This window comes from Eublepharis macularius, chromosome 5 (assembly GCF_028583425.1).
Source record: "Eublepharis macularius isolate TG4126 chromosome 5, MPM_Emac_v1.0, whole genome shotgun sequence".
Lineage (NCBI taxonomy): Eukaryota > Metazoa > Chordata > Lepidosauria > Squamata > Eublepharidae > Eublepharis > Eublepharis macularius.
This window is the reverse complement of record NC_072794.1, coordinates 170,689,992-170,819,335: the sequence shown is the minus strand read 5'-3', so window position 1 is coordinate 170,819,335 and position 129,344 is coordinate 170,689,992. Positions and strand designations below refer to the sequence as shown.

The following is a 129,344-nucleotide window of genomic DNA, read 5'->3' as shown; positions in this document are numbered from 1 at the left end:
AATTAAGTAAGATAAGATATAACTAAGATCTTTACTAATAGTAAGAAAAGAATAATATTAATATAATAATAAGGTATTATTAATAACGGGGGGTTGGAGTGCTGTTGGAAGTCATTATTGAAAAGGGGGGAGGGGAGGGGTGGGGAAATATATACAGGGGTATTGAAATGGAGTGTATTTGTATTTGAATTTGATTATATATTGACCCATCCAATAAAAATTTATTAACAAAAAAAAAAAGACCAGGACGCCTACATTTCCCATCAAAACTTGAGGGAAGCTGACAAGTGTCCAACTAGCATCAGGTGTCACTTGTAGTTTGGCCCATTGACAAGACTGCCACTTTTTGACCTTTCCCATCCTTACACCTAGGGTTGCCAGCCTCCAGGTGGTAGCTGGAGATCTCCTGGAATTACAACTGATCTCCAGCCAACAGACATCAGTTCCCCTGGAGAAAATGGTTGCTTTGGAGGGTGGACTCTATGACATTATACCCTGCGGAGGTCCTTCCTCTTCTTAAACCCCACCCTCTCTAGGCTCCACCCCCAAAATCTCCAGGAATTTTCCAATCAGAGGTTGGCAACCCTCCTTGCACCAGATGTCATCTCCATGGTTTACCATGGTTTACCATGGAGATGGGGATCTAAAGAGGGCTGGAAGGTGTCTAGAAAGATGCTGGTGGAAAACCTCATGCTCTCTCTGATCGCGCATGCTACGAACCCCATTGGAAGGCCCAGGGCTTTTTTTCAGCGGGAACGCGGTAGAATGGAGTTCCGGGACCTCTTGAAAATGGTCACATGGCTAGTGACCTGCCCCCTGATCTCCAGACAGAGGGGAGTTTAATCTCAACTCCCCTCTGTCTGGAGATCAGGGGGCGGGGCCACCAGCCATGTGACCATTTTCTCCGAGGGCAACCCTCTGAGTTCCAGCACCTCTTTTCCCAGAACAAAAGCCCTGCAATCTTCCAAAGGCAGTTAAATCCATTCAGGACCCTACGGCCAGAGGAGTTCGTTGTGCGTTTAACGCATGCATCTGATGAAGAGAGCTGTGGTTCTCGAAAGCTTATGCTACAATAGCTGGTTAGTCTTAAAATCAAATCAAGCCTGAATTCTCCCTAGAAGCTAAAATGACAAGACTAAGGCTATCTTACTTTGGTCACATCATGAGAAGACAAGATTCTCTGGAAAAGTCAATAATGCTAGGAAAAGGAGAAGGCAGGAGGAAAAGAGGAAGACCTAAAACGAGATGGCTGGACTCAATAAAAGAAGTCAAATCCTCCAGTTTTGCAGGATCTGAGCAAGTCTGTTAATGATAGGACGTTTTGGAGGTCTTTCCTTCATAGGGTCGCCATAGGTCAGAGGCAACTTGTTGGCACATAACACACACACAGTCTTAAACAAGAGTCCAATAGCAGATGCAGCAAAAGCACATGTCGGCTGTTGTCACTTTACAGTCAGCTCATAAGTTTCACATTAACTTTTATGCAGAAGTGGCTTCCTCAGTGGAAACCTGGAACAAGGGAAGCGAGCTGAGCCCTTCACCCTTAGCTGTTCTTCCCGATGTCCTTAGGGTGGCAAACTCTTGGAAGACCAGCAGAGGGTGCCTTTTAACAAGAACACTGTTCAGGGACAGTTTAAAGTAAGAACCTGGCACTAGGGGGTGCCCGTCACCCAAAGCTGGTCCAGCAAGCTGTTTTGTGTAATGGGCATAGATCCAGAGGAGTAGCCGTGTTCGTTTGTAGTTGCAAAATAGCACAGTCCAGTTGCACCTTTAAGACTAACCAACTTTATTGTAGCATAAGCTTTTGAGAACCACAGCTCTCATCGTCAGATGCATCATCAGATGCATCTGACGAAGAGAGCTGTGGTTCTCGAAAGCTGACTATGCATCTGATGAAGAGAGCTGGGGTTCTCGAAAGCTCACGATGCATCTGACGAAGAGAGCTGTGGTTCTCGAAAGCTGACGATGTATCTGACAAAGAGAGCTGTGGTTCTCGAAAGCTGACAATGCATCTGACGAAGAGAGCTGTGGTTCTTGAAAGCTCACGATGCATCTGACGAAGAGAGCTGTGGTTCTCGAAAGCTGACGATGCATCTGATGAAGAGAGCTGTGGTTCTCGAAAGCTGATGATGCATCTGACGAAGAGAGCTGTGGTTCTCGAAAGCTTATGCCACAATTAAGTCGGTTAGTCTTAGTGGTGCTACTGGACTCTCTACTATTGTGTAACGGGGAATACCCTAGTTTGGATTATCTTGATCTTGGTCCCCAGAGAGACATCCTTATCTTTAAGGATCTTTTCTAGTTCTCTCATGGCTGCCCTCCAAAGTCTCCTTTTGATTTCTTGGGTGCCGGGAACTGGGCACTGTGGGTGGCAGGGCCCCAACTCTCCCACGTGCCTTTGCATCTCCCATTCATGCTAAAAGCAGTGCTAGCCTGACGCTTGGAGGTACAAAGGGATATAGAATTATTCAGAACTGCAGTCCTGCAACCCCTGAAAAGCATTATTGGTGTTTTTGCGTATTGTTTGGGGTGCACACACTCATGCCTCAAGGCACATGGCCACCAAGGTGCCCATTGGCCGAGAAAGGAGCATTTGAGCATGCCTGCGCATGATAGGAAATAATGAAGAACCAGACAAGAAGTCCAGCTGTCAGGCTAGGAGAGTTACAATTTGCAGGAAAATCAAAAAGAGTCCAGTAGCACCTTGAAGACTAACCAACTTTACCGTAGCATAAGCTTTCGAGAGCCACAGCTCTCTTTGTCAGATGCATCGTCAGCTTTTGAGAACCACAGTTCTCTTTGTCAGATGCATCGTCAGCTTTTGAGAACCACAGCTCTCTTTGTCAGATGCATCGTCAGCTTTTGAGAACCACAGCTCTCTTCGTCAAATGCATCATCAGCTTTTGAGAACCACAGCTCTCTTCGTCAGATGCATCATCAGCTTTTGAGAACCACAGCTCTCTTTGTCAGATGTGTGGAAGTTGCAGGAAGTTGCAGGAAGTTGATGTAGGATGGTATTATGGGCAGGGCAGACAGAGAGGACGGAGATAACTTTTTCTCCCTCTCCCAACATACTAGAACTCAAGGCATCCAATGAAACTGATGGCCAGTAAATTAAGGACAGACAAAAAGAAATACTTGTTCAGACAATGAGAATCATCGCTGCCAGATAACGTAGCGATGGCCACAGGCAGAAACAACTTTAAAAGGAGACTAGAGGTCTATCAATAGTTACTGGCCATGGTGACTAAAGGGAACCTCCAACGTTCGGAGGCAGTCAATCGCTGAATGCCAGTGCTAGGAGGCAACTTCAGAGAAGGGCCTTTGAGCTCTGTCCTTGGCCTTCCATAGAATCTGGTTGGACCGGATGCACCAGTGGTTTGATCCAGCAGAGCGCTTCTGAACACCGTAACTTCCTGTGGTGGAAGAACCTTCCCCAGTTCTCGTTGAATCCAAATTCAACCGCATCAAATTTGCTTATTCATTCCGACTCAGCCGAACTGTCAGCAGGGCCACGCACCCACCTCCTCGCCTCTTGGTTGTCTAGATGAGTTGTGTCAGAAACCTGCCTCCCATTCTCAGGGTTTTATGCTTCCCCACCCCACCCAGGGATGCCCTGTCTGTTCCAGTTGGCAGCAGAGGACAGGACCTGAAGCAACGGGCTCCAATTACACGCAGAAAGGTACCGGCTGGATATTAGGAGAGCTCTCTCATGGACGCTATTAAGCAACACTAAACTAATTTCCTCTCATTTAAAGTGCTCAGTGCCCAACTTGTACTTGTAAATTTACGACCTTGAAACCACGGAGAAAAGAACCACAACGAAACAGAGCAGTAAAACTCACTGCTTAGATTGTACAGATGCGTGTACGGATTGATTTGTTACATGAATTGGTCAGACTTGGTTTATTTATTGTATTATTGTGTATTCATGACTGTGACAGTTCTTTGGAATTTGCACGTGGAGCACTGAGCACTTTAAATGAGAGTAAATTAGTTTACTGTTGCTTAATAGCTTCCATGAGAGAGCTTTTCTTGTATCATTGAATGGTGGTGCTCTCGAGAGTAACAGCTTTTTTAACATTTGGGTATTAGGAGAAACTTTTTCATGGTCAGAGTAGTTCAAAGGTGGAATCAGCTGCCTAGGGAGGTAGTGAGCTCCCCTTCACTGGCAGTTTTCAAGAAGAGGCTGGAGGAATATTTGTCAGGGATGCTTGAGGCTCATCCTGCATTGGGCAGGGGGTTGGACTAGAAGGTCTGTATGGCCCCTTCCAATTCTGTGAATCTGTGAATTTCTGGTTCTCTGCACAGCATCCTCAGTTTTGGATTTGTGTTGGAGCTGTTGTGCAAAGTCTACAGGCAAACCTGCCTTAGCGCTGGCTGTGGCCCGCTTGTGCTCAGCCCCTCGGGGCTGCTGGGAACCTGAGCCAATTGCCTCCCCATGGGTAAACTGGCTCCGTCCCAGATTCTGTGCAACCTGCCAATAGTCAATGGTATTAGGACCCAGGGCCCAGCTGGAAGGCTACGATTGGCTGTGGGTGATGTCATCCAGGAGCTACCTAGATTCCGCCAGGGCCCACCTCCCCGCCCCCTCTTTCCCCCATACACTCCATTTCCAGGAGAATCAGATTGGTTCAGCTCTGCTGCAGGTGGCAGTTCCCAAAGAGTTAACTTAAAGTGACAGGTGCAGCCAGAGCGGCAGCAGGGAGAAGCCTCTCGTTTGCATGGGCTTCCAAAGGGCTGCGTGCATGTCAACAGAGATGTAACAGAGCATGGATGGCTGTTGCTGCTGCTTCTCGGCTGGCGAGCAAAACCTGCGCCTGCTGCGAAGCTGCTATTACAAACAGGCTGACCTCGCATGCTCGGGTTTCAAAATTCCGGTCCCTGCAACATCAGACAGGGGTGGTGGGTGGACATCAGGCCTAACTGGAGATGCTTGGAGCTTTTCTGTGCAAAGGTTCCATCTGGGAAGAAAAAGAACCTCCCAGAGGTTTCAGTAGCACCTGTAAGACTAAGCGACTTATTTGTAGCATAAGCTTTCGAGAACCACAGCTCTCTTCGTCAGATGCATCTGATGAGGAGAGCTGTGGTTCTCGAAAGCTTATGCTACAATAAAATTGGTTAGTCTTACAGGTGCTACTGGACTCTTTATTATTTTGCAACTACGGACTAACACGGCTAACTCCTCTGGATTTCAGAGGTTTGGGCAGGAGGTTTCATTTAGCTATTCTGGCTATCGGCTGATGATAGAGCTGCCTTCTGCCAGCTTGTCTAAGCCCTTGCCAGAATCTAAACCACCAGCTTTCCACAAACGGTGCAAAACCGAATGATTCAGAAAGGCTTTTTTATTCCGATAGGATGGCTGTATTGTAGGAAGGGGGGGTCTCAGATGCCTCACTAGTGAGTTAGGGACCGTAGACTTCACCACTACGTTGCCTTAAATACATGCTTCTATGTGCTACCTGTGCTTCATGTTGTCTAATGTTGTTTATGTTCTGTTTCAGCATTTCTTCAACTCAATATTGGATTCCTGCTCATGCTCTGTCTTTGTAAACTGGTGTTTATTTACCCTGTGGCCTTGTTTATGGAAATGTCCTTGATACCGACTGTGCTAATCTTACACTGTGTAATCTGCCTTGAGTCTCAGTGAGAAAGGCGGACCATAAATGACATTAAACAAACAAACAAATAAACAATCCTCAACTCTGGTGGTAATGGATTCCATAAGTTCATTGTGGACAGCCTCCAGGCCCACCTAAAACTGCATCCCCAGTGGTGAAGGCCTGTTATTAGATTGTGAATTTCCTACACATTTTGGCCTGATGCCTACCAAAGAGTAGTGTTCACGCCAGGCAAGCCTCAAGGCATTCCACAGGTGAGGTGCCACTACCGAAAAAGCCCTGTCTCGCCACCCACCACACCTTTAAAGGCAAGGGCACAGAAAACAGGGCTTGTGAGGCATATCTTGACTGGCAGCTTGGGCAATATGCACAGGAGCCCTGCCAGAGGGAAAAAAAAAAGATGTCACACTGCTAGAAAATAGACAAATTGTTTAGTATGAGAACGGTTGCTGCGGCCTACTCAGAAGTAACTAGGTCCATTTTTGCGCTTGATGCAAGAAGTCTCAAATGGCTCAGCTGCAGTACTCGCAAGCCATTACCCCCTATAGTGCATACCCAGACCCAGCCTGCGATGATTTCTAGACAAAAGCATTTGGCAGGTTTTTGTAGCATCCCAGAAACCTGCCCTGCCTGTTTGGCTGCAGGTTCTGGCTCAGGCCTTGGGCCTGCAAAAGTACAATAATTTTTTTTTTAATGTTGGCACCTGGCTGTCATTTAAGGAAGCCCAATTGTTTGACTCATTGTGGTAGCTTTGCGTTACATGTTACATATGATATTGTCAGGAGGGCCACATGTGCACATTTAAACATTCTCCAGCTAAAAAGCAGGGTTCACATATAAGTAAGTGACAATAAGTAACTAGCAAACCAAACAGTTTTGCAGATCCGAGAAGATGCTTGCCCCAAGCCCCTGCTGATCCTGTCCCTCTGCAAAATTTCATCCTTGGGATTAGGGTTGCCAGCCTCCAGGAGGTGGCTGGAGATCTCCTGGAATTACTGATCTCCAGCCAACAAAGATCAGTTCCCCTGGAGAAAATGGCTGCTTTGGAAGGTGGGTATACCCTGCTAAACAAAGTCCCGGGTTCAGCACTTGGCATCTCCCTTTAGAAGATCTCATTCGAGTAGGCCGAGAAAAAGCCCTTCTCTGTGCGTGACTGGACAATTGCTGCCACTCTGAATAGACCAAGCTGTGCCCGAAGATGAGCCACCTGAAAACATAAAGGCAGGTTTGTAGGATGTACCGTCAATAGCTGTCTCCAGGGCTTTTCTTCTGGGAAAAGAGGTGGTGGAACTCAGTGGTGGAACTCAGGACCGCACAATGACGTCACTTTGGGTCAGCTGGAACAAGGGGGGAGTTTTTTAAAGTTTAAATTGCCCTCGGCGAAAGTGGTCACATGGCCGGTGGCCGGACCCCCTGATCTCCAGGCAGAGGGGAGTTTAGATTGCCCTCCACGCTGCCTAAACTCCCCTCTGTCTGGAGATCAGGGGGCGGGGCCACCAGCCATGTGACCATTTTCAAGAGGTGCCGGAACTCTGTTCCACCGTGTTCCAGCTGAAAAAAAGCCCTGGCTGTCTCCACCTGGACACGGAAACTGGCATGTCCCAACCTGGAGCTGGCATCCCAAAATTTGCAAGTGACCTCCAAACGACAGAGATCAGTTCTAGAGTTGCTAACTCCCGGTTGGGAAATTCCAGGAGATTTGGAGGTGGGGCCTGGAAGGGCAGGGTTTATGGAGCAGAGGGACCTTGTTAGGGTGTAATGCCATAGAGTCCACCCTCCAAAGCAGCTATTTCTCCAGGGGAACTGATCTCTATAGTCTGGGTATCCGTTGTCATTCTGGGAGATCTTCAGGTCCCTCCTGGAGGTTGGCAGCCCTAATTTCCCCTGGAAGAATTGGCAGGAAGGTGGATTCTCTGGTACCACATCTCTGCTTCGCTCCCTCCCTTCCCCAATCTCCATCCTCCCCAGACACCACCCCCAAATGTCCAGGAGTTGGGGAACTTCATCTCACAGCACTGTTGTTTTAAGGTGTGTGGCAAGGACTGGCTGAAAAGCTGCAATCCTCACTTGGACAGTTAAAGAAAAGCCACCTAAAAATTAAACTAAAGCCAGTTTGGTGTAGTGGTTAAGAGTGCCAGGACTCTAATCCGGAGAACGGGGTTTGATTCCCCACTCCTCCACTTGAAGCCAGCTGGGGCCATCGTCACACGGGCCCTTATTTCGTCAGTTTTGCACTAGAAATCGTTTCTTCTGTTATCGTTATTAGAACGGATTCTCCCATCTTTCGACGACTGCTTGCGCTTCCAGTCAGTCACATTAAAAGGGAAAAGCGCAATTCAACGGTCAGTCAAAGTGCCTCTGGAAACGGAGCCCTAAAAAATCCCGGCCGTATTTTAAAATTATTTTTTTCGCATATTTGCGCTATATCACTCTTTTCTTATACCAATGTTGTGCTCGGCCAACCCAAAAGCCAACCGTGATAGGTAGCAGAGGTTTCCCGCCCATGGCAGAAGAGTGCTCTAGTGCTATAGCACTTTAAGGCTGACTTAAAAAAAAAAAATTACTTTGAGGCTTAATTGCGGGTCGCGCTGGGGCTTGTGGGAGTGTAGGGCAGGAGAATCAGTGTTAGGTGAGACGGATGATCGGGGAGAGTGAGCGTTTTGGTGTTGCGAAGCGTTCATAGTCGATCCAGGGCATTCACATGGAAGTGGATAAAGACGACATAAAGAGTCACAAAGTGTGAATTGGGGAGAATGGCGAAATCGCAAGAGAGCATTCAGTGGGAGATGGCGCTAGTTTGGCGCTAAATGGCGCTAAATGTATGGCCATGTGACGATGGCCAGAGTGACCTTGGGTCAGTCACAGCTCTCTCAGAGCTCTCTCAGCCCCACCCATCTCACAAGGTAATTGTTGTGAGGATAATAATGACATACTTTGTAAACCGCTCTGAGTGGGTGTTAAGTCGCTCTGAAGGGTGGTATATAAATCAAATGCTGTTGTTGTTATTATTACTATTATTATTATTAAACTGCAGATTCACAAGCAGCAGAGCAATGTTGGTGTGGAAACAACGTTCAGGAGTTGCCTTTCTGTTGCAGTCAACTTTTTAACATTAAAAAGAAGGCTTGCTGAATGTTTTTTCTCTTTAATGGAAACAATGGAAAGCGTGCGAGCATTAAAGACAGGCTCAAAAGCAATTTTTAAAATGTTGTCATCTTTTCTGAAACAGTACAGGCGTGGGTTATGTTGTGTATTGCAAACAGTGTCATAGCTAATCTTGAGTAAGCGTATGTGATGTTCTTGCAATCTCATTCCACGCAGCAGTTATGCTAACAATGGGTATGCTGGCGGTCTGGTCCAAGAGGAATGGTTTAGCATCTTCCCAAGGACGCTAATGAAAATATTTCACTTCGAGCATTTCACATACAGTCTTGCAATCTCTACAGCAACCCCGCAAGGTAGGAGAGTGTATTGAGGCCGATTGATTACTGACCTTGAACGCCACTTGATGACTTTATAGCAGAAGCCAAATACGTCCCAGGCACTTCTTCAGTTGCCTTGAGTTTCAAAATAATGTAGTTGAAGTGGTACAAAAATGGAGTGGAGGAGTATCACCACAGGAAGATGGAGGGGGTCTGCAAATGGAAGAGGAAGGAATGCACACCCGGGTTGCACTTTCTGAAAAGCCCCTTGGGTGTATTGACACTACAGGTGTAAACTGGTTTCATAGCTGTTACTTCTCCCAGGGAACCAAAGTTTCATAAGAGAATTCTCTGCCATCTGATTGAAGTACCGATTCCAAGATTCCTTGGGGGAATCTATGCCTGAGCAACACATATGAAACAGATATTCCTCTTCCAGAAAAAAAAATAATCTAGAGTTTCCTGGATAGCAGCAGTTAAACTTTGGACACAAACGCAACTGTCTGGCAAATTTGCTTCTTGACTTCTTCAGTTGCAGATGAGTTGAGCTCCTGATTAGATGACCTCAGTGGAGGTGGTTGAAGTTGTCTTGAGCAACTTTGTGCCTGCCCCATAACGCCTCATTCTACAGGGCCAGGTAATTGCTTCTTGTAGCTGTTTTTGCCCAGTACGAGAATTTTAGGTGGGTTCATGGACAGACACTCATGACTAGAGATGGGCATGAAGCGGGGAAAAACCGAACCATGTGGTTCGTAGTTCGTCAAATTTCACGAACCACGAACTTCCACGAACCTGCCCCTGGTTCGCGAACTGGTTCATTTGGTTCGTGAAAATGTCACATCCGAGTCAGAAAATCATCACTTCTGGGTCAGCAGAAGGTCACTTCCAGGCCAGCAGAAGGTCTGCAAGAAGTCCATCCCCTGTTGCCTAGGAAACTGATTGATTGGCACCAGGCCAATGCAGTGATGAACCAAAACACGAACAAAACGAACCAGCCTAAAGTTTGTGGCAGTTCGTCAGAAATGGGATCTGACGAACCGTGGTGTGCGAACCACGAACCGGCCTGGTTCATGCTTAATTTTGGTTCGTATTTCAGTTCATGCCCATCTCTACTCATGACACACAGCCATTCAAGTAGTAAGTCTCAATTCAAAAACCTTTAACTGATTCCCCCCGCCCCTTTTAACTGTGTCTTATGAAACTGGAGGCAGAGGCAAACAAATGGCAAAGGCAAGAGAGTCGTGTAATTGTACAAATGGAAGCATCAAGATTAATTTAGACACATCTGTTGAGAGCAGGAAGGATGTGAGTTGGAACAGCGGTGCTCGAGCATGCCTGCAGGAAATGCTCAGATTCGCCATGCTAGGCACTCTCTCTTCCTTTCTCGTAGCATCTTCATGCAAGCACCTGGACAACTAAGGCTCATGCTAAATGGGTTTTGAATCACAGAGCTAAAAGGAACCCTGATGGATAGTGGATAAAAAGCAGGCAGCTCAATTGCTACATGTGTGTACATCGTGCTGTCAAGTCACAACCAACTTATGGCGACACCAGCAAGGAGAACTTTTCATTGACCCCTCAAACTGCTTCACAATTTCTTGGGAACATCAAACTAATGGACAACAGCAGAGTGGACCAGTGCTCCAGAAAAATGTTTAATAATAATAATAATTGTGCATATATACCGCTAACAGGACTGTTAAGAACTATTCAAAGCAGGGCTTTTTTTCAGCAGGAACGCGTTGGAACGGAGTTCCGGCACCTCTTGAAAACGGTCACATGGCTGGTGGCCCCGCCTCCGATCTCCAGACAGAGGGGAGTTTAGCTAGCCCTCCGCGCTGCTCCAGCGGCGTGGATGACAAGCTAAACTCCCCTCTGTCTGGAGATGATGATGATGATGATGATGATGATGATGATGATGATGATGATGATGATGATGATAAACATTCCATTTATATACCGCCCTTCAGGACAACTTAATGCCCACTCAGAGCAGTTTACAAAGTATGCTATTATTACCCCACAACAATCACCCTGTGAGGTGGGTGGGGCTGAGAGAGCTCCAGAGAACTGGGACTTGCCCAAGGTCACCCAGCTGGCTTCAAGTGGAGGAGTGGGGAATCAAACCCGGCTCTCCAGATTAAAGTCCTGTGCTCTTAACCACTACACCAAACTGGCTCACCAAACAGGGGGCGGGCCCCCCAGCCATGTGACCATTTTCGCCGAGGGCAACCCACTGAGTTCCACCATCTTTTCCCAGAAAAAAAGCCCTGATTCAGAGCAACAGTGGGAAAGAAGCTCATATCTGCCTTGTTAGGCCTCCTTGGGCAGGAAGGCGGTATACAATTTTTGTTAATAGTAATAATAATTAAAAACAGTAACAACAATAATTATATCTCTTCCTGCTAGGGTTCTCAACTTCCAGGTGAGCTCCAAGAATTGCAACTGATCTCCAGGCTATAGAGATCAATTCCTTAGAGGAAATGGTTGCCTTGGAAGGTGGACTCTTATCATGACATTACTAGCAACAAAGCCCGTTGTGGCTGTAAATACAACAGGCTCTAGCAGGGCCTTGGCAGCGAGAAGGCCCTGTGTGGTGGTGGGGAGGCCCTTCCAAGGCCACGCACAGGCCTGGCACCATGGTAGGGAGGGCCAGAATGGGCCCGCAAGCCTCCAGAGACCTGGTGCGTCCCTGCATACCTCTGGACTTGGCAACCCTACAACCTTCTGTTTTGGGCTTTGAGTCAGGTGCCAGCGCCTCTTTTTATGAAATTGTGGGGTCCCTTCTTTTCCCTAATGCTCTGTTTTGCCATTTCCTCCTATTTCCCTAATCCGCCCTGAGCCTACTGATGCGGGGAGGGTGGAATATAAATTGAATAAAATAAATAAAATAAAGACTGCCCCTTCTTCTGGGTTTCCCCCTCATTGTGATAATCTTCTGTTCACCTTTGATCTTTTTCATTGAGTTTTAGCCATTTGAAAACGCTGGTTTTAATATTTTTTTTCTTTGAGCTTAAGCCATTAGAAAACGCTGGTTTTACTATTTTTGTTGTTGAGCTTAAGCCATTTGAAAACGCTGGTTTTACTATTTTTGTTGTTGTTGAGCTTAAGGCAAAAAGACAGGGGGAACGGTCCCAAACTCCAAGACAAAGGCACACCAAGGACACACCAAAAGACCCCTGCTGCAATCCAAAGCTTTATTCATAAATGCCGAGGGTCAAATCAAAAGGACAGGGGAGCGCCCACTCTCTCCGGCTGCTCCCGGCAGGAGATTGGCAACGGGTTTGCCTGGCTAAATTGTCCCGTTTCGCAAGGCTCACAGCTTCATCAAAAGCCACAAATTCATTCTTGGTGTAAAGCGTATTTCCTTTACTGCAAAATAACCTGCTGGACAAGAATCAAGTTTCTTCTTAGTTTTAGTTAAGAGAGGAAATTTTGTTTAACTAAAACTAAGAAGAAACTTGATTCTTGTCCAGCAGGTTATTTTGCAGTAAAGGAAATACGCTTTACACCAAGAATGTATTTGTGGCTTTTGATGAAGCTGTGAGCCTTGCGAAATGGGACAATTTAGCCAGGCATACCCGTTGCCAATCTCCTGCCGGGAGCAGCCGGAGAGAGTGGGCGCTCCCCTGTCCTTTTGATTTGACCCTCGGCATTTATGAATAAAGCTTTGGATTGCAGCAGCGGTCTTTTGGCGTGTCCTTAGTGTGCCTTTGTCTTGGTTGTTGAGCTTAAGCCATTTGAAAACGCTGGTTTTAATATTTTTTTAAAATGTGGGTCTCATCTACTTTTGTATTTGATGGTTTACAGTGATACGTATTGTTTTGCATTGCATGGAAGCTAGGAACGTGGGGTATAAATGTAGCAAACGCACATCCAATAGTACAACAGGAAGCCTTGCCCAAAGGTTCTCATTCGCACCCTGGAAAAGAATGCAGCAGTCTTGCAAGGGTCTGAGAATGCTTGCCCGCCTCTCTCGCTCCCTACAGACATCCCCGGCTGCCAATGGCAGCCTACCGCCTGCATCTCCCTTTGCAAGTGTTGTTGCTACGGCAACTGCCTCCACAGGCTGAGACACCCTGATAGCCCATCACTCACTTTGGCGGCCAATCAGTGATGCCTCCCCCAGCAGACATGCTTGCAGTCGTCCAGGCGACCAATCAGCAGCTTACCTGCCCCAGGAAGCTCCCAGTCGCTCAGGCAACATCACCCGGACACCTGGTCGCTCCTGCATTTGGCTTGTCCTGCAACAAGCAGACTTCGGCTGGTAACAAGTGAGCAAAGAGGATGACTTTTTCAAGTTGGGAAGTGATTAATGGTAGCACATCTGTCTACCCTGACAGGTCTGTCTCCGTGCATAGCAGGGCTGCCTCCCAAAGAGAGGCTGTACCCCATGCAGCCGGATAGTAATCCTAGCAACAAGATAGATGAGGAAAGCACTCTTGGCCTTGTCTCCAGGCTTCTGCCCAGACAGACGTAGCTTCCTTTCCCAGAAGCCAACACCATCCAAGGCAAGACACTGGGATGTGGATTTTAAAATCAGCCTGTCATTGATAACCAACAAGAGGGATGCGGGGACAAGATGAAGGTCTGGTCCCCGTATTTATGTCAGTCCTAGGGTGTCAGTCCCTGGCAGTAAGATCCCCAAGTCCCTCCTCACAGCAAGCAAGCAGATGCATTGGTTGAAGAAACTTTATTTAGAGATCTATGCAGTTCAGGTGTGCACTCATAGAGAAAAGTTGGCAGAAGTGATTGTTCAAACAATAGGACTACTGATTATAGGGGGATGTTCTCCTGCCCTTTACATTCAGGTGCAAAACCCCAAAAAGTTACATGGGAACAAAGCAGTTTAGTCTAGATACAGTACAGAGTGGAATCATTCCCTCCTGTGAAAAGATGCATTTCAGTACCCAGCTGCAGCTTCGGCCCAAGGCTCCTAACAGTGTTGCTGTCAGCTTCACTGACACACTCAAACCCGCTCACCGTGTTAAGGTGTGTATCCAAGAGGAAGATCTGAGCAAGTCTGTTCATGATAGGACATTTTGGAGGTCTTTCATTCACAGGGTCGCCATAGGTCGGAGGCGACTTGACAGCACATAACACACACACAGATTTATTTAAGGTAGTTCTATCCTGCTCTTCATAGACCTGCTTGAGGAGTCTTACAATTAAAGCCAGTGCCCAATATTAAAACAAGCCAATGGACATCAAAAGCATAAAAACTATCTATAAAACAGAGGCAGACTGTTCAAAAGCTGGCAAGATGAAACTTCCAGGGTAAAAAGATGTGTTTTGGCCTGGAGCCTAAAAGAAGGTAAAGAAGATGCCAGGTGAGCCTTCTTTCAGAAGGGGATCACGCGGGAGAGGTCCATTTTGTTGTTCTTGCTATTTATTTTTATTTTATTTATTTGTTATTAAATTTGTAGTCCGCTCTCCCCGCAAGCAGGCTCAGAGCAGATCGCATCAATTTAAAAGACACAAAGATAAACAGTTAAAAACTGGTAGCATAAAAAGAGCAAATGCGGTTTCACAACTAAGGTTGCCAGCTCCAAGTTGGGAAATTCCTGGAGATCCGGGGGTGAAACCTGGAGAAAGTGGGGTTTGGAGAGGGAAAGACCTTGGCATGGCATAATTCCATAGAGTCCACCCCCCAAAGTAGCCATTTTCTCCAGGTGAACTGATCTCTGTGGCTTGGAGACCAGTTGTAATTCTGGGAGATCTCCAGCCACTACCTGGAGGCTGGCAACCCGCCCTCAGCAGCGTACATTGCTCAATCCCACATACAGTCATTTGGGGCCCACGGTGGCTGGTGGCAATCAACAGACGAGAAAAGCAAAAACAGGGAGGGGACGCCTCCTCCCCCACCCCCGGTAGGAGGCCAAAGAGGAGACCCGTTAGCCTCAACTACCAAAGGCCTGGCGGAACATCTCCATCTTATAGGACCAGAGGAATGATAACAAATTCTGCTGGGCCTGACTTAGGGTTGCCAGGTCCAGGTTAGGAAATTCCTGGAGATTTTGGGGGTGGAACCAGGAGACGGCGGGGTTTGGGGAGGGGAGGGGCCTCAGTGGGGTATAATTTATTTATTTATTTATTTTTTCAATTTATATACCGCCCATCCCCAGGGGCTCTGGGCGGCCATAGAGTTCACCCTTCCAAGGCAGCCATTTTCTCCAGGGGAACTGATCTCTGTTGCCTGGAGATCAGTTGTAATTACAGATCTCCAGCTATCACCTGGAGGCTGGCAAGCCTAGCCTGAGTTGTCACAGACGGAGAGTTCCACCAGGCTGGGGCCAGGGCTGAAAAGGCCCTGGCCCTGGTCGAGGCAAGACGGACCTCCATGGGGCCAGGGACCACCAGTAGATGTTTATCTGCTGAGCGGAGCATCCTCTGGGGAGTATAGGATGAGAGCGACTACTAGCCATGGTGACTAAAGTGCATCTCCACATTCAGAGGCAGTAAAGCTCTGAATACAAGAGCCAGGAGGCCACATCAGGGGAAGGCCTCAGCCTCTATGCCCTCTTTTTTGGCCCTCCAAGACAACTGGTTGGCCACGGTGAGAAACCAGAAGCTGGACTAGATGGGCTACTGGTCAGCTCCAGCTAGGGACCGGGGATCCCCGCTCCCACCTTCCACCCTTGCCCCTGCTTACCTGGCTGGCAGGGGGAAAAGGCAAAGCTATGCACCTCCCAGGGTATGCTCCTGGGCAGCGTAACACACTCCCGTGCGCTGCAGTGACCGAATTTGGGCCTGATTTGGGCCTGAATTGGGCCAAATTGGGCTGCTGCGGAGTGCAGCAGCGCTCTTGCACTCCGCAGCTGCCCAATCTGGGCTGAATTGGCCCAGATTTGGTCCAAATCTGGCCTGATTCGGCCCAGATTGGGTCCGATTTGGCTAGGGTTGCCAGCTCCAAGTTTGGAAATTCCTGGAGATCTGGTGAAACCTGGAGAAAGTGGGGTTTGGAGAGGGAAAAGATCTTGACATGGCATAATTCCATAGAGTCCACCCCCCAAAGTAGCCATTTTCTCCAGGTGAAAGGATCTCTGTGGCCTGGAGACCAGTTGTAATTCCAGGAGATCTCCAGCCACTACCTGGAGGCTGGTAGTGGCAACCCTAGATTCGGCCTAGATCAGGCCACAGTGGAACGCAGGATCACTCCAAGGCCCCTCGTGCCACACAAGCAGTGCTCCCGCACTCCTCAGTGGCTCCCAGCAGCGGCACACGGCTCGCGTGATGCAGGAAGTGATGTCATTGCGCAGGCCGGGAGCATGCATGCATGCGAGGGGTAAGCAGAAGGTCAGTGCTAGGTCACCCACCTCCCACCCAGGGGGTAGGGGAACCTGGCAGCCCTAGTTCCACCTGGTCTATTCTGTTGTTCTTAGGACTGTTTCAGCAGCTGCCACCATGACGGTTGCAAGCCAAGGGGAGCAGCAGGGCCTCCTCATGTTCAAAACATCTCGTTTGGGATGCTGTGGTGGAGAATTTCAGACGTCAGATGCAAACTGAGCAAGGAAGACAGAAGGAACACTGCAGGAGAGAAGCGAATTTCCTGAAGGAGGGATCCATCGATGGCTATTAGCCAAGAGCGCTGAATGCACCTTCCATGTTCAGATGCAGCATGCCTCTGGAGAGGCAGCAGAATGGAGGCTTCGGGCTTTCTGCCATCAGCATAGATTAACTTTTGCTAATGTAGCCAACAGTAGCATCTCAAGGCTTTTCTAGTTTGGAAAAAAGTGGGTGGAAGGCTGAATTCTTCCACCCACAAGCATACACACACACACCCAAATGTACATCATGGAGTACAGCAAAAAGCCTTGTGTTGCTGCCTCTACTTAGGATGGAAAATACTGTGCAACTCTCTTGCAGATGGGGCCAAGGGGTGTGGAACAGTGAGCAAAGAGGACAGTAGGGGACAGTCTCTGGAATTCAGCGCTGTGTGATTGGGGGTGAACCAAAGATTGTTTTGGGGGGGGGGAGAGGTCTTGTATCTTTCTCAGTTTCTTATTCACAGCTGTTCCCAATACAAGCTTCTGGGAGGCAACCCAAATATTCATTCATTCATTGTCCGCCTTTCTCACTGAGACTCAAGGCGGATTACATAGTGTGAGATCAGTACAATCAGTGGCAAGGACAAGGGCAGGCATTTCCATACAGTGTCAAGAACATTTCCATAAACAATGCCATAGGGCAAATGAATACGAGTTTACAAAGACAGAGCATTAGCAAGGATCCAATATGGGGTTGAGGAATTGCTGAAACAGAACATAATCAATTCTAGGACTTACATTAAACAACATGAAGCAAAAGTAGTATATAGGTGTACATATTTAAAGCAACAGATAATATGTAAGGCAACATAGTGGTGAAATCTATGGTCCCTAACTCATTAGCGAAACATCTGGGACCTCTTTCCTACAACACCACCCTCTTAGCTGAGAAAAAGGCCTTTTTGAATAATTCAGTTTTGCATTGTCTGCGGAAAGCCAGGAGGGTGGGGGCTCTCTTGACCTCCTCAGGCAGGCTGTTCCATAGGGTAGGGGCCACCACAGAGAAGGCCCATGCACGGGCTGCTGTTGATTTCACCCAGGAGGTCATTGCTCCAGAATCAGTGTTTGGATCAGCACTAGCACATGTCTTCTTGTAGGGCACAATCTCTGGACTGCCAGGCTGTGTGATTTGGGGTGATCCAAACATAATTTTGGGTGCAGCTGCCCCCCTTTCTGCTTATTGATTTGTTATGGGGGCACCTGCTTTGAAGCTGTTAACTCAGCTTTGTAGGAGGACCCAGTATAGGTCCACTTAGAGGGCAGAGTCTGCTGAATATTGCAGTGTATGATATAGGCGCCTACCATCTTTATTTTGGACTGCAGAGCTTTTCAATTTCCCCCAATATTTGGCTTTGCGAATAAGGAACTAGGAACTGCGAATAAGGAACTGGGAACTGGGAACCAACTTCAGCTTCGTTTGCTGAGCAGGAAAAAGACGAGAAGGAAAATCTGGCTGATTTCTACCTCCTCCCCAGGAGAGAAAGGGAGGGAAGGGGTGGGTGGAATAAGCCTATAACCCAATGAAACTGAAAAGGGTGTAACTTTTATGACATCAAAACTAGCATTTACACCAAGTCAACAAAATATATTTAAAAAACTCTTTTAGATGGGACAAATATGTTTGACAAAGTCTTCAATTCAGCCAGAAAATATACAATCAGAGAGATCTTGTAGCCACAATAAATGCAATACTCAGGTAACATTTAGTAAAAATTTGCCATAGAGTCCACCCTCCACAGCAGCCATTTTGTCCAGGAGAACTGATCTCTTTCATCTGGAGATCAGTTGTAATTGTGTAATAAGAATGAGTTATTGACTTTGTAATTGCTGTATGAATAGCCTATTTCGTTAGGACTTCACAACATTCTGATACGTTAATAATCTCCTTATGAGGCCAGGCTTTCTCCCAGAATTGCAACTGACCTCTGGACAACGGTGATCAGTTTTGCTTGGAGAAAATAGCCGCTTCGGAGGGTGGACTCTATGGCACAACATCTCCACTGAGCTTGTTCCCCATCCAAACTCTGCCCTTCCCAGGAGACAGATCAAGATGGGTAGCCGTGTTAGTCTGTTTGTAGCAGTAAAAAAGAGCAAGAGTTCAGTAGCACCTATAAAACCAACAACATTTGTGGTAGGATAGGAGCTTTCGTGAGCCACAGCTCACTTCTTCAGATACAGCTAGAAGGTGAGTCCATCTGCCCTTGTATCTTGGCTTCTGCAATCACTCCACTCCCCAAGATATAAGGACAGATGGACTCACATTCCAGCTCTATCTGAAGAAGTGAGCTGTGGTTCACAAAAGCTCATACCCTACCCAGGGGTCATTCCATAGAAAAAGAGCTGGAGGAACTCATTAGCATAACTCATTAGCATATGCCACGCCCCTTGGCATCACCAGAAATGTATCATTAGCATAACTGATTTGCATATGCCACACCCCCTGACAAGACCTATCCTGGCTGTTTTGGACCCAATCCTGGCCATTCTGGGCTGAAATTGGGCCCAAAATGGCAAAAAGGGGCAAAAAGGAGCCCAAAATGGTCAGGATCAGGCTGCTGCTGAACAGGAGAGTGATCCACCACCCGTCAGAGGCACAATCCGGGTTGTTTCGGCCCCAATCCAGGACGAAACGGGCCCAAAATGGCCGAGAGTCAGGTGGGCGGGGCCACCTGACATGTGACCTCTTTGGGGAACTGCTGGAACTGTGTTCCTGCCGTTCTCCCTCGAAATGAGCCCTGACCCTACCACAAATTTTGTTCGTCTTAGTCTTATAGGTACTACTCAACTCTTGCTCTTGTCTTCTGCCCTTCTCAAGCACCACTCCCAAACTTCCAGGAAATTTCCAAGCTGGCTACCCTACCAGATGAGCTGGCTTGAGTTTGAGTTGGGGGACTTCTCCAATGCAGCCTCCTAGCTTCAGGAACCTCCTTGCTTTTACTAATTGGCTGGGGATGTAAGTTAGGGAGGGGCTGCTGTTAAGCTCCCAGGAGTCCAGGCTGCAAGGCTACATTGGGGTTAGAAGTTGCACAGATGTGCCCTGAGCAAGACACCACAAATTTCAAGGCTGACTTGTCCACTCCTGTTTATCTGTTTTTTAAAAATAGAAAACTGCTTTCCCGGAGTTCAAAGTGGCCTAGCATGGAATTATTGTTGCGCATAACTACACAAGAGAATACAAATGTTTAAAAAATATTGATTTGTGTACATAATTTATATGCATACATTATTATGTTGTTCTCGCACATTACTAGTGTTGCTAAGAACATTGCATCGGCTCTGGTCAATTCCACCTCCAGTGCTGCTGAATTCCTCTATTATCTTATCAGCCGTTACTGGCAAGGGATGAAGTTGCTAAACAGAAGCAGAGCACTTTGCAAGATCTTCTCATCTCTCGAGCGAATAAAAAGGAGCCTTGCCAAAGCCGCCCCTGAGCAATGAACATTATGTCTGAGTTGAGCAGCTTGCATGACTTGTGCTCCTCTGCCAGGAAGTTAAAATAAACCTTTTTCAAACTGAACGGACCTCAAGCGGCCAACCTCCTTGCAAGTCCAGCCTTTAGCTTTCTTCAGCAGGGAGTGCATTGCAAAACAAAAAGGTGCGTTGAGAATAATTTGCAAAAAGCAAACCCACCAAGAAATCTCCAGGCCAGGTCATTAAAGCAGAGCGGTAATAAATTGAACTTTGGTCACATCACGAGAAGACAAGGTTCTCTGGAAAAGTCAATAATGCAAGGAAAAGTGGAAGGCAGCAGGAAAAGAGGAAGACCCAAAACGAGACGGCTGGACTCAATAAAAGAAGCCACGTCCTCCGGTTTGCAGGATCTGAGCAAGGCTGTTAAAGATAGGACATTTTGGAGGTCTTTCATTCATAGGGTCGCCATAGGTCAGAGGCAACTTGATGGCACATAACACATAGCTGTGTCAGTCTGTCTTTAGCCGTAGAAAAGAGCAAGAGTCCAGAAGCACCTATAAGTCTAACAAAATTTGTGTTCGGGTATGAGCTTTCGTGAGTCACACAACTCACTTCTTCAGATACAATATCTGAAGAAGTGAGCTGTGACTCACAAAAGCTCATACCCTACCACTGTAGCAAATGCTGTTAGTCTTATAGGTGCTACTGGACGCTTGCTCTTTTCTGTGGCAGTAATAAGGTCGCTGACATGTTGTGCTTTTAATCTACATATATAAAGACAAGTGTCCTGACTGACTCATCAACGCCCAGCCCAAACTACTGGACCCAGAAGCATGAAATTTGGGCAGGACGTTCCTTTTGAGATGTAGGGGCTCGCAAAGAAGGGATTTTAAGAAATCCGCCCCCTAAGGGGGTAAAAAGGGGTGAAATGTGTTTCCCCAAAGGGTACAGCTTCCCTGTGTGGCTGGCAGGGTGCTCCTCCCTTGCCAACTGCCAACTCAGAGCGGGACCACAAGTGACGCCTGACACAGGTGGGACACTTGTCAGCTTCCCTCAAGTTTTGATGGGAAATGTAGGCGTCCTGGTCTTGCAGCTTGGCTCTCCGACTGCTGTCCAATGGACTTTTCAACTGTCACTTGTCCAACATTCCGCCAAGCTGCCTCCATTTCCCATCAAAACTTGAGGGAAGCTGACAAGTGTCCAACCTGTGTCAGGCGTCACTTGTGGTCCCGCTCTCAGCCACTCTGCCCTGATTGGGCTAGCTTTCGAGGTCATTTGCATATGGGGGCCAACATTCTAAACAGTTGCTAAGGGAGACAGTGAATGTGTCCTGAGGTAAAAAGCACCTCCCAGTCTTCCCCTAAAAGCTCACCAGGGTTGCCAATCTCCCCGTGGTGTAGGGTTGCCAGCCTCCAGGTGGTGGCTGGAGATCTCCCAGAATTACAACTGATCTCCAGGTGACAGAGATCAGTTCCCCTGGAGAAAATGGCTGCTTTGGACACAGTTGAAGAAAAACAGTACAAGGCTCCTGAAAAGGGATTTTATATAAAAATCAGTATGGCAGGTGACCATCCCTGAAGGCCTGGGCACAGTAGTGATGACCCTAGCAGACCTAACAGCCACGATATACCCTGATATCGTCACTATCACAAGGAAGTCCATGGACAGGCTGTGCAAGCGTGCCACTCTGACCCCCAAGAAGGACAAGGCTGCCATCATGAATGAATCACAGCTTAAATCCCTCGAAGGGGCAGAAATGGAGTACAGATCTGAGGACCGGGTGGTGCAAATGGGTGATGCGGTCCACTGCCCTGTGGAGTTCCTCAACATGCTCAGCCCTCCTGGCTTCCCAGGCCACAAGCTTCTCCTCAAAGTGGGGGCTCCAAAATGGGGGGGAACCACCAACTGAGGTCTCCAAAGAGGTCCTTCAGTAGAAAAAAAAAAGGTTGTATGTATTTTCCACTTCATTTCTTGCACTACGCTCTTTTCCTTTTAAAAAATCTCTTCAATAAATGTTACATTTCGACATTCACTTCATCCGCTTTAGGCATCAACATGCTTTGCTTTATTCAGATACTTTTGTGACACTCGGGTACTATGCTATGATACTACAAAACCAACTCAACCCCCCCCCCTTCACAAACCAAAAAATGTTACATACCCATAAGTATTATAATTGGATTTAAAGTAGTTCAAGTACCGTAGCGAAGCACGGGCATCAAGCTAGTTCATGTAAATATTGAAATGCCCTGGTTTAGTTTTGCATACCCCAAAGCAGCTCAGGGGGACTGCTTTGCGGACTATCTCCTGCTAACGGACCTACGAGGTTAGCGCCCTAGGCTCATCGGTCCACCTTGCTTGGCACTGGCTGTCCAGGATTTCCCAAACACCTGTAACTGGAGACACTTTAGCTACAGATGCTGGTGATCGAAGCTGGAAACTTCAGCATGCGGTGCTGATATTCTCTGCCATCGAGCGATGGCCCTTCCCCATGTACACTGCAAACGTTTGGCAGGCCATAACACAGACCTGCTTTCCATCAAGGGTTAATGAACAGGAACAGGGTGGGGGGGTGGAGACTTGCAGGTGAAGAGCCCGGTGGGTTGCCCCAGGGCTGAGGCCATGCACACCAAGGGATGCAAGAGCCAGCGGAAGGAAGGCTCGAGAAGGAGATAGAACGGCAAGCTTTCTTTGCTGGTGGATGCTGCTTGACCAGGACTGTCTGGTGTCTTCTTCTCAGCAGGACGGAGCCACATTGGCTGCAAGACAAGAAAAGAGCAGATTCAGAAAACCAGGGGAGGGGGCTGATGCTGCAGGGGGGCTGAAACAGCTCTGGATTGCTGCAGGAACCAGGCCGGAGTGGGAGCAGAGCCTTGGGTGAAAGCAGAGGCTGCGCTCCAAGGGGCATTAAATGCCAGGTGAAGCAGGCGATGAGCTTTGGAGGGTACCTAAAGGACCGGAAGTTTTTCCAGGCCAATCCTTGTTTGCTGAAGTGAAGGAGAAAATCTTGGCCCCTGGGTTGCATCTCCTGCAGGTGAGCCCCTGCCCTCTTTTCAGTAGATTGCAATGTTTCATGCCCCCCCCCCCACCTTTCCCCTGATTTTTGGAACTGCAGAAGTCCAAGTTAAATGGGCACCGGTGGGCCCGTCCCTTGATTTGCAGTAATAAGACCCAAAGGCAGAGGTGTTGTGAGATGGTTGGAGGGAGGGGCGTGTTGGTCTGTACCTTTTAACTAGGGTTGCCAGCTCCAAGTTGGGAAATTCCTGGAGATTTGGGGAGTGAAATCTGGAGAAAGCAGGGGTTGGGGACGGAAAGGACCTCAGCATGGTATAATTCCATGGAGTCCACCCTCCAAAGCAGCCATTTTCTCCTGGTGAACTGATCTCTGTGGCCTGCAGATCAGTTGTAATTCTGGGAGATCTCCAGCTACCACCTGGAGTCTGGCAACCCTACTTTTAACTGAGAGCAAAAATATAGCAGTTTTTCTCAGAACAGTGATGAAACGATGGGGTAAGATTTGCCCAAATATGCCTGCCTCTCGGGTGGCTGATAAAAGGCACAGGCGCTCTGCTAGAAAAAAAAGCTGGCAACAGATGAGTATCTTTCCCCCTGCTTCTGGAGTGGCACTTAACTAGCTCAGCTCCCTGCCTTACAGCACCTCTACAAAGTCTCTATCAACTGCTGTTCTCAATTCTGCTATTTGAGTTGTGTTAAGGGTATAGAAGCCCTGACCTGAATAGCCCAGGAGGGCCTGCTCTCCTCAGATCTCAGAAACTAAGCTGGGCCGGCCTTGGTTAGTAATTGAATGGGAGACCCCCCCAATGAAAACCAGGGTTGCAGAGGCAGGCAATGGCAAACCACCTGTTAGTCTCTTGCCATGAAAACCCCACCAGGGGTTGCCGTAAGTCAGCTATGACTTGAGGGCACTCTCCACCACCAAGGAGCGCCATTGCATCAGACCCTCAAGCCTAGACTTCTGCTACTAGTCTGAGGCCTCTTCAACGTTCCCAAGCTAGGTACACAGGCAGCAGCCCTCTCCTGTTACCTGATCCCACCAGGCAACATTCAAAGATATACTGCCTCTGAACATGGAGGTTCTGCTCTTTGCTGAGGTGACTAACAGCTACTGATTGAACTACGTTCCAAGCCCCCAGAACTTGTTTCCGGTTCCTTTGCTTAGGAGCTGGACACGCAGTACAGTGAACGCCTATACATTCCGCACATGAGAAAACGCCAGCGTGCTTTTACTTGAATAAAACCAAGGATCAGTGCCCGGATAAGTATAAGGTTTAAGCTGCACTTTCAGCCTCACATGTATAGAATGTACCAGATACTCAGTGCACGTACAAAGAATATGTATCCAGTACATGGATCGGATGTGTGTTCACTGTTATGTGTGCAGGGCTTGTGGGTGAGGGCATTGCCAAGAGTTTATCTGTAGATGACAGAAACTGAACTTGAAACTTGTTACATCGATAGCATATGTGATATCATGAATACCATAATTCTAAGTAGACGTCCTTGAAAATAAGACCAGCTGGGTTGAATGGAGTTTATTCCTTAGTTAAGAGTGTCAGCCAGGGACCTTTGTCTGCTAGGTGTTGGGGCCACAGATCAGTGGAAAAACACATGCGTTGCGAGCGCAAGGTTCTGCGTTCAATGCTCACCTACTCCAGTTAAGAGGATCATAAGCAGCTGAGAAAAGCTCTTCTCTACAGAACATGCTACAGATATGCTAAGCATATCTGTTTAAAATGTGTCCATCTTTTTGTGGATGCAAGACCGTCCCCCAAGCAGTTTATGTTAATAAAATAATACATTTTAAACGCAGCATAAAAATATTACATCAACGGTTGAGTAAAGCAATAGGAACTGCCCGAGTTTCATGGAACAAAACCCAGACAGATTCAGCAATAGGCCATAACAATCGGTGCTCACTTAAGCAGAAATAATTCTAACCAGTTCCCTGAAGGCTAAGATGAGAGAAGGAACTCCAGATTCTTGGTGCCACCACTGAGAGGGCCCTGTAACCCTCTGTAGCCAATTTTGTAACCGGGTACCGATTTACTAGTGGATTATACTGGGTTAAAGGAGCAAGGGCCTGACTCGGTACAGGATAACGCTGTCCGTTAGCTCCCTGCTGTCTTTAAGACAGCCTCTGGTAGCACCTATAACAAAATAGATATGTTGTCTTGAGCATCATCATCAGTTACAAGGTTAACCTTTCAGGACATTCAGTTGCTGACCTAAAAGTAGCAGTTATCCTGCAGAGGAATTTCAAAGGGAAATAAGAGAGAGTGCTGAATTGCAACTGATAAAAAAGTTCAAGACAATGCATCCACCTGGATTGAATAGAGACCTAGGGTTCCTGTCTCATTACCAATGCTGATTACGCCACACCCACTCCCCCTCTGTATATCCCACATGATCCAATCACGCCTGCTATTGTCATTCGGCGTCTGAAATCACTCTCCAAGGTAGGAGGGCAGATGGACTCACATTCTAGCTGTATCTGAAGAAGTGAGCTGTGGCTGACGAAAGCTCCTACCCTACCACAAATTTTGTTACTCTTGTAGGTGCTACTGGATTCTTGCTCTTTTCTACTGCTACAGATAGACTAACAAGGCTACCTATCTTGATTTAAGAAAGCCTGTCTACTGTGACGGTCCGAGTGTCTTGCCGGGGCCCTTCATCCTGAGATATAGCGATGTTGGGGATTGATCGTAAATCATGAGAACTGCCATTAAGCTATGACCAAACGGAGACATGAGCAGGCGTCAATTAAATGCCAGCTTAAAACTATGTTTGCTACTATAGATAGTAGCAAATTACTCCCCATTTACATTTTGAACCTGCATCATATATGCCAAGGGATCCGGAAGAACAGCAATGCTTCTTAAAGCAACCTCTTAGCATGCCTGATCTCGTCAGATCTCAGAAGCTAAGCAGGGTTGGCCTTGGTTAGCAATTGGATGGGAGACCTCCAACAAAGACCAGGGTTGTGATGCAGTGGTAGGCAATGGCAAACCACTTCTGTTAGTCCCTTGGCTTGAAAACCCCAGCAGGGGTTGCCATAGGTCAGCTATGACTTCATGGCACTTTCCACCACCACCAATAGCGTTGGGGGGGGTGGTCCTACACTCAATCAAGTCTGAATTCTCCCTAAAAGCTAAAATGACTATACTCCGGCTATCATACCTTGGTCACATCATGAGAAGACAAGATTCTCTGGAAAAGTCAATAATGCTAGGAAAGGTGGAAGGCAATAGGAAAAGAGGAAGACCCAACATGAGATGGCTGGACTCAATAAAGGAAGCCACGTCCACCAGTCTGCAAGATCTGAGCAAGGCTGATAATGACAGGACATTTTGGAGGTCTTTCATTCATATGGTCGCCATAGGTCGGAGATCCAGAGGAGTTAGCCGTGTTAGTCTGTAGTAGCAAAATAGATAAGAGTCCAGTAGCACCTTTAAGACTAACCCACTTTACTGTAGCATAAGCTTTCGAGAACCACCATTCTCTTCATCAGATGCATGCATGCACAGGTCGGAAGCAACTTAATAATAACTGTGCTCTTCTAGAGAGATTAGTGCCTCTGAGCTCATGGCAGGAGTGGAATTCAAACCAACAGAGTGCTGATTCACAGCCAAACCACTTAACCACTGTGCTACAGCAGACACGTTGGCAAATAGCACGCACAATAGTATCAGCAATGAAATATCCACTGTTGGCACGTATTTCATATAACCTAAATTAAATTTGCCCAGTATTAGATGACCTTGGGCATTCAAACATCAACTCCGACAAGAAAACTGGGCACTGTTTTTGAGACTCGCTCAGCTTCCGCTGGAAGGGAGTTCCACAGAGTTGCTGGTGTACAGCCCTGCTACCCAGACACCTGTGTGACCCCCCCGACCTGTGCATATGAGCTGACCGACCTCCTCCAAGGTACCATTGGACTTTTGACCTGTTCCAGCAAAGATGCTATAAATGTTTGGGCCCCATCCTAATGATAGATGTTTTGCTATCCTTAAACATAAAAGGTGAGCTGTATTGGTGACGACACCTTTTATGTGGCGCAGGCGCAAAGGATGGGCCCACCTCCCAGCCTTTCCTTGCCATGATCGGCCAACAGCGGGAAGGGCCCCCCACTTGCACAGCTCTCCACTCAGGGTACGGAGGTGGCAGGATGGGCAGCCCTGCCTCCCAGCCTTTCCCTGCTGCGATTGGGGTGCTGGGGAGGAGTCAATGCCCAGCCCAGCTGCCCTGCACTCCTCCCTATGCCCCAGATCGGGGCACGGGAGAGGGGGCAATGCCCAGCCTGGCTGCCCTGCCCTCCCCCTGCTGCAACTGGGGCACAGGGGAGGCATCCAAGCCTGGCCCGGCCGCTCTGCCCTTTCTAGAGCCCGTTGTATTTTTTGCCACAACAGGCTTTTTTGGCTAATAATTCTATAAAATGTCTCCAGCAAAAACAAGGAAGATCTTCTAGTCTATCACAAAGACAGGTAGGCTTGACATGTAGGTGCTTTACACCGATGAAATGTGGGGTGGGTGGGGTGTGGAGCTCAGAACTTGATGTCCGCATTGGCGCTGGGTGCTTAACCCTTGCCCTGTGGGGGACTTTTTTTGCAAAAGAAATGGCCCCAAAGCTGCTTTACCACTTATTGGTGAAACAAGAGGGAGTTAATCACTCTTTTGCCAAGTGCCACATTCATAAAAATGTAGGAGGAATCAGATGAAAGAGCTGTCAAGTCCAGCATCCTTCTTCTCACAGTGGTCAACCGGATGTCAACCAGCAGGGCCAGGAAGCAACACCACCTGCCTGCTCTTGCCCTCCTGCAACTGGGTTCAGAGGTACGCTGCCTCTGACCATGGAGGCTCCATTTAGTTTTCATGGCTCCACAGCCATTTCTAGGTCTGTTATCTGTGAATTTCTCTAGTCCCCTTTGAAAGCCGTCTGAACCCTGATTTAAACGGGTGAGGTAAAAACTAACCCTCGGTGGGAGGGGTTTCTCTTTCACTGCGTTTTGTGAAATCTGGGTTGCCACCCGTGGAAAGTAGCTGCCCATGCTGCGTGGCTGCTGCAGCTCTGTTTACATCCGATGCTGTCTGAGACCAGCTTTGCATGGATAGCAACTCAGTTTTAAACATGACATGTGTTGCTTGCTTCGCGTTCATCGCAGCCCAGTTTCAGTGGGACATTGTGAAAGTGGGTTCCTGCGTCATTGGGCCCCAACTCCCACCACCTCCCCGTGGCTGCATTTGAGTGTTTTTAAAACAAAGTGGAATTTCTCTCCAGTTGGTTACCTAGAACCGATCATTGCTACCGCAGGCAGCAGCCCCTTGGAGACTTCTGTACGCGGCCTTTGGTGTGTTGAGCTGTGCCCATGGACAGCCAAGAAGCTCTGGCTTGCTTGCAAAGGTTTGGATGTTTGCTTGGGCAGAAGATGACCTCTAGGATCTGGGCGGACCACCACTCCTTTAACGATTGTCGTGCCTTCTCAGTCCCAAACCTGCATCCTATATTGGCCCCAGAAAATAACAGGATGTCAGGGAGGACGCTGGACCCCTTGCCTAAGATGCTGGCTCGAGATTATGACAAAGGACACCAAGTGATTCTCCTCCCCCTGGAACAGCTGAAGTCTCGGCTGCTGCCCGTCTTTGGATCGGAGCCCTTGTTGTACTCACCCTTGGTGACACAAGGCAAAAGGCCATGGCGCATGTGCTTCGGTGTTAGCAAGTCCACAGGGCAGGTCTGTAATGTGTAGCTGCTCAAAATGCAGTCTTGGTGGAAGAGCACCTGCACAGCTGCACAGAAGGGCTCAGGGTCAGTCGCTGGCATCTCCAGCAGGAAGCATAGGAAAATACAGACCCCCCCCTCACCTGAGACCCTGGAGAGCCAGAGTAGACCCTACTGAGCTAGGTAGACCAGGGATCTGATTCAGTATAACACAGTTTCATAAGTTTAACATGCAAAAGCATCCTAAATTCACCTTTATTCCACGAGCTTTCTTCCAAGAAAGTCCCTGGCAGGCTATGTGCAGTTATCATATTTTATCCCCACAACAATCCTGTTAGGTAGGTCAGGCAAAGAATGTGTGACTGTTCACTCAAGGTGTGTTCTGCCAGAGGGAGGGGCTCGGCCTTTGCCACTGTCTTGCAGGCTCTGGTAAGTTTCCAGTTTGACTACCATAACACTTTCTTTGTAGGGATACCCTTGACGACAGTTTGAAATTTCTTCTGGGCCACAGCATAGCTTCTGTGAGCCATGCTGCACACAGCGTATTTCGGAAGTTTTGCTGATTCCCCATTAGTTTGCAGGCTCCATTTAAGGGGCTGTCTTTAAAGCCCTGAAACCTTGACAGCAGCATACTTCCAAGGGGGGTGGGGTGTCTCTATTTCCTGGGGACTCACATGTTTTGTATTTCATTTTTAAGGACAAAAGAAGAGCAATTCTGGATCAACCCAAAGGTCCACTTTATCCGCTGTCCTCTTTCTCACGCTGGCCTGTCAGATGCCGCCAAGAGGTAAGAAATAAAGACAGCGCTCTCCATCCTCTGGCTGCTGCCCAGCAGATATACTGCACGTGGAAGTTTCCTTTACCTCTCATTACTTATATCTGTTAATAACATGTTTCCTTAGTCTGTTGTAAACTGCCTTGGAGATCATTTGACAAATGGTAAATCTTTTAAATAATAAGCATCTTGATTCCACTATATCTTGCAGGGGTGGGGATGCCTTCTGACACGTAACCCTGGTCTCTCGGTAGGGTTGCCAGCCTCCAGGTGGTGGCTGGAGATCTCCCAGAATTATAACTGATCTCCAAATGACAAAGATTAGTTCCCCTGGAGAAAATGGCTGTTTTGGAGGGTGCACTCTATGGAATTATACCCCACTGAGGCCCCTCCCCTCCCCAAATCGTGCCCCTCCAGGCTCCGCCCACAAAATCTCCCAGAATTTCCCAGCCTGGATCAGGCACCCCTATGTGTCCCCAGCCTAAAATCCAACGTTGATGCACCACCCGGGCACTCCCGTTTCTCACTACTGACTGGTTGAACACAGTGGCTGAGCTGTGGGTCTGGAAGTGCCATACTTCAAATCTTTTCTCTGCCACAGATTTGCCAGAGGTCCTTAGGCCTGCCATATGTAATAAGTGGATTATAGAACACGCCGGTCTTAAGGGTTTTTTCTTTCTTTCTAAAGTCCCTAGCTCATTTTGTTGTGAAAGTGTCTCCCAAGGAAAAGAACTACAGACTTTCTTTTTTTTAAAAAAAAAATTGAAAGCTGGGAACTCAGAGAAACGAGTCCATTGCTGGAATAGATTGTTATAACACTATTGGGAAACAGATCAACAAAGCCAGAAGGATATAGAGGGATAACCTGCTATAAACAATCCCAAACAAAATGACAACAGGACATCATTGGTGCTCACAGACAGCTCTCAGCTCAAACCAGTTCAATGCATCATTAATGACTTGCAAGCAACCTATGCTGGATAATAGATCCAGAGGAGTTAGCCGTGTTAGTCTGTAGTAGCAAAATCGAAAAGAGTCCAGTAGCACCTTTAAGACTAACCAACTTTACTGTAGCATGAGCTTTCGAGAATCACAGTTCTCTTCGTCAGAGGCATCTGACAAAGAGAGCTGTGGTTCTCGAAAGCTTATGCTACAGTAAAGTTGGTTAGTCTTAAAGGTGCTACTGGACTCTTTTTGATTATGCTGGACAATGATTCTCTCATAAGCACTGGGAGGCAGAGCTTTTCTTGTCCACAGGCAGCGTGCTAAATTTAATCAACTTCTCACTCACAATAACATACTTCCTAACACAGGCACAGACTCTGGGACCAGAGCCTACAATAAACCGAGGTGCCAACTCTGTTCCCATATTCTCTCCGACAACACAGGCCGTTTCCACACGGCAGACCTTCTTCCGAAAACTTCCAAAAAACAGTGTCTTCGCATGCTGTTATCGCGCAAAATTGTGCGAGAAGATGCTGTCTTCCGCGATAACAGCATCTTCTTGTGCGATTTCGCGCAGTAACAGTGTCTTCATGGCACGATTTCATGTGCAAAGACGCTGTTTTTTGGATGTTTTTGGAAGAAGGTAAGCCGTGTGGAAACGGCCCCAATCACTGGTCCTAACAACACCAATTATTCCATTTCAGGATCATTCACTTGTCAATCTTCCAGTGTTATATGCTATCAAGTGTCAGCAATGCCGTTCCAACTTTCGACATTGGACAAACCGGTCTGTCCCTAAGCAAAAAAATAAGTGGCCATAAATCTGACATTAAGAATCACAACACTCAAAGCCAGTGGGAGAACATTTTGATCTTGCAGGACTTGCCATTGCTGACCGAAAAGTGGCTGCCCTCAAACAAAGAAGCTTCAAGGGCAGATTACAATGCGAGATTACTAAAACGGAGTTCATTCACAAATTCAGATCAATGGAACCCCCCGGGGCTGAACAGAGACGTGGGATTCTTATCTCACCCCCGATGCTAATTTCTGCTCTAATCAAGCTGCTCTAATCTTTACATCTTGACTTCCTCCTTTGCTTCACCCCTCCTACCTCCTGACTGGGATATAAATAGGGTTGCCAACTCCAGGTTGGGAAATTTCGGGAGATTTGAGGGGTGGAGCCTAGAGAGGGTGGGGTTTAGGGAGTGGAGGGACCTCAGCAGGATGCAATGCCATAGAGTCCACCCTCCAATGCAGCCATTTTCTGCTGTGGCTTGCAGTTCAATTGTAATTCCAGGAGATCTCCAGCTACTACCTGGAGGTTGGCAACACTAGATATCAAGGCTCAGGGATTTCCATTCCTCCTTGTATCCGGGGAAGGGAGCTTTAACTCTTGAAAGCTTATACCCTGGAAGATCTTTTTGGTCTCTAAGGTGCCACGGGACTCAAATCCTGTCGTTATAATACTATAGTGATATAATCATTTCTGATAGTTTTAAGAAGCCGGAACAAGGTCCTGATCCCAGTCGGTTCTTTATACTGGAGGTCTGGAAAAATCCCAGGCAATTTCCCAACCAGCCTCTATGGCTGAGCTTCGAATCACAGCTCGAAGGGCAAGAATTATTTCCCGGCATGGAGATGAACGTTATCTCCTGCCGGCTGCAGCAGCTCGAGCCCTTCAGAGGCAAGTTGCAACAGCTGGTTGGAAAGTTGGCAGGCCCCAGGAAATCCAGGCCCTTGAAAACTTTGATGCTAGGGTGGAAGAATTTTTTTTACAAAATCAGTCTCGAGGCCTGAAATGTTGTTTCTTTTCTTTTTTTTCTACCAGTGCCTAGGAATGGGAAACATTTTCCAGCCCTTCTCTATGCCGAACTCCCCACCTCCCTCCCAGGTTTGCTCCTGCTCCCCACCCCCAGAGTGCTGCCTGTGAACTTGATGGGACCCTTCCCCAACGAGAAGCAGCCAATCTGGACGTAATCCCCAGGCCATGGCCAATTTAAACCAAGGGGGAGGAGGAGGTCACATTTCAGGTAGCAGAGCGGAAGGTGGGGGGAGAAAGCAGGGGAAAGTTTTTGACATTCTCTCCAGCAACTCCTTCCTCCTATTGGGGGATGCAAATGCTCTATTCCTGCCCCGCAACCAATGACGTCTCCGGCTAGGAGGAGCCTCCCATTGACAGAATAAGCACCTTGGTGTTTACTCTTAGCAGGAATGCGTGCAGCCCCTAGACTGTACAGGAGGGGAGGGGCTGAGTGCGTCTGGGAGGGGGGGAGGAGGAGGGGGCTGCCAGCGAGGCTGGGCTATAAGAGAAGGCAGCAAAGAGGAGCAGCAAGAGGGGTGGGCGTGAGCAGGCTGCTTTAGCCAAGCCAGCAGCCGAGCAAAGAGGCGTGGAGGGCACCCGAGGGGCAAGGCGGCTTCCTTCTGACCCTTCCATTCATTCATCCGGAGGCCTTTCCCTACCCCAAGGACCCGGCGGCAGCAGCAAGAAGGAGTGACAACGACTGGGTGGTCCTCGGGAAATGCAGTGCCCAGAGGAGTCCCTTTCCTGGAGCTGACACCCACCCCTCCTGCCCTTGGCCAATTTGCCAAAGACTCTCTTTCTCCTCCTGCAGACCCTCTTCCGTCTGGTTCCCTGTCTGGAGTCTCTGAGAGGCACCGCAAAGGTACCCCGACCACTTCTGTCAATTTGCCAGTCAGCCGCTTCAGAGACCGAGTTAAAAGGGGGGCGTGGACGAGGGAAGAGATCGCCGGCAGCCGGAGAGGCTCGCCCACCTACCGGACAAGCGGCAGAGCCTGCCTCCTCCAGATGATGAAAAAATAACCCCGTCTTGGGCTTCGTGTCTGTCAAGATTCTTGAGGAGCGGCGGAAGAACCAGTGGTGGCAGAAACATGGTCCAGCAAAGGAACGTGAGAAACCGGGGGACGGAGCCCAAGAGGGAGGTGTGTCCCAAAGACACCTTGCTCTTGAAGGATGCCAAAGGCGAGCCGGGCTGGTGTAAGACTCCCAGCGGACACATCAAGCGTCCCATGAATGCCTTCATGGTGTGGTCCCAGAACGAGAGGCGCAAGATCATGGACCAGTGGCCGGACATGCACAACGCCGAGATCTCCAAGCGTCTGGGCAGGCGTTGGCAGCTCTTACAGGACTCCGAGAAGATACCCTTTGTCAAGGAGGCGGAGCGGCTGCGCCTGAAGCACATGGCTGACTATCCCGACTACAAGTACCGACCCAGGAAGAAAGGGAAGATGGGAAACCCAAAGTCCCGCCCGAGAGTCCCTGTGAAGATCAAGCCCTCGGTCCTTGGCCGGGTGTCCTCCGCCAGAAGGCAGCCTCCTAAGCAAGACGCTGATGTTAGTGGCCCGGTGGAACCAGAGATGGACGACGACTCCCTAGAAGCACGACTCTTGGAGGCATCTTTTGACGACAGTCCGAAAACTCCCAGCAAGGAGTTTTGGCACGTGCTGCCAGCAACTGGTGAGAAAGGAGGGTGGGCGGCCAACTCCAGCGAGCTGAAGGATCCTGAAGCTGCTGCGTTGACCAAACCGTTCTTGGAACAGGCGAGGTCTTCTGAGCTTTCTTCCCCAGCATCCACCAGGTCCCCTCCCTCTTCCTTTGCCTCTTCGGATGAAGAACTGGAAGAAGAGCTCTTGAATTTCTTGCCCAGCCGAGCCCAGCCGAACGTGCCCTGCGGGACCCCGGACTGGTCCATCTTTGACAAAGACCTTGACCTCTTTCCCCTCGGAGCCGCATCTCACTTTGAGTTCCCGGATTATTGCACCCCGGAGGTGACTGAGATGATAGCCGGGGACTGGCTCATGTCCAGCATCTCGGACTTGGTCTTTACGTACTGAGTCCCAGCAGGTAACTCGCGCTTCTCTGCAATCAGGTTGTATCAGAAAAAAGGAAAAGAAACCCAGCTGTTTACGTGCAGGAATCAGGTATCTCCATTTTCTCGCCTTGGCTGCATTCAAAGGCAAGCTATCCATCAGCCCATCCCCCCACCCGGCACACACCCACTTGGCTAGCATCTGCCGGCTTGGCTCGGGAGTGGCGGGGCTGGGCTTCTCATCACCTCTCACCCCCACAAGCCACGGAGAGCTCCTGGCTTGTCACAGTGTTTATTTACCCATGAAATTTGACTGTCTAATCAGGTTTTTCATTGTAGCCATCTTCTCCAGAAGCCCCCCCCCCATATTCCCCCTCCTTCGGCTTCGCAGCTGCTTCTCGCCATCCGTGGCTGAGATCCTTCTTCTCCATCTCGGCTTCCGCCCCACATCTTTTCCTCTTCTCCTCTCCGCTGCCCCCTTCCCTCCATTTGGTCCTGATTTTCACACCTTCCACTTCTGGCCCCTTGGCATATGCTGTTGCTTCTTTCGGCTTTGCTTTTGCTGCCATTTCGATGCTTGTCTGGGGTGTTGGGTTCCCCCCCCCCTTCTGTTCCATTTGAAATGGCTCCCGGGTAAAAGATTCCAGTTGGATCTCGTCAGGTTGGTAGATGTGAAGGACCCTGTTGTCGTGTGCCAGTCTCCGAGTGCCCAGTTTGGGGAGGGCTTCTGGGTCCTCGTTGAGCGAGACTTTTCGTGTCGCGAATGCACGAAAACAGATTCCTGAACTGGGGTGGGAAGAATTCACTTTGGGGGAAAGAGAGGATGCGCACACGTGGTACGCACGTGGATCCGAGACAGGCACGCTCCCCTCACGTCTAGGAGCTTTGTCCCCCCCCCAAAAAGAATCCTTTCCCCCCAGGGGTGTGCCACAGGCAGCAGAAAAGCCTTTGGGTCCCTCCCTCTTGCATGCCCCTTCCAAAGCAGATAAACGAACCACTGGCATTTTTGCTGCCACTCCCTCTGTTGCCACGTTCCCTCTTCCCCAGGTCCTTGACACCTTCCTTGCGAGCAAATGGCTACAGCCAGGCTTGGCAGACACAGCGAGGGTTTTTCTTGTAGTCTCGGGGAAGGGAAGGCATGCCTTTAAGGCCCACCTGGGAAAAAATCTGAGTATTTCCAGCCCCTTGGAAGGCTGTGACTTTCCTTGAAGGTCAAATCCAGCTGCCCTGCTTCCTGCCAGGAGATGCTTTGCAGAGGCTTTCTGCCAGAGTGGAGGTGCCAAAGGCAGGGGAACCCACCAACGCTTGATGCCAGCAGGGAAAACGTGGCCGGATGGCTCAGGTGTTCCCATGCCAGGCTGTTGCTGTTTCCTTTCCATCTCCTCCCTGTAAATGGAGTCAAATCCAGCTGTGCGCTCGGGCGTGCAGATCGTGAGGCTTGGCATGATGGTGCCGAAAGAGAATGGATAAGAATTGGCTTTGTACGCAAGGACTGTGGAGAGGAGCTCTGTGGAAATGGTGTGGCGGCCACCGGCGCAGGCTGCAGAGTTGAAGGACGATCCTTGACGCTACTCCTAGCGGAGGCAGCAGTCAAAAGGCAAAGCTTATCCCTTCCTTTCAGAGATGCTGGATGGAAGCAGAGCCGGGCAGGAAGCCTGCTACAAAAATTGACCCCCCTCCGCAGCTTAGAGAGTCTTTAGCTGGCATTTGACCTCCAACTGCTGGAATGGGCAAGTTCCTCACAGCCCTTCTGGAAAGTTAACGGGCACACAAGGTCCTTCGCCTACCCCAGTTTAGTTTTTCTGGCTCCTCCTCTCTGCCACAGCGGCCCTTTAGAAATTCACAAGATGCATTCCAGCACGAACCCTCTTTAAATCAGAGCTCACTTCGTCAGATGCATTGTGCTGTCCCTGGATGTAGGCTTCGTGCATCTGATGAAGCGAGCTTCGACTCACAGAAGCTGATGCTGGAATCTGTTTCTAAAATGCCACTGGACTTCTACTTTATTTTGCTGCCATGGACTAACATGACTGTAATTACACACACACACCAGGAACCCTGGGAATTACCCCCTGCCAGGAACCCTGGGAATTGTAGTTGTGTAAGAATGCAAAGAATGTCCTGTTAGACCTACCTGTGTCCCTTGTAGAATTACGCTTTCCCAGATTCCGTGCATGGAAGTCATGACTGTTTAAAACTGAGCAGTGTAGACAAGACCTTGCATTGCATGAACAAAAAGTCTTTATTTTCTGGACGCTGCATTAGCTTCACCTTCCCTTGCTTGTGCTGCAATTATCAGGGGGGTTAAATCGGAACTCCGCCCCCCCCTCCCGCCCCTCATTCTCATTCCTAAACTACAATTCTCAGGATTTCTTCAAAGGAAGCTCTGGCGATAAAATGGGTTTCCAACTCAATTTATCCTTGTAAGGCATTCCTCCAGCTTTGAGCCTTTGTTGTGCTATTTATAGCAGTCGTTTTTAAAATGATGTGCACGAGACAGCCAGAAGACATTTGTCAATCCCACGCGCGTTCTGCCAGTGGGGTGCGTTGCAAACTGGATTAAGGAAAAACTGCTTTAAGCCTCAGGTACCAAACATGGCTGCAACATAGGTGTGTCCATGGAGAGCTGGAGGGGGGGGGGAGGGGATGTTGCACAAACTCGTCCACTCAGCTGTTCTCAGAGGCAGGGCTAGGATTCAACTTGGGGGTTGGTGGGCCTAGGACATTCTTTGGCAACCTGGGAGGGCAGCCACCAGAGCAAATTCTTATCCCTCAGTGTGTTATGCTTTGGACCTGAGCGCAAGAAAAGGGATTCTTGCCTCCCCCTTCCGACATTTTTGGGCCAATTCTCCTTTTACTGGAATGGACTCAGCTCATCCGTGTAAACAGCAGGACATTTTGAAGGAGGAGAGAGGAATGTTCAGTCTTTGAGTTCTTAATTTCTCTTCCCCAGCCTCAAAACTGACAGTCTGTCTACACAAGACATCTCCCGGGAATGCTCAAGTCACTTACTTTCTGTGTGGTCTTATATTCGAGTATACTCGGTCTCCCTAGCTGCATGTTTATCCACAATGGAAGAACAAGTGTAAGAGCCTTCACTTCAGCGTCCCTGTGTAAGATGCCTTGTGTAGAGAGACTCTGAATTCAGAACTGTGATGGGGAGGCTGAAATCTTTGCTCCATTTCCTTGACAATCAATTCCAAACTTGGCAATATCTTAATCGGAAATGCTACGTCAGATGTCCAGGTATCTGGCAATGGGTGTAATTCAGGTTCTTGAGGTAGGACAGAAGGCACTTTTCATTCTCAGCCCAGGGCGGAAACGGGGGAAAGTACTGGAACCTTTTCATTGCGGATCAGAGAATCCCTTTGCTACTGCAAGGTACAGCTCACCCCTCTCCTAAGCATACAGACTCCGTGTGCAGTGGGATGCAAGCACCACCCTTAGGTTTGTGTGCTGTTCGCTCCTGGGCATTCAACCTGTAGCAATATGAGCTCTAGCCAATATTTTAGCAATATGGTCTAATGTACGGCCCTGGATAACTGGTGACTCACTGAGTGGAATGCAGTGGGGTGGCCCAATGGGGACCTGAGAAACCCGCCTGCCTGGCAGTGCTGAAGCTGGCTGGTTGTCAAGCCCCTGGCTGCTTACCACGCAGAGCTGGTGCACTGCCAATGGCTTGGTGGGTCAGAAATGGAGGAAGCCCAATGTTTAGGGCTAAAAGGCCAGTTTTGCAGAGGGAAACTTAGATCCTGGGACCAGAATAAAGTATGCTAATTAAATTCATTTGCTTCCCTTTGATTATGGATTCATAATATGTTTGGCAAAGTATTTTGGAATGGCCCCTGTATAAAGCAGACACTATCAGCGCTACCCACTGCAGCTATCCAGTGGCAGCCCCCCTTAGCTATTAGAACTAAGCTAATCTAGGAAAACTGGACATTTTGAAACGGAATTCTTGGACCCTAATGCTAGAGCTATTTACTGTCTGATCCTGATGTCCAATGGAAGGGGGGTGGGTAGAGGAAAGAGTTGGAGACATTTCTGAGAGCTACCTTTAACAGTTCCCTGACCTGGATAGCCCAGGTGAGCCTGACCTCATCAGATCTTAGAAGCTAAGCAGGGTCAGCCTTGGTCAGTAATTGGATGGGAGACCTCCAAGGAAGACCAGAGTTGCAGAGGCAGGCAATGGAGAACCACCTCTGGTAGTCTCTGGCCTTAAAAACCCCACCAGGGGTCGCCATAAGTAACCTGTGACTTGAGGGCATTCTCCACCACAATAAGGTCTAGAAATCCTACTTCTTCTTTTAAAAAAGGAGACCCTGAATTCTGCATCAGGAGGTATATTTTATGTTTGTGTGTCAAGCCCATGTAGAGAAAGACTTACCCCAGTCTTATCCACCAGGGCGGTGGCAGGGGGGAGCTAGAGGTCCACAGCCCCCCAATGCAACCCACTCACCCAGAGGATGGGGAATCAGCAAGTAGATTTGACTGAGCAATGTTAGCTTTTCTGTTCCACCCTATGGGGCTGGTAGAGACAGGAAAAGCCAGATTTCACTTCCTTTCTCCCACTATGCTTCCATTTATAGCCTGCCTGATGGAACGAGTGGCTCCATCCTGGGAATTCCTCCTGCCCCAGGGGTTGCCACAGGTGCTTTCCAACCAGATCTTTAAGCCACGTTAATGTGAGCGGAACCCGTTCTTGCATGGGGCAGGTCTCTAAAAACCAAGGGTTGCCACCTTTTTCTCTAGCCCCGGATCCTGTGCTTTTAATATCAGCCAGGCATACCAATATTTAAGCAGGAGAAACTTTCCCCCCATCTCTTCTGACTTTGCCAAGAAGAGTTTCACTGGCATGTCTAAGCTGTTGTAAAAGGCACGAGGCGAGATATGTGCCGCCGGCAGCAACCTTGCTGGAAACCCTTCTCTGAGAAAAGATGCTCTGACTTGGAAAATTCCTTTTACCAGGGAGCCACAAATTGACTTTGGGTGGGGCCAGGGTGGCACCCCGACTGCAATGTGCCGTGCTTAAAGGGATGCATCCAGTTTCTGCCTGGCACCCACTGTTTCTGGTCAACAAGCCCAGCTGTGGGACGAGCATAGTTGTACAGAGTACAGAGATTCTGCCCATGCTCAGCTGTACTCTGGTTTTTAAAATCCTATACTCCAGGGCCGATCCCCGGAATGGAAACAGACTCTGAGACTTAGCTGTGGCTGAAATTAAGCTTTGCAGATTTGCTGGCTTCAGGCCTCATCCTGTCTGTGTCTTTTCCACCGCCCCCATCTCTGAAAACAGCTGACCCTGGGCTTCAGAGGTTTTTTTTTTTTTTTATTGCTTCCCTGAAGCATTCTCCATTCCCAGTTTATTTTAGCCACAGCGATTTTGCTAATTATATTTGCTAATCTTAGCAACCCTTCTGAGTTTCCAAGTCTCTGGGAACTCCTCGGCACTCTGTACTGCTTGGGATGAAACTGCTGGCAGCAACAGATACCAGGCTGGCTCCGCTTGGTGGCTCTGCTTGGTTGCCCCCCGCCACCTTTGGAAGTATAGCTGCCTTTGGGAACAGGAGACACAGCCCATTACTCACATAGCAAGGCTATGCTCTCCAGCACATGAAGTACCCTTGACACTGGGGGTGGGTTGGAATGAGGCAGAAGGGAAATCAGGTCAAGACCTCTTAACTGTATAGTGTGTCTTTGCCAGTTGTGTGTGGTGCGCTCCCAACCACATAATACACAAGCACAGAATTTGGTATCCGGTGGAAAATTCAGCTTCTCAGATTTCAAAGGGGGGAAAAAAAGAATTCTGAGCCCGGAAGCTACTCAACTACAGGAAGCGCTTGATGAAATCCCAGAAACCTACTGGTGAGCAAGAAATAACCAGGGGGGAACTGAAAATGCATCGCGTTTTCAAACGCTTTGGCCCATATTTAAATCAAACAGAATCGATTTTGCAAAATAAGGAGACATATGGTTTGATTTGCATACATAAGGTTCTCCAGTTTTGCGCTGGCCCTTTCAGCTGTGTTTTTAATTGTGTCTTCGATCGGCAGAAAGCTGGCATCCTCCGGGATAAAAGTTATCACCAGGTAATTGCTGTGAACGGAGCAGCATCCAGAGGCACAGCTGCCAGGGCCCAGTTCACAACTCTGTTGGCGTAGGTTATTCAAAATTGCAGAATCTGGATTTTCTTGGTGCAGAAGAAAGTGTTTGTGCTTCTGCTGTCCCAGTTGCAAGAAGAGGGGTGAATAGCTGGGAATAGCTGCTTCCTAATATCGCTGTCTGTGCCCGCATTTTCAGTTCACAGTCTAGTCAAAAGGAACAGAAGCAGGGCTTTTTTCTGGGAAAGAGGTGGTGGAACTCAATGGATTGCCCTTGGAGAAAATGGTCACATGGCTGGTGGCCTCGGCCCCTGATCTCCAGACAGAGGGGAGTTTAGATTGCCCTCCGCGCCGCTCAGCGGCACGGAGGGCAATCTAAACTCCCCTCTGTCTGGAGATCAGGGGCCGAGGCCACCAGCCATGTGACCATTTTCAAGAGGTGCTGGAACTCCATTCCACCTGAAAAAAAGCCCTGAACAGAAGTATTCTTTGGACCTGAACACTACGGGCTCTCCTTCAAGCCCCATGTCATGTGAATCTAAACTTTGCATTGGCCAGAATGCACCTTTGAGTTCCAGGAGCCTCTTTTCCCCCGTTTGCTGTTCTGCTTTAGTCACCATGGCTGATTCCGCACATGTCAGATAATGCACTTTCAATGCACTTTATCCATCGTTTGAGGTGGATTTTTTGTTCCGCGCACAAAAAAATCCATTCCAGATAATCTATAAAGAGGTTTGGAAGTGCATTATCCAACGTGTGCAGAATCACTTCATGACTCATTCACCCAAACAGCTCAAGAAAGCCTCCAAGGCCATTTGATGCGTGTCAATACCAGGATATAGCTAATATTTTAGGAAGAGACCCCAGTCTGTGCAGTTGGGATGCTGGGATATTCACGATTTGGCCCCAGTGCCCACCTGATCTAGATTCCGCACACGTTGGATAATGCACTTTCAATGCACTTTATCCATCGTGTGAGGATAATCCGTTCCAAATGATCTATAAAGAGGATTGGAAGTGCATTATCCAACGTGTGCGGAATCACTAATCAATATTAACAGGGGTGTTGATGAAACAGCAAGCCAATGCTAGAGATGAATTCCCAGGTGGGGAGGTGCCAGGCACAGCCTGCTTTCCAGAGCCGCTCAGGGCGATTGTGTGAGTTTGCTGGGAGTTGCTTGGCCGAATTCTTATGCTTTGGGGCACCTGGAACGACCCGAACCAACATGGGATACTTTTCACAGCAAGGGTTTATTGCCTTCTGGCAGTTGCACATCAGGCTGCTATTAAATGCACAGCTGGGAAGTTGAAAAGTTGGCAACCTGGGTTGGGAATCCAAAGATGCACCCCTCCACACACACAAACCATAGCATGTCCCCCCCGCAGCCAACCTTTGCATCTCCCCTCGTCGGGCCGCTTCCAGCTCCTCTAGGTAGGCTGCAATATGGACTCCTTCTCTGGCTGCCTTGTCTCCATTGGAGGGGGACGGTTTGTGGTCAGCCGCTGTCCCCTTCTCCTGTCCTTCCATTGCACCCCCAGAGTAGTTTCCCCTCTTTGTTTCTGGGCAGGGCACAGTGCGGGCTTTCTCCAGTCAGAGACCCCAGGGCTAGCCCCTGCCTGGAAGTTTCATGATTGTACCCGGAAGTCCTGCCCCCACCCCAGTCTTAGAAATGGAGGGGCTGGCTGTGTGTTTACTGACTTTGCGCAGAGGAGGCACTCTGCACACGTCCAAAGGCCCTCTTGCCTTTTATCATTCCTTTGTGTATCTCAGGGCTGAGCCCTGGCGACCGCATTGGGTTCCAGGGCCCTGCTCCATACGAAGCCCCTGAAGGGAAGGCCTCAGGTATATGGAACCCTAGCCTCGAAATCAGGAGGGGTGGGATTCGGGACCCACTCCGAGTGGGCACAGAAGCCCAGGGCCGATCATCAGTGGCCGCTGCCCAACCGTGCCCAGAGCACCGCCCAGCAACGCCAGCTCCTCTGAAGTCTATGCCAGTTTCTGTCTTTCTCGCTCCAGTTCCGGTTTTTGGATTGGAGTGTTTCCGCCTTGCCCACACGGGCCATCTCTGTCTCTCTCCCCTTACCCATGGGGACTAGTCCGGCCTCAAGTGCTATTCAAAGTTTACAAGCTGTCAGGCAAAAACTTTCCTCAGGACCCAGAGCTGGGCAGGATCAAACCTCCCACCGTCTGACCAGAACCATGGAGATGGGGCCGCCGGTTTGGGGGCCTCATCCCCCTTCCTTCTGACTCTCAAGCACAATATTCAGAATGCTTCCTTCTCATCCTGACTTTTTCTCTGAGCGGTTTATATTTTTGGGGGTTGTATTTGTAAGGGGAGGGGGAAAAAAGTGGTGCTCAGTGGTGAATACACATTTTAAAAAGTGTGCAATGTTAGTGCATTAGAGATGTCTGGAGCTTCCCCCCCTCTCCTCCCCCATTACTTTCTGCTGTGAATTCCCTCCCCCACCCTCACCGTCTCGCTGCCTGTAATTTGCTTCCGTGTGTGCGCGTGCGTGGGTGTGTGATTTGTTGAAAATTAAAATAAAATAGAATGAAAAAAAAAGCTCTTTCTCAGGTACAAACTCCACAGATTGTGGCCAGCAGGGGTCTGGGGGCATTGTCCCCCCCACCCTTTTCTCCTAAACCTCTCCCAATGCTTTACAGTTTTCTCTGCAGGTGCCAAGGGCTGCAGCAGCAATGAACGATAAGAATAGCGTGATAAGAATAGCGTGATAAGAATAGCGTCCGCCTGCCAAAGGGTGGTCTAAGCACTCTGGGTTTCTTTCTTGGTAAATGTTGTGTTAGTAGTGACTGTTGTCTTGGAAGAAATAGGATTGTAGGGGGGAAAAGGGGAAGTAATGGCACGTGATCCATCCGTGTGGTTATGTGACTAGCTCGGGAAATGGTGAAATGGTGGTTGTAGCCCTGGAATAAAGTGTGTTCTTGGTCCGGAACTCTCGCCTTGGTTGATGTCTCTTTCTTTGACTCCTGCGGTGCTTATTTTTCACGCATGTCTTTCATTTTGAGCCACAGAATCATGGACAAAGTGTTACAAGCCAACTAGTCCAGCCCCCATCACCAGCCCTGTTCACCATGCAGGAAACTAAGATTTGAGCATGACTGGTAGAGAGCTGTCCTGTCTCTGCCTGAGACCTTCCAAAGAAGGACAGCCCACCAAACTTTGCAATAGCTAGTTCCATTTTCAAACTGCTCTCATTGTTAGCAATTTTCTCCTCGCGTTCATAGGCTTGCCAACTCCAGGTTGGGAAATTCCTGGAAGTTTTGGGGGGGTGAGGTCTGGGGAGGGTGGGTTTGGGGGAGGCGAGGGACCTAAGAGGGTCTAATACCATATAGTCCACCCTCCAAAGCAGCCCTTTTCTCCAGGGAACTGATCTTTATGGCCTGGAGATCAGTTGTATTTCCTGGAGATCCCCAGCCACCACCTGGAGGCTGGCAACTGAGCAAAAATCTTCTCTCGTGTAAATGAAGCCCAATAGATCTAATCTTTGCCGCCTTCCATGGGACAACCCCTAAAATATTTGAAAGTGTGATCGTGCAGTGATCGGTTCAAGCTCTCTTCATAGCCTGCAAAGAATTGCTCCATCGGATCAAGCCAAAAGCCCACCTAAACTAATACTCTGTTTTCAGCAGAGGCTAACTGGATTCCTTTGAAAAATTCATAAGGGAATCAAGATGGAGAACCTCTTGCCAGGTTGCTTGTCCCAGCACCCCGGAAAGGGCTCCGCTGCTTGTTAATCAGCCCCCAGTTAGCATTGCCGACTTTGGGTTGGGAAATTCCTGGAGATGGGGGGTGGAGCCTGGAGAGGGCAGGGTTTGGGGAAGGGGAGGCCTCAAGCAGGGTATGATGCCATACAGTCCACCCTCCAAAGCAGTCGCTTTCTCCCGGGGAACTGGGCCAAATCCACACGCACTCACCATCCGCTTATCTTGCGCAGTCATGGCAGTTGGGTTCATTCCGCTACCACGCTGTGCATCATCACATTCACCCTCCCGGTGCGTCTTCGGGGCGCCATCAGTTCTCCACACGCCACTGAGTAAAGCGTTATAGTGGGCGGTTCCTTCCTCCATCATCAGCGTTGACAGCGCACATCACTTCCCTTTAAAAAAAAAAGTTAATTTTGCGCTATACCGATATTCCGACTTTTAAGAAATGGCAAGGTCCCCTCCCCCTCAACCTTGATTGGCCCATTTTTTGCTTGTCACAGGCCACTTTCTATCAATTGGCTGGTTGTTATGGTGGGCAAATGTGAAAATAATTTGTCACATTAAAACATTATCCGGAAACCCTGTTGCTCACAAAGTAAGTTTTCCGGTATACCGACCTTTCTTTATTGTGCGAATGCACTATGAAAGCCCTTTAAAAAAAAAAAAGGGCCGGGCAAAAACAGATTTCCGCCATTATCACGTGGTACAGAAAGGAGGCGCAATTGTGGCGCGGTGATGGCAGGGAACATGTGGAATGGGAAAGCATCTGCTTGAACATCGCCGCGGTTGTGAAAAAGGCATGGAAACAAAAAGGAAGTATGGATTCGGCCCTGGGCCGTTTCCAGACGGCCCCCCGCCTCGCGAAACGTCGCGCGTCGTCGCGCGTCGTTGCGCAGAAAACGCGAAATATCGCGTTTTCTCGCGCGAGTTTTGCGCGACGTCGCGCAAAACTCGCGCGAGAAAACGCGATATTTCGCGTTTTCTGCGCAACGACGCGCGACGACGCGCGACGTTTCGCGAGGCGGGGGGCCGTCTGGAAACGGCCCTGGTCTCTGTCATCTGGAGATCAGTTGTAATTCTGCAATTTATTCAGGGTTTGAGTTCAGCGGCAACTTAGAGACTAACAAGATTTTCAGAGCGTAAGCTTTCGAGAGTCGGAGATGCCTTCTTCAACTACGAGTAGGCAAGACATTGGCAACCTTACCCCCGGAGCCTGTAACAGTCACTTGAACTGCAATCCTTAGCAGGTCATGTTTATTGAAAAGCTTCTCCGGCTGATTTTTTTTGCTGATAAGCTCCTGTTTAAGGTACAAGGGGCCTGTTTTAATTCTGGTCAGTTGGTAACCTTATATAGAGGCATATGTTGTGATAAGGTAACCAAGTCTGAAAGAGGGGGCACCGATGCAGAGTCAATGCAGAACAGAAAAACGATGGCGCAGCAGGAGAAAATATTTCATCACATTCCATACAAAGATGTTTTCGGGCATCGCACGCTGCTTCGTCAGGACATCTGCAAAACAACCTTTCCTCAGGTGGGTCTCACCATTATGGCTGCTTTACGTTAAGGTTGCTTTACAGATTCCCCGACGAAGCGGTATGCGATATGCGTAGGGATCTTTGTTGTGGAATACAATAAAATGTTTTTCCCCTACTGCACAGTCGTTTTTCTTCTCTGCTTTGTGATAAGGTAACCTAAATCTGCGAGAACCACCCTAAGTTTATCTTGGAAGAATATTATGACTTTAGATGAAGTTCCTCTTAGTCCATCATCCTTGGCAGCGTTTCCTCTGCTTGGCAGCAGTTCTTCGAAGTCTCCGTGCAGAATGTCTTTCCTGCCACCTGAGATCCTTGGAGCTTGGTTCTTTTTGCTAGCAACACATGCTTTACCCTCCACTAATTTTTATTACATCGTTTCAGGTAGGTAGGCAGGTAGGTCTGCATTAGAACAGCAGGATTTGAGTCCAGTGGCACCTTAGAGACCGACAAGATTTCCAGGGCGTGAGCTTTTGAGAGTTTTTACACTCTTTATTATTTTATTATTTATTTTTTATTTCATATTTTTATCCCGCCCTCCCCGCAAGTGGGCTCAGGGCGGCTAACAACAATTTAAAACATTTTAAAAACATTACATCTGTATAAATATTAAAACACCATCTAAACAACGACATTTTGTTTTGTGAGGTGGCAGCATCAGGAAGACATAATATTTTGCATGCGTACTGAGGTGGGCAGTTTTTCACGGGGGCGGGGGGGGTTAAATTTCCTCACACACACACACACGCACACACACACACACACACACACACACACAGGCCAGCGGAGGCCCAACCTTAGCCATGAGCCTGGCGGAACAACTCTGTCTTGTAGGCCCGGAAGAAAGACAATAAATCCCGCCGGGCCCTGGTCTCAGTAGACAGAGCGTTCCCCCAGGTAGGAGCCAGGACCGAGAAGGCCCTGGATCTCATTGTGGCCAGGCAGGCCTCCTTGGGACCAGGGACCACTAATAGCTGTTTTTCTCCTGATCAGAGAGTCCTCCAGGGAATATATGGGGAGAGATGGTCCCACAAATACACTGGCCCCAGTCCGCATAGGGCTTTATAGGTTAATACCAGAACCTTGAATCTGATCCGGTACTCCACTGGCAACCAATGCAGCTCGTGTAGTATTGGTGTTATATGCGCTCTACTTGGCGTTCTCGTAATAACACACACCGCTGCATTTTGCACCAGCTGTAATCTCTGGGTCAGGCTCAAGGGCAGTCCCGCACAGAGCGAGTTACAGTAGTCCAACCTTGAGATGACCGTTGCCTGGATCACTGTAGTTAAGTCACAGGTTGACAGGTAAGCACCAAGTTGCAGAGTATCTGAAGAAGACAGCTGTGACTCATGAAACCTCCTACTCTACCACAAATTTTTGTTCGTCTTCTAGGTGCTACTGGATTCTTGCTCTTTTCCCCTCTTCTGCAGATAGCCAACATGATATCTGAAGAAGAGAGCAATGCAATCCTAAATAGAATTACGCCAGTCTAAGCCCATTGATTTTTAATGAGTGTAGATTGGAGTAACTCTGCTTAGGACTGCACTAGGTCAAGGTGGGTAGCCATGTTAGTCTGCCTATGGCAGTAGAAAAGAGCAAGAGTCAGTAGCACCTAGAAGGCTAATAACATTTGTGGTAGAGTATGAGCTTTTGTGAGTCGCAGTTGATCTGAAGAAGTGAGCGGTGACTCACGAAAGCTCATACCCTGAAAATCTTGTTGGTCTCTAAGGTGCCACAGGACTCAAACCCTGCTGCCATCTCCAGAAGATGCTCACATTAGCCAAAAGAGGCGGAAGAGGAAGCACACCCCTCTCCAGTTTTACAGGGTGAAGGGAGATCAATTTGATGGAACTGTGGCTCAGTGGTAGAGCCTCTGCTTTGCATGCAGAAGGTCCCAGGTTCAATCTCTGGCATCTGCAGTTAAGGGTCAGGCAATAGGTGATGTGAAAGACCTCTGCCTGGTACCCTGGAGGGCTGCTGTTAGTCTGACTAGACTGACCTTGACGGGCTGAGTTTGGATTCAGTTGCCCTTGGCTTCAGGGCATGGTAGAATTAACATCCAGTTGAGGTCAGGCAGTTCTTCTCTTGCTGGAGAACGTCAAGGATGCAACTCCTCTGCCACTCTTCCTCCCCTGGGAGGGCTGGGACAGAAGCCAGAAGGCCCTTTCCTCCCTTACCTTTGCAGCTTGAAAGCGTTCCCAATGGCCTGAATTTTCCAAGGCATCCATTCACTCATCCTTAACAGGCCCATATTTGTATTTACGAGGGGAGAGTGAGGGGGCATCAGTTTTCAGGACAACAGAGATTGCAGCCCACAGCCATAGAATCATAAGGCTGGAAGGGATCTCCAGGGTCATCTAGTCCAACCCCTCGCACAATGCAGGAAATTCACAACTACCCCCCCCCCAACAGCTCCAGTGACCCCTGCTCCATGCCCAGAAGATGGCAAAACACCATCAGGATCCCCAGACAAACTGGCCTGGGGAAAATTGCTTCCTGACCCCAAAGTGGCAATTGGCATTACCTTGGGCATGTAAGAAGGGGCCACGAGAACCGAGCACTGATGTAACCCTTCCTGCCCTCCCTCATCCATAAATGTTACCTCTCCCCATTTTTCATGGCAAAGGGCAGCGCCGCAGGGTCTGATTTCCGTTGGATGCAGAAGCACAGGACACTTACGGGCCCAGATCCACAATAAAAACTGGCCACTGGAGTTCTGTTGATTCCCCCTTCCTGCTGCAGACCCCGCTCATGTCAATCCTTGAGGGCCCCGAGCCCTCCCAGGAGCAGAATTGTTTGGAGATCAGTGGGCTGCAGTGAGAGGAGGGAAGCTGGAAAGCTCCGTTCTGCCCCAGGGAAGTTTAGCCTGCATCCAATCCATGTATATATTTTTAAAATCTTAGTGTTATCTACAAACGTACACCCAGGGCTTACTGGAAGAAAGCAGCCTGCACCCCTCCCTCAGGCTATACCCCAGGTCTGGAAGGGCTCCTAGAAGCTCTGTCCTGCTTCTGTGTTCCCCCAAGCTGCCCTTTCTCATGCATGCAGGCATCTGCCCAGACATCCGCAGGACTTAAGGCGACATTACCAATCCTTTTGTCATTCCAAACAAGTCAATCACACAAGCAGAACAAAGTCCCTACAGGCAATCTGGTAAAATGCTGTGTGCATCCCCTGGGAAAAAATCTGGGAGTCTCTCTTCACAAGGGTGATGCAATGTTAACCAGGAAGCATAGTTTAAAAAGACAGAGCTGGCAGAGATCGCTCCTCAGAGGATTTGTTAATTTCATCTTTGCTTCCCCAAAGGCTCTGTCAATTTCACCTCTCCAGTCTAAAATTGCCTGGGATCACAACCAGAGAGCAGTGAGGAATGGAAATGGGCTGGAGCTGCCTTCCAGAGGAAATGGGCTTGGACCCGGAGCGGTTATACTGGGCTGAAGTTTCCCTTCTGGCATTTCACAGCCCCTTCACTCAGCTCTAGTGTATAGCAAAGCCTTTGCCCTGCTGCCGGCTCTGACTTTTTAAACTACCCTTCCAACTTAATATTATATCTCCCGACATGACTTCTTTATGGGTCAGATGTCTCATGTAGAGAGACTCTTAGCAACAGCAGTGTCCATCAAGACCAACCAAAATGTCACAAAATAGGGAGCAAGCTTCAGAGTACACCAGAACTCTTCATCAGGCTAATTGCTCCATATAGTGGTTAAGAGCATTGGACTAAGATCCGGGAGACCCAAGTTCAAATCCCTTCTCTGCCTTTTAAAATTTTTATTTATTTATATTATTTGTAGTCCCACCATTCTCAATGAGACTCAAGGCAGATTACGCAGTGTCAGTCAAACAATCTACAGGATGAGATATCTAATCGTCAATGAAATAGGACTAGGATTACAGCAATCTGAAACGAGGCATAAATATCCGACAGATAATCAAAGCAGAAAATTGCATTAGATAAGCATTAAAAAAAGCAAAAGTGAGATGATAAATAAAGCAAACAGATAATGTGTACCTCGCATAATGATATTGTTCACAGATAGATCCAGAGGAGTTAGCCGTGTTAGTCTGTAGCTGCAAAATAGTAAAGAGTCCAGTAGCACTTTTAAGACTAATCAACTTTATTGTAGCATAAGCTTTTGAGAACCACAGCTCTCTTCGTCAGATGCGTCCTTTTTAGGAAAACACCTTCCTGAACTATTTTATTTATTTATTCATTGCATTTCTAGACCGCCCTCCCCGTCAGACACGCTCGGGGCAGTGTAACAACATCCAATTTGTACATACAGTTTAAAAACAATAAAAACATTATAAATAAACATTAAAACGCTATTCCATATACAATAAAAATTTCTCAATTGGCAGATACAAATATTAAAATACAGCATTTTAGGCACAGGGCTTGGCTCTTACATCATGCCCTGCACCACACTTAGGAGCTCCTGCATGGGCGGTGGATGGTCTTCAGTGGTATGGCCGGCGAGAGGACAGCCTAGCCCCCACCGAATGCCTGGCGGAACATCTCTGTCTTGTAGGCCTGGCGGAAAGATCACAAATCCCACCGGGCCCTAGTTTCCTCAGACAGAGAGTTCCACCAGGTCGGAGCCAGGACCGAGAAGGCCCTGGCTCTGGTAGAGGCCAGACGGACGTCCCTGGGGCCAGGGACCATCAGCAACTGCTTATTAGTTTATTATTTTGTGATAGTCTAGCCCCCGTGCCTTAGAACAGTCTGGTCTTGATGTTCCCGTGGCGTGGATCCAAATGGTCAAATCAGCCAGGGAAGGTTGTTGGGTGACCTTGGGCCAATCACACATTCTCAGCCTAAACCACCTCACAGGGTTGTTGCGAGGATAAAATGGGGACGAGGAGAACAACGTAAGCCACTTTGCGTTTCCCTTGGGGATAAAGACTGAGGGTGTAAATGGAAATAGTTTCAGGTACCTGAAGAAGGGAGTTTTTACTCTTAAAAACTTATACCCCAAAAATCTTGTTGGTCTCTAAGGCAGCACTGGCCCCGGAGTCTCTCTACACGAGACATCTGACATGTGAAGAACACGTGTCGGCAGATGCAATGTTAGCCGGGAAGCGTAGTTTAAAAAAAGAGCTAGCCACCGCATTCTGGACCAGTTGCAATTTCCGGGTCAGTTTCAATGGTAGCCCTGCATAGAGTGAATTACAGTAGCCCCATGGACATTGGCTCATCCCCCCCCCCCAAATGGCAGCAATGCAACAGAAAATAAATGATGATTACCAATGAAGGGACTGAGCCAAGCGGCCTTGGGAGGTGTTGGCAGCATTGCCGGGGCTTGGCCACTAGCAGCCCTCTCGAGTAGTGGCCCACCGGGAGATTTCTCGGTAAGTTAAATGGCCAATCTGTCCCTGCTCACAAGATCCCGTTGATCTCAAAAGCCAGCAATTCGTCTGTCTGGCAACTTGGGCGCCAAGCCTCTCGGTTCACGTACGCACTCGAGAAGCAGGAATTGCTGCCAATGCTTAATGTATTCCAAGAGCTCAAGTCTTCCAGGAAACGACACCTCTTGCTTAGAAGCTTCGCCTCCTAGCCCGCGATACTAAGATAGAGAAGCGTGAAGGACTGTTAAAAAGCAGTATCCAAAGTGGAATGACAAGTGGTATACAAATACTGTACATAAATCTGCCCCAGGCAGCATTTCTAATTTCTACGGCTCTTGTGGGAATTTATCAAGGATTAGCAAGCCCCTCCCCACACCCAAATACTGCCCTTTCGGAGTTCTTAATCTTTTGTTTCAGTTCATTTTTAATTCTGTGTGCCCCACCCACCTGAAGTGCACAACCAGATCAGGCTTTACAATTAAGAATGAGAAAGACAAGAAATGCTATGCTTTCCCCGCCATGTGCAGTCACACTTGGTGGAGAGCTTCTAGTCCTGTCTCACAAAATAACATATCTCACAACAACATTCGATTTATATACTGCCCTTCAGGATAACTGAACACCCACTCAGAGTGGTTTACAAAGTATGTTGTTATTATCCTTGCGACAATCACCCTGTGAGGTGGGTGGGGCTGAGAGAGCTCTGAGAGAGCTGTGGCTGTCCCAAGGTCACCCAGCTGGCTTCAACCGGAGGAGTGGGGAATCAAACCCGGCTCTCCAGATTAGAGTTCTGCGGCTTTTAACCGCTACACCGAACTGGGACAGGAGGCAGAACCATTTATCCACACGCCAAACTCACGCAAGAAAACGCGATATTTTGCGTTTTCCCCGTCGCGATCCAGAACATGGCGGCATGCAGCGCCTTAAGGTTAGTTGTCTGGAATCGGCCCAAGTTCACCTGGGCTTTCCAAGTCAGGCCCTTGTCAACATTAAGCTTCAGTTTATTAGCCCGCATTTAAGTTTACAAAAAAGAGGGGAAAAAACTATAGATACACATTACAAGGATTATTACAAGAAGTATTAAAGTGCAGCAATTATATAACATTTTTCAGGTATATAGACTAATAAACTATATAATCAAATTAAATTAAAATTTAAAAAATTATTTATCATCACTATTATGAATTACTTTATAATTACTAGATTAAAAAAGAACAGGCATTTAAAAATATTTTCAAAAGATATAATAATGTTGTCTTACTCGTAACTAATTATATATAAATTGTTTTATCATATTAAATTTATTAGTACCGCCCCTCCCACTTTCTAAAAGCACTTGGTGGGCACCAGGAATATACCATGGCAGACCTACGGGCACCACGTTCTTCACTCCCTCCACTCCTTGTACAATTTAAATGTACAGTGCAATCCTATGTAAAATTACTCCTGTCTAAGCCCATTGAAATCAATGGGCTTAGACTGGTGTAACTCTGCGTAGGATTGCACTGGTAAAGTGAATTTAAATTAAAAGTTTCTCTCTCCACTTCCTATTTTCTTTTCCTAATGGGGAAAAAGAAGGACAAAAAAGCAAAGTTTCTTTCTCTTTCCTCCCCTTGCCCTTTTCTGAAGCTCTCTCTATTTTTTTCCACATTATATTTTACAGCTCACAAGAAGATATTTAAACTACCCAGAAATGTTGCAAAGCAGTAAGGAATCAATCTAGTTTACAATATTGTTATGTAGAACGCACGGCAAGTTGACAAATAGGAGCCGAGGGGGATGGGAGGGGTGGAAGGGCTGGAATAAGTCACTGGGAAATAAATTAAAGTCTGTTTCCCGGCACGGAATGCTTCAGCTTTCTTTCCGACATTCTTATTAGTTCTTACAAAGTGCAAACCGTTGCTAGTGCTAAAAGTATATTAATAAATGTGGACTCTGCTCAGATGCAGCAAAGCTCCTCTCTCTGAGAGTTACAGTCAACATAAGAAGGGAAATATTTCCTGTCCGCATTTCCTATTTCTTAGGTAACCGATCTCATTTTTGTTCCTACAAAAAAGCCACCGAACCCTGGGGGCAAACCTTTCACCGCATTTGCAAATTTCCCCTTTGCAATTTGCAGAAAATGGTTTCCGCAGCCCCAGCATCCCTCTGACTGCATCCCAGTGACGACATCCGCATCCCAAGAGGAAGCTGTCGCCACGGCAACAGGGCGGTGGCATCGGAACCTCTTGACTCATGCCTGCTGGGCAAGAGGCTCTGGGCAGAGTGGAGTCTGGCTCATCCCACAGCCAAGCCCCTGGGGGAAGAGCTGAGCCAGGCCAGGCCCCTTTGTGGCGTCCTTCAGTGGATTACGGTGGGCAGGTGGTCTCCTGTTTGCCTGCCAGATTACAGCTCTCGTGCCAGGCGGGCAATGCAGAATTGGGTGAGCTCCAGGGCAACGCACAGCCGAGAGACACGGTCGCTAAGCCAGTCATTCTGAGAGCGTTAGAGAGACCCGGCCCCAACAAGTAACTTCGAACTGAGCCCATCGCTTGAATCACTCCCTGTCTCGTCTCCAGGGCTCTCCACACCCCAAGGAAATCCCTCTGAGTGGATGTCACCTTCTGCCATGGTGGCACCCAGTATCACAGTTCCCAGTCAGCTGAATCGATCTCTGGTTCATTTCAGAGGGACACAAGCCCTGTTTGCAAGCTACAGTGAACACAGGCACAACCCCTGCTGCTGACGGCTGAGAGTGATCCCTTTCTTATTGTGCCACACTGGACTGGCCTGGAGAAACAGTCCTGTTCTTCTCCCTTGAAAAATTATCACTTCTTCGAAGCCTTCCCGTGCCTCTCTCCTGTGGTCCAGCGACAGAGCTGGCAAACCGTACACAGCTTTTGACCTGTGGATACAAACCAAAACCTCAATGGGATTTCTGTCAAATGAGGAGACTTTTAAGGAACACATTGAGCATTTTACAAATACTTTTAAATCATAGAATCGTGGGGTTGGAAGGACCCTCTGGGGTCATCTAGTCCAGCCCCTGCACAATGCAGGAAATTCACAACTATCTCTCCCTAACACCCTCAGTGGCCCCTGCTCCATGCCCAGAAGAGGGCAAAACACCGTCAGGATCCCTGGCCAAACTGGCCTGGGGAAAATTGCTACCTGACTCCAAGGTGGCGATCGGCCTTATCCTGGGCATGTAAGAAGGGGCCACGAGAACTAAGCCCTGGCATAACCCTTCCTGCCCTCCCTCTCACAATCTGCCCAGGTTCACAGAATCAGCATTGCTGTCCGATGGCCATCTAGCCTCTGCTTAAAAACCTCCAAAGCATGATCCATCAGAACTTACTCAGACGATCACACGGCCCAATGTCATACTATTTCTTGGAGACAGATCAAGATGGTTAGTCGTGTTCGTGGAGAAGATTTGGCTTTGCTGTTAAAAATCCCTCAACAGTTTGTCTGCCTGTAGCAGTAGAAAAGAGCAAGAGTCCAGTAGCACCTGTAAGACTAACAAAATTTGTGGGAGGGTAGGAGCTTTCGTGAATCATTCACTAGCTTTTGTCATTTACCTGCTGTTGTCATTCGGCATCTGAAATCACTCCACTCTCCAAGATATAAGGACAGATGGACTCACATTCTAGCTGTATCTGAAGAAGGGAGCTGTGACTCACAAAAGCTCATACCCTACCACAAATTTTGTATAGTCTTATAGGATTCTTGCTCTTTCCTGTTTCCTGGGGGAAATATTCATGATTATAACAAAATGGGAAGGAAGTTTAACTCTAGAGGCTCTAGAGTAACTAGATGCTAGGGGCCAACTTCAAGGAAAAATGTCTCCATCTTGTTTCATTTATTCGCTTCTCAAGACATCTGGTTGGCTGCTGTACTGGAAAGGGTCAAATCCGGATAGAAAATGCAGTCCATTGCAGACTGGTTTGTGCCCCACCAGCTACAGAGGACGCACAAACTTATTCATTGTAGGGTGTCAAAAGCATAATTTGTGTTCCCTTCAAAATAGTCAGAGGTGCCAAAAGGGGAAAGAACTATACCTCTGCTTGAAATATTTTGAAGGCAAAATACGGCCTGCCTGTGCCCAGAGCACAGCTTCTGCTGTCTTGCTCTGCATATCACATTAGCTGAAAAGATGCTGATGAGGTATGTAGGGTAGGGCTTTTTCATCTGTTGCCCTCAGACAGAGGAACTCCCTGCCACAAGACAATTTTTCAGGCCTCCTTCTGAAAGTTTGTCAAAAGGTCCTAGTTTCCAAAGGCTTTGACTGCTTCTCTGGAATGACTTGTTGAGCTGCTATTATCTTCACTGAACTGATGGCTTTTGATCGCTGACATTGAGTCTTTCTACACAATACTTTTGACATGTGTTCTTCATGTGTCGGGAGACGCAATGATAGCTGGGGAGCATAGTTTTAAATGACAGGGCCAGTGGAGATTGCTCCAGAGGGGACGGATTCTCTCACAGCCCTCTGCTGCTTCTGGTGTCTCCCCTTTTGGAGACTTTGCCCTGCCGAGGCTCAGATAATTTAAAGTTTTAAGCAGTGAGGGTGGCAGAGTAAAGGTTCCAGAAGGGGGCCAAATCCATACACACTCATCATCCGCTACCATGCTGTGCATCATCACATTCACCCTCCCAGTGCGTCTTCGTGGCGCAATCAGTTCTCCACACGCCACTGAGTAAAGCGTTATAGTGGGCGGTTCCCTCCTCCATCGTCAGCGTTGACGGCGCATGTCACTTCCCCCTTTTTTTAAAAAAAAGTTAATTTTGCACTATACCGATATTCCGACTTTTAAGAAATGGCAAGGTCCCCACCCCCTCAACTTTGATTGGCCCATTTTTTGTTCATCACAGACCACTTTCTAACAATTAGGAGTTGAAGAGAATGGCCGTTTCCGTAATTTTGTACATTTCATGTTGAAAGTTTGCATTGAATATTGCACTGGCACTTTAAAAATCTTTCACAAGGTTATTAACTGATTGTTGATTCGTTTGGTTTCCGTGGGGGGTTTCCCCTCTGTGCTGTTTAGCCACTTTCTAACAATTGGCTGGTTGTTATGGCGGGCAAATGTGAAAATAATTTGTCACATTAAAACATTCTCCGGAAACCCTGTTGCTCACAAAGTAGGTTTTCCGGTATACCGACCTTTCTTTATTGTGCGAATGCACTATGAAAGCCCTTTAAAAAGTGGGGGGCTGGGCAAAAACAGATTTCTGCCATTATCACGTGGTACGGAACGGAGGTGCAATTGTGGCGCGGGGATGGCGGGGAACACGTGGAATAGGAAAACGTGTGAGTATCTGCTTGAACAGCGCCGCGGTTGCGAAAAAGGCACGGAAACAAAAAGGAAGTGTGGATTCGGCCGGGGGTACAGTCGGCATGCCAGAGGCGGTAGAGGGCTGTGAGAGAATCCATCCCCTCCAGAGCGATCTCCGCCGGCTCTGTCTTTCAAAACTACACTTCCCGGCTAACATTGCGTCTCCCAACACTTGACAGACACGCACCCAGGCGTCTCGTGTAAAGAGATCCTGGGTCCAATGGCACTTCAGAGACCAATGAGATTTTTAGAACGTAAGCTTTCAAGAGCCAGAGCTTCCCTTTTAGGTTTGTTTAGTTCTGTGTTCGGGGAGGCTTGTCTGGAACAGAGCTTCCCTATTGGCTGGGATATCCATTTCTAGTGGTATTTGAAGAAGGAAGCTGACTCTCGAAAGCTTAAAGCCTGCAAATCTTGTAGGTTTCTGGACTCAAATCCTGCTGCTCCACTGCAGACCAACATGGCTACCCACCTAAAACAGCCTTCCGTTTGCAAGACCTGAGCAAGGCTGTTAATGGTAGGATGTTTTGGAGGTCACAAGGTTGTCGTAAGGCGGAAGTGACTTGATGGCACAGAGCATGTAGCATCCACCACCTGTGGGGGGCCACTTCATCCTGCCTAGAGAGGAGGCTGGGTCTCAGATACAGGGCAAACCTGGCAAAGGAAGCAGAGCATTTGATGATGTGTGGTTGCTGTGGTCCCCTGTGAGGGCTCCGTGGCAACTGTCCCTCAGAGACTGGTCCTAGGCCAATGAAATGCATGTTGGAGGGGCAAGGATGCAGCAAGTTCCAGGGCTCGCTGCCTGTTGCTATGTATGACTGGTACTTCAAAGCCCCTGGCTTCACCAAGGCACCTTGGAAACAGGCCACACCTTCCCTCTCTCCTGACAACACGAGTATCCTGGCAACAGGGAGCCAATCTCGCGTCTTTCCTCTTCCCCCCTCCTTCCCTCCCTCCCTCCAGCAGCAGCATCCCGGCAACGCAGCATCACAGCCACTGCCAGCCGCACCATTTCCTAGCAACACAAAGCCTGGCGCCAAACCCACCCTTGACCTGATGATGCAGCTGGCTGCCTGGATTGGTGGACTCGCTGAGAAGGCCGTCCTTTCACCAATGGGGTCTGAATCCATTTTAAGGAGCCCAGAAAGTGTGGAATGGTGCATGTGTATAGCCCTGTTTGCAAGTTACAGTGAAAGCATGTACAGTCCATGTACTATGGACATTTGATTGTTCTTTCTGTGTGCATGCATTCTCACGTTACAGTCCACATAGGTACAGCGGAACGTGTGATACAAATCTGACATATATCCAAGTTCTGGCCTCCAGTTACCTATGTGTGAATGCATGTTGGCTCTTTCTCACAAACAGAAGAACACGTGTGTGTGTGTGTGTGTGTGTGTGTGTGTGCGTGTGCGTGTGTGTGCGCGCGCCCCCCTATAACATGTGGACAGGGCTTATGTGTTAGAGGGGAGCAGAAGAAGAAACATTTTTCACAAACCCCAGAAACCAGCGAGCTTTTTGAGGGGGCAGGTCTTGCAAGCATCTTGGGACCTAGCCAGACCTGCACCAGGAGACCTGAGAATGGAGTGTGAGATGCAGAGATTCCAGCGCACGTCTGGTTTGGCTCCGTTGGACTTCCAGGTCAGAACTCAGCATGCTAACTTCAGTGAATAAGCGCAGAGAAGACTTGCCTCCTCTTGAAAGCCCAGATAGAAGAATGTCACACCTAAATAAAACAGCCAAAAAGCTATCTGTGGATGTGTGTGTGTGAGAGAGGGACAGACAGAGAAATCATCCAGGTTTTTAAAAAGGGTGTGACCACATTTTTCAAAGACTGTTGCCCTGGAAGATGGGGTTCGGAGGGCTGAAAAAGGAACACATGCAAGACATATCCCCTCTCCTTATTCAGCTGTTTCTATTCCACCTTCTCTCATCTAGGGTGCTCAAATTTATCAACGGTGCCTATCAGTTTTTTTTAAAAGGCAGCTATGTGACAGCATGATAAAATCCACACAAATTTAAAACTCAAGCAACCAAACCCTCCGCAACAAAAGCTCACAAACCAAATATCTCGGGGAGCTGAAACAACGCCCACCCAGATACCAAATGATAAGTGCCTTAAGTGCAAGCCAAGGGCCCCCCAACTTTTTGAGCCTGCAGGCACCCAAGCTCTGCTCACGACCTGAGTTCGATCCTGGCAGAAGCCGGGTTCAGGTAGCTGGCTCAAGGTTGACTCAGCCTTCCATCCTTCCGAGGTCGGTAAAACGAGTACCCAGTTCCCTGGGGGTAAAATGTAGATGACTGGGGAAGGCGATGGCAAACCACCCCGTAACAAAAAGTCTGCCAAGAAAACGTCGGGATGCGACGTCCCCCCATGGGTCAGTAATGACTCGATTCTTGTACAGGGGATTACCTTTACCTTTACCTAGGCACCTGTGGAATTCTGACACTGGTAGGTGGGTACGGTTGCCAACCAAAACCAGATAGAGGTCCCATCACTCGCCTTTTTTTTCTCCTTCGTGTGTGCACGAAGTGACTCCTGTGTGATGACGTCACTGGCTGGTCACTTCACTGGCTGGGCATTTTTCCGATGCTTGAGGGGTGAGCAGGCCTGTTGCTTCCCAGGCATGGAGGAGGCCGGACAGCTGGGTGCTTCCCACATGGGCAAAAATAACGAACATTTATAAGTCTGGTATTTTCACTCCTTTCCCCCTGGACAGCCAGATAAGAAACCACACCGTCCCACCTGGCAGCACTACAGGTGGGTGCAGCCACAAAATGGCTGCCACAAGAGGCAGGCGATGTGAACATGGATGTCTCCATTTGACAGGTTTACTGAGCATTCTTGCATAATTACACTACTTTTTTTGCCCCGATTCCTACGGTTTCCATCTTTAAATGGCACCTATTTAGAAGAACAAACCCCCCTGATATTTTTTTTAGAATAAAATTTTATTAAAACTGTAAAACACAACTATAAACTGTTAAACAATAAGCACACAAAATTTAAAAACATGCATAAAGTCAAAGCAAGTAATAAGTAATAAATATATAAAGATTTATAACTCACAAGAAGTCTATGTTAATAATGAGTAGTAATTATACCAAGTAATGCTGATTACAGTATAAGGAATTATAGCTGATCTAGTAAAGAGAGGGAATTCTAATATGTCTCATTGAGACTTACTACTTGTGTCTCTGTGTCTTTGGTGTCTCCCTATGAACTCAACTGTTCTTGCAATAGTTTCTTGCAATCACTTGGTGAATAGAAACCCTGGGCATGAAACGCTGGCAATGCAATCCAGTTGTTATTGTTCATTTAAATTAGGGGAGAGCAGGAGGTCGCTTAGGAGTAGAGGTGGGCACAATCCCAAAAAAATACCGATCAAGCTGATCGTGGATCGGCGCCGGCGACGATCCCGAATTAACGATCCACACTGGTCATCTCCCGTTTCGGATCCGTGGATCATGGATCGTGGAGGCAAAAGCAGAGGGGCGCCTCGCTGTTCCCAGCAATACAGGAACAGTGGCTGATGCTGGCGGCATCTGTGTTTGTGTTTGGCTGACTGTGTTTGGCCGTCAGAGCTGCCTATCAGGGTTTGCAGGGATGGGATTGGAGTGCCCATGGCTACAGAACACCCCCTTCCCCCTCCCTCCCTTGGGTGTCTTCTCCCAGCTGGTGACTGCTTTGCTGCTCCATTGTTGGAAGGAAGCCCTGCTGATCAAGGCAAGCTGGGCTTCCATTCGGGTTTCCAGGGCGACAGAAGTAGGGCAAACACAGCTCAGGCATTCCCCTGGCTCCGTTGCCAGGGGAATAGATTGCTGGCGCCTGAGTGTCTGGCTTCCTGATCCGAGCACGATCGCCCCGATCAAGCCCCGATCCAGCCCCCCTCCCGAACACTGGATCGTTGGCCGTGCCCGAGCAAGATCCGCCGGGTCTCGATCGGGCGATCGCCATTATCGTGGGTTTTTTTTTATCGTAATGCGGATCGTGCCCATCTCTACTTAGAAGTGACCGGTCACTCTCCAAGCAATTTGGAGTCGTTTTCTGTCCTTCCTCTATCGGTGCTGTAGTTATTTTCTTACCCTTCTCCCTTTAAAGTTATTGCAGAAGCTTCCTTTCTCATTCTGTTTTGCGTGAAGGAGAAGGAGACACACACATACACACACACATCTTTGCTCCCGATCGGAAGACGACAGCACAACCACACTTTCCCATTATCTACCTGACCTCCTTCTCCTTGACGTGTGCACACACACACAGCCTTGCTGTGGAGTGTACTCTTGACTCTGTCCCCCTTCATCAAAGTTGCTATTTGCCTCTTCCAGGGAAAGTGCTGTATCTTTTTCTCCTACAGAGCAAGTTACAAGTGGATGGGGAGGGGGGATGCTTTAGGAAAACTTCAGAAGAAATAGATCCAGAGGAATTAGCTGTGTTAGTCTGTAGTTGCAAAATAGTAAAGAGTCTCGAAGCTTCTGCTACAGTAAAGTTGGTTAGTCTTAAAGGTGCTACTGGACTCTTTACTATTTTCCACCGGAGGAAAGGCTTTCTTACCAAGCCCTGCAGACCTGCTCTGAAGCACTGTAATTTTTGTGGTCATAGATTAGAGATGGGCACGAACCGGAAAAAACGAACCGTGTGATTCGTGGTTCGTCGCATTTCATGAACCGCAAACTTTCATGAACCTGCCCCAGTTCATGAACTAGTTTGTTTGGTTTGTGAAAACATCACATCCAGGTCAGCAAACCATCATTTCCAGGTCCAAAGAAGGTGACTTCTGGGCCAGCAGAAGGCCACTTCCGGGTCAGCAGAAGGTCTGCAGGAAGTCCATCCCCTGTTGCCTAGGAACCTGATTGATCAGCGCCAGGCTGTCTGCAGTGACAAACCAAAAAACGAACCAAACAAACCAGCCTAAAGTTCGTGGTGGTTCGTCAGAAATTGGCTCTGATGAACTGCTGGTTTGCGAACCACGAACTGGCCCAGTTCGTCATGAACTTTGGTTCGTATTTCGGTTCATGCCCATCTCTATCATAGATCCAGAAGAGTTAGCCGTGTTAGTCTGTAGTTGCAAAACAGTAAAGAATCCAGTAGCACCTTTAAGACTAACCAACTTACTTGTAGCATAAGCTTTCGAGAACCACAGCTCTCTTCATCAGATGCATCTGACGAAGAGAGCTGTGGTTCTCAAAAGCTTACGCTACAAATAAGTTGGTTAGTCTTAAAGGTGCTACTGGACTCTTTACTATTTGCAATTTTTGTGTAAGCCACCATTTTGTGACCGATTTTGTGACTGATAGTTCCAAAGGCTCTTGGGGGGGAAAATGTAGTTCCCAGAAACATGAAACTTGCCCTCTTCTAATTTAAAGGATGCATTTTACTGCGCAGGTACAGAAGGGGACAAACTGCAAGTAATTTCTTGTATTACAATAAAAATAAGTCATGTTCATGACATGCCATGAACAAGGGCCAAATACATAGAGTTACCTTCCTCGAAGTGGGGCCTGGAGTTCTCCCGAAATTACTGATCTCCAGACTGCTGCCGGACTCAGTTCTAACTGAACTCTAGAGATCAGTTCTTCTGGAGGAAATGGCAGCTTCAGGGGAAAAAATTTATGGTATACCACAGTCTAGGGAAAACAGAAGTCCTAGAGTGGCTATAGAGGGTGGTTGTTCTAGGACTTCTGTATTTCCTTTGGTCTTCCATAAAGACTAGGAGGAACCAATTGATTGTCACCTTATAAACACAAGAGGCCGGCCTGGGGCCTGAGATGTGGATGGACTGCCAGCAAATGCGCCTTCAGAATGGATTTTTCTCCTTATCCATGAGAAAAACCTAAAAAGGATTTGAGAATCTTCTTAGGTTCAGCAGAACATAACTAGATAGCATTAGGTTTAACGGAACATAACTAGGTAGCAAACATTTGCAGAACGGATCCAAAGAATTCAGCCTACAGCAGTAGGATTTGGAACAGGGGAAAGGTCTGGATCAAAGAACGGCCGTTCGAGTTTGGATACTTTTTGCACCAGCCCCGTTGAAATAAATAGGAATGATGGTTGTTGTGGGTTTTCCGGGCTGCATTGCCGTGGTCTTGGCATTGTAGTTCCTGACGTTTCGCCAGCAGCTGTGGCTGGCATCTTCAGAGGTGTAGCACCAAAAGACAGAGATCTCTCAGTGTCACAGTGTGGAGAAGATGTTAATAGGTAATTTATATCTACTCAGGAAGGTGGGTTTGGGCTGAGTCATCCTGTAAGAGTTTCCCAGGGTGTGGAATGCTAATGGTGGAGGCTTCACTGTATCGTGAGGAGGTTCTTTTGCATATGTGACACTGAGAGATCTCTGTCTTTCGGTGCTACACCTCTGAAGATGCCAGCCACAGCTGCTGGCGAAACGTCAGGAACTACAACGCCAAGACCACAGCAATACAGCCTGGAAAACCCACAACAACCATCGTTCTCTGGCCGTGAAAGCCTTCGACAATACATAGGAATGGTTTGTCAATCGTCGCTGTGTGATTTGTGCAGGAGAACATCACTGGGTGTTCTGCCCTGGGTTTGCTAAGCCACATTGCAGGCAAGACCTGGCCCCTTGAAGAGCACAGAGGGCTAAATCCTTCCTGCAAAGCTGCTTTGGCAGCCTCTCCTGCTCTGGGCCTCAGTTAACAAGATAATTAGATTTTGAAACGACCTGCCCAGTTCATCCAGAGAGAAAGTGGCTCCCGGTCACGCTCAGGAAGTGTCCCAGAGGTAGGCAGCGTGCCTCGGAGATTCACGCAGGCCAGGGACAGGGGAGGGCCTTCAGCTGTGTAGCAAGTGTCTCTCCTCCTCACAGAGCTACTAACAGGCTAGGAGATGCTCGGTTCCCGAGAGTGACTCAGACGGCGCTCGGCATTCCAGGGCTGCACTTGCGGCTGGCGAGCTCTGCCCGCTGCAACAGGTAAACGGCTTCCGACTTTTGCCACACGGCTCGGCTGCATCCTGTGCCCAGCTTTCATTGCTAATTGGAAAAAAACGAGGTCTTCGGCTTCACCCTGCCCGATGCCAATAAACACCTGCGTCTGTCGCAAATTGGCGGCTGTCTCAGCCACTCCAAAGCCCCTGATGCCCAAGGCCACCTGTCAGTCACCCTGTGGGGAGAAGGAAGAATAATGTGCTAGGAACTGATTGACTGGCATCCAAATACAGGTAAGGATTGGGGGGGGGTACCAAATCTAGATGAGCTCTGCCCAAGATGGCTCTTAATTACCAGCGATGGCTCTTGTGTGACAAACAGAGCCACAGAGGGCAAGTGAAGGCATTCGAGAACCTTGGCATTTAGCAAACTGCCGTTCAGCTGGAGAAGGCAGCTCAGTGCAAAGAGCCGCGCTCCAAGTTAGTTTGTGACAGGGGCAGAGAGATCTCAGCCGCCTTGGACTGAGATCTCAGCCACCTTGGACTGAATTAGGCCGGGCCTCGCCCTCAACCCGAGTCATGCAATGAGCTAGGAGGGTGGCAGAGAGGCCATGATGGGCCGATTCCTGAAAGAGCAGGGAAAGCGAATCCTTAAAGGGGCAAAATGGATCGGCTGCCTCCCGTCAGCCCAAACCCACTTTTAAAAACCATTTTTCTCTTGCTGCCAGGTAACTTCTGATCACAGAGCTCCAACTGGAGAAAGGCCGGATTGGGGGTGGGGGTGGTGGGGCAGCCCAAGCAGGGGAGACTTCTGCTTTCCTCAGCTGCCTACTTAGATGCATGTTAAAATGTCCATCGAAACCTGCTGCTTCCTACAGAGTCGGCAGCAGATCCAATTCCGCGCACACATCTGTCCTCAGCGCGTCCGCTTTGGTGCGGAGAGGCTCCAGGTCGACTTCAAAGAGGGTTTTTAACCAGATCCAAACTGCAAAGCTAAAAGACAGATGGGGCGCTTTGCTGTCTCTGCTCTGTGATGTTTTGAAATAAAGGAGCCGCTCTTTCGGAGAATGGGCTTTGACAGCCTTAAAGGTAAACTTCTGATGGGCTTCAAAGGCACACAACCTGGGACCAAAGATTTAGGCTCACAAACAACCCGTCAGAACTGGAGTCTTTCCCCTCCGAAATGGAAGGAGGTGGTGAATGGAGGGGAGGAGAAAACCGGCTACAAGCTGCCTCGGCCAGGAGGAATTCGACTACCGGAATAATTCCAGAGGGTTAGACAGACTCTTAGACGGTGGTAACAACATAAACGGGGGTCTAATGGCACCAAGACTTTATTCCTGGATCAGTTTTCAAGGTGCCGCTAGACTCCCATTTATTTCAACCACAAAACCCCTTGGGTGTTGGAGGCCTTCCTATTACAGCTCCGCAAAGAAATTTGGGCTAGTGATCATAGCCAGAGGTCCAATTCCATGCCTGCTCCCCGTTCTGGACTTCATCCTTAGAGAAACCCACCAATGGACTTTCTTTAGGGGCAGCATGCTCTTCTGAGCATCAAAAACGCATGGAACTGTCATTGAGGGTCATAGCCGGGGAAAGCTTGCCGCAACTGGAAACGATATCGCTTGCCCCCTCCTTTGCAGGGGGAGGAAGGATCGGTGTTATTCTAGAGGCAACCAGGGCATTTTCAGTTTGAGCCCCTAAGGGGTTTACAAGTTATTATGGTCTGTTTTGGACCCAGCTGGAGATGAACCTGTTGCTTCCTTCCGGATGTTCTATCTAGATCTCTGCTGCCAAAGCCATTCATTCGCCCCTGGCATCGCTCAGCCCATGCTCACCATAACCCCCCACATCAGCTTCCTGCATGCTCCTGCATCTGGCACAAACACCTGCCCCTCGAATCCTCATCTCTCCATCCTCAGATTTTCCTGTTGACCCATCATCCAGCTCTTTTCCCCGCTACAAATAAACCGTCTGCTCTTGCTGCTCTTTCCTGCCCTTATGCCTGGAGCTGCCACCCCAGAACACCTGTGTCATTCCACCTTCTACGGGGCTGTTTCCTCACTGCTTACCTTCCCTCGGAGTGACCCGAAACATTGCGCAAAGACCGCAGAAGATCGGGTTTTCTCGTGTGAGATTTGCGCAATGTCGTGCAAGAAAACGCGATCTTCTGCGGTCTTTGCGCAATGTTTCAGGTCATTCCGAGGGAAGGTAAGCAGTGTGGAAACAGCCCAGATCTCATTCAGTTTTGTCCTGCAAGGAACTCGGGGTGGCATGCATGGTTCTCCCCTTTCCATTTAACCCTCACAACAAGCCTTCAAGGTAGGCGAGGCGGAGAGAGCATGACTGGCCAATGGTTAGCTAGTGAACTTCATGGCTGAGTGGAGGTTTGAATCTGAACCTCATATCCTGATCTGACCTCTATCCACAATACCATACTGCCATTCTTGTGCAATCTCTCTCTTCATAGGATCATAGAATCATAGAGTTGGAAGGGGCCATACAGACCATCTAGTCCAACCCCCTGCCCAGTGCAGGATCAGCCTAAAGCAACCGACACCCTTCCTATCTACAAAGGAAAACCTACCTTTCTGCAAGCCTTTGGCTTACCCCCTGAAGAAACTCCTCCAGAAATATGCAGCTACCTTTGTGCCCATTCTCCTCCCTCCCTTTCCCCATCTCCTCCTCCTGTTGTGGATTGTAAGCTCCTCGAGGCAGGCACCTGGCTTTTTGCTCACGTGACTCTCTTGCACATCAGGTGCATTGATGATGCTATATCTAAACCATAACAGTGAATATGAATCTTTTGAGACTAGGTACAGAGGGACAATCTGCTCCCACGGAAGCTTTGGTCTGGGTGCAAGGCGGGCAGGCTCTTCTAACTGGTGATGCTGAAATAATAACAGGTTTTCACTCCGTGCCGTTCCTGCTGCCCTTTCGGTGCCAGGCAGAAGAGATGTTGTATTTCACTTGCCTTTCAGTTGGTTGGCGTTTTGATTCTTTGCCTGGGTCTCAGGTGGAAAGATGATCTGTCCATAGATAGCTATTGCTGCTCCTCTGAGTTGGATAGCCCAGGGAAGCCCAATCTTGTCTGATCTTGGAAGCTAACCAGGATTGGTCGTGGTTAGTGATTGGATGGGAGACCTCCATGGAAAACCAGGGTAGCTATGAAGAGGTAGGCCATGGCAAATCATGTTCGTCTCTTGCCTTGAAAACCTCAGCATAAGTCAACTGTGACTCGACGGCACTTCCTACCACCTCCACTAGTTATCACTGCTATGATAACTTGTGACTGGTGATGGAGAGTGCCCTCAAGTTGTAGCTGACTTATGGCACCCCCTGGTGGGTTTTCAGGGCAAGAGACTAACAGAGGTGGTTTGCCATTGCCTGCCTCTGCAAACCTGGTCTTTGTTGGAGGTCTCCCATCCAATTACTAACCAAGGCTGACCCTGCTTAGCTTCTGAGATCTGATCAGATCAGGCTCGTCTAAAGAGATTTAACTGCTGCTGGTCCTTTTATTAGGTTTTACTGTTTTGTGCAGTTGCTGCTTTTAACATGCTTTTGTTTTGATTAGGTTGCTATTTTATTTTGCTTATGTGGTGGGCTCCCCTTTGGCTGTTTTTAAGCAGAGGCTAGATGGCCGTCTGACAGCAATGCTGATTGTGTGAACCCCGGGCAGATCATGGGAGGGAGGGCAGGAAGGGTTGCATCAGGGCTTAGTTCTTGTGGCCCCTTCTTACATGCCCAGGGTAATGCCGATCGCCACTTTGGGGTCAGGAAGCAATTTTCCCCAGGCCAGTTTGACCAGGGATCCTGACAGTGTTTTGCCATCTTCTGGGCTTGGAGCAGCGGTCACTGTGTGTGTGGGTGGGGGGGGGAGGGGAGGTAGTTGTGAATTTCCTGCCTTGTGCAGGGGGTTGGACTAGATGACCCTGGAGGTCCCTTCCAACCCTATGATTCTATGATTGTGAGATTTGATATTCATTATGTGCTTTCAATGGATTTTTTAATTTGTGAGTGCTAGCCACCTTGGATGCTTTGTTGCAAAAGTGGGGTAAAAAAATTAAACATCAATTTTTTAAAAAACCCCATTTCCCCCAGCGCTCAGGTAGACTCTGCCCCTTTCTCCACAGCAGGTGTTTCTCTCCCACCCCCTCCCATATTTTCCAGCCAGCCCCTGCCGCTGATTCTGCCTCGCAGCCTGCTGAAAGAAGGGCTGACTTTGCTACCATCCTCCCTCATCTCTGTGTGAGGCGGTTCCCATAGCAACGGCCAATTGGAGAGGCAGGATGCAGCCAGCCCCTGGCCAGGCAGGCAGGCTCAGCTGATGGGTGTGGTGAGCAGCAGCCGGGAAGGAAGGGGGGAGGGGAGTCCTTTTGCACAGGGCTGCACAGAGGAAATGCTCTTTCTGCCTGTGCAACCTTTGGGGATGCACGGCACCTTTCTTTTCTCTCTTCCCCTGCCCTAAGCTTAAATGCAAAGCAATGTTACTTTGGTCAAAGTGTTATAGGGTGAGGCGAATGCAATCTTCCTGAGAATCCAATGCCTGGGAGACTATCAACTGGGGGGGTGGGACTGGAGTGGTTTCCCCCAGAGCCCCAGAAAGGAAATGGGTCCTGCCTCAGCTCCTGTGCGTACCAGTGGCCCTTTCTGGCCCCTGCCAACCACCTAATCCAAATTCTTGGCATTTGAGTTGCAAGTTTTCATTCATGCAAAAAAGAGGAAACGTTGTTTTAGAGTATAAAATGATAATTTTGACATAAGGGACTTGTGCCTGCCCAACCATTAGGAAATAGATGCAGTAGATGCAAAAAACCAATTCCATATGAAACTGAAGATCTGCTGTGTGTTATGTGCTGTCAAGTCGCCTCCAACCTATGGTGCCCCTATGAAGGAAAGACCTCCAAAACGTCCAATCATTAACAGACTTGCTCAGATCCTGCAAACTGGAGGACGTGGCTTCTTTTATTGGCTCCAGCCATCTTGTTTTAGGTCTTCCTCTTTTCCTACTACCTTTTTTAAAGCACAGATGTAAATTTAGGAGAGCCAGTGTGGTGTGGTAGTTGGAATGTTGGACTGGGATTTGGGAGACCCAGGTTTCAATCCTGAAGCTTGCTGGGTGACTTTGGGCCAGTCCCACACTCTCTGCTTAACCTACCTCACAGGGCTGTTGTGAGGATACAGCAGAGAAAAGGAGAACAAGCTAAGCCACTTTGGGTCGTCACTGGGGAGAAAGGGAGGGTAAAAATGAAGGAAAAATACAATTAAGTAATAAATAAATATAGGCTGCTTCTGCATGGGAAATTTTCCCTGCATGGAATGCAGAAAATCCCAAATTGGACTCTGCATGACTTACAGAATTCCTGGAGATTTCTCCTTCAAATTGGATCAAAAATAAACCTATTTGGATCGGATTTTGAAGGTGGAAACTGCAGGGCGGCTGTTGGTGGCGGAGTGTCTCTCTGGAACCTCAAACCATCAGTATCACAGGGAAGGGGGCAGAACTAACGTGGTTTTCAAAACTGCAGGGAAGAGATTTCTCCCATAAACCCAGGTCCCTCGTGGCTCTGCAAAGGGCTTCCTCCCCTTCCTTTGCTGAGCTTGACAGGTAAAAAGAAAATGAGGGGAGGTGGGGGAGTCCAGGTGTAGGTTTGCCAGCTGATCTCCAGATGACAGCGATCAGTTCCCCTGGGGGAATTGGCTGCTTTGGAGGGTGGACTCTATGGCATTAGGTCCCCTCCTCCCCAAACCCCACTTTCTTCAGGCTCCACCCCCAAATCTCAAGGAATTTCTGAACCCAGAGGTGGTAACCCTAAGGTTGTAGGCAGCACGTCACAATGAACCCTTGCACGTTTGCACAGATACAACAAAGTGGCAGCATGAAGTGGCACAGGTGCAACACACAAGGAGTTGGCAGCCTGAATCTGTGCGCTCACTTCTTTGCAAAAATTAAACCTTCCACCCTGTGCTTTAGACACAACCAAGACAGGCCCAGAAGCAATCAACATAACTCCTCTCGTTGTGACTGGGTGGGTAACATCGGGCCTGGTGAAGAGTTCTGGTGGGCTCGGAAGCTTGCAGAATCTTTTGTGTCATTTTGGTTGGCCCTAGTAAAAGGTATTACATGGATTTTGTCCTGGATTGGCAGAAGGCTTTTTTCCTAGCTTGGCAAAACCAGAGGCCTCTTTCAAGAGGGCTTTTGCCCTCTTGAAGAGGTCTCAAGGGCTAGAACAAGAATATGTTTTGCCGATTGTTCGAGAGCCAGTGTGAGACACTAGGTGGAATAAATCCAACTAGTACTTTGGAGATCTGCTTGGTTCAAACCACTCCTATGCCATAGAGCTCACCTTGGGCCACTCACTTTCTGTGGGAACAAAAGAATGGAGAGCCATGCCTTAGGGGTGCGGGCAGACCCAGAGGAAAAAGTTCTTTCCCTTTAACAGAGGCAGTGGAGATGAATTGGATCAGGAAGCAATTTCCCTTGGGCCAGTTTGGCCAGGGATCCTGATGGTGTTTTGCCGTCTTCTGGGCATGAAGCAAGGGTCACTGTGTGTGTTTGGGGGGGGGAGGTAGTTGTTAATTCCCTGCATTGTGCAGGGGGGTGGACTAGGTGATGCTGAAGGTCCCTTCCAACCCTATATAAGTCCTAGGGTGTCAATCCCTGGCAGTTAGACCCCCAAGCCCCTCACAGAAAGCAGGCAGGTGCATTAGTTGAAGAAACTTTATTAGAGATCCATACAGGTGTTCACTTATAGGTAGCAGTTGACAGAAGTAACTAGGCAAACAATAGGGCCGCTGATATAGACGTTCTCCCGTCCCCTTTGCATTTAGGCGCGAAATCCTAAAAAGTTACATGGGAACAAAAATCAGTTTAGTCTGAGATAAGGTACACAGTGGAATCTTCTCTCCTGTGAAGCAGATACATTTCAGCACCCAGCTGCAAGCTCTCAGCCAAGGCCACACAGAAATGAAAGCGCAGATTTCTTAGAGATAAGGAAGAGCTTGCTAGCTCCTTTGGCAATTAATATTAGCAGTTTGGACACCCTCAGGAGTCTTCTCATAAAATGCATAAGATACAGTATGTGACTTAACATAAAATGTAGCAGACCGCAATGGTAGAATTGTCTATATCATTCTCAGTATAAAAGTCAAGACACAGTGATAGCTTACAACACAACAATGGCATGGACGTGGGCATCCATGACACCCTGTGTTTCTGTGATTTTTGGAAAGGAGAGCTGAAACGGTTCGTGGCATGGAAGTAAATAACATTACCTGGTTAATAACATCCCATTAAAATAGATCAAGATGGTTGTGTTAGTCTGTCTGTAGCAGTGGAAAAGAGCAAAGAGTCCAGTAGCATCTAGAAGACTAATATAATTTGTAGTAGGGTAGGAGCTTTCGTGAGCCACAGCTCACTTCTTCAGATGCTGGCCTCTTGCTCTTTTCCACTGCTAACACGGCTACCCATCTTGCTCTGTCTCCATGGAAGGCACCACATTTAGCCGTACAGAGCAGAAATCCATCAACCTTGTGAAGAAACTTGCACAGGTATCGTTCACCGGCTATTATCATTCGGCTTCTGCAATCACTCCACTCACCAGGATATAAGGACAGACGGACTCCCATTCCACCTCTATCGAAGAAGCGAGCTGTGGCTTATGAAAGCTCACGCCCCACCACAAATTTTGTTAGTCTTATAGGTGCTACTGGACTCTTGCTTTTATCCCGTTAAAAGGGATAGGACTTTTTTTCCTTCAGGCAATTGGCAACCCTTCCACGCATGCTGCCCTTGAACGAATGGCACGATAAAAATGGACAGGTAAATAGTTAGAATTTCGGAATAGGAATTGCTGCTCACGGCCAGTACACTCATCTCATATTTTTGTCTCTGACCAACTAGGTTTTACAGGATTTTGAATTGGTGTAAAAATATATACAGCCTGTTTGATTAAACATCAGATTTAGGCAAGAGAAATGTGTGCATATGCCATGGGAAGAGATGCTTCTGTCTCTCCGTTTATAATTTTTTTTACAAATTTGAACGAAGCTCCCATTACATCTTACACATCATCCAACGATCTAATAAACCGTGTCATTTATCTAATGGCACACATCGATTCCAGTATGCGTGATCATTTGAATGCAGAAAAAGCGGGGAACCAAACCTATATTTAAGTCATTTATAGTAAAATTAATAACTCTCTTTATGTTGTCTGGCAATCTACACCCTTTAATAAGCCTCATTTGGTTGTATTAGCAAAGCCTGAACTGTTTGGTATGCCCCACCCAGGTCCGATGCCCGCGACCTGCGACCCCTTGTGCGGCTGCCGCTGTGGCTCAAATGTGGAACAAGGCAAATGGTACGGAGTCCATTCCTACCTACACCTTTTCTATGAGGACTGTACCAGCGCTCATCTGGATGAGGCCTCTAAACCTTCAACCACCACAGCCTGCAGCGGGTGGACCTCTGTCCTCTGGAAGGTATGGATTGCATCTTTTGTGGGGGGAGATCAAATACCACCGGCTTCAGTGGCTGCCTTTTGCTTTCTAGTATCTGAGACTGGAATCTCTGAAGGCAGGGCTTTTTTTCAGCTGGAACGTGGTGGGACGGAGTTCCAGCACCTCTTGAAAATGGTCACATGGCCGGTGGCCCCGCCCCCTGATCTCCAGACAGAGGGGAGTTTAGATTGCCCTCCGCACCAAGCGGTGTGGAGGGCAATCTAAACTCCCCTCTGTCTGGAGATCAGGGGGCGGGGCCACCAGCCATGTGACCATTTTCACCGAGGGCGATTTAAACTTTAAAAAACTCCCTCTTGTTCCAGCTGACCTGAAGTAACGTCATTGTGCGGTCCTGAGTTCCACCACTGAGTTCCACCACCTCCTTTCCCAGAAAAAAAGCCCCGCCAGGACCATTCCTCTAAAGATGGCAATGGGCACAAAAGATACACGAGTGCTAAAATTTGGCTAGTTTACAAAGGGCATTTCACTTGCCGAGTTTTGGCAAGACTCCTTTTTGTAATAGTTGACACCCATTGGCAGCAGGATCAAGGCAGACGTTCAGTGAACGCCTAAAGAGCTTGTGGGACTCTCCTCCACAAGACGTGATGACTGCTAGCATCGTTGGGAGGATATCAGTCAGGAAGGTAGCCTATCTATAAATATAAGGGTTGTTTCCACAGCAGCTCTTTGGTTCATATTGGGAGCCGTTAGGAAAAGGGTTCTTTCTTGCTCCCCCAAAGTTTCATGTTGTGCTTTCCAAATGTTCTCCTGGCATTTCTGCATTCTTTGCAAAGCATGGTTTACTACGATCTTTTTGGAAAGATCATGGCAAAACCAGGGTAGCTGTTGTGGGGATAGGAAAGCCCATCTCTTGCCTGGTCCCGTCCACATTAGCATCCTACCCTCCATGGCGACTATTCCCCTGCCCCAGAGGCTTTTTCATTTTTCAAAAAATCTAGGTCATTATATTGTTATAGCATTATAATAATCTGTCCGCTAGGTCCTCTGAATTTCCATCTTTCATTACAAAAAGTCAATCTCTAGCCCATTTCATTGAGGAGATAAAGCTCCACAACAAGAACGGTTTGAGACTTACTTTAAAAACAGGAAAAAAAAACACTGGGGATTCAGTTTTCAGTATACCCGCTTGTGGATAGATTTTTTGCAATTGACGAGGTTCTTTGAATTCTCAGTTTTCATTTCTTTTCAAAATGAAAGTTGGGAATTCAGAAGACGTAGTTAGATGGTTATAAAATCATTCAAGGCTTTTTTTTTCAGTGGGAACGTGGTGGAACGGAGTTCCAGCACCTCTTAAAAATGGTCACATGGCCGGTGGCCCCGCCCCCTGATCTCCAGGCAGAGGGGAGCTTAGATTGCAGAGGGCAATCTAAATTCCCCTCTGTCTGGAGATCAGGGGGCGGGGCCACCAGCCATGTGTCCATTTTCGCCAAGGGCAATTTTAAAAAAACTCCCCCCTTGTTCCAGCTGACCCAAAGTGACGTCATTGTGCAATCTTGAGTTCTGCCACCTCTTTTCCCAGAAAAAAAGCCCTGATCATAATGATAGTAAGCTAACTTTTGTTGATTTTTAAAAGCCCTCCACGGGGTGGGGGGAAGACTGGGCAGGAAAATGCTTGTTGTCTTGTAAACATGCCAAGCATTCTGCTGCCCGGTTTTGGAGACAAGACACTGGGTTGACCCAGCAAGGTTCTTCTTCTATTCTTCTGGCCTGAAGTGTTTCCTGGATACTGCTCAATGTTGACTCAGGAGGAGCAGAGGCATTATCCAGCTGGGATCATGACCCTGCCATGGAAAGAAGAGGGGGTGTCTATCTGAGGACAAGAAGTAGAACAAAGGCTAGCAAGCAAGGGGACAGAATGCCACCCAAACCTGTTGCAAAATGCCAGGCCAAGCAGGGTTGAGAGCCGCCGGCGCCGGACAGGGGCCAGGCATCGACTGAGATGGCTCCGGCGCCACCTGCAGGCTAGTGTGAGACTATCTTGACATTACTCAGAAAGAGTTCCCCGGGTGCTGTTCAAATCCTGCCATCCCTCCCATACTTTGGGACCTGAGAGTACTCCAGCTGTGACTACAGGGGTGGCTTGCCATGGGACGAGCCAAGCATCGCGCTCTTAGGGTTGCCAGCCTCCAGGTGGTGGCTGGAGATCTCCTGGAATTACGACTGATCTCCAGGCCACAGAGATCAGTTCCCATGGAGAAAATGGCTGCTTTGGAGGGTGGACTCTATGGCATTATACTCCACTAAGGACCTTCCTCTCCTCAAACCCCACCCTCTCCAGGGTCCACCCCCAAATCTCCAGGAATTTCCCACCCTGGAGCTGGCAACCCTACTGCTCAGCATCCTCGGGAACTTTGCCATGGTTCCTGTGGCACACCTGTTGGACAGCAGGCTGTGCTGCTAGGGTTGTTAACAAGTCTTGTGGAGAGGAATTACTTGTCCCTTTAATCGAGTCTTAATGTGTGGAAAGGAGCAGCTTCAGCATCTCATGGTATGGAGGAAAATAACACCACATGGTAAATAGCACCCCATTAAGCCTCTGTTGAAAGGACAGGACAGGGCTTCTTCAGACCTGTTGGCAACCCCGCAGGGCGCTTCTGCTCAGTCTGCCCCCAGCACCACCCCCAACCCCCCTCCTTCACACACACACTTTGGCAACCCCAAGCATGGGGACTGTGAATATTTCCGCAAATGGATGGGATACTCCAACCCATCCATTTGGGATGTAGTTGTGAATTTCCTGCCTTGTGCAGGGGGCTGGACTAGATGACCCTGGAGGACCCTTCCAGACGTATGATTCTGTGATTCTACTCAAGGCAGGAGTAGCATTTAAACCTCTAGAAATAGTCTGGAGCCGCACAATAACTGGACCTTCAGATGTGTGTGAGGGCTTCCTGGGACTATTGAGGGAGGGCACTCTGTGTATGCTCAGGGATGCTCTTGCTTACATCTTCGCACAAGCCCTGAGTACTGAGAACAGAGGGGTGAGGCCGGTGTAGGGAGGCAGGCAGCCCCCCGTTGGGCAGGAGACAGTCCCGCTTCGTATACTTGCAAGGGGTTTGTGCCTGCAGGCCTCACCTCATCCCCTCCTTCTTTGTTTTGCCCTAACAAGCCAACCCTATGCATATTTATTGAGAAGCAAGCCGCACTGAGCTCCAGGGGACTTTTACTCCTGAGTAAGTGTGAAAAGGATCTCTGTGGCCTTGCACAATCTCTGAGGTCTCCTCCGATTCTGATCCTGCCTAGAAGTCCCCGGGGCTGAAATCCAAGTGTATGCCCACTAGCTGCGTGCTACTGAAGCACATTGCTTGGTTGGATTTTAAAAAATAAACCAGGGAGGGGGAGGCATTCGATTTCAGCTGTTATTTGACTTGATCTGTGCGCACACCAAACCCTTGCTCTGCACAGAAGCTGGGCAAGGAAAGGTGTGCTAGCCAAGCTACAAGTGACGCCTTACACAGGTTGGACACTTGTCAGCTTCCCTCAAGTTTTGATGGGAAATGTAGGCATCCTGGTTTTACAGCTTGGCTCTCCATTACAGCTGCAAGACCAGGACGCCTACATTTCCCATCAAAACTTGAGGGAAGCTGACAAGCGTCCAACCTGGGTCAGGCGTCACTTGTAGCTTGGCTCTAAGATGCGCGCCTGCATTGCAGCTCCTCTCATTCAGTGCCATTTGCCTCCCAAGGTGACCCTCTCCGCTGGGATCCTGCTGTCGCTCATTGGAGCTGCTGCCCTGGCCACGGGGTTCCTCCTGCCCCCCAAGATGGAAGGAATCAGTGCAGAAGAGTTCGTGGTGCTCGACCAGCAGGCTGTGGAGTACAATTATGCCCTGGGGATTTGCCGAGCGGTGGGAACGGTCCTGTGCACCGTTGCTGGGGTGCTGCTGGTCACCTGCGCTCTGTCCTTCACTTTGGCCAGAGTGAACAGAGAAGGGAAGCCAAGAGAGGCTGAAGAGGCCGAGGAAGAGCCGCGGTCACCTTTACTGCCAGAGAATCCCCCTGGGCAAGGCAGCGCCGTTGGCACGACAACTCCCCTGGGATTCAGACCCTCCTGGGTGCAGAGCATCTGGCCAACGACAGACGTGAAATCCCTGCAGGGTCCTTTGAGGAGTGCCTCCAAAGCCCCAGCTCAAACGCCTTCCTCTGGCCTAGCTTCAGTGCGCTAACATAGACCAGCGCTCTTGCAAGGTATTCCTGCCCTTACAGCTTTGGATGTGGGCAGTTCCTGCATCTTTTTGACAGCAACTAACAGGTACAAATTGGGCAGCTGAAGCTTTTCCTGCCACCTAGAGGGGAAATTTCACCCCGTGGTGCAGAGTGGTCAGCTGCAGTCCTGCAGCCCAAGCTCTGCTCACGACCTGAGTTCGATCCCAGTGGAAGCTGAGTTCAGGTAGCCGGCTCAAGGTTGACTCAGCCTTCCATCCTTCCGAGGTTGGTAAAATGAGTGCCCAGTTTCCTGGGGGTAAAGTGTAGATGACTGGGGAAGGCAATGGCAAACCACCCCGTAAAAAGTCTGCCAAGAAAACGTCATGATGCGAAGTCCCCCCATGGGCCAGTAATGACTCGCTGCTTGCACAGGGGACCACCTTGACCTTTACGTCACCTACTCTCTGGTCCTTCTTAACTGGAGATGTATGGAATTGAACCTGGCACCTTCTGTATATCAAGCAGAAACTGTGCCACTAAGCCATAGCCCCTTCCCATCATATCAGGCTGTGCTGGGCTGCTTTAAAAGGGCAGAGGAGCCAGGCCAGTAAGAAAAGATGGCAGCCTTAAGATTTTACCCCAATGGGAATAAGAACAGCATCTTAAGAATAGGGTTTGCATGATGTATTGTCGAAGGCTTTCACGGCCGGAGAACGATGGTTGTTGTGGGTTTTCCGGGCTGTATTGCCGTGGTCTTGGCATTGTAGTTCCTGACGTTTCGCCAGCAGCTGTGGCTGGCATCTTCAGAGGTGTAGCACCAAAAGACAGATCTCTCAGTGTCACAGTGTGTATCAGGTTGGAACCTGGAAATCCATTCAGCTAGCAGGGCTGTTTTCCTCCAGAGCTCGGAGTCTTTCCCTGATGTTTGGAGAAAGCTCCTTGCACTGGGCGAAAGCCTGCAGTCCTTACAACAACCCTGTATGGTAGGTCAGTATTATGAGCCCCATAATGCAGACGGGGCCCTGACCTGGATAGCTCAAGTGAGCCTGATCTCGTCTGATCTCAGAAGCTAAGCAGGGTTGGCCTTTGTTAGTAACTGGATGGGAGGCCTCCAACAAAGACCAAGGTTGCAGAGGCAGGCTATGGCAAACCACTTCTGTTAGTCCTCTGCCATGAAAACCCCACCAGGGGTTGCCATATGTGAGCTGTGACTTGAGGGCACTCTCCACCACCAGCAATGCAGGCAGGAGACAGGTTTACTGGCCTCAGGTCACCAGGTGAGTAAGATCTACACCAGCATTTCATTTCCTTGTTCCACGCACACTCGTTCTGCAATGCCAGCTCTCAGAACTGAATCCTCGAGAAGCAGAAATTGAATCCTTTGGTTCTCCTCTACGGACTTTCCGTTCGCTCAGGAGCGAGACTGCCACCCGCTTTCCAGAGAAGCTCTAAGCCTTTCACAGCAGTGCTACCATTTGCACCCGTTCTCATTTGGACATCGCATTCTTCCTCTGCAGCCCTGAATTGTATCCTCTGCCTTCAGTACAGAGGTATTCGATCGCAAAGGCTAGGGGCTTCTTGGTGGTAGCTCCCCCACTCTGCAGTCTTTCCCCCTCGGCCTTGTCTCTGTCCATCTTATTCCTACCTTATTTCCAAAAGCTTTCAATTAGGAAACAGTTCTTCTATTGATTGATTCCCGCCCCCCTGCTGCCCATGATGATGTATTCATCGTTGGTCTTTCATTTTAATAGAACCACTTTTAATTTCTTCTTTAATTAGATTTTGGTTTCCAGTTGTTTGATTAACATGTATTGGTTTAATTCTGCTATGGAACTGCTTCGGGCATCAGTGCAAAGAGACGATATATACATATCTTACACAGATAATATGATTAAAGTGCCACCTGCTCTATTCTTTGTCAGGTAAAAGGTAAAGGTAGTCCCCTGTGCAAGCACCGAGTCATTACTGACCCATGGGGGGGACGTCGCATCACGACGTTTTCTTGGCAGACTTTTTAGGGGGTGGTTTGCCATCACCTTCCCCAGTCATCTACACTTTACCCCCAGGAAACTGGGTACTCATTTCACCTGAACCCGGCTTCTGCCAGGATCGAACTCAGATTGTGAGCAGAGCTTGGGCGGCAGTACTGCAGCTTACCACTCTGCGCCACAGGGCTCTCTTTGTCAGAGACAGACCTTATTGCTGAACTAAAGTCCTCCCAGCCCAGACTGGGTTAGAGAAAAGGCACCTGGAGAAGGACGTCCAACCGTACCTTCCTGCGTTATTTTTCCAATAATAAAGGGTCCAGTATTGCTCTAGAGCCCCTTTCCTGACCCCATTCCCCTCCCCTGCATGCTGCTTTGGTTTGCTCCATGCTGCTGGAGATCCGGTCCCAAATCTCCCAGGCTCACTTTATTTGCCCCCTTTTGTGATGTATTAGAGAGGTGGGAAGTCACAGGATTAGATCTTGTAGGTCTGTTCTGTTCTTGATGGCCACCTGACAGCAGTGATAATTCTACGCCACGATATGAATGCGCACAGATCAGGAGAGGGAGGGCATGAAGGGATGCGCCAGCACTGGGCTCTTGTGGCCCTTTCTTGCGTACCCAGAGTAATGTCCACTTCTACTTCGGGGTCAGGAAGGAATTTTCCTCTAGGCCAGATTGGCTGGGGTTCTGGAGGTTTTTTTGCCTTCCTCTGGTCACTGCAGAAGGTGGCGGAGGGATAGCGGTAAATTTCCTGTATTGTGCAGGGGGTTGGACTAGATGACCCTTAGGATCCCTTCCAGCTCTATAGTTTCTACTAATAGAGCTCTGGCAGTATTGCTGGACAAAAATGCTACCTTTAGAGAAATATATCTGAAGCACCCAACCTCTAACATTTCTCTAGGAAGCTCATTTGCTCATTTCCCCATTCCAGGGGTGGTAAAGTTGCGTACTTCAGGAGCTGATTGAAAGGCACTCTGCACATGCTCAGAGGCAAGCGCCTTTTCAGATTCTGCTTTATTATATTTTTATTCCACACTTTTCCCAAGGAGAACAGGGCAGCGTTTGTGGCTGTCCCATTCCCTCTTTCTCTTCACAGCAACCCTGTGATGTAGGTTGGGTTGGGAAAGAGCAATTGACTCTACAGTTGCTGAGTAAATTAAAAACAGGTTTTGGCTGATTCTGCACACATGGGATAATGCACTTCCAATCCTCTTTGGAGATCATTTGGAACTGAATTTTTCGAGTGTGGAACAAAAAATCCACTTCCAAACGATAGCTAAAGTGCATTGAAAGTGCATTATCCAACATGTGCAGAATCGGCCTTCCTTGATCTTAGTCCCACACTCCTGCCCCTACAATTATTGTGGCTAAGCCCTCAGAAATGACTCTGTAGGGAGGCGCTCCCTCTTTTCATCTAGCCACAATTTCACCCTCCGGGCCAAGACGCCTGAGTGGGAGGACGCAAAGAAAAGAAATCATTATCGGTTATATTCTGAAAGATACAAAATTGCATGACAAAGAATAACAGCCATCAGAAAAAAGCCTGCATACTCATCTAGAGACACTCTGGAGTGTTTAAAGACAAAAAAAAACATGCCATGGTTCCCTGCACAGTGTGCTGAGGAGTAAAAAATTGTTGCTATTGAGGCAAAAGAAAGGCTTTCTGCACATGCTCAGATGCACTCAGCTCAAAGAAGTTGTTACCTCCCAAGAATCAATCTCACTTGCTCTCTTGTCCATAACTGGGGCTACGTTCAATAGATCCCCACTAGGGGGAGCCACATATCACATCCTAAAGGAAATCATAATTAACAAGCACCTTTATTTATAGCAGTTGCAAAGTTTAGAGATTTAACCTGTCAACCTGTTGGTCCCCAACAAGGCATCCTGCCTGCAGCTTTCGTGCTATCTAGGGTCGCCAACTGGCCCAAAGAAAATGTCATGTCCCTTTAATAGAGGCCTAACATGGGGGAATGGATGGCTGAAGCTTTTCGTGCCGTGGAGATAAATAACATCACCTAGGGTTGCTAGCTCCAGACTGGGAAATTCCTCGAGATTTGGGGGGTAGAGACTAGAGAGGGTGGAGTTGGGGGAGGGGAGAGACCTCAGCAGCATAGAGCCCACCCCTCCAAAGCAGCCAATTTCTCGAGGGGAACAGACCTCTGTCATCTGGAGATCTGTTGTAATTCCAGGACACCTCCAGCTCCCGCTTGGAGTAGGGTTGCCAAGTCCAGATTAGGACATGCCTGGAGATTTGGGGGGCAGAGTCTGAAGAGGGTGGGGGTTGGGGAGGGGAGGGGCCTCAGTGGGGTATAAGTCCATAGAGTTCACCCTTCAAAGCCATTTTCTCCAGGGGAACTGATCTCTGTTGCCTGGAGATCAGTTGTAATTCCGGGAGCTCTCCAGCTATCACCTGGAGGCTGGCAAGCCTGACATCACCTGATAAATTAGCTCCCATGAAGCCTCTGTTAAAAGAACAGGACATTTTTTCTCTCTAGGCCAGTTGGCAACCTTAGGCAATGCTATCGAGAGAGGAAAATAAACTGCCCCCCAAAGCAACCCGGGCCTTGGGAATTTTGTGTCCCTAGTGACCCCCTCCTTGGCAGCCCTGCCAAACTCCTGCCTGCAACCTCAGCACCAAGAAGGGGATACGGGAAGCAGTTCCGGGCTTCCGGACTCCAGCCTGGCTCTCCCATGTGCAAATACAGACCTTGCGCTCCTCTGCAAAGGGCCAGATATCAATGTCTCTTATGATGAATGGGGTTAGTGCCCGCCCCCAGCCAATCCAGCCTGCACTTTGCAGTGAATTTCTGCCTTCTGTCCTGCGATGGGGGCTCAGCACTGAGTCATTGCTTAATTGCACGGTTCAATCACCCACACAGAGCGGAAGTCTGGGACATCCAAAACTTCCAGGCTTTAACTCAGCAAGAACCAAATTAAAAAACATGCAGCTTTTACTAGAAAAATCCTCATTCCACAGAGTCAAAGGAGAACATGAGAGCTCTTAGCGTGGAATCAGAAGGATGGAAGGAAAATGACAAGGTCTCAAAGAGAGCTGAATGACCGATGAGCTTCCTTTGCGGGTTGCCAACTTTGCAAGAGGCCTCAGCTCCTGTGCCCATTACAAGATACCTGAGTTGCCACGGAGCATGGCAGCCTCTGTGGCATGAAAAGCTTCACCTGTCGATTTTTGAGGGCAGATCTTTGCAGGAAAGGCAGTTTTGTTGTGAACAGTTGGCAAGCCTACCAAGCAGAGGACAGGCTATGAAGTGTTGTTCTAGAGAGATCCAGTTGCTTGATTCGAGAGACAAAATGCTGATTAATTTCACAACTTCTACGTGTATCAACTGACTTTTGAAATGTTTGCAAGCCCTGCTGGAGGAGATCCGGCATCTACCAAGTCCGGCATCCTCTTTCCCACAAAGGCCACCCAAATGCTTGTGGGAAGCCCACAACCGGGACCCTGTTTGTCCCCATCAGCTGCTATTTGGAGATACACTGCCTTGGGAAATGGAGGTTCCATTAGCTGGCCCGACTAAAGGGCCTCACTTGGACGCCCAAGTGCAAAAGAGAACAGGACTCTGAAGTGCCAAGTCCCTCCTCCTTGCTGGCTGCATAGTAGTTTCCAGAAGTCCTTCTCCTCTCCCACGCAACGGTCGGGGGGCAAGGAGGGTGCGCACGTTGCATCCGGTCACTGGAGGTCACCCATCCTATTCCCAGGACCCAGCGGTTCTGCTGGCCCAAAGCCTGGGGGCTGGACAGGAAGCGCATTCCTCCTCCAAGGACTGCACAAGGGAGCCGCTGACCTCTGGCGTGTGGGAAAGCAAGCGGCTCCTGTGGGCCGTTCAGGGAAACGGATGTCAGCCGGTGTGGGAGAGGGGCAGCTTCCTCGGGCATGGGGAGGGGGCATGCCAGCTGCAGCCCAGTCTCCCGAGGAAGAGGCTCGCTCCCCCTCCCCCAATGATCTCAGTTCAATTCAGAACATCTGCCCAGAAGACAGAAAATGGGCAGATGAGCATTCTGGTTGCCAACTTTCCAGTCTGCCTCTGCAGTTATGCCTTGATGAGCAGACATAATTTCCTTGGTTATCTTTTCCCGCAAGCAAAAGGAGCAAATTAGAACCATATCGTGCTTATTTCTTTTGATAATCCTGCCTTTTTACATTTTCATCACTCCCTCCAAAGGACACTCTAGTTCTCCCCTCCTTCCGTAGAACAGAAAAAGGTAAGAAGGGCCCTGCTGGAGCTGATCAGCATCCTCTAGCCCTCTCACATAGCAGCAAAGCTGTTCATCTACATTTATTTGTGTTATTTAGAGTCTTACCTTTCTCCCCGAGACTCAAGGCAGATTACACATATTTAAGTCAATAGGATCAGTACGATCAATGGCTGGATGCAATACATCCAGAGCAGTTAGCCCTGTTAGTCTGTAGTTGCAAAATCGTAAAGAGTCCAGTAGCACTTTTAAGACTAACTGACTTAATAGTAGCATAAGCTTTCGAGAACCACAGCTCTCTTCATCAGATGCATCGTCAGCTTTCGAGAACCACAGCTCTCTTCATCAGATGAATCGTCAGCTTTCAAGAACCACAGCTCTCTTCGTCAGATGCATCATCAGCTTTCGAGAACCACAGCTCTCTTCATCAGATGCATCGTCAGCTTTCGAGAACCACAGCACTTTACATCAGATGCATCTCTGTGGTTCTCGAAAGCTTATGCTACTATAAAGTTGGTTAGTCTTAAAGGTGCTACTGGACTCTAAACAATGCAATGTGACAATGCAGAAATCTGAATACAGTAGAAATACAAGACAGAGATCCAATATAGAGGATAAGAGGAGGAAAAACCAGCATAGAGGCCAAAGTGCTCCCCTATCTGATTGATTGACTGACTTCATGTACACCCTGCCTTTCTCCGCATTGGCGGCCCAAAATGGCTTACGTTATTCTCCTCCATTTTATTCTCACAATAGCAGCCCTGTGAGGTAGGTTTGGCTGAAAGGGTGTGACTGGCCCAATGTCTAGGGTTTCCAAGTCCCTATACCCTCCTGGCAGGAGACGGGGGACCTGGGACTTACCTAGGGAAGTCTTCTCACACACGTTCTCCCAGAGAGGCATGATGATGTCACTTCCAGGAAGTGATGTCATCACGCCGGCCACGGGCATGCTCCTGCGCTTCGCTCAGGGCTAACTCTGGCCCATTTGGGGCCAAAATTAGCCCCAGCGAAGCTCAGGAGCATGCCCCCAGCTGGTGCAACAACCGCCAGGAAGTGACATCATCTTGCCCTGCAGGGAGCGCAACCAATGCATAATTTGTTGGGTTGCCTGCCAGTGGTGGGTGATCACCAGGGGGTTCGCTACCTCCAGCGACTGGCGGGCAACCGGGTAAACCCCTGGGAGATTGCTCGCCACTGACGGGCAACTGGTAAGCCAACCAATGTCACCCAGCAAGCTTCCATGGCAGAGCCGGGATTCGAGCCTAAGTTGTCCGCTGTGGTCATCTTTGCACTCCCTGCTTCAAGTACCCGTGACGTCTGCAGCAGTGCCTTCTTGGCCTTCTTGGTCATGGCCCCTAAACTTTGGAACTCTGTCCCCAGGAGATTTGTGTGTCTCCCTTTATTGCTGTTTTGCACTGCCAGGTGATGGCCTTGGGTTTGTTTGGTGCCCCTGCCACCGTTGCTAACTGTTATCGGCTCTCCTCCTTGGTTGAGTTGTTGTGTGTGTTTATTTGTTTTATTAAATTGTTTAAATATTTCATATAGACTTAAGTTTTAAATGCCATTTTAATGTCCTGATGGACTGAATCTTGATGTTTGAATGTTGACGCTTGCCACCTCGGGGACCCTATTTGGTTGGAAAGGTGGCATAGAGATTTTTAAATAAATAAGGCTTCTTTTATTTACTCTGAACATTTTTATCCCAAGGAGGGCCCTTGAGGCAGTGAGTAGTGGAGAAAATATAATGAACGAATCGCCATCTCGCGGTTCCTTCGCAGTGCCCTCAAGTCGGCCCCCAGATGCATCTGACGAAGAGAACTGTGATTCTCGAAAGCTTATGCTACAATAAAATTGGTTAGTCTTAAAGGTGCTACTGGACTCTTTTTGATTTTGCTACTACAGACTAACACTGCTAACTCCTCTGGATCTTTGCAGGGTGGACACTCTAGCATTACAATCTGGGTTAGGAATTTCTCAACCCAGAGCTGGCAATCCTACCTGGTAAAGTTGTCAACCTGGATTGGGAAATTCTGGGCGATTTGGGGGTGGAGCCTGGAGGGGGCAGGGTCTGGGAAGGGGAGGGGCCTCAGCTGGGTATAATGCCGTAGATCCACCCTCCGAAGCAACCCTTTTCCCCAGGGGAAGTGATCTGGAGATCTGCTGTAATTCTACCACAACTACAAGACTAGAATTGCCAGCTCCAGGTTGGGAAATTTCCAGAGGTTTTTTGGGGTGGAGCCTGGAGAGGGGAGGAGCCTGACCTGGGTATAATTACTAATTTTTAATTTTATTTATTTATGTCATTTATAGTCTGCCTCTCACTGAGACTCAAGGCAGATTACACAGTGTGAGATTAGTACAGTCAATATCAAGGACATTTCCAGAAGCAATGCCATAGCGTGAATAGATACAAGCTCACAAAGACAGAGCATTAGCAGGAATCCAATACAGAGTTGAAACAATGCTGAAACAGAGCATAAGCAATTTTAGGACTGACATTAGACAACATGAAGCACAGGTAGCACATAGCACATACTTAAAGCAACAGATAGGACATAAGGCAATATAGTAGTGAAGTCTATGGCCCCTAACTTGTTAGCGAAGCATCTCTTCGAGACCCCCTCCCCACAATACAGCCCTCCTATCTGAGTAAAAAGCCTTTTTGAGTAATTCAGTTTTGCATCATTTGCAGAAAGCTAGAGGGGGGGCGGGTCTCCTGACCTCCTCGGGCAAGCCATTCTACAGGGTAGAAATCCCGTGTACAGGCTGGCGTTGATTTTGCCCATGTGCAGCCTGGCACCTGCAAGAGACCATGTTCAGATAAGCAATAATGCATAGCCCACTCTCCACAGCTGCCCTTTCCTCTAGGAAAAATGATCTCTGTAGTTTGGAGATCAGCTGTAATTCCAGGAGGCTGCCCCCTCCCCGGGCTGTCCAGAAGTGCGCTCTGTGCTCCTGCCTTGCATAACCGCTCCTGATGCAAGGCGCATACCTCTGGCCTGAGCAGCTCCCGGTGCTTCCAAGAACAGGAGGGGCAGCCTCCTCAGCCCGACTTTAAAAGGGCAGTGGCACAGCTGAGAAGGGAGGCAGGCAGGCTGCCTGGGCAACGACTCTAGAGTTCACCGGGTCTGGCCTTTCCAGGGTGGAATGAACCCTGGCTGCTAGAGCTCGTCAGCAAACACGGGTATCTTTGCACGGGTATCTTTGCAGAACGCTTTGCTCCCCTGGCACCACAGCCTGCCTGCCTGCTCAAACGGAATGAAGGTCAGAGTCTTCCAGATGAGGCACACGTGGCTTTGATTTTATGGTTTCCATTTGGGTTGCCAACCTCCAAGTGGGGCCTGGAGTTCTCCTGGAATCACAACTGATCTCCAGACTTACAGAAGTCAGTTCTTCTGATGAAAACGGTAGCTTTGGAGGGTGGACTCTACGGCAACACGTCCACGCCAAGCTCCCTCGCCCCTCCAGATTCTGCCCTCAACAGGCACTGGCCCCAAACCTCCAGGAACTTCTCATCCTAGAGTTGGCAACGGTACTGCAGCGTCAGAACCAGACCAGATGGGAAGCAGGTTTCTCAAAAATAAATTAAATGTAGTCTTTAGGCTCCCTGGTTTGGGCCTGCAATATTTATAGCACAATCCAAAGCAGTTACTCCAGTCTAGGCCCATTGATTGGAGTAACTCTGTTTAGGATTGCAGGGCATATCTACCATCCTGATGCAGATTGCCCACTTCTAGGGTTGCCAGCCTCCAGGGGGTAGCTGGAGATCTCCCGGAATTACAATTGATCTCCAGGCCATATAAATTAGTTCCCCTTGAGAAAATGGCTGCTTTGGAGGGTGGACTCTATAGGATTATACCTTGCTGAGGTCTCAAATCCCACTCCCTCCATTCTTTTAAAATTAATTAATTAATTAATAGTCCGCCTTTCTCACTGGGACTCAAGGCGGATTACATGGTGTGAGATCAGTACAATCAGTAGCAAGGACAAGGGCAGGCATTTCCATACAGTGTCAAGGACATTTCCATAAACAATGTCATAGGGTGGATGAATACAAGTTTACAGAGACAGAGCGTTAGCAAGGGTCCAATACAGGGTTGAATCAAAAAGAGTCGAGTAGCACCTTTAAGACTAACCAATTTTATTGTAGCATAAGCTTTCGAGAATCAAGTTCTCTTCGTCAGATGCATGGTACAGAGACTGGTCAAATATAGAAGAGGGGGGGAGGGGAGGAGAGACAAGATGCAGTTAGGCGGGGAGAGGGAGGGTGCAACCAAAACATTCCTTTGCTAGTAAATGTAAACATCTCCTTTTGGTGTGGGGTCAGTTTGCCGTGTTAGTTTGCAGCAGTAAAAGCAATACAGGGTTGAAGGATTGCTGAAACGGAACATAATCCATTCTAGGATTGACATTAGACAACATGAAGCACGAGCAGTATATGCCGAGTACGTATTCAAAGCAACAGATAATATGTAAAGCAACATAACGGTGGAGCCCATGGTTCCCAACTCATTGGCGAAACATCCGAGACCCCCTCTCTACAATACCGCCCTCCTATTTGAGTAAAAAAGCCTGTTCTCCAGGAATTTCCCAGCCTGGAGCTGGCAACCCTATTAACTCCTCCCCGCTGCCCCAAAGGGGGAAACACACACACAACAGGGGCAAAGGGCCCGCGGTTCCCCCCTCCCGCCTGCGCTTTCATTGAAGAATCTTAGATGTCAATGCTGGCAAAGACCCTGGAGGAGAGACTGAGGAATAGTACAATAGGTTTGCTTTATATGCGCCTCCCAGATGGTCGTCATTCCCACAATAACCCTGCAAGGTAAGTTTGGTGGAGGGAGAGAGGGCGGAAGTGTTGCCAGCTAGCCAGAAGGCAGCTGCCCTGCCCTGCTCCCGTGCCTTTGAGCTGCAGAAATGGGCAGGAGGAGGATTTCCACAGCCTGGTGGTGGTCGCCAGCACTTGCCAATGGCTGCAGTTGAAGGGAAAGTACTAATGGCTGCCTCAGGAGTTGGCATCCTTCACCTTCACTCTCTGATCTTACCAAGCAGGGCTTTTGAAACAGGAGCTCTCTCTCTCTGCGTCTCTGTCTCTCTCTGTGTCTCTGTCTCTGTGTCTCTCTCTGCGTCTGTCTCTGCGTCTCTGTCTCTCTCTGCGTCTCTCTCTGTGTCGCTGTCTCTCTCTGCGTCTCTGTCTCTGTGTCTCTTTCTGTGTGTGTGTTTGTGTGTTTCAAGCCTGCTCTTCTCCCTGGGTCTCTGAGGACCTACTGGAAATTCCACCTGTACAGTCTCCACCTGGTCCCTTGTCTCTTCTGACTGCTAGCCAATATCCAGGGCCTTTCGCAACACCTGGATGGCTTTTGGTGGCTAGCCGTGTTGGTCTGCTGCAGAACTGCAGGATGTGAGTCCAGGGGCACCTCAGAGACCAACAAGATTTCCAGGGCATGAGCTTTCGAGAGTCAGAGCTCCCTTCATCAGATACAAGGAGTGTCGGACACAGTTATCGTCAGCGTGGCACATGTCTCATGGAGTTCCACAAGGCTCAGTCCTGTCCCCCATGCAGTTCAATCTTTATGGGTCTCTCTCCACAAGATTCCTTGGTGGGTGTTCATCAAGTCTAGGGAGAGGCAATGGCCGTTTCCCTCGGAACGACCCGGAACATAGCGCAAAAAACGCGGAAGATCACATTTTCTCGTGCGAGATTTGTGTGACATTGCGCAAATCTTGCGTGAGAAAACGCGATCTCCTGCATTTTTTGTGCAATGTTCCGGGTCGTTCCGAGGGAAGGTAAGCTGTGTGGAAACAGCCAGTGTTATCTGGGAAGCGTAGTTTAAAAAAAAACAAAGCTGGCAGAGATCGCTTCTCAGAAGGTTTGTCAATTTCATTTTCGCCACTTGGAATGCTCTGCCAATTTCACCTCTCCAGTCTACAACTGTGTGGGATCACAACCAGAGAGCAGCCAGGAATGGAAATGGAGCTGCCTTCCAGAGATGGGCTTGGACCTGGAGAGGTTATAATGGGATGAAGTTTCCCTTCCTGCATTTCATAGCCCCTTCACACAGCTCCAGTGCAGAGGAAAGCCTTTGCCCTGCTGCCAGCTCTGTCTTTTAAAACTACCCTTCCTGGCTAACAACACATCTCCTGGCACGTGTCCTTCATGTGTCAGATGTCTCATGTAGAGAGACTCTATGTGAGGGTTCTCCAGTGTGGTGCCCTCCTATACTTCCCGTGGTGCCTGTTATTGGTGCCTTCATTCCCAGGGCTTACCGTGGATGCAATAGCAGCGACTGCCTCTGTAGGATCAGGAGGACTGATAAGCACCTGGGCTTGCAGGATCTGAGTCCAGTGGCACCTTAGAGAGCAATAAGGTACTCAGGGTGTAAGCTTTTGAGAGTCACAGCTCCCTTCTTCAGATGCGAGCAGGAATGGTGATCTCTGAGCCTTTCTATCCCAGCCAAAGGTGGGTGGGGTGTTATAAGGGAGGACAGGATGCAAAGACACAGTGCAGCTTGATAAGAGCATAAGTTAGCATCTGTAGTGAGACAAGTCCAGAGGAGTTAGCCGTGTTAGTCTGTAGTAGCAAAATAGAAAAGAGTCCAGTCGCACCTTTAAGACTAACCAACTTTATTGTAGCATAAGCTTTTGAGAAGCACAGCTCTCTTTGTCAGATGCATAAGCTTTTGAGAAGCACAGCTCTCTCTGTCACATGCATAAGCTTTCAAGAACCACAGCTCTCTTTGTCAGATTCATAAGCTTTCAAGAACCACAGCTCTCTTTATCAGATGCATCTGACGAAGAGAGCTGTGGTTCTCAAAAGCTTATGCTACAGTAAAGTTGGTTAGTCTTAAAGGTGCTACTGGACTCTTTGCGATTTTGTAGTGAGATAAGAATCCTAAGTCTCTTTTCAGCCTGGGGAGTGGGGTTAGCATTGTTCTGAAGCTTTGATCTCCTGTCATCTCTCAGTTTTACTTGTCAGAAAAGGCCTCCTTTTGCCCCCCTTCTTTTCAAGGCCCACCCTCTCCTTTAGAAGCAGCTACAGCTGCCAAGGTTGAGCCCCCAAACCCACTGTCCCTGGAACATGCTTTAGCACATGTCAGAGTTATAATCAGTGTGGCACATGCCCTATGGAGTTTCACAAGGCCCCACTCTCCAATTTACAGAGACATCTTAGAGATGCTGACGTGATGCAGTAGTGTGTGAACAGGTACTCTGTACGTGCTCAAAGGCACTCTTTCCTGTACTGGCTACAACTGGCTACAACCATGGCACCTCTTGTTTGAAAAAATTAAATATCCAGTTCCAAACAGCATCCAGTTCCGAAGCAGCTCCTATTCCCCCCCTTTGTCTTTTTGAAGCCTTGAAATCTGCCCCCTGCCCCCTGCAAAAGCTCTCCAGTCCCCCTCCTACAAGATGAGGGCAAAGAGCTCCGGCAGCCGGTCCGCCCTCTGTCTCCCCCCTCCTTCCCTTCCCTTTCTTAAGTCCTTGGCCAGGATGTGCAAACAGAAGTGCAAAAGCAGGAACCAGAGGCAGGAAGTAGGATCTTTGGGCCTCTCTTGATCCTTCAGGGCTCCAGCAAGGCCAAGTACACACCCGGGAGGAAGCCGCTTGTCACATCTCTGGAAGAATCCCCTTTCCTCCTTGCAGTCTGTGTGAAAGAGCACTGTGTGTGTGTGTAATTCCACACTGTCTTTGTTCGGAAAACTGCATGTTTTGAACTCCATGGGGGGAATTTGCAGAGAAGAAAGGCAGGGTGGGGTAATAATATTTTAATAATAACAATAGATTTATATACTGCCCTTCAGGATGACTTAACAGAGAGGTTTACAAAGTATGTTACCATGATCCCCACAACAACAATCACCCTGTGAGGTGGGTGGGGCTGAGAGAGCTCCTAGAAGCTGTGACTGACCCAAGGTCACCCCGTTGAATTCAAGCGGAGGAGTGGGGAATCAAACCCTGTTCTCCAGATTGGAGTCCTGCTGCTCTTAACCACTACACCAAACTGGCTCCTTTAAGCATTGTTCTCCCCTGCACACACACACACATTTTTCTATTCTAAATATCCCCTTGGAAAAATTATTTTTAAAAAATCGATTCAGTACCAAGATGTGACTCACTATACAGCAGCTTCTAGTGTTCAGTGGGACAGACCAGAAGTGCGTAGAGAAGTCGGTGCATGCATTGAAAACCCAGTGCAAGCTCTGGTCTCAATGAACGCAGATTGGCACTCACCGACAAGCCGCACAAAGGGACTTTCTGAACTGTCCTTCACGGGCTGGACTGAACCAAAGCTCTGTAATTGCTCTTGCCAATCACCAAGGTGCATCGCGCACGCAGGAGCTGGGGCCAAAGGGCTATGCCTACATACCTACAGCAGGAGATCACAGAGCTGCCCTAAGAGATAACCTTCCGACAGCCAACTTCTGCAATCCAAACTATCATTGGCTGCAAACAAGCACTGAGAAGACATCCGTCCCTGGGCAGAAGTTCATGAACTATCACATAATGACAACCAGCTTTTTGCAGTGCCATTCTTCAGTCAGCTTCCTATCCTATCGGATGATGGGAGCTTTGACTCTTGAATGCCTGGAAACCTTGTTAGTCTTTAAGATGCTCCTGGACCCAAACCTTGCTGTTCTACTGCAGACCAACATGGTTACCCACCTGAAACTACCTCCCTGAATTGGGCTTCTCCAGTCCCATAAATCTGAGTGAATTTAGGCCTCCTTGCAGGGAACAAACTGCTTCGGGGACTCCCATTTCCTTCCTCTCACTTGCAAAGACTGTCCCAAGGTTTCAGATTGGTTTGCTGTGAATAAGTAAGCCTTGCCTGCCAAAATAACTCCGCAATGTCCCAGACGGTGAAACCGGAGTTGGGAACCATAGATCCAGGGATCCGGCTAAGCAAAAATGGGGATAAATTATTTTGTAACAATCTTTGGGCACTAAGCTAATTAGTCTATAGGTTCTTGACACCTTGGCAACATGATGATATAACAGCTGGTGTAGCCATTATGAAAGAAATTTCTCCGGCAGCAGTGAAGGGAATGATAAATTTTCAGAAAGTTGAGTAATGTGCGTTATGATGACCGGAGTGTCTACTAAAAACCCATCCAAAGAATGCCGGCTCCCTGCATTCTTTTGACGTGGGTAAAGGCGCTTGGCGAGAGATTCTGTGTTGGGAGCACAGTGCCAATAAACCTGTAAGGCGGATGTTTTTAAATTGATTAATGAGCTACATTGAGCCTCATCTGAGGTCATCGCCAGGGCTGTGTGTTTATCGAGATTCTACAGGAGCGCGCAAAAAGCACAGTTACAGCAGCGCGCAACAAATTACAACTTCTTGAACATGTTTAGCTTTTTCATCGCAAGTCTCTAGTCCTTATGTTGTCAAAGGTACAAGTGAACGTGCAATCATAGAAGAAAATGAAGCTGTTAAGATGTGGGCAAAACTTATCCTCCAAAATCCCACTGCTTAAGGTAGGAAACTGGGTATGTTTACTTGCCCCTATAAGTCCCAAGTTACAGATGGCCTACATTGTCCCTTAGAACTTATAGGGTCTGTCGAAAGTGAGCCATCCTCTATCGGCAAGGCACCAACCCATCTTCTGAGTAATCCCATTCTGGTCAAAATTGCTGCATGTTTACTGCAAAGTTTATCTCCCGTTGGTAACTCTGGAAGGCTCTGTCAATTTCACCTCCAGCAAAGATGAAATTAACACACCCTGGGAGGAGCCATCTTTGCAGGCTCTGTAGGGAGGTGAAATTGACAGAGCCTTTGACTCCGCCTTTTTAAACTACGCTTCCTGGCTAACGTTGCATCTCCCTTCACTTGAGCGTCCTTGTGTATGATGTCTCGTGTAGAGACACTCAGGTAAGAGAGAGACTCCATATTCCAGACCTCGACGTTCGAACCCCTTCTCCACAAACTCTGCACATGGTGTGGGAGATGTCAGGAAAACTAGCTGTGTATTATGATGGGCACCAATTCAGATCCTATCCCTATCTTATGTTTAAAAAAAAAAGTGTTTCCCAAGAATGGGCAGGAGTGGTAACAGTGTGTCATCCTAGGCAAAGTTATGCAATGTCCAAAGAAGTCAACAGTTGTAAATCTACCTAGATCACTGACTAATGTAGAAATACAGGGAAGAACAACAAACCGAGATCACAGTGTAAAAAACCAAAAAAAGACACTGTGATTTATGGCTACTATATTGTATTATAAAATTACATACAGGGCCAAACACAGGGTATAAATGAAACGAGAGAGAGGGAAAGAGAGGGAAAGAGAGGCAGGTTGGCCACCTCAGTGAGAACTTGGCTCCTGAATTCACAGAAGGACAAGAAGCATTTCTTATAGATTTTCCCTCCGTGGTGCCTTTTCTCAATCAGAACGGGGTGGGGGGAGCAATCTGTTTCCAGGCCGTGGCAGCTGTTGGAGAAGGATTCTCTCCTCCACTTACCCACCCCAAAGCTGGGTGTGTACATTTGGCCCAGGGCAGGTCAGCCTCATCCCAGATGCCACGCAGGAACAGGAGGACAATGACAGGCGCATGACCTCAGCATTGGCGCATGGAGCTGGGCAAGAGGAGGGAGGGAGCCGCAGGCCTTTTCCTTGCACTGACTTAGTTTCCTGACTGCCCCAGCCTCCCTGCCCTGGCACCACACCCTTTTCCCTGAAAAGCGGTGGGAGATTAAATTAAATCAAAAAAGTATTCTGCTAAACGTTAGGAAGAACTTCCTGAGAGTTAGAGCAGTCCCTCAGTGGAACAGGCTTCCTCGGGAGGTGGTGGGCTGTCCTTCTTTGGAGGTTTTTAAGCAGAGGCTAGATGGCCATCGGACAGCAGTGCTGATTCTGTGAACCTGGGCAGATCATGAGAGGGAGGGCAGGAAGGGCTGCACATCAGGGCTTAGTTCTTGTGGCCCCTTCTTACACGCCCAGGGTAAGGCCGATCACCACCTTGGGGTCAGGAAACAATTTTCCCCAGGCCAGTTTGGCCAGGGATCCTGATGGTGTTTTGCCATCTTCTGGGCATGGAGTAAGGGCCACTGGGGGTGTGGGGAGGGGAGGTAGTTGTGAATTTCCTGCATTGTGCAGGGGGTTGGACTAGATGACCCTGGAGGTCCCTTCCAACCCTATGATTCTAAGGAATATTTTGCTAGACAAGAATCTCAAAGCAGGACCCTGCTCAGTGCAGCCAAATTACAGAGGGCACCCAAAAGGCTGTTTGTTTTCATTTAGAGATTTATATCCTGCTTCATTCACCAATGGGGACCGAAAGTGGCTTGCTCCAATAGTCTCCTCGCCTCTACCTTATCCTGACAACAACCTTGTGAGGTAGGTTAGGCTAAAAGGTTAGCCTGCTTGTGGGGAGAGTGGACTACAAATTGAATAAATAAATAAATAAATAAATGAGAGTGGTGGACCAAAGTCACCCCTAGCTAGGTTTGATATCACAGCCAAGCCCTGCTATAATATATCAAAGGAATTAATATACATATATCAAAGGAATTACTGATCAGATGGGAAAGCTTATGAAAAAGCATAACCTCCAAGCAGTATTCAGACCCACCCAAAAAATACAACAGATGCTACGATCAGCAAAAGACAGTAGAGACCCCCTCACCTCTGCAGGAGTATACCGTATACCCTGCAGCTGTGGACAAGTTTACATAGGGACCACAAAGCGTAGCATCCAGACAAGAATAAAAGAACATGAAAGACACTGCAGACTTGGACAGCCTGAAAAATCAGCAGTGGCTGAACATAGCCTAACTCAAACAGGGCACAGTATCTTATTCCAGGACACCAAAATACTGGACAACACTTCCAACTACTTTGTCAGACTGCACAGGGAAGCCATTGAAATTCACAAGCATAAGCAAAACTTCAACAGGAAAGAAGAAACCTTAAGAATGAACAGACCATGGTTTCCAGTTCTGAAAAACACCAGGCTAACAAAACACTCCACACCCGACAATAGCCCTGCAGAGAAGATTAGCACATCAAGCCCCAATCCATATGCAAAAGAACCTCCTCAGGATACAGTGAAGCCTCCCGCCATTAGCATTCCACACCCTGGGAAACTCTTACAGGATGACTCAGCTCAGTCCCACCCCTCCTGAGTAGATATAAATGACCTGCCAACATCTTCTCCACACTGTGACACTGAGAGATCTCTGTCTTTTGGTGCTACACCTCTGAAGATGCCAGCGACAGCTGCTGGCGAAACATCAGGAACTACAATGCCAAGACCATGGCAATACAGCCCGGAAAACCCACAACAACCATCCTGCTATAATAATTAACAATTATTTGAATGCAGTGGAGACGAATGTACTTCGCTTGCAGTGACAAACTATGAGCCAAGCTACAAGTGACTCCTTACACAGGTTGGACACTTGTCAGCTTCCCTCAAGTTTTGATGGGAAGTGTAGGCGTCCTGATTTTACAGCTTGGCTGTCCGTTACAGCAAGACCAGGATGCCTACATTTCCCATCAAAACTTGAGAGAAGCTGACAAGTGTCCAACCTGTGTAAGGAGTCACTTGTAGCTTGGCTCTATTTTGAACCGGTGCTGGGCTGTTCCCCAGCAGAGACCCCCCCCTCATAGCTTTTGGAGGGCTTCCTTCATACAAGCTCATTCTTCCTGCTCAGTCCTAGGCAGTTGCCGTTCTCAGCACTTCACCAGGGGGTGGGACTGGCGCAGAACTTTTGATTCGCAAGCCACCGGATTCAAAACGTGCAATTCCTAGAAAGGGAAGTGCTGCTCTGAAAGGAGGTTTGTGCCGTTCCAGAATTCGAGGCATGCCAAAGTTGTATTGTGTGCGCTATGAACAGAATGTTCCTCAGTCAAATCACCAGTTCCAAGGACTTTCTCTCCCTTTGGGTAGGAGTCTAAAAATAAGAAATATGACTGTAAGCATGAGAGCAAGTCTATCTGTATGCGCACACTTGTACGCACAGAAGGGATACACACAGGTGTGTTGTAGGTAAGGTTGCCAAGTCCCCTTACTGTCCTGGCTGGAGGCTTGGAACCCAGCACTTACCTGTCTAATGGCCCTAGCACACTCACTTTTGGTGATGTCACCATGCAGGAGCATGCACGCACTTTGCAACGGGTCAATTTGGGAATCAAACAGGTGCAGTTTGGCCCGTTTGGGGCCCTAATCACCCCACTGCAAAGCGTGCACACACTCTTGGGGTGGCGCAATGATGTCACTCCCAGGTGTGATGTCATAGCGCTGCACCCAGGAGCACAACCAAGAGGTCTGTTCCCAGGCCCTTCTCCTCCGCCAACCAGGAGAATGGTAGCAGGGAGTGGAGGGTGAAAGCAGGGGATCCCCCATCCTTACTGGGGAAATGGCAGGACTTTTTTTCTGGGAAAAAGGGTGGTGGAACTCAGTGAGGTTGCCCTCGGAGAATATGGTCACATGGCTGGTGGCCCCGCCCCCTGATCTCCAGACAGAGGGGAGTTGAGATTGCCCTCCATGCACAGTGCAGAGGGCAATCTCAACTCCCCTCTGTCTGGAAATCAGGGGGCGGGGCCACCAGCCATGTGACCATTTTCAAGAGGTGCCGGAACTCCGTTCCACTGCATTCCAGCTGAAAAAAAGCCCTGGGAAATGGGATCCCTAGTTGTGCGGTAAGTGCTATGCCTGCAATTTACGATTGCATACTACATTCAAACAGCTCTGGAGTGTTGGTCGGGACAACAATTCCCTCACAGCGGCGCACTCCAGTTCATGGAACTTGACCAGTGGTGTTGACTGCTCCTTGACATCCCAGCTCCATACCAAGTGTACAGCACCCTACAGCTTCCAATACTCTCCCTATTTTCTCTCTTGGATCTTCACTTCCATCTTATTTTCCCCCTCTGGGGCAGGAGCATGGAACGGTTATGGAATAGAAATTCTGAGAAGTCCTAGGCAGCATAGTTCCCCCCCCCCCATTATATTTCAGAATTTATATTTCACTGTGGTGAGCAAAACTGCAAAAAAACACAACAACACCCTTTTTCTTATCCTGCAGAAGATACTGATGTGCCACCCCAGTAGACCTAGGGGGCAAGAAGTCACATGCAACTTAACCACACAGAAAGGAAGTGTGTGTCCACTCAACAGGCAGGACTGGAGGCTTTGGTGTAGTGCTTAAGAGCGGCAGGACTCTAATCTGGAGAACCGGGTTTAATTCCCCACTCCTCTGCTTGAAGCCAGCTGAGTGACCTTGGGTCAGTCACAGCTCTCTCAGAGCTCTCTCAATCCCACCCACCTCACAGGGTGATTGTCGTGAGGATAAAATAACACACTTTGTAAACTGTTCTGAGTAGGTGTTAAGTTGTCCCGAAGGGCGGTATATACTGCGAATGTTATTGTTATTTCTGAACACATGATTTCCTGGTACCGTACGCCCGAGTTGGCATTGTTGAAGACTTGCCTTTGCCTTTGTTTGGGGGAATTGCACAAGCAATCTTCCTATTTAGGCTCTTCCTGTTCAAAAGGCATCTGCAGGTGACTGGGGAATTTGCGTCTCTCCCGAGGCAGCTGGAACCCCTGGCAACCAGAAAGAAAGAGCGAGATCAGCACACAGGAGTGGGAGAAAACCATAGAGCCAAGGAAGGGTTCCAACCCGCTAGCCTCCCTTTTCATTTGCTTTTGCTGGAGTGTTCACCAGTTCATACTTAATGTGGGGACAGGGTAGTATTAGGAAGGGACGCGGACAGGCAAGAGGTGGGAAACTTAGCCAGATACCTGTCAGTCTATGGATGACAGGCCATGGAAGACAGACCCCTGTACCCCCACAGCAAGAAACCCACCTTCTTGCTCGAAGGGCTTTTATTCAGGAGTCAATTCAAACCCACAGATATGTCCATAGGATTGCGCAGCAGGAAAGCAAGCAGTTAAGCGGGTTGACAGGAATACTTAAAAGTGTGAAACCCGTTCTTCTTATCAGGGCCGGATTGACCAGGGGGGGCAGGGGGTAGTCTGCCCCCGGCGCTGTTAAACAGGGGGCGCCGGGTGCAGCTGCTGGGAGCACGGGCGGCTGAGCAGCCGCCTGCACCATTCGCCTGCCCCACAGGACAGGGAGTGTGCGGCAAGCTGGCCGCCCTCTCAGCGGGGCAGGCGACTGGCATGGGTGGCCTCCCAGCTGCCTGCACTGCCGCCACTCTGCTAGCAGCACGCTCTGCGCCCCTGTGTGATGACGTCACAGAAGTGACATCATCACGCAGCATCAGGAGCGCGTGCGTGGTGCACGTGTGCAGGGAGCCAGAACTGGGTTGCCCTGGGCGTGGGCAACCCTAGATCCGGTCCTGCTTCTTATAGAGCCCCAATTGCTCATCCCCCCTCCCAATAGTAAAACATAACTTTTGGCGCAAAACAGTCTTCGGTACTCCTCGCATAGCTTACATACCCCGTCTAGACACTAGGAAGGCATAAGATTAAAGTGATTCATGAGAACGAACAGTTTATAAGGTCAGAAGCCCTGGGAGCTTCAAAGTAGTCAGAGAAGGCACCTGCAGCTTCAGTAGGCCTGTGAAAGCAAGGCAATTATGATACTGGCAATATGACATCAAAGTACAGCATCAAACAATGGTTCACAGTAGCAGTTCAGCTTAAAATAATAATGGATGAGATGCAGACACGACAACAAATATTCCTCCTCCAACTGGGAAATATTATTGGTCTCGGAGCTAGCAAGGAGAAGAGACGCAGAAAAGAGATTTCTATATTATTGACTCCATGAGTTCCCCTGGAATCAGTTTCATTTTTTTCTAACCAAGGGCAGGGAGAATGCTAATTTGCTCATTTTGGTCCCTCCCTTTCTTATCACCTACCTTGCAGCAATTTAGATTGTATGCTTCTTGGGTGCAGAGACCTATTTTTCTCCTTTATATATTCTGTCAAGAACCTAATGACTCTTGGCTGCAACATTTAGTTGATGAATCCATCAGAGCAATCAGTTTTAAATCTTCTGAACAACTCTAAAGTTGCTTCCAACTAATTGGCCACCAGACTTTTTGAAAAGGCATACTATTTAAAATATAAATGCAAAGTCCACAGAAAAACTAGCGCCCTTTGGAAAGGAACATGCTTCCTCCTCCGCACGTCAGGCCTCATTAACACCTGAAGCTGCCTTATCTTGAGTCCCCACGGCCTGTCAAGGTCAGTATAGCCTAATTTGACTGGCAGCTTCTCTTCAGGATATTTCACATTTCCTATTTGCTGTTCTTTTTAAATGGAGATAGCAGGTATTGAATGCAAACCTCCTGCCTGTAAAGCAGAAGCTTAACCATTGAGCTACAGCCATTGCCTGCCTTCTTTTATTTTCCCCTCTGCTTTGTTTGTATGTTATGTGCCATCAAGTCGCTTCCAACCTATGGTGCCCCTATGAAGGAAAGACCTCCAAAATGTCCTATCATTAACAGACTTGTTCAGATCCTGCAAACTGGAGGACGAGGCTTCTTTTATTGAGTTAAGCCATCCCGTTTTAGGTCTTCCTCTTTTCCTACTGCCTTCAACTTTTCCTAGCATTATTGACTTTGCCTTTCCCTCTGCCTTCCTACTGCATTATTTAGAATATATCATACAGTTCTGTCTCTCGGAACCAAGGTCAAGATAATCCAAAATATGGTATTCACCATTATTATGTATGGATGTGAAAGTTGGACAGTGAAGAAAGCTGACAGGAAGAAAACTGATTCATTTGAAATGTGGTGCTGGAGGAGAGTTTTGCGGATACCATGGACAGCCAAAAAGACAAATAAGTGGACACTAGAGCAAATCAAGCCTGAATTCTCCCTAGAAGCTAAAATGACAAAACTGAGGCTATTGTACTTTGGCCACATCATGAGAAGATTCTCTGGAAAAGTCAATAATGCTAGGAAAAGTGGAAGGCAGTAGGAAAAGAGGAAATGAGATGGCTGGACTCAATAAAAGAAGCCACGTCCTCCAGTTTGCAGGATCTGAGCAAGTCTGTTAATAATGATAGGACATTTTTGAGGACTTTTATTCATAGGGTCACCATAGTTTGGAGGCGACGTGACGGCACATAATACACACAATACTGTTTTAATTTGTCCTTCTCTAATGGGATACTCCATTAGAGAAGAACAATGCATTTTTATGTACTATTCTTGTCTTTATTGCATTTTTTAAAGTAATTGTGTAATTCACCTTGAGTCTCAAACAGGCAGATGACAAATATAGTAAGGAAGTAAATATATGATGGCTCCTGGCGTGGAAATGCCTGGAAATCTGGGGAGGGTGGAGTTTGGGGTGGGGAAGGAAAACAGCAAGAATGAGATGCCATAGCCCTTTGATTTCAATGCACTTAGGACCCCAGTGTAAAAGTCAAGGACTTAAGATTTCATCAGTCAGTGAAGTAATAAGAAATACACACACACACACACAGCTTTTCTTCAACCTGCAACCAGATACAAAATGAGCTGTTCCAAGACACAGATATGGAATTCTGTGCAGTCAGAAAACACAAGTCAGGTGGAAGCTGTGTTATGTTAAAGGATGCAAAAAGTAATTGATGAAAGTACAAAAAGTAAAATGAACAGCCTAGACTCTTCTAGAACGGCTAATGCTGGTCAAGGATGCTTGCTTCTTGCATGCTTATATAGGCTTCTTAACAAGTGCAATCCTGGCAGAGTTACTCCAATCTCAGAAACCAATCAACTAGGACTGGAGTAACTTTCCATAGGATTGCGGTCTCAGTGTCACAGAACGTGACTGTTAAAAGCTCGCACACCTCAGGAAAACACACACGCAAATTGCAATTCTGTGCTATTATGCAGTTCCACGTTTTCCTTTAAGAAAGTTTTGGGTGGTATCAAAGGGGCCATAGCGTCGAAATCGCAGGAGGTCATGGCCCCTCTCTATACTGCCTTGGTCAGGCCGCACCTGGAGTATTGTGTGCAGTTCTGGAGGCCTCACTTCAAAAAGGACGTGGACAAAATCGAGAGGGTGCAGAGGAGAGCGACGAGGATGATCAGGGGTCTGGAGACTGAGCCCTACGAGGAAAGGCTGAGGGCCTTTAGTTTAGTTTGGAGAAGAGGAGATTGAGGGGGGGACATGATTGCTCTCTTTAAATATCTGAAAGGCTGTCATGTGGAGGAGGCAAGGAGCTGTTCCAGTTGGCAGCAGAGGGTAGGATGCGGAGCAATGGGCTTAAATTACATGCACAAAGGTACAAAAAACTTTTTCACGGTCAGAGTAGTTCAAAAGTGGAATCAGCTGCCTAGGGAGGTGGTGAGCTCCCCCTCACTGGCAGTTTTCAAGAAGAGGCTGGATGAATATTTTTCAGAGATGCTTTAGGCTGATCCTGCACTGGGCAGGGGGTTGGACTAGATGGTCTGTACGGCCCCTTCCAACTCTGTGATTCTGTGAAATCTCTGATTGCAGCGCTGTTTTCGTTTGGGAACCCTGAAGCCGCACACGAATACTTAAGGCACTGATGCAATTGCACAATCCGTGTTTAGGGCTCTAAAGGTCAACCCTTTCCAAGCAACCGGGCTGCAATCTGCTGCCTTCTTATGAAACGCCAGGCAAGACCGAAAACACCTCCATTGACTCAGCAGGAAGGCAACGTGGCTTTGGGCTGTGGATCCCTGCCAGGTCTCAAGGGCAGAAAGTTCAGTGAGGGAGAGAGGAAACGGGCATGCCTTGGCAGCACGGGAAGGGAGGGGAGAGAACTGGGCAGGATACGAGGCACCTCTGCTTCCTCCTCTCGGAGGGTTAGGGAGTTTGAAAAACAAAATGCCTCTGACAATTTAAGATTTCCCTATGCAAAGTTTGGGGGTGGCATTTGTTTGAGACCTGTTCAAAATATTTTGGAGCCCTTGAAAGTTACACCGAGGCCATAGGGGCTCAGCTTGGCTGTGGCTGAGGGTGATTTCGGCTGGTGGGAGGGGGCGCCAGTCTCCTTCTATGCTGCTGATGGTGGGGAGCAAGTTGAATCTCTGCAGGGATCACGGGGGGGGGGGGGGTTAGTTGTGAATTTCCTGCATTGTGCAGGGGGTTGGACTAGATGACCCTAGAGGTCCCTTCCTCCTTATGATTCTGTGATGCTCAGCCTCCTAGTCCTTCCCCCCCCTCCAGGCTCTCTCCCAGGCTCTCTGGCTATTTCCCCTCCAGCATTAATAGATTCAATGAGAGGCTTTTCCTCAGAGCCCTGTAGGGGGTCTAGGGCAGAAGGGTGCGTTCCTTATCTCAAAACAAAGAAGGGATTTTTTCTCCCCTTTGCAACTGCCGTCTGTTCACTTGCAAATTTATGCAGATTTAATTGAGGCGTTCATCAATGTGTTTGATCCTGTTCTGCAGATGGAAACTTCCTCCCAATGCAGACCACGGAAATGAAAATGGCATGTGAGACGCCACAGTTGGGACCTGTGCATGGATTAAAACAAGGGGCTCAGGCCTGCCCTCCCCAGTGAAGAGGCAAGGCGCGCAAGGGCAGGGCGATCAGCTCAGTCTATCCAGTATATTATTCCCCCTTTCTCCTTTTGCCTTTACAGCAGTCCTGTGAGGTAGGTCAGGACAAGAGTGTGTGACTAGCCCAAGTGAGCATCGGGGCAGAGTAGGAATTTGCACCCAGGTGTCTCAGAGACGAACGCTCTAACCACTGCACAACGCTGGCCACTTTGGTATTCAACCGTGTTTTTGGAGGGAATGCATTTTCCCTTGCTAATGTCTTTCCTGGGAGGGAGAGGGTGTGACTGCCCAATGGTCCTTGGTCCTACCCCGCCTTTCCCTGATAATCAGAATAAAATTCTTTCATGGGAGGGAAGCAAGTTTTGGGCACAGCCCACCAAGGACCTTCTTTTGTGCTCAACCCATGAAAATGAGTGCACGAAGGCACTGATGCAGAGCGACCCAGGATGGTTCTGGTCATACACAGCCCTAGGCATGCAGGGAGGGGGCAGTAGAAGAGCACCCCCCTTCTTCTACCACCACCACCCACCCCACTTTCTCTGCCCAGCCCCGCTGTCTTGCAAAGGGCATAAAGTGCAAATACGCCCATTGCAACAGCCAGGAGTCCTTATTAGGGGAAAGGTGAGATTTGACATTTTAAAAAAATAAATACATGGAGGCTCTGAATGTCTTAGGGGGCAAAATCCAGGAATTAACAGCATGTATTGGTTCAGATTTGCTGTTGTACAGAGGTTTGGTGACATCGGCGGCCAGGAAAGCGAACCTGGTGAGTGTTAGGGAATTTCTATAAGCATTTAATTTTATTATTTTCATGAAACACTGGTTCTTTGGAAGGGTATTGTGGGAGTGAGTCTCGGCCCTCTCATCTCATTTCTCTTTTACCTACCTTCATTTCACTGACCCGCTCTACAAATTGCAATGCAGTTATGTACGATTGTAGCCCTCTAGTTTTCCAAGAGAAAGAAAGAGATTCCAAAGAGGTGTTCAATGCCACCCCTTGTGGTTTATAAGACCTGCCAACATTTATCGTAAACAATTTTATTAATTCATCTGTTTGTAAGAGGATATAAATGTGAGTTCCTACCTTGTCAAGTATGCACTTTGTCAGAGTTGTTTAAAGTCTATCAGTTTGAGTTTTTGTCCAATAAAATTTTGCAGTAATTTGCAAATATATTTCTGCCTGGGTCCAGAATCCTGATTGGGGCCTCCCTCTATCGGGAAACTGGTGAGAATCCCCTCCCAGTGAGCAAGCACAAAAGGTGCCTTCTTCCCCACCCCCGTACCTAGGGCATGGGTCATTTTTCTCCAGCACTCGGGGCAGTGCTCTGTCCCAAAAGGCAACTACCGGTCATGATTAAGCTTTGCAAAATGAGTAGTGAAAACCCAACCAACCGTTCTCTAATAAACACCCAATTCATTATAAGGACCCCTTCCTTTTCCCACTCCTTGTATCTGATGAAGGGAGCTCCGACTCTCAAAAGCTCACACCCCAGAAATCCAGGTGGTTTCGAAGCTGCTATTAGACTTGAATCTTGCTCTTCTAGATGCTTGCATCTTCTCAGGTGCACACACCTCTCTGAATAAGGCCTGACCAGACAGATAAATAGAGCCTGAGTGCGATGCTAATTTTCTGCACTTTGCACCCACATTATCAAGCTGTCTACATAGCTTCATAGCTAGCTTCCCGGCACTCCGGTTTGCAATACCTCTCCCACCTGCCTGGATTAAAAGGACGCCTTCTTCTTTCCACTTCTCGTTTCTGAAGAAGGGAGCTCTGACCGAAAGCTCATACCCTGGAAATCTAGTTGGGTTTTAAGGTTCTACTGGGCCCAAATCTTGCTCTTCCACTGCAGACCAACACGGCTACCCACCTGAAACCAAATTAATGTAATTTTCGCAAGTGCCCAATTCCAATAAACATCGAAGTACACCCCTTGCCAGCTCCCTGTATCTGCTCATCGCCAGAGGCCTCCTGTCTGACCTGTGTCATGCCCAAGCTGGGTGGGCCTTCAGTTCCTTGGACGGAACGCACAAAGCTACCTTCTACTGAGCGTGGCCTTGGGTTTATTTGTTTATGTCATTTATAGTCCGCCTTTCACACTGAGAGCCAAGCTACAAGTGACGCCTTACATAGGTTGGACACTTGTCAGCTTCCCTCAAGTTTTGATGGGAAATGTAGGCGTCCTGGTTTTACAGCTTGGCTCTCCATTGCAGCTGCAAGACCAGGATGCCTACATTTCCCATCAAAACTTGAGGGAACCTGACAAGTGTCCAACCTGGGTCAGGCATCACTTGTAGCTTGGCTCTGAGACTCAAGGCGGATTACATAGCGTGAGATTAGTACAATCAATATCAGGAACATTTCCATACAGCATCAAGGACATTTTAATACAGTATTAAGGACATTTCCATCACAATGTCATAGGATTTTACAAGGACGTAGCGTTAGCAAGGATCCAATACAGAGCTGAAGGATTGCTGAAACGGAACATAATCAATCTTGTTACTCTGATGGACAGCTGGTCTCCAGGATCTCAAGTGACCTGATCCTTTTAACTGGAGCTGCTGCTTAGGACAGAACCTGGGACCTTCTACATCCAAAGCAGATATTCTGCCCCGGAGCCACAGCCACTCCCAATAAATGCAATTGGCTCTCATATAGATGGCCTTTTTTGACATGACTTAGACTTCCAATCCCCCAGGGGACTTCTGCAGAGAGGTTTCTTGGCAGTGCCACCCATTTGCTTCTTCTCCCACCTCAATGGAGCAGCAGGTGTTTCACCAAGTGGAAGGGGCATCCCCTTTGTATTGAAAATTGCTGTCTCCATCACAGAAGGACGCCTGGCTTGCAGCCTCCCAGGTTTGTGACCGGCCTCAGCCTCCAGGGTAGCCCTTTTGCGGCCATTTGAAAATGGGCTCATTGAGATTAGGGACCCCTGGCTTAGCCCACAGGCGTCAGTTCTTGTTCCCAGGGTGCTCACACTCACAGCAGTGGAAAAGGTTCCCCCCCCCATCACACCTTTGCTTCCCTGCCCTCTTCCAATTTAAGTCACCTTAGTGACTCATAAAAGTCCAGTCCGGTCACACCTTAATGACCATCAGATTTTGATCTAGCTTTAGCTAGTGAGTCAGGTATCTGAGAAAGCCAGCTTTGACTCAAGAAAGCCTAGCCTGGAAAAACTGGCTCATCTTTAAGGGGCTCCTGGACTCTAGTTTTGTTCTAGTGCTACAGGGCTACCCCACGGAAATGATCGTCTGCGAATAATCTAACATCCAAGCCCCATCACTCTAATGCAAACTTAAACCCCAACATCAAATTACATTGAAGTCACTTTCCTTGCCACGCCTGATTTTAGTCTTGACCTCCCTCCCTTATCTATCTATCTATCTATCTATCTATCTATCTATCTATCTATCTATCTATCTATCTATCTATCTATCTATCTATCTATCTATCTATCTATCTATCTATCTATCTATCTATCTATCTATCTATCTATCTATCCGTCCATCCGTCTTCACCAAGTTGGCTTTTTTGCCACAGTTACTTTTGTGTCTGACTTTCCTAGGGTCTCCTGCGGATGCCACCCTGCACATGGGCAACATCCACAGCAGCCTGTACATGTGCGTTCTCTGTGGCGGCTCCCGCCCTGTGGAACGGCCTGCCTGAGGTCAGGAGAGCCTCCACTCTCCTGGCTTTTTGCAAATGATGCAAAACCGAATTATTCAAAAAGAATTTTTTACTCAGATAGGAGGGCTGTATTGTAGGGAGGGGCTCCCAGATGCTTTGCCAACGAGTTAAAGTCCATAGACTTCACACCACTATGTTGCTTTACATATTACCTGTTGCTTTAAACATGTGCTCCTATGAGCTACCTGTGCTTATGTCAGTCCTAGAATTGCTTCTGTTCTGTTTCAGCATTTCTTCAACTCTGCATTGGATTCTTGCTAATGCGATGTCTTTGCGTTTATTTACCCTATGGCATTCTCTGTGGAAATGTCCTTGATATCAAATGTGCTAATCTCATACGGTGTAATCCGAGTCTCAGTGAGAAAGGCGGACTACAAATGACATAAATAAAAGAAATTAATTAATTTGCTGTTCTGCCACACGGCTGCGGATTTCCGCCCCGCCCTCGTCAGCCTTTCATCCTCGCTCCACTCGCTTGCTCAAACCGTGCAGGGCTCATCCTCTGTCGCACGCTCTTTTCATGCTCTGTGTAGCGGCGGGGGGGGCGCACACCTCCCGCCACCGATCGCCACCCCCCAATCTCTTTGCAGCCCCTTTGCAAAACCGTCCAGCCCCTGGGCGTGTGCAGAGCGCCTCCTCTCCGCCTCCGTCTGAACGCCGCCCAGAAGCTCCGGCCTCAGGCCCGGCGGCGCCCCCCGTGCGTCGAGGCGCGCTCGTGGCGCAATCGGGCTGCAACGCTCCCGGCGGGCGGCATTGCAGCGCGGCCCGGCGCGTGTCATCATGGACGGGGCGGGGCGGCGGCGAGCGCAGGGGGCCGCCTGGTGCAATCGCGGCCGGCCGCCGCATCAGCCGGGCGGGGCGAGGGGGCGAGGCCGGGCGGGCGCGGGGCGGGGCCAAGGCGAGCCACGCCGCCCGGGTTACATCATCCCCGACGGCGCGGGCAAGCAGGCAGGCAGGCGAGAGGAGGCGCCGCTCCAGACAAAGGCTGCCCTCGCTCGCCTCCATGGAGCGCCGCTGCGCCTGAAGCCCGGGCGCAGGACCCCCGCCGGCGGGCGGGACCCTCGAGGGCGATCCCCCCGACCCCGGCCCCCAGCCCGCCCGCCTGGACTTCGCCCTCCGCGCCGGCAGCCCGCGCGAGCGGACAAAGACCGCCGTCGCCTGGCATCGCCCGAGAGCGCCGTCGGGGCTCCCTCGCCGAAGGTACTGGGGTGATTGGCAGGGGGGCTGCTGCAGCTCGGGGCATCGAGGGCGCTTCTGGAGCCCCGGAGCCCACCCCTGATAGTGAAATCCTAACGAGTGTTACTCCAGTGTAAACCCGTTGAAACCTGTGGCCTTAGACTGGAGTAACTCTCTTTAGCATTTCACTCTGAAGGCACTAAGAAAGGAGAGGATTGCGCGTTGCTTCCCCCCCCGCCCCGTTTAGTATGGGCGAAGGTAAATAATTTAGGACAACCCCCCCCCCCCATTTTATGCACCGCGAGTAGCACTTTATGCTGCCTTCCCTACAGCAGATTGAACGCAGCTGATTCTTCCGAGGAAAAGTGTGCCTCTGGGCTTGCGCAAAGTGCTTTTTCTTTCAGCCCAGGCAACCCGTAAGGAACTTGCCTGAAAACCCGGCCCCCGGGCGGTGGGGGTGGACTGCTAGGCAGAAGGAGTTCTGGGCAGGTTGAGCACCTTCCACGGTGGAGCTCAGATGGGGGTTTTTTTAGTGTAAAGGGTGTGTGTGTGGGGGGGGGGTTTGAGCCTGGCTCATTTCTTCTACTTCCCGGCGCTTCATTCTAAAAGACAAAGCGATTGGGGGGGGGGTGTCCAAGCCGAGTTCAGGGGAAAAGAAGCATCAATGCGCTGATTAAGTCTGGCTCATTTCGCCCTCGATAGCTCATTGATGAATGAGTGGCGCATGAGTGTGCAACCTTGCTTCACCGGAAAGGATTGCGGCGACTGGGGTGAGACAAGGTGATGCAGAGGCGATCCCCATAGGTGGCTGACCTGTCGTGCTGATTTCCTAGGTGCAAGTCACCGCTTGATGCTGAACTCTGGGGGGAAGGGGTGGCAATAATTCCAAAGGCAAGCCCTTGCAGCAGATATAAACAGATGCCTCGTGGCACAGAAAAATTCAGCATAATCTTTCAAGGGCTTCAGTCCATGAAAATGTATGCTGGAATAAAAACAAAATGCTTAGTCTTAGCGGTGCTAGCAAACTCCTTTGTGTATGCAGTGAGTTGGGAATTGTGTGCAACTTAGGGATGGGATGCCATGGGAGGAGACATCCATTTCTTGAAGGCCTAATATAATGGAAGGGGAAAGAGGCTTTTAAAGCAGACATGCAAAGGTTACAAGCCCACAAACATTTTTAGTAGTCTGCCTGCCCACGTCTTACCTGTGTTAGTCATTTTGGGCAACTTGTCGGCCTCTTAGATCCAAATACGTTTCCCTTGGTCGCCTAGAGCCGTTTTGGAACTTGCCATAGGCGATCAGCCAAGTGGCTGTCCGGAAGCCCCTTTTAAATGGTATGCTCCCTGCATTGTGCATAGGGACAGTTTGATATTTCGAAAGCACCCACCCAGAAGTTGGCCTTGAGGGATGCGTTATGGAAAATTTCTAGGCTTGCATTCAAATTGGGAGGGGAGTCTTTGGGAGGAGTGGGGCATCAGAGGAGGAAAAGCCCCAGAGGAAGGACAGTGGGTGCCATAATGGCCTCTAAGGTCTTCAGATACAATGCTGGGCGATTCTGGATATGAAATCCAGGGCTTGGGAGGGAGGTGCTGCAGGCCAAGTGGATGAAATCAGATGTGTTTAAAGCCCAGCGGTAGCACTGTTTGGAAAGCAGAGGAAGGGAGTGTTGCGGAATTCCTTTTCGGAGGGTTGCTTTTTTCAGTTCCAAATCCGTCACGTTTTTATCCTTCCTTTCCTCCCAGGCGTTCAGGGAAGTGTCCACAATTCTACTTTCTTCTGTTGTATCTTCACAATAACTCTTGTGAGGCAGGCTAGGGTGTGTGCGCGCGCATGTGTGTGTGTGTGTGTGTGTGTGTGTGAGAGAGAGAGAGAGAGAGAGAGAGAGATCAAGTTGGTTAGGTATGCTAATCTGTTGGTAGCGGTAGAAAAGAGCAAGAGTCCAGCAACACCTGTAAGACTAACAAAATTTGTGGTATGAGCTTTTGTCAGTCACAGTATCTGAAGAAGTGAGCTGTAAGCTCATACCCTCTCACAAATTTTGTTAGTCTTATAGGTGCTACTGGACTTTTGCTCTTCTCTACTGTGGGGGGGGGATATTGGGGTCTCTCCAGCCCTGTTGTGATATTCTGACAAGCACCCTGTCTATCCCAACCTGCTTCCCCCCTCCCATGGAGTGCCAGATGTTTGACCCAACACCTGTGTATCTGGAACAATTGAGGGGAGCAAATTGCATAGTGGGGCGGGGGGGGGAGGGTAGTTCAGCAGGAAATTATTTTTCTGTAACTGTTTAGTTCTGACTCTCCAGGGTTGGATTGTGAGCCTTGAAGTCCCTGGTTCCAATCCCCATCTGCCAGGAACTTGCTAAAAGGCTTTGGAGAAACTGTTTTCGTGTATAATACAATGACCTACCTTGCAGGGCTGTTGCGAGGGTTATGGAAATAATGCGTCGGTGCACTTTAAGCATTTAGGAAGAGGCTTGAAATAGATGCAGTCTCTGATTTTTATTATTCACAGTTCGTTCAGCTCAGGGACGCACTGATCCTTGAGCTGAACAGAGATTTCTGGGGATTGAGAGCAAGACAAGGACGAGCCCCTTCCCCCTCCCCTTTGAGTCCAGGCTTGGTGTAAACGTGTTTGCCAGACTCCAGACCCAAACTCTTTTCAAAAAGCCCTCCTGGAACAGGAGACTCAAGAAAATGAGGGACTCTGAGCATGCACAGAAGAATTTCCCGTCACCGCGGGGCATCCACGCCTGCCCCTCCGAAATGAGAGGCTGGCAATATAGGGAGAATGGACTCTGGTGTAAATTTGTGGCTCCCAGCAGGCTTGAACCCTGGGCCGCAGCCTGAGCATTTCAGGAAGGGCCTCGAACTTGCTATGTATTTGCATCATCCGTTTTTGACGTTGCAAGAGAGAGAGAGAAGGGGGGCCGGCTCCTCCCCGGCCATGACGCAAGCTTTAGGCATCTTTCTGAATCAGAGGCTTTTGTGCCAACTTAGTTGCACTTTCGCTCCTGGCTGGCTGGTGTGTGTGGAGGGGGGGGGGTGGAAGCAGAGGGACTCTTACCCCTTTCCCCGGGGAGGCCATTTGCTTCCGCTTGTTTACAATTAGAGCTGTTTGCTCCATAGCTCAAGGCAATGCTTGCTGCCAGCTTGCACTGCAAACCGGTGGTGGATTGGGACTGAGAGCAGGCGAGATCCAAAGGAGTTAGCTGTGTTTGTAGTTGCACAACAGTAACAACAATAACAACAATGTTTGATTTATATACTGCCCTTTAGGACGACTTAATGCCCACTCAGAGCAGTTTACAAAGTATGTTGTTATTATCTCTGTGACAATAATCACCCTGTGAGGTGGGTGGGGCTGAGAGAACTCCTGGAAGCTGTGATTGACCCAAGGCCACCCAGCTGGCTTCAAGTAGAGGAACGGGGAATCAAACCCAGTTCTCCAGATTAGAGTCTCACCGCTCTTAACCACAACACCAAACTGGCTCTCTACACTACACTCTCTAAAGAGTCCAGTAGCACCTTTAAGACTAACTAACTTTATAGTAGCATAAGCTTTCGAGAACTATAGCTCTCTTCGTCAGATGCATTTGAGGCATAAGCTTTCGAGAACCACAGCTCTCTTCATCAGATACATTTGAGGCATAAGCTTTCGAGAACCACAGCTCTCTTCATCAGACACATTTGAGGCATACGCTTTCGAGAACCACAGCTCTCTTCATCAGACACATTTGAGGCATAAGCTTTCGAGAACCACAGCTCTCTTCATCATACCCTCCATGCATCTGACGAAGAGAGCTGTGGTTCTCGAAAGCTTACGCCTCAATAAAGTTGGTTAGTCTTAAAGGTGTGACTGGCCTTTTTACTAATCTGAACCCTGCGGTGCAGCCAGCGCCACTGGGTTTCAGCTCAGCATGCTTCGGACCACCGGCAGCCCTCCAGGGTTGGCGCCTGCCAGGAAATTTCCTGGAAAGTTCAAGGGCCAGCCGGCCCCTGCAGGACACCCTTCTCTTGCAGAGAAGCTGGGGCATGAGACAGGCTGGGGAAGGCTGTTTTATTGTTCATTGAGAACTGAGCAAGCTGCCCTTGAAAAATCTCTGCAAAGGCTTTGTACCATCCTGTGCGGGGCACCAGGAGGCTGATTGCGCCTTGCTTGACCTGCGGGCATGTGGGGATCTTGTCTGTCTCTTGCATATGCTAGGCTGCTGTGATGGAGCAGCTAATGGCAAGATGTAGGAGGACCGATAGATGCCCTCTACCCGCAGCTTTCCTGGCTCAAAATCTAACCCTTTCATCTGAGCTTCAAAGGCCTCTCCAGGTGTTCGTTAGTCTTTCATTTTATTTTCATTTATTAAAATATTGACGTCCGGCCTTTCTCCAGAGAGTTGGGATGGTTGCTATCCCAGCCCTCTAACTGTCTAATAGCCGGCAGGATCTCAACCCCCCCTCCCCTGCCATCTCCCCCACCCGTTAACAAATGTCTTGCGGCCCCTTAAGGACCATTTATTCCCCCATAACAAAACCGCTTTGTCAAATGCATCGGGGGCCCAGTCTGTGGAAGTTTATGCTGGGATGAAACCCAGTTCAGTCTCTAAAGCGCCGCTGGTTTACTTTTGCTTTGGCCGACTCGCATGGGGACCCCTCTGGAATTATTAGCAGTGGGAGAGTTTGTGTGAGCTCCCCCCCCGCCACGCCCCAGTCACGCCACGCCTTCTCTTTGTCACTTTTTAAAATTTATATCCCACCTTTCTGCAATTCAAAGCACTTTGTATCCGATACAAAGGTCAACAAAAGAGAAAACGGATCCATCGTAAATTTACAAAGCAAGAAACCAGCATGCAGCTAAACCCTCAGAGTCCCGAGAAGCTGGAACTGGGGCGCCATGCCTCTCCTCTGTCCATTTTGAGCTCCCAAAGCATCCTCCGGTCAGGGGACATCTCCCAGGAAGGGTTACATCTATGCTTAGTTCCCATGGCCCCTTCTTACACTCCCAGGGTAATGCTGATCACCACTTGGGGTCAGGTAGTAATTTTCCCCAGGCCAGTTTGGCCAGGGATCCTGATGGTGTTTTGCTATCTTCTGAGCATGGAGCAGGGGTCACTGGATGTGTGTGGCGGGGAGATGTGGATTTCCTGCCTTGTGCAGGGGGGTGGACTAGATGACCCCAGAGGTCCCTTCCAACCCTCTGATTCTCTGATTCCACCGTGACCTCAGTCTGATTTGCTACCAGACGCTCACTTGCTATTGCTAAGAATGCAGCTCAGGCTTTGGACGCTCACCCACTCTGGAGACAGGCTCCCGCTTTGGACGCATGCCTCGTGCGCACGCAAGAGGCACCAGGCTTCTCCTTTGCCTTTTTATTCCTGTGGGCAACCTCAGGCGGAAATGACATCTCCTTGCTCATTGGCTGTCATGTGCCTTCCATTGGCATTCTACGGATGCGAGCTTTAATACTGGGATTGCATCCACTGGGGAGACTGCGGCCCCAAATATTCACGGCATGGTGATGTGCCGCTTGCTCAGCTACCCAAAGGCAAGGGCATCGTGCGCCAGGGGCCAGTGTCTGAAGAATGCCTGCTCTGAGTGCAGCATGGTAGCTGTTCTTTTTCTTTAGAAATATTCCTTTGGCAGAAAGTTGGTACAGCTGGTTGTGGTACAGCCCTGCCCAGAGAGGCTGTCCCACGTGTCTTCTCCATCCCATTTTCCCCATCTCCTCCTTTGTTTTGGGGTGGAGTGCGACATTGTTTAATCACAGCTGTGTTTTTGTGTTGGTGTTTTGGTTCTGTGTGTGATGCATTTAAACCTTTGGCTTGGTCTCTGCATGCAGTGGAAAGGAATTGTATTCTTGAATGTCTTCGGTTGCCTCTTACCTTCTGGGACACTTTTTGGGTGGTTTGTAAAAATTCGAGCCAGGGGAAGTGCGTGGCTGGGCCAGGGACCTGCTACTGTTTGCTTCCATGATCTGTTTACAAAGCGCCAGATGTTGAGGACTAGCCACGAGGGCCTGGGCGGAAGGGCATTTCCCTCTTGCTCTGCTGGTGAACTTCCCCGGGAAGCTGGATGTTTACAGTTCCCCTCTTCTCCCCACCCTCATCGACTCCTTCCTCCAATTTGCATTAATGCTTCCTTTTCCTCATTTCCTCTAGATGAGTCTCCTGGCGCCCGAATGTCCAGCGGTGGCTGCTCTGCGGAAGAAACGGCTGGACCTCAGTGATGCCTCTGGAGGTGACGGCCCGCGACCCAAGCGCCCACGTCTGGGCCCGCTGCCAGGCCCGACCCCTTGCCTCCAGCCCCTGGCTCGCTCCCCACCTGCCCCAGACCAGGACTTGGGGGTCTACCAGATTGGCCCATACCTCCTATTGGAGGCCTCAGAAGGGGGGCGCTGCTACAGAGCTGTGCACCGACACACGGAGGCAGAGTACACCTGCAAGGTAAGAGGCCCGGATGGAAATGGCATGTGTGCGCAGGGAGCATTGAGTCTATTACATTGTAGTCAACTGGTCTGTTTGCTAGTAATATAGGTTATGTGTATTATGTGCCATCAAGTCGCCTCTGACCTATGGTGACCCTATGAATGAAATACCTCCAAAACGTCCTATCATTAACAGATTTGCTCAGATCCTGCAGACTGGAGGACGCAGCTTCTTTTATTGAGTCCTCCTCTTTTCCTATTGTCTTCCACTTTTTTGATTTAGTCAGTGCTGCTAGGAAGAGTTTTCAGCTAAAAATTAAGAAGAACTTCCTGACAGAGTGGCCCCTCGGTGGAACAGGCTTCCTCGGGAGGTGGTGGGCTCTCCTTCTTCGGAGGTTTTTAAGCAGAGGCTTGATGGCCATCTCACAGCAATGCTGATTCTGTGAACCTGAGCAGATTGTGGGAGGGAGGGCAGGAAGGGTTACGTCAGTGCTCAGTTCTCACGGCCCCTTCTTACATGCCCAGGGTAGGGCCGATCGCCACTTTGGGATCAGGAAGGAATTTTCCCCAGGCCAGTTTGTCTGGGGATTCTGATGGTGTTTTGACATCTTCTGGGCATGGAGCAGGGGTCACTGGGTGGGTGGGTGGGTGGGTGGGTAGTTGTGAGTTTCCTGCATTTTGGAAGGGGTTGGACTAGATGACCCTGGAGGTCCCTTCCAACCCTGTGATTCTTTAATTCCACTCTTCTCCAAGGAGCTCAGGGCAGAATATGTGGTTCTCTCCTTCTCAGTCAGTCACCAGAGAGTGACTGACCCAAGGCCACCCAGTAAGTTTTATGATATGCAATGATTCGAACCTGGGTCCCGGAGTCCTCATCTAACCAGCGCACCGTGCTGGTTCTCATCTTAGAACCTGTTGCAGGACAATTCTGAATTTGCTGAAGGAAGTCAAAACAGTGCAATGAGATGTCTTCCACTCCATCTTTTTTTAACCAGTCTTAGAGCCAAGCTACAAGTGACGCCTGACACAGGTTGGACACTGTCAGCTTCCCTCAAGTTTTGATGGGCAATGTAGGCGTCCTGGTTTTACAGCTTGGCTCTCCATTACAGCTGCAAGACCAGGACGCCTACATTTCCCACCAAAACTTGCGGGAAGCTGACAAGCGTCCAACCTGGGTCAGGCGTCACTTGTAGCCTGGCTCTTATTCTCTGGACTTGTCTTTTGTTTCACAAGGGTGGGGTGTCTTCCAACTGCTATAGTGTGCTGCCACCTGCTGGCTGAATATGGAATTTCACACCCCCTTTCCCAGCCAACTCTGTGGATCCCAAATTGGCTGACAACGGAAGGGGTTTAAGCTTATTCTCACACCTGGGAGACCATACATGCATCTCCTGAGTGATGCAAAGTTTAGCTGGCCGGCAAATGTTTCCTTTTTTCCGAATTAAAAGTGGAAGGGCACGCTTCAGTGGTCCAATTGGAAGGCCTTCCTTTTTATCGTGCAAGGTTTGGGTGCCAGTGGCACCGTAGGGACTAACAAGGTTTTCAGGATGTAAGCTTTTGAGAGTCACAGCTCCCTTCTGACTCTGTCTCTGAAGAAGGGGGCTCTGACTCTCAAAAGCTTAGACCCTGAAAATCTTTTTGGTTTCTAAGGTCCTACTGGACCCACATCCTGCTGTTCTACTGCAGGCTTAAGACGGCTGCCTACCTGAAACTTTTTATCATGTGAAAAAATCAGAGTTACATGACCTCAGAGCAGCCTGCTTTTTCATGAATGACTGTTTTGAGTCTGTTTCCTGATTAAGAGGAGGCCGGGCCAAAACAGTGAGTCATGCCGACATGTCAAAAGGTACTCACCAAAGAGTTTATTTTTAAAAAAGTCCTTCCCTGCCCACGCCAAGAGATTAGCAGTTCTCTGACTAGTGTGTCCCATTATGCAGTTGAGATATTACTCAAATGGAGACAGAATTGGGTGTAACTCTGGGGGTGACGAACTGCGGTGGGCAGTCAGCGATATTCATGGATTCTGAGCATATTCTGTCAAATGCAGGCATCGAACTCAGAACCCTCAAAAGCAAGCAGAGATCCAGAAGTGGCCCACTGTACCTCTAAGTGGCCTTCAAACGGGGCAATAATGTGGTGTGTGTGCGTGCGCACGCATGCATGCGCATTGGCTTGCAAGCAGTCCAGCAGAGCGATGCGCCTCTCAAAGTGCTAAACAGCTTCAGGGCCAGTTGAAGAGTTCCTGTAGGCTGGACGTGGTCCCTGGACCATCATTTACTCTCCTCTGCATTAGCAGAGCCCCCCTCTCCGCCCCCAATGCTAAATGTATGGTTTGGAAGATGTCGCATTTTTTAAAATAGCCTTGGCCATTTTGTAGCTGCCTCTGTCTGCTCCAGAGGGGCCCCGCTCACTCTTTTATGGAGTAAATCAAAGACTGTTCTTCAGTTACATCACACATGGGTGTGGACAGGTGATACTCTGAAGTATAATTGTTAGGCGGATGTTGAACAAAGAAGGATGTTGAACAAAGGACGCAGACACAAGGATTTTTGTATCACGTCCCTATTCTTAGGGAAATGTCCTCATCAAGTGACATTTCCTCATAATCTCTGCATTGCAAATGTTTCTTCTCGTGGTGAAAAGAGAAACAGCCGTGGGCTTTGAGCCCTGAGTGTTCAACAGTTGCATTTCCCATGGCTGTGTATGGAGTTTTGCCCTGTGCATTTACAAAAAAATCAGTATAACTATTGTTAACTCAGGGCTTCCAGTATGTTGTAGGCTAAGGTTTAAAAAATCCTACCCAACGTAGACTTTATGGGAAATAGTGAGTTTGCTAGCAGAAACACGGGCTTCATGTAATGTGCAATATGTGCACTGCTGTGTTTTATTGAATTGTACCGTTGTAGGTTTTATTGATATGCTACCTGGTTTTACCTTTTATATTGTGTTTTATTGATGTGGTCCGCTCTGAGCCTGCTTGTGGGAAGAACAGACTATAAATACGAATGAATGAATGAATGAATGAATGAATGAATGAATGAATGAATGAATGAATGAATGAATGAATGAATGAATGAATGGTTAGGAGGCATGTAATATGAGGATACCTCGTCATTCGGTTGTACACCCCCTCTATGTTAGTAGCTGCACTAGAAGGATGGATGGGAAATGTGCGGCATGGTGCAGACACACCACAGATTTAAAGAGAACTAGATGCCTGCCTGACGTTTTGCACATTGAGCGCAACTATTTCTTTTCATTTAATTTAATTCATTTTACTTCATTTATCCCCTGCCTTTGTCCCCAATGGGGACCCAAAGCAGCTTATGTCATTCTCCTCCTTTTGCCCTTCACAACAACCATATGAGGTAGGTTAGACCGAGAGTATATGACTGGCCCAAAGTCACCCAGCGAGGTTCCATGGCAGAGTGGGGAATCGAACCTGGGTCGGCCGGATTCTAGTCTGTCATTCTAGCCACTACACTAGAGTTTACTCTAGTATAAGCTTTCCGCACAGGCTTATATGAGAATAAAAACCTGTCTGTCTTTAAGATAACTGGTTTTTTCCCTACAACGGCAGCCCTTCTGGAATTGCTATAGAAGAAAGGGTCGTGCTGGATGCGAAATGACTTGGACCTCCACGTACGATGCTCTGAGCAGGAAAAACACTGAAGGAATATATCACTCTTAGAAGTGATCCACTAGATATTGTGGTTCTATCTACTTTTTCTGATGCAAGCCGTAACTGGGAAAGGGACTTCAGCTTGTGCTTGGGCTGAACCACTTCGGATTGTAGGTGGGGATGGTGCCCACATGACGGAATGCTTCTCCTTACCCCCCAGAACGAGCATGCCAAGAAGAAAGGTTCTAGCCGGGCCTTCTCCCTAGCCTCTACTTTTCTTTGAGCAGGGATGTTTATTGCTTGGGGGAGCATGCAAAGATGGCAGCTTCCTCCTGCAACATGAAGAGGTGCAGCCCAAACACAAGTTTTAACTCTTCGGTGCAGGATCAAACAGGTGGGACAAAGATCATGTCAGTTCATGCAGCCTCAGTTTTTCTGGGGGCAGTGCAGGAAAGGAAGATGCAATTTAACCTTTCGCTGTTCTGAACCAGCTTCTCCGCATTGTTATTACCCTTTTCAGGGGCAAAATGTGTGTGTTTTGAAGGAGATGCATGTTCTCTTAAAACGATGACGACAAAGCAGGGCACCAAATTCTGAACGGCAAAACTGAGTGGAGATCGAAAGGTTTTCCTTTCCTGTCCCTTCATGGCTCCAAGGCAAATTGAGGTTGCTGGAGCCTCCAGTTTGCATGGATAGCATGAACTATATGTCGTTTGTGGCTTGAACTGTGATCCACGGAGATGCACACAGCCTAGGAAGACTTTGGCCCACGTTTTATGTGTCCCATTTTTTTGGTTGGGTCCTTTCTAGGTTTATCCAGCCAAGAGCTACCCAGAGATAATGGTCCCTTACGGGCTCCTCTCTGCTCACCCGAACATTGCTCGTGTGGAGGAAGTGATCCTCGGGGATCAGAACGTTTACGTCTTCTTCCAGCCCAGCAGAGGTGACATGCACAACTACGTCCGGGGGCACAAGCGCCTGGCGGAGCGCGAGGCGGCTCCTCTCTTCCGACAGATGGCAGAGGCGGTCGCTCACTGTCACCAGCACGGCATTGTCCTCCGGGATCTCAAGCTGAGGAAGTTCGTCTTTGCCGACAGAGACAGGTGAGCGGGCAGTGAGGGAGTGGGGCAGAAGATGTACGTAGGTTGTGTCCGTGCATCGTTGGCCATTTGCTGCACAGCAGCCGTTCAGCTCCCAGGTTGTCCACCCATTAAAATCGAGATGCAAACGATAGCTATAGCGTAGTATCTCCCCACATGCGGAAGCAGCCATAGTGCAGCTGCGTCTGCTTAGAGTGAGTCTCGGAAGGGGAGGAGGAAAACTTGGGGTCATGCCAAGGGCTGCGTGGGGAAAAGGGTTTTGAGACAGGATTTGAAAGAGGCAGAAGAGAAAGGATACTGAGCAAAAGAGGCCTCAAGCGAGAATGGCGTTTAAGGGAGTGGGAAGCTTTCAAGCTGGTAGTTGGAGGAGGAATGTTCCTGCCATGGGCTCATGAAAGTGAAGATCTGGGCGAGGTCGAGAAAGGCCACGGAGCTGGAGTACTTCAGGAGAGACGTGGTGGACAGGGGAGCTTTGCTGGACTCCACCCCCTAGACTTTGGGGCGGGGATGTTTTTGCATATCTAAATATTCCCCGGCATAGAAATGCACCACTCACAGAAAGCTAGAGAGCCAGTTTGGTGTAGTGGTTAAGAGCACGGGACTCTAATCTGGAGAGCTGGGTTTGATTCCCCACTCCTCCACTTGAAGCCAGCTGGGTGACCTTGGGCGAGTCACAGCTCTCTGGAACTCTCTCAGCCCCACCCACCACTTTGTAAACCGCTCTGAGTGGGCATTAAGTTGTCCTGAAGGGCGGTATATAAATCGAATGTTGTTATTATATTTCAGCCTAGCTTTCTCGTCGACATGCTTTTCCGCCCCCTTTGTCCAGGAAGCATTTTAAATGGATGGGGCTGTGAGTGAACATGCAATACCATCTCCTTCAGCGGAATTCAAGCTTCCTGAGCTGCGTTCCAGACCATTGCTTTGCAGCTCTGCTTTCTGCAGCTGTTCTCTTGCTAAATATCCTCCCCCCCCCGCTCTTTTGCACAGGTCCAAACTGCTGCTGGAGAACTTGGAGGACTCTTGTGTGTTGCCTGGTCCGGACGATTCCTTGGAGGACAAGCACGGCTGCCCGGCCTACGTAGGGCCCGAGATCCTCAGCTCCAAGACCTCGTATTCGGGGAAGGCAGCTGACATTTGGAGCTTGGGGGTTGTGCTCTACACCCTGCTGGTGGGGTGTTACCCCTTCCAGGATACGAAGCCTGCCTCGCTATTCAGCAAGATCCGGCGAGGACATTTTGTGGTTCCCGAGGGCCTCTCTCCCAGGGCTCGCTGCCTCATCCGCTGCCTCCTGCGGAAAGACCCTGCAGAGAGGTTGACAGCAAGGGACATTCTCTTGCATCCGTGGCTGGCGGAGGGGAGCATCTCCGAGGGCTCCTGGAGCAGTCCGTTTGCAGGCCAGGCAGTGGAGCAGGTAGTGCCAGAGCGGAGGAGCTTGTGGGAAGTTACAGAGGAGCAGGAAGAGGAGGGAGGCCTCTACAGCTGAGCTGGCAAGGAGTGCGGGATTGTTAAGGAAGGTGCAGGCGGCCCTGGCCCAACCCGCCGTGCACCAGGCAGTGGAAGGAAGCTGGCTTTCTCCTATCCTCAATTCTGCTGCTAGGACTGGTTCAAGAAGTGCCTTTGAGAAAAGATGGGCGTCACTTTTGCCGGCGCACTGTGAAGACGGTTCCTTTGCATCCAAATCAGGGAAGAAAGGAGGCCCTGCCTTCTTGCCATGCCCTGCCCGGTAGGGCACTGGTTTTCGTGTGCCAAAGATTCATTTTTGAAGATGTGATCACCAGCAAGCATTAAGAAAGGGGTGCCTTACACGCTCGACTCCGAAATTCAGGATCTCGTTTCCCGGAGCATCGGAAGATGTTACGAAAACGGCACTGGGGATTCGGGATTACGAGAGATTCGGGGTGCAAATCCTCTCTTTCTGTTTCCAAGGTGCGCTGACTTGGTCAAAGGGACGGGCCCCGGATCAGGGCAAGAGGCTGGGGCTCGCCCTTCCTGAACAGTTGCTGTGACCCTTTTCCTGGGTGCCGAGCAAAAGGACTGCCAAGCGTGCTGGAGAGTTGCGACACGAGGAAGATACAGTGGAGAGGAGATGTGCTGATGGACAATTGGGGGTTGTGCCCCCTTCTTTATTTTTGTAATTTCCAAAAAACGCGTGGCCTTAATTCCCTTCCTTGGGGCGTTTCTGTTTCCTCCCTCCCGCATCTCTTTACGCTTCCTGCCTTACATTCGAGAAGACTCCTGGTGGGTTAGACTAGGCGGGCCTGCCTTTTTGTTACTTGAATTTCTGTCAGGGCTCGACTCCTTCAGGGATCTCGCTCCCAACCAGGGTTTTCCTTACCCCTCCCTCCCCTCAGGGCAGCTGTGAGCCAGGCCCGATGAGCAGGAGTGGTAAAGGAAAAGGTAGTCCCCTGTGCAAGCACCAAGTCATTACTGACCCATGGGGGGGACGTCGCATCAAGACGTTTTCTTGGCAGACTTTTTACGGGGTGGTTTGCCATCGCCTTCCCCAGAGCAGGAGTGAGTGCAAAAAAGTCATCAGCTCAAATAAAATTAAGTTTTGGCCCTGACGCTCCCATAACTTGAACGCCACGATTGAAACCGGGGCGTGACGGTTTCCCAGGAGTTCTCCGTTCCTGTTCATGTTGAGCCATGGACTGCGCAACGGTCGCAACGGAAGGGCAGCTCTTTCATGGCGAGGCTTCGTTGCCGGACAGAACAGATCCTTGCAGGAGATGGAGAAATTGCTGATCCAGTTCATTCCAGCCTGTAATAGATTGCCACCCCCCAACTTTGTGAACTTAGTGTCAGCGCTGCCCCTCCCTCCCCCAGAATCCTGGCTGGGAAATAGTTGGTGCTGCCTTTTCCCCAAAGAGAAGACTAGCTATATCTCATCCCCTTTGGCGGACTAAGTAGGACTTCCGCTTCTTCCCCACGGTTGGGACCGTCCAGCATTCTGAGTTCTTTCGGCGTGCCATTTAAGGGGTATCTACACTAAAGTAGCTGAACTGTCGTTCCCTCTTCCCTTCGAACCCTGGATTTCAGTGAGAGCCACTAGGGAGTGATCTCTAAAGAATTCTCCAAAGGCCAAACCAGACAACGTGCTGGGAGTTGCACAGCAGCCACTTTCAAAGCTTGTAGGCATCCAGTTTGGATCAGGAGTGTAGCACAAGGGAGAGGTGTTAAACTTTACACGCCCCCCCCCCCCAGTTTTCCTGTTCTAAGAGTCTCTCTCTACGAGATGCCTCAGTGCGTGTTCGTCAAGTGAAGGGAGATGCAATATTAGCTGGGAAGTGTAGTTTTAAAAGACAGAGCCGGCGGAGATCGCTCCTCAGAGGGTTTGTTAATTTCATCTCTGCCACTGCGAAGGCTCTGCCAATTTCACCTCTCCAGTCTAAAACTCTGGGATGGCAACCAGAGGGCAGCGAGGAATGAAAATGGGCTGGAGCTGCCTTCCAGAGGAAACGGGCTTGGACCTGGAGAGGTTATAATGGGCTGAAGTTTCCCTTCTGGCATTTCACAGCCCCTTTACACAGCTCCGGTGTCTAGCAAAGCCTTTGCCCTGCTGCCGGCTCTGACTTTTTAAACTACCCTTCCCAGCTACCATTGCATCTCCTGATGTGTTCTTCATGTGTCAGATGTCTCATGTAGAATCTAAAACAACCCTTGGAGGTGACTTTTTAAAATATTAGAAGCTCCCGACACAGAACTCCCAACATGTTATCTGGCCAGGCCTGGGCGCTGTCAATACACTACAGGTCCCTTTTGGGGGGAGGCCTGGGCAGTGGCTCTGGTAGGAAATGCAGGCTGCAGTTAAGCCTTGAACATCCAAGAACTCCACGGCTGACCCTGTCCCTTGCAACGCTGTGGCGGGCCTGCAAGAGCTGGCCTTCGTGGTAATACTGTTGTGATGCATTCTGAAGAGAGGTCGCTGCACCAGCCGTGTTGGTGGGGGATAGTTCTCCCCTGTAAACTCCCTTCCCTCGTAAAACTGTCAGCCCCATGGAAGGTTCTCTGGGGGGGGGGGTCACAAGTGAGCCAGGAGCGTGGCACCTCTTGTGTGTGTGTGCGTGCATTGGCAGTTGGCGTGTTTTCCGAACTGACCAAATATCGACGCTGGGCTGCTATGCCAGGACTCCCGCTGTTTCTCTTTTGTATGTACAGAGTGGATTTGCTTATTTTTCTGTTACTTGGAAAATAAAAGATTTCTTGGTTTTGCTCTGTGAGTATCATTGCGGCAGAGAGACAGAACTTGCTGTGGTGTCCTTCCCAACACGGAATTGCTTCCCCTCCTATTACAACCCTTTCCCAGGGGAGCTTTCGGTCCTCACTCCCTTACTTTACTGCTTCTTTACAGAAAATGACTAGACTGGCATCAAAATCCAGCTATGATATCAGGTGCCACGGGACCAGCTCCTTCCTTCAGTTGGCTGTTTCACACCCCCTGTGAACTGGTTTCCCACGAGCCCGACAGCTGGAAGGCTAGATAGGCAAACACAACTGGCAGTCTTTGATCTCCATAGGAAGATCATTTTAACTTCACCTCTGAGCATTCACAGAGTGCAAATTAAACATCAATTCCTTGATTTGGTTTCAGAACCAGAAGACACTTTTTAAATATATTAGTTCCAGTTCACGCTGATAACAGAATTGAGATCTTACATTTTTTTTTGGTTACATGTTATATAGCATGCACTTAATTCCATCATAGTTATATTACCTTTCACCAAGCTATTGTCACTATAAATCTACCTTCTTTTAGTTCTAATACTTTTTCCATTTATTTAATTGTGTTTTGCTAACGTGCAGCTAAGTCCCTACTTTATATTTTCGTTCAATCCATCTATAGAGCGGGGTCCATTTTTGTTTCCCATTATGTCTATTTTTTTTTCTTTTATTAATTCTGTCAGTGTGTCCAGTTCTGCGGTTTCTAAAATTTTCTCCATCAATTCTTTTGTCGGTATGTCTGTATTTTTCCAGTATCTGGTATATACTATTCTTGCTGCTGTTATATGAATGATCAAATGTCTATTTTCCCTGTTTATCTCATCCGGCATTACATTTAGTAGGAGCATTTCTGGTTTGAAAGACACTTTTAATAGGCGTGGAGAGAAGTGAGAGCCCTTGTTCCAGGGCACGAGTCCCGATGAATTGCAGTTGATCTGGTACCAAGTCGGTATTCTTGAAAGGGGTTCTGCACATGGTAGACAGCAGGTGGCAAGGGAGGGTGGAGTTCTTTGGGGAGAAGGTATATCTCGGCCCTGCTGGTGATTCACTTGGAAAAACAGTGTACACCCCACCCGGATATCCACTAATACTTATGCAACAATGTTAAAGGCATACTGCACAAATTCATGAACATGAAAAAGTGTATTCAATCAATGTTACAGACAAGCAATAGTTAAAGTATCTTCAATCAGTCATACAAGTCAACAGTAGTTCTTTACAATACAGAGACCTGCACAAAACTCCCCAGGAAATGTCCAAATCTGAGGGCACATAACAATGATGTAAGTTGCGTCTTCTGGCCAATAAGTCATTCCATGTAGAGGCTCCTGTGAATTCTTAAAGAGTCTCACAAACAACCTAAGTTCTGTCAGACTGTGGCTAAATAAGGCACTCACTACAGGGTTCCCTTTAGAAGCAAACACAAGTCCATTGTTTGTAAAAGGAAACTTTACTGCAGAAAAGGTCCATTATAGTCCACTGTCCTGAATAGGAGACTCAGGATGGTACATGATCATTGTTACCAATGAAGAGCAAGCATAAGATACAGAGTAACAATACCCATCTGGATCAGCCTCCCCCCACAGTTCTCAAAACAACATCTCTCAGTCCTGGGAAGCTGCTCTCCCTCAAGGCCAATGCTTGGTGGAACGGTGTTAGACAAAACAGTCTCCTCCGGTGGGAATGCTGCCTGGGAACTGGTGCACCTGGGAAGAAAACACTCAAACACTAGAAGCATTAGAAAATGGAGTCAGTACAGTTTAGATATACACTGGACCTGACATTCTGCCCCCCTTAAAACAGATCCCCCCCTGGTTTATATGGGTAGCGAGTATGAAAAGCTTTGGTTAATCTAGGAGCATGAACATGTGCAGAGTTCACCCATTCATCGTAACCAGAATCAAAGTCCTTCCATCTAATGAGGTAAAAAAGCTGATTTCGTTTGAGTTTAGAGTCCAAGATTTGTTGTACCTCATAGTGTATTTGGTCGTCAATCAAAGTTGGAATGGGTGGAGCTTTGACGTGCCATTTGTTGTCGGTGGGAGCTCTCTTTAGAAGACTGACATGGAACGTATCATGCACATGGTGCAGGTTCTTGGGCAAAGTTACAGCAACAGTCACTTTATTTATTATCTTGCGCACAGGAAAAGGTCCTAGGAATTTCAGAGCGAGTTTGCGGCTTGTCTGAGCTAGTTTCAGATTTTTTGTGGAAATATACACATGATCTCCGGGTTGTAATTCCCATTCGGCCACACGATGGCGGTCTGCGTATTTTTTGTAATCCAGTTTGGCTTTTTCAAGGTGTTTCTTAATAAGAGTCCAGTGCTGCGCCGCCTCCCCCCACCACGAAGATACATCTGGCAATTTAGAGGAATGGAGAGGGGGTGCATCCAAGGGGAAGGGATCGAAGTGAGTCCCGTAGACAATTTTGAAGGGGGCCTCCCCCGTTGAAGCGTGGACACTGTTGTTATAGGAGAACTCGGCCAGAGGGAGAAGGTCCACCCAATTATCTTGTTGAAAATTGATGTAGCAACGAAGGAATTGTTCTAATATTTGGTTTGTTTTTTCGGATTGCCCGTCGGTTTGTGGGTGGTGGCTTGAACTGATGCCTTGCTCAATATTCAACATTTTTAAAAGCTCCCGCCAGAAGTTGGCAACGAACTGTCCGCCGCGATCCGAAATCACCTTGGACGGAAAAGAATGTAATTTTACGATGTGTTTTAGAAACAAATCCGCTAGTTTCCGAGCGGAGGGTATAGCAGTACAGGGGATAAAATGAGCTTGTTTGGAGAACAGATCTACCACAACTAAAATACAATTATGTCCTTTTGAGATAGGTAGATCAGTGATAAAGTCCATGGATATTACTTCCCAGGGTCTGTTTGGCGTTTCCAATGGTTGCAGGAGACCCGGAGGCTTCCCTTTCCTGGTTTTGGCGCTGAGGCAAATAGGGCAGGAACTAACGTATTGGGAAATGTCTTTGCGCATGCCCGGCCACCAGAATTGTCTTTGGATTAGGTGCAAAGTTTTCAGATACCCATAATGTCCAGCAGTGGGAGCATCATGACAGCGCTGCAAGACCTCCAGCCTGAGACTGTCTGGGACATAGAATTTGCTCCCAGCTAGCCAATCCCCGTGTGGGGATTGGGTCAGTTTGTTTCGCGGAGCTCTATCCCCCTCCTTCTCCACTTCAGTTTTAAGTTTCGATTTCCACTCTTGGTTGGCCGGGAGGGGCTGCTTGGCACGACTGCGAGTAGTCACCACGCCCCCAAGTTGCGTAGGCGAGAAGACAGTGTCGACAGTCTCCTCCCTTTTGCTCTTGTGTTGGGGCATGCGCGATAGGGCGTCCGCCAAAAAGTTAGTTTTGCCCGGGAGATAATTTAGAGTGAAGTTGAATTTGGAAAAGAATTCCGCCCATCGCAATTGCTTAGCATTCAGTCTGCGCGGGCTTCGGAGGGCCTCCAGATTTTTATGATCCGTCCAGACCTCGAAAGGGTATCGCGCCCCCTCCAGCCAATGTCTCCAGTTAGTAAGGGCTGCTTTTACTGCAAAGGCCTCCTTCTCCCACACATTCCAATTCCTTTCCGCCTCCGAAAATTTTCTAGACAAGAAAGCACAAGGCCGCAGTCTCCCATCCTCCCCCTTCTGTAGTAAAACTCCCCCTATCGCCGTATCGCTGGCGTCAACCTGTACTATGAAAGGGGATTGTTCGTTGGGGTGGGAGAGGATGGGTTCCGTTACAAATTGCTTTTTTAGACATTCGAAGGCCGTTTGGCAATCGGGGGTCCATAGCAGTTTGGAAGAGGGTTTTTTAGCTTGGTCCCCTTTATCTTTGGTTTTCAGCAAGTCTGTTAAGGGGAGCGTGATTTGGGCGAAATTTGCTATGAAGTCTCTATAGAAGTTGGCAAAACCCAGGAAAGATTGTAGTTCTTTACGGGTGGTGGGTGTCTGCCAGTCTTGGATCGCCTGTATTTTGGCTGGATCCATTTTCAGACCCTCTTGGGAGATACAATACCCGAGGTAAGTGAGTTCGGTTTTATGGAATTCACATTTGGACAACTTGATGGGCAGCTTATTCTTCATCAGGGTGGCTAAGACTTTTCGTACCGTTTGTATATGTTCTTCCTCGGTGTCCGAATAAATTAACACATCATCAAGGTATACCACCACCCCTTTGTACAGAAATTCGTGTAGAACTTCGTTTATCATGGACATGAATACAGACGGGGCTCCCGTCAAACCAAAAGGCATAACTAAGTATTCATATTGTCCGAGGGGCGTATTGAAAGCGGTTTTCCACTCATCCCCTGCCTTGATACGAACGTGGAAGTAAGCATCTTTTAGATCTAATTTCGTAAAGATCTTACCTTGGGCCACGACGTTGAGAAGGTCTCGGATGAGCGGTATAGGATAGGCGTTGTTGGTGGACACTGCATTCAATCCTCGGAAATCCGTGCACAGTCGGAGTCCCCCATCCTTCTTTTTCACGAAGAGGACTGGAGCGGCGTGGGGGCTAGTGGCTGGGCGGATGAACCCTCGTTGGAGGTTGGTGTCAATGAATTTCCGGAGCTCTTCGCGTTCATGGAGACTCATGGGATAGAGCCGTCCTTTGGGCAGTGAGGCTCCGGGTAAAATTTCTACCGCACAGTCCGTTCGTCGGTGCGGGGGTAGAGTATCAGCTTCCTCCTCAGAGAAAGCATTTAGAAAAGGCCAGTACGGTTCGGGTATTTGGTTGACTTCTTCTTGGGTGAGTAGGGCCTTTTCTTTATGAGTTGGATCTTCGCCCCAGTTTTGATTCCAACGGTGATTTTTACAGTTGGTATGACTGAAGGTAATACATCCTTGTGCCCAGTCTATGTAGGGATTGTGATCACATAGCCATTTACTGCCTAGAATTAACGGGTACTTGGCAGTAGAGCTGATGACAAAGGACCTCTTCTCCCAATGTTGTCCCATGCCTGTGATCACTGGGATGGTTTCCGTTGTTACAGGATTCATGTTGGTACCATCCATTTGCTCAAAGATTACTGGATTTTGTAGATCCCGAGTTGGTAGGACTAGTCCATTGACTAGAGCAGGGGCGATGATGTCTCTTGAGCAGCCCGAGTCAATAAGAGCTTGCACCCGAATGTGCATCTTCCTCTCTGGGTTGATTAGAGTCACTGGCATGAATAAGATGGACCCAGGCGGCCGGTTCCGTGCAGGGACGGGCTTAGGGCGGATCTGTCGTTTGGGTCCTTTTACGACAGATCCATTTCGTTTCCCGACTGGGGACTTTCCGGATTGACTTCTGCGGTTGGGGAAGCGGCATCGTATTCCATAACTTCTTCCGCTTCCAGCCCTCTCTCTGAGGCTGGCCTTTGGGAAGCGCCGCGGCCTCTATTCGCTCGTGGTGCTGGAGTCGGGCGTTGGAGCGTAGGAAACGGAGCAAGGGTTGGACGCCGTAATTGGAGCGGAGGTCTTTGCACAGGCCGGTAAGGGCATTGTGCTGCAAAGTGACCAGCCTGTCCGCATTGCAAACACAGCCCTTGTTGCCATCTAGCATCTCTCGCTCCACGGGTGGCGTAGCTAGCTCCCCGTGTTCCCCTCTGTAAGGTCAATGGTCTTCTTTGTCCCGTTTGTTGTTGTTGTTCAACCAAACGGACTTCCAAAATGCGATTCTCTACTTCGCAAACAAGTTGGATCCACCCTAACAGCGTGGGGGGATTGTCTTGCATGAGGGCTCTGTCCAAAAGTCTCGGGTTAAGGCCTTGCTTGAACAGGATAATCTTGGTGGACTCCTCACACCTAGGGCACTTGGCTGCTAATTGCCGGAATTTTGTGACATAGTCTCTTGCTGACATGCTGCCTTGTTTGATGGCTTGCAATTCTGTTCGGGCCCTGGTTTCCTCTAAGGGATCTTCATATTGTGCTCGGATGGCATCCACTAACCCCTGGAGAGTATCAAGTTCTGGGGCCCCGACATTGTACAGTCCTACATACCAATCTGCTGCCTTGCCCTGTAGACGAGATCCAAGATGTTCGATTTGACTGGCCTCACTGCCGAACAGGTGTCCCCAACGGTTGAAAAACTGTACCACCTGTACTAAGAAAAATCCCAGTTTGGAGGGATCCCCATCGAAGGTGGCTTCCAGCTTCACCCAGCCCATCGGGAGTTCTTGTCTCGGAGCAGGCGCTGGGTAGAAGTCCATCGGCAGTCTTAGTTGCGCCTGAGGCGCAGGAGGAGGTAACTGGAGTCTCGGTCGGGGCAACGGTGCCGGCTGTACTGGCGGCGGCAACACCGGCGGTGCTGGCAGAGGTTGCCGTGGTTGGGCTGCCGGGGGTGGTCTCGGTTGGGCCGGAGGCTGCAGTGGCGGGCGAGCAGGTGGCGGCAGACTTGGTCTGGCTGGTAACACGGGAGGCGTTGGCGGTAGCTGTTGAGGTGGAGGAGGCTGGTGTGGTTGAATGGAGATCGGCCGCTGAGGAGGGGGTTGGAGGTGTCGTAGTGGTGCAGGCTGTCCCGGTTGGTTCGGGGGTGGTAAGACGGGCTGGTCCTGGGGCTGCTGCAACGGTATGAGCTGCGGTCGAGGTGAGAGGGGCCGCAGCGGCGAGGGTCGGACAGGTGGAAGGCCGCGCGGGCTTGCCCCTCCGGGCGTTGTTAATCTGGGAAGCAACGGCTGGCCTCGTGGCGCTGTTAGACCGTTTCCCGTAGGTTGCCCGACGGGGACAGTGTCTCGCGGTTGACGAGGGGCTCCCTCCTCGGATGGAGCCGCGTGTGCTCCCGCTTGGTCCGGCCGGACCGTTATAGGAGAAGTATGAGGGGGTATCACCGGTGTATCACTTGGCTTTTCTTCCCCTTCCGTAGGCCTCTCAACGGGAGTCTCGTCTGGCGGCACATCCCCTCCCTGGTTAGGAGGTTCGGTGGGGGTCTCTCCGGGTGGCTCAACCGGGTTATCCCTTCTCGGTGGAATTTCCTGCTGTGCGGGAAGTTCCTTAGGTTGTTCTCCCGATTCGCCAGGGTAGGTGCCCCCCTCGCCGGTAGGTGACGACCGCTGCTGAACATCCTCCACCGGATAGGAGATGACACTTTGGAGGGTAGCTATCTGTATCGCCATCTCTTCAGGAGACAGTCTTTCTCCTGCTCCCATTGCCGAAATTAAATGGATGGCATGAGCCAAACTTTCTTCCATATCCATCAGTTTAGCTTCTAACTGTTGCATTCGACTTGGCCCCGGTTGCTCGCTTATGGAACCTTCATTCGTTGCACTCACCGGGGAAAAGGGGCCCCAAGGAGGAGGGTCCCCTTGGACGACTCGCGATCTCGCGGCTAGAATTCCCTTGGCCATACCCGTCACGGCCGAGATGCTGGTATCTACCGCATAGGTGCGACCTTGTATCTGCTCCCAACTTTGTTCAGGGACCTCCGTTGGCTCTTTCCACGGAGCAAGTTCAGAGTAATCCCAACTCAGGGCGCCACGGCGAGACGTGTCCCCCTCCGTCTGCTCGAACATCCTGTTCCAATATCGCCATGGTTGGCTGCTGTCTAGCTCAGGGACGGTTTCTAGGCTTCGGCGCCCGTCCATCGAAACTCGTGGATGGAGTCCACCTGCCCGACGCTCTCTG

General features: G+C 48.9%; 3 protein-coding genes across 3 annotated transcripts; all 3 read left to right on the top strand.

The window, feature by feature from the left end:
• Window positions 1-33,350: 33,350 nt before the first annotated feature.
• Window positions 33,351-34,313, top strand: SOX12 (SRY-box transcription factor 12). The gene has a single exon (XM_054981659.1). The coding sequence runs from the start codon at window positions 33,351-33,353 to the stop codon at window positions 34,311-34,313; it is 963 nt and encodes a 320-aa protein (XP_054837634.1).
• A 37,190-nt stretch (window positions 34,314-71,503) lies between these two features.
• NRSN2 (neurensin 2) lies at window positions 71,504-75,893 on the top strand. The gene is made up of 2 exons (XM_054980478.1): window positions 71,504-71,689; window positions 75,414-75,893. The coding sequence occupies exons 1-2, from the start codon at window positions 71,504-71,506 to the stop codon at window positions 75,891-75,893; spliced, it is 666 nt and encodes a 221-aa protein (XP_054836453.1).
• Window positions 75,894-106,146: 30,253 nt separating this feature from the next.
• On the top strand, window positions 106,147-121,732 carry TRIB3 (tribbles pseudokinase 3). Its single transcript, XM_054981240.1, has 4 exons — window positions 106,147-106,403; window positions 112,531-112,815; window positions 117,229-117,521; window positions 118,509-121,732. Exons 2-4 carry the CDS (start codon window positions 112,531-112,533, stop codon window positions 119,002-119,004), a joined length of 1,074 nt encoding a protein of 357 aa, XP_054837215.1. The 5' UTR covers window positions 106,147-106,403; the 3' UTR covers window positions 119,005-121,732.
• The last annotated feature ends 7,612 nt before the right edge of the window (window positions 121,733-129,344 follow it).

Coding starts and splice junctions, on each gene's coding strand:
- SOX12 (XM_054981659.1), top strand. CDS start 33,351: ATGGTCCAGCAAAGGAACGTGAGAAACCGGGGGACGGAGCCCAAGAGG.
- NRSN2 (XM_054980478.1), top strand. CDS start 71,504: ATGCCCGCGACCTGCGACCCCTTGTGCGGCTGCCGCTGTGGCTCAAAT. Junction 71,690..75,413: donor GGACCTCTGTCCTCTGGAAG/GTATGGATTGCA, acceptor TTGCCTCCCAAG/GTGACCCTCTCCGCTGGGAT.
- TRIB3 (XM_054981240.1), top strand. CDS start 112,531: ATGAGTCTCCTGGCGCCCGAATGTCCAGCGGTGGCTGCTCTGCGGAAG. Junction 112,816..117,228: donor AGGCAGAGTACACCTGCAAG/GTAAGAGGCCCG, acceptor GGTCCTTTCTAG/GTTTATCCAGCCAAGAGCTA. Junction 117,522..118,508: donor GTCTTTGCCGACAGAGACAG/GTGAGCGGGCAG, acceptor TCTTTTGCACAG/GTCCAAACTGCTGCTGGAGA.